Source organism: Acomys minous (assembly GCF_964271855.1).
Source record: "Acomys minous genome assembly, chromosome: 20".
Classification (NCBI taxonomy): domain Eukaryota; kingdom Metazoa; phylum Chordata; class Mammalia; order Rodentia; family Muridae; genus Acomys; species Acomys minous.
In genome coordinates, this window is record NC_140502.1 from 15,049,296 (window position 1) to 15,165,123 (window position 115,828).

A 115,828-nucleotide genomic window follows, 5' to 3' on the forward strand; every position below is an offset into this window, starting at 1 on the left:
CTATGTGTCCCTCAGTAGAAGAATGGATAAAGAAACTGTGGTACATCTACAATATGGAATACTACACAGCTATTAAAAACAAGGAATTCCCAATATCTGTGGAGAAATGGATTGAACTAGAAATTGTCATAATGAGTGAGTTCACACAGAAGCAAAAAGAGCTAAATGGTATATACTCACTTATATCGAGACACTACTCCAAGGTGTACATCCCCATGAAAAACTGTACCTACCAGGAAAGTGGGTAAGAAGGGGGGACATCCTATTGAGACTTTAGGTGTGAGAAGCCTGGGAGAATGAGGAAATAGAAGGATCCAGCGGGTCCTAGAAAACTACAGGTGAGTCTGGGCATGGAGTCTCTGCAAACTATGGCAACAGCCAAGGAAAATATAGGTAATAAACCATGAACCCCTACCCAGACTAGCTGATGGACAGGACATTCTCCATTGTTGAGTGGAGAAGGAGATCTGACTTTCACACAAACTCTAGTGCCCCATATTTGAACATGCCCCTTGGATGGAGATACCTGGTGGCACTCAGAGGAAGGATAATAGGTCACCAAGGAGAGACTTGATACCCTATGAGCATATACAGGGGGAGGAGGTCCCCCTCAGACACAGACATAAAGGAGGAGAGTAGGAGGGAAGTGGGAGGAAGGGAGGAATGGGAGGATATAAGGGATGGGCTAACAACTGAGATGTAATATGAATAAATTAATAATAAAAAACTGGGGAAAGGAGAAATTGGTAAATAAAATAAAATAAAATAAAATGCGAACATGTGCCGTAAAAAAAAAGTTTCTATTCATCAGGGAAATAGAAATCACAACAACTCTGAGAGTCTACCTTATACCAATCAGAATGGTACAATTAAAAAAAACTCAAATGAAAATACATGCTGGTGAGGATGTGGAAAAAAGAGAACATGCCTCTATTGCTAGTGTGAGTGGAAACTTGTACAACCATTTTGGAAATCAATCTGAACCTTTCTCAGTAAATTTGGAATAGGACTGCCTCAAGACCTATCTCTGTTACTCCTGGACATATACCCAAAAGCTTGCTTCAACATATAACAAAGACATTTGTTCAGCTTTGTCCTCACCAGCTTAATTTATAACAGCCTAAACCTGGAAACAACCTAGATATCCCTCAACCAAAGAGTGAACAAAGAAACTGTGGACTGTTTACACAATGGAATATTACCTGGATATGAAAAACAAGGAAGTCATAAAAATGTCAAGCAAATGGATGGAAATAGAAAAGAGCATGCTGAGAGAGGTAACTGAGATTGAGAAAGCATGTAATACAGGATAACCACACTACAATATGCAGATATAAAGAACTCTCTCTCTCTCTCTCTCTCTCTCTCTCTCTCTCTCTCTCTCTCTCTCTCTCTCTCTCACACACACACACACACACACACACACACACACACACACACACACACACTTTTTCTCTCACTCTCTCCATCCTCTCACATTTTTTCAACTGGTAAACATCAACTCTCTGTAGGAGGCAGTTCTCTATTGACGATGATCATGTTCCATCTCACAAGGCTTTTATCATCTGCAAACGGACTGGTGCAGCCCTCATGTCCCACACCTGGAATTTAAAAACAATGTTAACATATTATAAATGAGTACTTAAAGAAACTAAAACTTCCCTAACAGCTACCACTTGGTAGCTGCTAGACTCCTGTCTGTAAGCATATCACAGTATTCATAATAGTGCCAGGGGTTGACTCTCTACCATGAGGGTGGAGACCTAAGTCAGCATAGTCTCCTGGGAGGATATGAGGATGACCCTAGCTGAATCTCCTAGTAGAAGAGACCATGGCAACTGAAGAGGGCACAATCTAAATAGACAAGCATCCTAGTGAATGGAGGAGAACAACAACCCACCCACAATAACTTCTACATAAAATGTAACCTGCCTACAAGACAGGAATGAATAAAGATAGAGCAGAGATTGAGTGATTGTCCAATCAAATGTGTTGCCCAGCCCAAGGATTTTCTCTGTCTTAGGACAAGCATTTCTGTTGCTTTTCAGAATACAGAAGCCAGGCCAAGGTCAAAATCAAATTCCTCCCAATAACAGCTGCGACCAGATTTCAATACTATTGCTGTGTCACAGAGAATGCATTTTCTTCCTGTTCCTCTTGTGGTGGAAAAATGCATTTTTCAACTCTTCAGGGAGAAATCACCCAGTCCTGCTTCAATAAGTCTCCCAACATGCAATGCATGGAAAGTCACTCTGCCTTAATCATTCTTCTTCGGATTCTGTATGTGAACCCATGAAACCTCTGAACAAGACCACTCCATAGTAAGAATAAAAAGGTTTATGAAAGGCAAGCTGCCAGTCTATGTCATAAGTATGGAGAACAGCATCCCATCCTTTAAAGGACAATAGACTTCACAGGATTTCTGAGGCTAAATGGTGCATATATCCCTCTGGGGAGATTTTTTCTTTCTTTCTTAGAATGGGAAGCATGGGTTATGCCTGCGAGAAGTAGATTCTGTGTCTGATACAATTAGACCATTTTATGGGTAGCAAATATACTTTTACCTCTAGTAGAATGCAATTTAGGAAGTCTAGAGTCTGCTTCGGTGATTTTGAGAGATGCTGAGGGTAATATCTCTTTTTTTCCAATTTTCAACTGCCCCAGCTATGTTCTGGTAGCCATTACTGGCTATTATCAGCTGTGTTGCAATGTAATGGACCCAATTCCATACCTAAAATATTTACTGAAGCCTGTTTCATGCTGCTTTCTGAATACTATGCCAATCTAGTGTTGGTAATTTTTAGTTTTTCTTTTAGTATCATGTACAATGTGTTTTGATAGCTCTAACCCCACTTTCCAGTGCCTTCCAGATTTCCTCACCTTTCTCTCCCCACCAAACTCTCTGTTCTATTTTATTCCTAAACCATAAGGTCCATTTTGTATTGTTGTCATATTCCTGGATCTGATGACCCTACTGGGGATACAGTGTTGAAGAGAATTCTTTCTCTGTCTCTCTGTGTCTCTGTCTCTCTGTCCCTCCCCCTCTTTCTCTCTCTCTCTCTCTCTCTCTCTCTCTCTCTCTCTCTCTCTCTCTCTCTCTCTGTGTGTGTGTGTGTGTGTGTGTGTGTGTGTGTGTGTGTCTCCTCTTATCAACTCTTCTACTAAGAGGACTACATGCCCACCTCTCTTCATACCAAGAAATTATTTGTATTCAGCTTGTGAAGGATGACACAACCATTGTGAGTTCACATGTATATTTGTCCTGCTGTGTTCTGAACATACTGGATTATCTTATCTAGTTACCACTTATGACTCTAATACTCTTGCTGCCTTCTCCCCACAAAAATCCCCAAGCCTTTAGGTGAAGAAGTAATATACAGATGTCTCACTTAAGGCTGCCGATTATTGAGTTTCTTATTCTGTGCACCTTGGCTGGGATTGGGTCTCTGTTTTAATTTCAATATATTGCAAATAAGAACTTTGATGATGAATTGGAGATGTGTTAATCTATAAGTATAACAATAAATCATTAACACATGGGGATGGACTTGGGTTGTCATGCTTCATGACAACTATTATCATCATTCAAATCCGATGACCTACTTTCCTCTCCTAGGTCTCACATTAGGATAGAATACAATTCTGAATGATGTTCCTTGCACTTCATCTTGAACACAAGTTGTGAAGAAGAAAGCAAAGTTGCACTGAGTGGCACAAGCACTGAAACTCATGTATACCTACCACACATTTACACAGTAATAATAAATTTAATGATGACCTTCAGAGTCCCTAACAATGCTTCAAATGAAATAGAACATAACAAGTCAAGTAGTTCTCTACCATATCAGACAGATTCCAACGTGTTTCTGCCTGGACAGAGTTATAATAAAACAAAGCCAACAAGAGCCATCACACTACTTCCCTGATATTTCTTTGTCTTTCTAACTTGTAATGGAACTGAGATGCAAACACTAACAGTCACTCAGTACAAAGTTTATGAACCATACTCACAGTATCTATTTGCTTTTCTCAACCACATGATTGCATAAAGAGTCACACCCAGTCACTGACCTTTCTGTCCTCACTATAAAATCAGGTCTTTGGACATCTGTCACCACCCACCACAGTGGCTATAACTGAACACTAAACAGAAAATACTCTGAAACTATAATTATGTCAGACAACTCTGACTGTACAGAAGAACTCATTTTCCCTTCTGAGTGGATCTCGCCTGAAATGGTAAGGGAACTACGTGACACATTTGTAGTCCGGGATGAAGATTTATACATGGTGGTCTATCCCAAATCAGGTAAGTGTTAATTTTTTTCTATCCAATCTTGTGCTTAAAGCTAATACCTTGTACTTGATAAGGAAGCAATTGTCAATGAGCCATAGTTCGTGCTCCCAAAGTGGAGAGTTGGAACTGCAAATCACCTATTTTAAATGTCAGGATTTTGCTCTCTCACATTCAGTCTATTGATGCTCAGACCTTTATAACCATGCGCAATGTCTGAGTAACAGGAAAGTTAAACCAACATCATTCTCATCAAGATAGTGACAATCAAATATAACAAAGATATGGTGAAGTGACAGTTCAGTTGACCATCCAAGGAAATACACACAACAAATGGAATAGATCCAGGAACAGGAGACACTCACACTGCATTCTTGGAGATGACTGAAGAGGAAGGAAAGGATGGGCATAGATTAAGAAACCATGTGTAAATGGAAATTAAATGAAGGAATTTGAAATTGTTATATTATGAGAGATATGGTTTTTTTTTAGTGTTTTTCCTTTTTTTATTAATTTATTCTTGTTACATCTCAATGGTTATCCCATCCCTTGTATCCTCCCATTCTTCCCTCCTTCCCATTTTCCCCTTATTCTCCTCCACTATGACTGTTCCTGAGGGGGATTACCTCCCCCTGTATATGCTCATAGGGTATCAAGTCTCTTCTTGGTAACCTGCTATCCTTCCTCTGAGTGTCACCAGGTCTCCCCCTCCAGGGGACATGGTCAAAGGTGAGGCACCAGAGTATGTAAGAAAGTCATATCCCACTCTCCACTCTACTGTGGAGAATGTTCTGACCATTGGCTAGATCTGGTAAGTGTCCATCAGTAGAAGAATGGATAAAGAAACTGTGGTACATATACACTATGGAATACTATTTAGGTATTAAAAACAAGGAATTCCCGAAATTGGTGGATAAATGTATTGAGCTAGAAATGATCATAATGAGTGAGTTAAGCCAGAAGCAGAAAGACTCAAATGGTATATACTCACTTATATCTGCATATTAGCCCAAGCGGCATGTCCCATGAAAGCCTTCACTTACCAGGAAACTGAGACAGAGGGGAGGACATTCTATTGAGACTCTAGATGAGAGAATCATGGGAAAATGGCAAAGTAGAAGGATCCATTGGGTCCTAGAAACCTACAAGTAGAATATTATGATAGGCAGATTTGGGCCCAGGGGTCCCACTCAAACTAAGGCACCAGCCAAGGACAATAAAGAGAGATATGTTAAAGTAGAATGTTGCCTGCATATAACACAGTCTTTCCTATACTATCCTGAAGTGTGAACTATGGTCCTTTACATCATTGTTTACCTTCCTGAGAGGAATATTTCTGCTTAAACTAGGAATGCTGAAGCATGATGTTTGTTTCCCTAGCTTAATACATTCAAAGATCTTAAACAAACAGCTCCTATTTGACTAGAAGACTCTGCCTGCACAGTATCTGACAAAAGTGATGAATGCTAACTCCCCTGTATGTTTATCATTGCTTTTTTTTTGAGCAATCTGATATTTTCCAGAAAAATCAGCTCCACCATTTTTTGTCAAGCATTAACTAAGCAAACATTTACTAAGTATTGATTACTAGGCAAGAGATGGACTCTGATCAGGACAATGCTTCCAGAATTTTGCAGCTGGAATAGCCTCAAGTCACATGTTACAGGGGTTATAAGGACAAACATATAGGTCACCATACTATCCCAGGATGATTTGTTATTTCCCAAGAACTACAATTCCCAGGATTCCAGGAAGTTACCTGGTTCCAGAGTAGGTGAGGTTTACAAATTACTTTTGTTATTACATCACCCCTGCCCAGAATTGCATACTAGGTCAAGTATTTGTTGTTGACTTTTAAAATCTAATAACCATTCGAGTTATTATATAGAAGGCACCTGGAAATGTATGCGGCACATCATTTATTTTACCTAAGGTCCCTCTTTGTAATGTTTGATTATAAGCAGAAATTGTATAGAAACTATGTTTTAAAACCATATAATACTTAATTGTTTTATAAAGAGCAGGTTAAGTGTTCTATCATGTTGTAGAACTATTTAAGCTAATTAATCTACTCGTTGACAATACTGGGCCCATTTTTTGTTTGTTAGTTGCCATTATAGGTAACCATTAGTCCCTTATGCCAGGAAGACTCCTTTTGACTTAGCATTTCAGCTTGTTAGGTGGGAAAATACACAATGTAGTCTCCTCTGTCACTGCTTCCTGTTGATATTGGGATGTTGTTATTGGGCACTAGGAAGGTACAAATCTGGGCAGTGGGGTATTAGAAGCATCTGATTAGCTGATCCAGCTGAAGAGATACAGCACAATCACATTGACTGGGCTGGTTTATATCAGCTCTCAGCAATTCTAGAGCTGAGCAGTTGGCAGTATGTACGTTATCTCTGGGTGTATTCTGTCAGAAAAGTGAAAATCTGTTGAAACAAATATAAAAGGCATGGAAGTCACAGAGTCATGAACTTTCTGGAGTCGGAGCTTTGTATTTGTCTAAGGCTCAACTTCATTGACGCTAGGGCACAGGCGGGGACAAGAAAGAACAACGTCACCTGCCTTGAGTATCTGGGGGTGCACACAATATAATCACAAGTCAGAATCTATTTTTAGAATACATTCTAAAACCAACGTGACATAAAACCAAAGTGACAACAGCAAAATAAAACATTTAACAATTCTTTCTTGTACAACCCAGATGCTAGAGATCCATTAAGGGAGGGCCATTCTCAGTATTTCTTGGCTCACCAGTTCTATGTTGGGCCTCCCCAAAGCCTCAACTTTGGCTTGCAAGTTCATGGAAAACTGAAGATGGTTTCTGAACTTTGTAATTCTGTTGAAATAATTTGTGGGCTGCAGGACACCTTCTCATACTCCAGACAAATGGTTTATGGAGGACTTACATTGGGCCTCTTCATTCAAGATAGGGTACCTCACAACCAGAATCCAGAAACAATGAAAACTAGCTTTTAAAAACTGCTTGCTGATTTCCTCCAAGTGTGGTCATTCTCCTGAGATTCCACAGTACCTCAACTCTCAAGCATATTTTAAAGTGAAGAGCAAATTTAAAGACTTTGGGGTGGTTTTATGTTGAGATCTTTAATCCACTTGGACTTGAGTGTTGTGCACGGTGACAAATATGGGTCTAATCTTATTTTTCTCCATGTTGACATCCAATGAGACCAGCACCATTTATTGAAGATACTATTCCTTTTCCATTGAATAGATTTGGCTTTCTTGTCAAAAGTCAAGTGAGCATATGTGTGAGGATTTATTTCTGTGTCTTCTATTCGATTCTATTGATCAACCATCTTATTGCTGTGCTAGTACCCATGCTGTTTTAATTACTATTGCTCTACTATAGAACAGCTTGAGATCGGATATGAAGATTCCTCCTGAGGATTTTTTATTGTACAGGATTGTTTTAACTATTCCGGGTTTTTTGTTTTTCCATATGAAGTTGAGAATTTACTTTTCAATGTCTTTAAAATATTGTATAGGTATTTTGATAGGGATTGCATTGAAACTTTAAATTGCTTTTGGTAAGATGGCAATTTTTACTATGTTTATTGTCCCAGTGCATAAACAAGGTAGATCTTTCCATCTTTTGGTCATCTTCAATCTCTTTCTTCAGGGATTTAAAGTTTTTTCAAACAAACCTTCACTTGCTTGGTTAGAGTTAATCCTAGATATTTCATATTGCCTGTGGCTATTATGGAAGGTAGTTTTCCAAATTTCTTCCTCTGCATAATTGTTATTTGTTTATAGGACGGCTACTGATTTTTTGAGTTAATTTTGTATCCAGCCAAATTGCTGAAGGTGTTTATATCAACTGTCAGAGTTCTCTAGTGGAATTTTAGGCATCACTTATGTACACTATCATATCTTCTGCAAATAGGGATAATTTTACTTCATCCTTTCCCATTTGGATCCCTTTGATCTCCTCTTGTTGCCTTATTTCTCTGGCTAGAACTTCGAGAACGATATTGAAGAGATATAGATAAAATGGGCAGCCTTGCCTTGTTCCTGATATTAGAGGAATTTCCTTGAGTATCTCTCCATTTAATTTGATGTTCGCTATTTGCTTGCTGTATATACCTTTTATAAAGTTTAGGTATGTGCCTTGTAACCCTGATCTCTCCAAAACTTTTAATGTGAATGAGTGTTGGATTTTGTCAAATGCTTTTTCTGTATCTAAGGAGAAGATCATGTAATTTTTCTTTCAGTTTGTCTATAAGGTGGATTACATTGATGGATTTTTGTACATTAAACCATCCCTGCATGCCTGGAATGAAGCCTACCTGGTCATGGTGAATGATATCTTTGATATGATTTTGTATTAGATTTCTGAGTATTTTACTGAGGATTTTTGCATCAATGTTCATAAGAGAATGTGGTCTGAAACTCTTTCTTTGTTGGGTCTTTGTGAGGTTTAGGTATCAAAGTGACTGTTGCCTCATAGAATGGGTTTGGTAATGTTCCATCTATTTATATCTTTTGGAATAGCTTGAAGAGTATTGCTATTAGCTCTTCTTTGAAGGTCTGGTAGAATTCTGCACTGAAACCAGGGCTCTGAGTTGACCTCACCCCAACATCTACCCATGTATGAACTGCTGGAACACATGAAAGAGGCAGACCTGCAGATTCAAATAATAAGAATCTCCTTGACACACGGCAACTACAGGATATCTGACAGCAGTCCCAGTGAGGATCCAATAATGATAGTGTAGGCCTCAAACCAGACCCATGACTCATAGCAATGAATATTTGCAAGTAAACATATGTGAACAAAAGGCTATACTGCATGATACACTACAGCTTCCATGACAAGATTTTTTGTGTTTCTATTTGTTTTATTTTACTGAGTGTTAGGGCAAGGAGAGAGGGATTTGGTGCATGACATGTAAATCATAGACATTCAAAAAAAAAACAACAAAGAAACCATCTGGCCCTGAGCTCTTTTTGGTTGCGAGACTTTTAATATTGCCTCGATTTCTATAGGAGAAATAGGACTATTTAATTTGTTTATCTGTTCTTGATTCAATTTTGGTAAGTGGAGCCAATCAAGAAAATTGTCCATTTCCCTTAGATTTTCAGATTTTGTGGCATATAAGCCTTTGATGTAATACCTTATGATTCTTTGAATTTCTTCAGTGTCGGTTGTTATGTCTCTCTTTTAACGTTTGATCTTGCTAATTTAGACAGTGTCTCTCTGCTCTTTTACTTAGTTTGGATAAAGGTTTGTCTATCTTGTTTATTTTCTCAAAGAACCAGCTCCTGGTTTTGTTGACTCTTTGAATTGTTCTCGTTGTTTCTAATTTATTGATTTCAGCCTTGAGTTTGATTACTTCCAGACATCTACTCCTCTTGGATATTTCTGCTTCTTTTTTTATAGGACTTCCAGCTGTGTCTTTAAGTTGCTTATATGTGATATTTCCAGTTTCTTTATAAAGGCACTTAGTGCTATGAATTTTCCTCTTACCACTGCCTTCAATATGTCCCACAAATTTGAGTGTGTTTTTCCTTCATTTTCATTGAATTTCAGGAAGTCTTTAATTTCTTCTTTTATTTCTTCTTTGACCCAGGCGTCATTAAGTACAAAGATGTTTAGCTTCCATGTGTGTAGGCTTTTTGCTATTTCTGTTGTTGTTGAGGTCCAGCCTTAGAGCATGGTGATCTGATAGGATACACGGTGTTATTTCAAATTTCTTGAATCTGTTGAAGCTTGCTTTGTGACCTACTATGTGAAAAGTTTTGGAGAAGGTTCATTGGGGTGCTGAGAAGAAGGTATAATCCTTTGTGTTTGAGAGAAATGTTCTGTAGATATCTGTTCAATCCATTTGATTCATGACATTGGTTAGTGTCCTTATTTCGTGGCTTAGTTTCTGTTTCAATGACCTATCCTTCAGTGAAAGTGTGGTGTTGAAGTCTCCCACTATTAATGTGTGGGGATCGATATGTGGTTAATATTAGTTAATAGGTCTTTTACAAATGTGAGTGCCCTTGTATTGTGAGTGTAGATGTTAAGAATTGTGATGTCATCTTTCTTGAGGTTACCTTTGATGAGTATAAAGTGTACTTTTTCATCTCTTTTGATTAGTTTTGGTGTAAAGTCTATTTTATTAGATATTAAAATGGCCACAACTGCTTTCTTCCTTTTTCCATTTGCTTGGAAAACTTTCTTCCAGCCTCTTACCCTGAGGTAATGTCTGTCCTTTTGGCTGAGATGTGTTTCTTGGATGCAGAAGAATGTTGGGTCTTGTTATGCATCCATTCAGTTAGTCTGTGTCTTTTTATTGTAGAATTGAGACCATTTATGTTGAGAGATATTAGTGACCAGTGACTGTTAAGTGCTTTGATTTTAATGTTGGTTGCAGTAGAGTGCTTGTGTGATTACATTTTTATGATGGTGTAGTTATCTATTTCCCATGTAGTTTTGGTTGTACTTTGTCCCTTTGGGTTGTTGTTTTCTTTCTAGTAACTTCTGTAAGGCCAGATTTGAGGTTAGGTACTGTTTAAATTTGTTTTTATCATGGAATATCTTGTTTTCTCGATCAATAGTTATTGAAAGTTTTGCTGGATAGAGTAGTTTTGCCTGGCATCTGTTGTCTCTTAGGGCTTGCAGGACCTCTGTCTGGGCCCTTCTGGATTTAATGGTTTCTGATGAGAAGTTGGGTATAATTCTGATAGGTTTGCCATTAAATGTTAATTGGCCCCTTTCCCTTGCCACTTTTAATACTTTTTTCTTTATTCTGCATATTTTGTGTTTTTATTATTATGTGACAGGAGGATTTTTCTCTCTGGTCAATTCTATTTGGTGTTCTGTAGGCCTCTTGTATGTTTTTATGCACCTCCTTCCTAAAATTAGGGAAATTTTTTTCAATGATATTATTGAAGATATTTTCAGGGCCTTTGAGTTTGTTGTCTTCTCTTTCCTCAGTTTCTATTATCCACAGATTTTGTCTTTTCATGTCGTCCTTGATTTCTTGTATTCTACACTTTTCTATAGGCTATAAACATTTTAATTTATAGGTAATTCATTCATACAATACACAAGACATTCTCTCTGCAATGGGTATAGTTCTGAGTCTATTGAAGGAGGGGTCCTATAGTGTTCAGCTGGGAGGGAGGTGTTTTAAGTTTATTAGCTACAATGGAACTTGGAATTAATGCATATCCCAAAGTGATATTGAAAAATAATCACTACAGTTCTGCAAACAGATTATTTGCTTAAAGAGTAAAACTAAAATTTGAACCAGAAGATAGGATAGAGGATAGAAGCAGGAAATTCAGAATGAGCCACTGACATGAAGTGTGTATACAGCTAAATCAGTGTGATGCTAAATATCCCCACTGCCAGAAGTGTGGCAAAGCAAGTGTCAGAAGAATCACAAGGTACTCGGAAGTTTATAAGAATCTCCTCCTGGAAACCACAATGACTGTGGATAAAATAAAAACAAAGGAGAATACTACCACATGTTAGACTTCTGAGGTAGTATAAAAAGACAAAAGATAGAACATGACAGGAATCAGACCTTCAACAGACTGGAAGTCCTGGTAACCTCCGTCCTTATCTTTCTTGACTAAATTCAGAATGACATGGCAAAAATTGCAAGTTTTTCTATTTGTTTGAGATGGAATCTGCCCCCTTCTTTTTTTATTACTTTTTCATAAACTTTTTGTTGTTGTTTAGGCCTAGTAATTTCTCCCTCACCTTTCTTTTTTTTTTTAATCTGTTGCAGAGTTACCTGTCTTTAACCGATTTTTTTATCTTCGTGAGCTCAAGATTTGTCTTCAACATTACATTTTGTGTGTTACTTTTCTCCTCAACCTGTACTTTTTGTGTTTGTCTTTGTCTACTTGTTCCTTTTCACTGGAGACCTGCATAAATGTGAACACTAAAAAATCATGTGACACAGTCGTTGGTAGACTATCTTGAAATCTCTGCTGAGAAAATTAGTCCAAATTAGGCATATATTTAGAGCAATGGCAAAAAGCAGCCTAATTTTTACCAAAATATCTGTAAGACAACTGACAATATTCTTCCTCTCTGGGACCTCTTGAAACAGACCACCTAATGCTCATTGCTCTTACTATCATCCATAATCCCACTACTCCATAATATCTTTCACTTAAGTAGTATTCATACAAGTTTAATTAAAAGTCTCAAAGTTTTTTTAAAGTATTTTCTCTATAATAGCATTCTAAGGCTTTTCACAACAATATTTCAGTCCCTGAAAGTTTCTGTCATAGTTACTGTTCTAGGGAGTTACTCTTTCTCTGTGAAGAAACAGAATGGCAAAGTCACATCATATAAAAAATGTTCACTAGTTTTGTTTGGTGTATGTTTACAACTTGAGAGGGTTATTCCATCATTGTCATGGAAAGGAGCATGTTAGCAGACAGGCAGACATGGTGACAGGGATGTAGATGATAGCTAGTTCCTAATATACATGCAGCATGGAGTAAAGATAGACACAGAGATATATAGACACAGACACAGAGAGAGAGGGGGGAGGGAGACCAGCATACTGAGAGGAATGTGTCCTGTCAGGTCTGATACTATGTCAGTGTCTGATTCTTTTGTTCTGAAAGCATATAATTTGTTACAAGAATAATACCATCCTAAAATTATAAGTGTATAAGGTGTGCATGGTGTACAGAATAATTAAGGATGATTTTTCTGCTCTTTGTATGAGCAGAATAAAAGGCATCTGTAAATCTTCATTCATGCCATATGAAGAATGGTATCTAATAGTAATTCATAGGGGCACTCTAGCCAATAAGCATTGTCTATGCCTAGACATTCATGTCCCAGCCAGTCTCAGAGCTATTCCGATCGGCTACATAAGTTACGTGCTTATTCTTCAGTTTAAATACTGCACATCCCAATTGTAACCCCCTCATTCACCCCCACCTGGTCCCCTCTCCCTCTCCTATCTCCTCTCCATCCCTCACTTAGTCCTTAGAAAGTGGAGCCCTATTCTCCTAAAATCTGATCTCAGCCTATCAAGTCTTTTCTGTACTACCTATAACCTCTTCCTCTGTAGACTGCAAAGGCTGTTCTGCAAAGGGGGAGTGATCCAACTTTTGTGGGCAGATGGTGTGTTGGAAATAGTCCCTACTCAGCACATATGGGACACACAAGGAGACTGTGCTGCTACATCTGAGAAGAGGGTGTAGATCTACATTGTACATGGTACTTGATTGATATTTCAGCTGTATTGTAGTGCAATTATCCTGTATTATGCAGACAACATCCACTTATGAGTAAGTGTATACCATATGTGTCTTTCTGGGTCTGGGTTACCTAACTCAGGAAGATCTTCTCTACTTCCATCCATTTGCCTGAAAATTTCAAAATTTCCTTGCTTTTAATGCCTGAATAATATTCCATTGTGTAAATGTGCCACAGTTTCTTAATCTCTTCTTTGGTTGAGGGACAGTTAGGTTGCTGCCATATTCTGGCTGCGGACATAGTTAAGCAAATGTCCTCATTGTATGGTGAAGCATCTTTCAGGTATAATCCCAGGAGTATTATGACTGGGTCCTGAGATAGAATTATTCCAGTTTCATGAAAAAGCACCAGATTGATTCCAAAAGTGGTTGTACAAGTTCACACTTCCACAAGCAATGGATAAGTGTTTCCCTTTCTCCACATCCTTGCCATCATGTCACTTGAGTTTTTGATCTTAGCCACTCAGATAGGTGTAAGATGGAATCTCAGTGTAGTTTTGAGTTGCATTTCCCTGATAAGCAGGGATGTTGAGCATTTATTTAAGTGTTTCTCATGCATTTGATATTCTTCTGTTGAAAATTCTCTGTTTAATTCTGTAACCCATTTTAATTTGATTATTTGGCTTGGTGGTGTTTACTTTATTGAGTTATTTATATATTTTGGATATTAGCTCTTTGTCAGATATAGGGTTGGTGAAGATCTTTTCCCAGTCTATAGGTTGTTATATTATTCTGTTGAAAGCTTTTCAGTATCATAAGGTCTCATTTATTAATGGTTGATATTAGGTGCTGAGCTGTTGGTGTTCTGTTCAGGAAGTTGTCTCCTGTGCCAATGAGCTCAAGGCTCTTCCCTACTTTTTCTTCTAACAGATTTAGTGTATCTGGTTTTATTTTGACTTCAGTTTGGACTTCAGTTTTGTTCAAGGTGTTAGATATGGGTCTACTTGCATTTCTCTGCATGTAACCATATGGTTAGACCAGCACCATTTGTTGAAGATGGTATCAGTTTTCCATTGTATGGATTTGTCAAAAATCAAGAGTCCATATGAATGTGAGTTTATTTCTGAGTCATGGATTTGATTCCGTTGTTCAACCAGTTTATTTCTATGCCAGTACCATGTTGTTTTTTTCTTCTTTTTTGTTGTTGTTGTTTTTTACTGTTGCTCTATAGTACAGCTTGAGATCCAGGATGGAGATTCCTCCAGAAGCTCTTTTATTGTATAGGGTCATTTTAGGTATTCTCTGTGTGTTTTTTTCCATATGAAGATGAGAATTAACCTTTCAAGGCCAGTGAAGAATTGTGTGGGTATATTTAAATAGGAATTGCATTGAATCTATAGTCTGCTTTTGGTAAGATGGCCATTTGACTATGTTGATTCTCCCAATCAGCAAGCATGAGATATATTTTCATCTTCTGAAATCTTCAAATTCTGCCTTCAGAGTTTTGAAGGGTTTTTTCATACAAATCTTTCACTTTCTTAGTTAGGGTTACACCAAAATACTTTATATTATTTGTGGCTATTGTGAAGGGTGCAGTTCCCTAACTTCTTCCTCAGCCTATATGACCTTTGTATAGAGGAGGGCTACTGATTTTTTTACTTGATTTTGTATCCAGCCACTTTCCTGAACGTGTTTATCAGCTGTAGGAGTTCCTTCATAGAATTTTTTGGGTCACTTATGTGTACTATCATGTCATCTGCAAATAGTGAGAGTTCGACATCTTCTTTTCAAATTTGTATCCCCTTTATCTCCTTTATTTGTCTTATAGATCTACCTAGGATTTCGAGTATTAAAGTGGAGAGATACAGAGAGAGTGGACAGCTTTGTCTTTTCCACAATTTTAGTGGAATTGATTTAAGTTTCTCCCCATTTAGTTTGATGTTGGCTATTTGTTTGCTGAATATTGACTTTATTAAGTTTAGGTATGTGCTTTGTGTCCCTGCTCTCTCCAGGACTTTTAATATTAATGGGTGTTGGATTTGTCAAATGGTTTTTGGCGTCTAAGGAGATGATCATGTGGGTTTTTTCCATTCTGTTTGTTTACATGATGAATTACATTGATGGATTTCTGCATATTAAACAATACCTGAATGCAGGAATGAAGCCTACTTGGTCATTGTGTATGATAGTTTGATGTGTTCTTGAATTCAGTTTGTGAGTATTTTATTAAATATTTTTGCTTTCCATGTTACTTAGGCCTGTACTATATGCCTAATATCCCTTTATAAGTAAGTACATTCCTGTGTGTTTTGGGGTCAATGTTATTTCATTCAAGATATACTTTTCTTGTTCCACCCATTTGTATAAATTTTCATGAATTCCTTTTTTCTCTATCCATTCTTTGCTTGAGGGACATCTGGGTTGTTTTCAGCTTTTGGATATTGCAAATAAACCTGGTATGAGAATAATTATGCAAATGGCCAAGAGTCTGTGAGTATATGCCCAGCAGTGGTAAAGATAGGTATTGAGTTGGAGATATCCCCAATTTTCTGAGGAATCTCAAGTATAATTTCCAAGGTGGTTGTACAAGTTTGCACTAACTCCAGCAATAAAGGAGTGTTCCACTTTCTCCACATCCTCACCAGGATGTGCTGTCACTTGAGTTTTTAGTCTTAGCCGTTTTGACTTGTGTGACATGGAATCTAAGAGTTGTTTTGATTTGCATTTCCCTTATTGCTAAAGAGGTTGAGCAATTCTTTAAGTGCTTCTCAGTCATTCTACATTCCTCTGTTGAGCAGCCTATGTTCAGCTCTGTACTCCAGTGTTTAATTGGATTATTTGGATTGTTGGTGTTTAATTTCACATATATATATATTTAAGTATCAACATTTTGTCACATGAAGGGTTGGGGAAGATCTTTTCCCAATCTGTATGCTACTGGTTTGTTTTTTGACAGTGCCTTTTGCCTTACAGAAGATTTTCAGGTTCATAAGAACCCACTTATTAATTGTTAATCTTAAAGCCTGAGGTGCTGGGGTTCTGCTCAGGAAGATGTCTCCTGTGCCAACGAGTTCAAGGCTTCTCCCCATTTTCTCTTCTATTATACTTAGTGGATCTGGTTTTATGCTGAGGTTTTTTTTAATTTATCCGGGCTTGAGTTTTGTGCAGGGTGATAAGTACTGATCTTTTTGCAATTTTCTACTTGTAGACATTCAGGTAGACCAGCACCATTAGTTGAAGATTTTTTTTTTTTACCATTGTATAATTTTGGTTTCTTTTTCAAAAATAAAATGTCTTTAGGTATGTGGATTTCTTTCTCGATCTTCAATTCAATCCCATAAACCCACCAGTCTGTTTCTATGTCAGTACCATGCTGTTTTTATTATGTTGGCTCAGTAGTACAGCTTGCAAAAAGGGATGGAGATACTTTAAGAAGTTCTTTTATTGTATGGGACTCTTTTAGTTATACTAGGTTTCCTGTTTTTCTCTATGAAGCTTAGAATTGTTCTTTCAAGGTCTGTAAAAATTCTGTTGGACATTTGATAGGAATTGCATTGAATCTGCAGATTGTTCTTCTAAGATGATCATTTTCACTATGGTGATCAGTAGACCCATAAGCATGGGAGATTTTTTTCTCTTCTGATATCTTCTTCAATTTCTTTTTTTCAGAGATTTGAAGTTTTGTTTTGGATTTTCCCCTTACTTAGAGTTACACCAAGATATTTTATATTATTTCTGACTATTGTGAATGGCACTCTTCCCATACATTCTTTATCAGCCCATTCATCACTTCTATACAGAACGTCTACTGATTTTTTAAATGAATGCTGTATCCAGCTACTTTGCTAAAGCTATTTCTCAGCTGTTCTCTTCTAGAATATTTGGGGTCATATAAATACTATTGTATCATTTTTGAACAGTGGTGTCTTGAATTCTTCATTTCCAATTTGCATCTCCTTGATCTCCTTATTTTTCCAAATAGGACTTCAAGCACAATATTATAGAAATATGGAGACAGTGAACAGCCTTGTCTTTTCTATGATTTCAGTGGAATTTCTTTATTTTTTCCCTCAATTTAACTTGCTGTTGTCTATTGGCTCACTGTATATTTCCTTTATTGTGTTTAGTTATGCATCTTGTATACCTGCTTTTTCCAAGACTCCTTTTTAAAATTTGTTTATTTATTATGTATTCAGTGCTCTGCCTGCATGTACATCTGCACAACAAGTGATGGCATCAGATCACATTATAGATGGTTGTGTGCCACCATGTGGTTTTTGAGAATTGAACTCAAGACCTTAGGGAAAGCAGCCAGTGCACTTATCTTCTTTGGGTCTGTGCCTTATAGTGTATTTATGCTTCAGGATTTGTCTCAAATCCACTTGTAAGTAAAGACATACCACATGCTACTTTCTGGGCCTGGATTACCTCATTCAGGATGGTCTTTTATAGTTCCATCCATTTGCCTGAATTTTTCATGATTTATTTGTTTTTTATAGTTGGATAGTAGCCAGTTGTGTAAGTGTACCAGTTTCCTAATCCATTCATCAGTTGAGGGACATCTAAGTTGTTTCTAGATTCTGGCTGTTATGAATAAAGTTGTTATGAACATAGGTGAGCACCTTATTGTAAGGTGAAGCATCTTTGGATATGTTCCCAGGAATGGAATTACTGGGTATTGTGGTAGCACTATTCCCAAATTTTTGAGAAAGTGGCTGATTTGTTTCCAATGTGGTTGTACATGTTTTCACTCTAACTAGCAATAGAGGACTATTCCCCTTTTCTCCACCTCCTCACCAGCATATGCTGTCACTTGATTTTTTGATATTAGCAATTCTGACAGGAATAGGATGGAGATTCAGAGTCATTCTGGTTTTCATATAGCTTGTGACTAAGGATATTGATAATTTATTTTACAATCTGTTTCTAATAAAAGGGAAACAATAAGAATAAAAATTAAAACCTTCCAATGTCTGTTTTTAAAATCTAATCTCTCTCAATTATAGGATCATATAAAATAAAAATTAAATCAAAATTTTTATTTCAAGAGGGAAAAACTGAGCCGGGCAGTGGTGGCACATGCTTTTAATCCCAGCACTGGGGAGGCAGGGGAAGGTGGATTGCTGTGAGTTTGAGGCCAGACTGGTCTACAAAGCAAGTCTAGGACAGATATGAATATGAAGCACAGTTGGTAGCAGGCTTGGATAGCATGCATTAATCCATGGTTTTTATCACTAGAGCAGAGCAAACTGATGAGGATGGCCCACACCTGTGATCAATGCATTCCAGGGCGAGAGTCAAGGCAACCAGAAGTTCAACGTTATCATTGACTACATAGACAATTCTAGGGAAGCCTTGATTGTATGAGACTGTACAGTTGGGGAGACAGAGAGACACAGACAGAAACACACACACATTCAGAAAGAGAGAGGACAAAAAGATCTGATTCTTAATGGAAACTGGCTACAGTGTCAACTTTATGTGGGATTTTTTTTTTGGTAAGTCTAGTTAAAATGAGTGACTTCTATGCTTCCTTCTCATACAGGAACGAACTGGTTGATGGAGATTGTCTGTCTGATTCACTCCAGGGGGGATCCTACATGGGTAAAATCTCTGCCTGTCGCGGAGCGTGCTCCATGGATAGAAGTTGGTGAATATAGTAGAACACTAAAAAATAAGGAGAACCCACGTCTCATCACCTCTCATCTCCCTGTCCAACTCTTCCCCAAGTCTTTCTTCTCTTCCAAAGCCAAGGTCAGTGTTAGTGTCCAGAGCTATGTGATCTATGCTTAATTAACTCTTTCTATTTATTTATTTATTTTTAATTTGTGTGTGTGTCTTTGTGTACATTGGTCTGCTTGTCATCACTTTTAACACACACACATACAAGTGCCTGCAAATATCAGAAGAGGGTGATAGAGCACCAAGAACTGTAGACATTTGTGACACTTAATGTGTTGTGAAACTTAATGGGGATGCTGTGGACTAAACCCAGTTCCTGGCAAACAACCCTGGTAACGAACCAAACGTATCTCCAGCTCCTAGACCCCCTCTTTAAAAATCTCAGTGTTTTCATGTGTCTATGTGTGCATGGGTCTGTGTGCATCTCTATGTGTGTGCTCATACGGTGGAAGTTATGGGGAAGCCTGAGGACAATTTGCAAGAGCTGGACAGGAAATTGAACCCAGATCCCTAGTTGTGGTGATCAGTAACTTAACCCACTGACCCACATCTCCAATGGAGGGCATTGTAACATTGTCATGCTTAACCATGCTTTGGGGATGTTGCCGAATACCTACCTCTCTGTGAATTTGGGGGTATTGCCTAAGGATTTCAGGCCTTGGATGATAGTGAGTTTTTGCCCTGAGGCCACACTGTTGACCAACCCTGTGTAGCTCATACACCTCACACTCAGTTAAGTGGCAGTGGTAGATGTGTTGTATATTAGAGTAGTCAGTTAGCAGAGGGCATTTCATCAATGTCATCATAAAAGGATATGTTAACTTATCCAAAATTTAATTTCTACATCATACAGCATTTCTTTTTACTTAATTTCCGCATATTAGACTGAAATAGAATGGGAATGCTTTTTTCTGTCTTTATTTTCCATCGGATTTAAATGTGATTTTTAGCTAGACTGAGCTATTCAAACATGGAAAAGTATAGAAAAAGTATACATGGGAAAGTATAGAATTAGAAGAGGGAGACTGAAAATGTTCTCCATAAGAAAGGAAAGAATTTAAGAAGTCTAAGGAAAGGATAAATGAATGATACAGTGGGATACTATTAAACATGGAAAGTATAGACATAGGTAGTAACAGTGTGACCAGTAGAAAGGAGAACCCTCAGAAAGGGTGGACAGCTAAGAATAATAACTGATTCGAAGAATTTGAATATTATTTGTTAAATATAATAAATAATATTAAAATATTTCTCAAAAATATATAGTGGTAGAACTTAGAAAAGTAAGCATTAACCAAAAATAAATTGTACATTTCATATATATGTATGTATGTTTATGGTGTGGTATGTGCGCATCTCTATACATGATTGCATATGAATTGGTGTTTTTACATATATATATATATATGTGTGTGTGTGTGTGTGTGTGTGTGTGTGTGTGTGTGTGTGTGTGTGTGTAACATACAGAAGATATGTTGCATGTGCATGTCTTTGTGGGTAGTGAATATAAGCATGTTTGACTATGTTGTGGTACAGGTGTATTGGGTAGGTGTTGACAATTCTATGACTGTGTGTTATGTGTATGAGCATATAGTTTTGTGCATCTCTGTCTGAAGAATGTATTACCATCCAGTTTAATTTGTTGATATTTTTCAGACAAGGTCTTGAAGCCCACACTGGCCTTGACCTCACTGTGTAGCTAACAATAACAAAGAGTTTATGATCCCTCCATTCCAACTCATGAGTGCTAGAACTAGAGGGTTATGCTACTGTGCCCAACATGCAAGAGCTTATATGTATATAGTATACTATATATTCCTTTTATATTGATTCAAAGAATTACTCTACCTTTAAATTTTTTATTTCCCATATATTGGTGTACATATGTGTGAACTTTTTAGTGTGTATATGTGAGTATGCATGTTTTTGTGTGTATGCATGTTTATTTGTGAGTCTGCATGTGTGTCTCTATGAATGTGTATAGTTGTGTGTGTGCATATCTCTACACATGTGAGTAGGTTCGTGTGTATTTGTGTGTGATTTTAGTGCATGCTTAGATGTTATGTGTCTATGTATCTGTGTATTGAGTGTGTGTGTGTGTGTGTGTGTGTGTGTGTGTGTGTGTGTGTGTGTGTGTGTATAGTGTCAATGGACACTGTCCTGATGTCAGTTCTCTTTTCTATCATGGGATTTCAGGGGGCACAAACTAAGATTGTCAGGCTTGGTAGAATGCATTTTATGTGCTATGACAATTCACTGGCTCCTAATTAATCAAGTTTAATTAAATACGTTACTCCTGTACCATGCGCTGACTTACTCCTGTTAGTTGAAGGCTGGGTATGCAGCATGTTTTTCAGGTACCAGTATTTTAAATCTCTGGATTGCTTGTGGTTTCATGGCAGATTTTACACCGAGTCTAGATGTCCAATGAGATCAGCACTCCTCAATCCTTTGCTGTGGCTGACAAAGGAAAACAAGAAGTGACCAGGAGAACTGGATATCTGACCAGGAGAGCCAGGACAGATCATTATTATTAAACTGCAGTCTAAGTATGTGACTGCACAGTGCTGTGTCCCTGTGTACAGTCTTGCATGCAAACAGTGCATACATTATTAACCAGGACTTTGCTAGTGATCTTCCATCACATAACAGAAATGTAAAACCATCTACATTTGCATTACATGGAGGGATGTGTCAGAGGTCAAGAGGATCTGCTAAAGTTGCAGAGGATCTGGCTTCCATCCTCAGCATCCACATTCATTGGTTCACATTCTGTTGCAGTTATTTTGCCAGTATGGCCTAATAATGTTTATTATTAGGCCTATAATTATTATCATGGCAGTGTTCTCTAACCCCCTAGCAATGAATCAAGACACAGACACCTGTTATATTTTTTAAATAGCCTTAGTTAACCTGGGGCAGGGCAGATTTTAATTCCCTTTACTACTTCCCATAGTGGGTAATGCATCCCACACCTGTTCCAACCCCCATGCCATCTGTTTCTAATAATGTCTATCAAGCTACCTCCCATCCATAATCCCAAATACTTGCTAGTTATTATCATCTGGGAAAAGTCTCCTTCCATGCCAAACATGTGTTTCTCCTCCTCTTAACCCATGGCCCAGCCTTCTTTACCTCCCCAATCCTCAGGTCTCTCTCCCTCCCAAGATTCTCTATGTCTCCTCAAGCCCTGGACCCATAGCCACACCTAACTATATTCTTTGCCTGGGTGTGAAGCTTTTTACTGGTGAAACAAGTTAGGCTCTTAGGCAAGGTACCAGTAAGGCACAGACACAGAGACAGCAAGCAGTAATTAGCATCAAAGTACACTAGACCAACCTCCAACGCAACTTCTTATAATTCCAGCTCAGGAAGATCTGACTCCCTCTTACTGCCTCTTAGTCACTGCATACATATGAAAATACAAACACAGGAGCAGACACTTATACATTAAAGTAATATTAAAACCCAATTGTCTTTTGAGCCATCCCTGGAGTTTTACTCTGTGGCCCAGTGGAATACACATCATGTTTTTACATTGCTCCACTTTTATCAGACAGGTTCAAAAAATTCTTAACATATGTAATTGTTTAAAGCACACTGTAACCCATTTATAGCCGAATCCATCGAAGGCGAGGGGTTCTGGGACATGCCTGTAATCAAGGCATTTCGGAGGTAAAAAGAACAAAATCAGTTCATGATAATTATTATCTATACCACTAATTTGAGGCCTGCCATGACTACATCTGATCTATCACCCCCCAAAATAGGGAGAGACAGCATAAGAAGTTAAGTTTCTTCTTGGGCATGGGAAGCTAGAAGAGCTCCATGGTCTTCACGTAATGGTAAAAGGGCAGTCCTCAGATTAGAAGGTTCTTTGACATCTATATACATAGTCAAAGCACTATACACATAAAAACAAGGGCGTGCACGCACACACACAAACACACACACACTCAAATAAAGTGGCACAAAAAAAGGAGTAATCCACTGGTATTTGCAAGGAATTTTACTTATTTTTCTTGGAATCCATTTGAAGATGTTGGAAACTAAATGCTGTAATTTTCATTCTCCAATTTTTCTATTGAAGATGATTTATCTAATAAGAAATCCCAGAGATGCTCTTGTGTCTGGTTACCACTTCTGGCGTTCCACAAATTACACTAAGAAACCAGAGTCACTGGAAGGATTCTTTAAGGACTTCATTCATGGAAATGGTGAGTGTGCTGTGTAGAATGTGATGAGTGTGAGTGTTGGCCTGGGAAGCCCAAAGTTTCTATAATCATTCTGGTTGTCTCTGAAGCCTGTGGGCTTCGTAAACACTGAAAAGTAGATCAAGTGAGTGACAAAACAGTAGTCCACCCTCTGCCTGCCCTATGGTTAAATATCACAGGTGCTTCAAATCTCCAGAAAATTCAGTACCAAAAGAGCCCACACATTTCAACCAAGTGCTCTATCACCACTTCTAGCCTCATCTCTCCTTTTTCTTCTCTTTTAAATTGCCAAGGCTGTCTTTAAGGGACTATAAATCCAACCAAACCAATACCTACTTTGTCACTCTGTAGAATGTTCACTCATTTGGATGCTGAAGAGTCACAACATGTAAGGTGAAATCATATGTGAGATACAGTTCAGTGGGTAGAGGTACTATATGAACAACTATGAGGACGAGAGTTAAGGTTCCATCACCCACATAACATGGGAGGGGTTTTTCATAGACGTGTGGCCCTGGTGCTAGAGTATTAGGAAGCAGAGACAGGAGAAGATCTGGCAGTATTAAGTAATTTTTCTTTTGATGTGATGCAACACCATGACCATGAAAAATTATAGCAGGAAGTTTATTTCTGCTAAAAGCTCCAAAGAGATAAGTGACCATGGCGATAAAGCACACAATTGGAAGCTAGAAGAAGATGATGATACCATATTTCCTTAAGCATAAATATGAAACAGAGAGAGAAACCTGGGAGTTTCTAGAGCTTTTGAATCCTCAAAATGCATTTCCATTGTGACTTTTCCTCCATGAAGGTCACATGACCTAAGCCTACTCAAACAGCAGCAGCAAACATCTGATATTCAAACCACCAAATGTGGGCTGTGGTTGCCAGTATAGCTAAAAATTCTAAACCCTGAACCTAAGGAAAAACAATCTTCAAAGGAATAAGGAAGACAGCAATAGAGGAAGACACATAACTTCCTCCTCTGGCATTTGCCCCAGTGCACACAGGAAAATACACCAAATGCACATATGCACATAGATGTGATAATATACCATAGACACATGCATCAATAATTAGCTAACAATATCTTCAACACAAAGGCACACACAAACTTATGTGTTCTGCACAAACAGTAAGCAGAGTAGAACCTGATACAACCGAGAATAGTGCATATTCTAAAGAGATGTATTAGGAGGAAACAAATGACGGGCTGGAGAAACTGCTCAGCAGTTAAGAGTGTAGACTGATCTTTTAGAGGCCCCAAATAAAGAGCTAAAAACTAATTTGGGCGCTTCACAACTGCCTGTAACTTTAGTGGCAAGGTCCATATAAAAGCCAGCCAGGCCCCATAGTCCCTATAACACAGAAATTGACAGATGGGTACTGGACCCCAGGAAAAGTTGGCTGGCCAGACGTAGAGTAAATTGTCAAATGCTGGGTTCAAATAAAGTGCACATTGGAGTAAATAGAGGAGAAAACTGGGGAAAGACATTTGATGTTAGCTTTCAGGCTCCATATGTATGTATACAGTGCATGTGCTCCTGTACCCCCACACATACTGCACTACGCACAAAGGCATACAACTACATACATGTACACAGTAAACACACAATAAGAATTATTTAAAAAGTGCTGAGACTGAGTAGGCAAAACAAAAAAAAAATTTGTTTAGATGTGGCTAAGCGTATTGTATTAAATCACAGGGTAGTTTTTTGTTTCTGTATGGAGATCCCTGTTTTCTCCACACACCTTTGTGCTGACTGAATATTCCAGGAGATTCACTTTTACACCACTTCTGCTTATGTCTTTTAGATCATTAATACAATAGTTATTTAGGCATCATAAATCTCACTATAAATATTTGCAAATATAATTCCAAAATACAATCATATAACTGTAAAAATGCACAATATTTGTTTTCAGTTACAGATTAGAAATGTGTGCAGTGGTTATGCCTAGTGAAGAATAGAAAAATGGTCCCTGACTTCTTTTTTTTTTCTGCTCTTTGTATGAGCATTTTATTTTTTTTCCTCCTTTATTAATTTATTCTTGTTACATCTCAATGGTTATCCCATCCCTTGTATCTTCCCATTCTTCCCTCCCTCCCAATTTCCCCTTATTCCCCTCCCCTATGACTGTTCCTGAGGGGGATTACCTCCCCCTCTATATGCTCATAAGGTATCAAGTCTCTTCTTGGTAACTTTCTGTCCTTCCTCTGATTGCCACCAGGTCTCCCCATCCAGGGGACATGGTCAAAGGTGAGGCACCAAAGTATGTGAGAAAGTCATATCCCACTCTCCACTCTACTGTGGGGAGTGTTCTGTCCATTGGCTAGATCTGGGTAGGGGCTTAAGGTTTACCGCCTGTATTGTCCTTGGCTGGCGCCTTAGTTTGAGCGGGACCCCTGGGCCCAAATCTGCTTTCATAATGTTCTACTTGTAGGCTTCTAGGACCCTCTGGGTCCTTCTCCTTTGCCTTTCTCCCATGATTCTCTCATCTAGAGTCCCACTAGAATGTTCTCTCCTCTGTCTCAGTTTCCTATCTGGTGCTATCTCAGAAAAATAGGAATAGGGCTTCCTCAAGACCCAGCTATTCCACTCCTTGGAATATACCCAGAAGATGCTCCAGCACACAGCAAGAAAATTTGCTCAACCATGTTCATAGCAGCCTTATTCATAATAGCCAGAACATGGAAACAGCCTAAGTGTCCCTCAATAGAAGAATGGATAAAGAAACTGTGGTACATATACACTATGGAATACTATTCAGCTATTAAAAACAAGGAATTCCCGAAATTTGTGGATAAATGGATTGAGCTAGAAATGATCATAATGAGTGAGTTAACCCAGAAGCAGAAAGACTCAAATGGTATATACTCACTTATATCTGCATATTAGCCCAAGGGGCATGTCCCACGCAAGCCCTCTCTTACCAGGAATCTGACTTCTTTTTAAATGCTCACTTTATTCATTTATTGTTCATGTATATGCATGTGTGTGATACAGCATGTCTGTGGAGGTTAACTTGAGGGATGAGTTTTTTTGTTTTATACTTAGTGGTCAGAGGTATCAAACTCAGGAAATGAGGCTTATCATTAAGCAAGTGTAATCACTAAGTCATCTATCTGACGAGATCTCCTGATTTTTCTCTTTACTCTTCACATTCTGCTCTCTATGGTACAGTACCATATGGATCGTGGTTTGAGCACACACGTGGCTGGTTGTCCCTGAAAGACAGAGACAACATCCTGCTGCTTAGTTATGAAGAGCTGAAAAAGGTAAGAATCATTCTCATCCTCAACACAGTCTCTCACCACCTCAATCCACACACTATTCTCCATCCTCAGGGTCCCTATTCCACATGTTCTGTCTATGATAGGCTTAGGGAGAATCGTAAAAGTGGTCTTTTCTCCCTCCATTAGTGTGCTTCTTGTTTGTCCTCTTTCATGTCCTGGATTCTTCCTTCAGGTCTTTCCGGGCACATCCTGCAACACTACAAAGGCAATATACAGCAAGCCTGTAGCCAACATCAAACTGAGGGACTTGACAAGGCTGTCCATTCTGTCCATTTCTCTTCAATATAGTACTTGAAGTCCTAGCTAGAGCAGCAAGAGACCTAAAGGAGATCAAGGGGATACCATTAAGAAAGGAAGAAGTTAAAGTCTCCCTATTCACAGATGATATGACAGTATATATCAGAGACACTCAAAATTCTACCAAAGAACTCCTAGAGATGATTTAAAAACTTCATCCAAGTGACACTATCTAAAATTACCACAAAAAATTCAGTAGCCTTCCTATACACATGTGACAAAAGGGCTGAGAATGCAATTAGGGAAACCACACCCTTCACAATAGCTTCAAATAATATAAAGTTTCTTGGTATAAATCTAACCTTGCAAGTAAAAGACTAATATGAAAAAGTCAAGCCTTTACACAAGGAAATGGAAATATCTCTCATACTCATTAATTTGGAGAATCAACATAGTAAAATGGCCATGCTACCAAAAGCAATCTACAGATTCAATGCAATCCCTATGAAAATACCAACACAATATTTTACAGAACTGGAAAGATAAATTCTCAACTTCATATAGAAAAAAATAAACCCAGGATAGCTAAAATAATCTTGGACAATAAAAGATCTTCAGAAGGAATCTCCATCCCTGATTTCATGTTGTACTATAGAGAATCAGTAATAAAAACAGCATGATAATGGCATAGAATAGGCCAGTTGACCAATGGAATCTAATTGAAGACCCAGAAACATATCCACACATCTGTGGTCATTTGGTTTTTGACAAAGAATCCAAAACCATAAAATAAGAAAAAAGGCAGCATTTTCAACAAATGGTGCTGGTCTAACTGGATATCTACTTGTAAAAAATGCAAATAAATCCATATTTATCACCCTGTAGGAAACTAGTCCAAATGGATTAAAGACCTCAACATAAAACCAGACACACTAAATCTGTTAGAGGAAAAAGTGGGCAAGAGTCTAGAACTCATTGGCACAGGAGACAATTTCCTGAACAGAACACCAACAGCTCAGGATCTAAGATGAACAATTAATAAATGGGGCATCATAAAACTTAAAATCTTCTCTAGGATAAAAGACACTGACAACAGAACAATGTGACAACCAACAGGCTGAAAAGGGCTAATATCCAAAATATATAAAGAACTCAAGAAATTAAACACCATCAAACCAAATAACCCAATTAAAAATGGGGTACAGAACTAAACAGAGAATTAGAGGAATATCAAGTGGCTATGAAACACTTAAAGAAATGCTCAACATTCCTAGTCAACAGGGAAATGAAAGTCAAAAAGACTTTGAGATTCTATCTTACATCTATCTAAATGGCAAAGGTCAATAACTCAAATGACAATACATGCTGGTGAGAATGTGGAGAAAGAGGAACACTCCCCCACTGTTGGTGGGAGTGCAAACTTGTACAATCGTTTTGAAAATCAATATGAAACTTTCTCAGAAAATTTGCAATAGTTCTACCCCAAGATGCAGCTGTGCCACTTCTGTGCATATATCTGAAAGATGCTCCACCATACAACAAAGACATTTGCTCAACCATGTTCATAACAGCCTTACTCATAATAGCCAGAACATGGAAACAGCCTAAGTGTTCCTCAACTGAAGAATGGATAAAGAAACTGTGGTACATTTACACAATGGAATACTACTCAGCTACTAAAAACAAGGAAATCTTGAAATTTGTAGACAAATGGATGGCACTAGAAATGATCATCCGAAGTAGACACCTATGGTATATAATAACTTATAAGTGGGGTTTACTCTAACAAATATGTCCTCTGAGAGACTCCACACAATGGGGGAGAGGGACATTTACTGAGACTGGAAGTTGGACACTGGGCAGAGTGCTGAGAGTTGTATGGTGACCTTGCAAGGCCAAAGAGGAAGAGGTTACATGTAGTACAGAGGACACTGGATAAGCTGAGGTCAGGTAGATGTTAGGGGCGGATGATTCCCCTTTCTAAGGACTAAAGGAGGGAGGGAAAGGGGGCGAGGGAGGGATGGGATCAGAAGATGAGGAAGGAGGAGGTTGCAAATGGAATGTATAGAATTCAAACTACAGAACAAGCAGGTACTTATATTGCTAAGCCCACTACATGAGAATAGCTCTGAAACTGGCTGAAATACAAATGCCTATGCATAGACAAGGCCTCACGTTGGACACAGATGCTCTATGACTTATCATTAGAGGCAATTCTTAGTATGGCATGAAGGAAGATTTGCAGATGTCTTACTTCTGATTATACAATGGGCAGAGAACCAGCCTTAATTTCTCTGTATATCCTGTATACCCCATACAATTATAATGTTAGAACTGTATAATGCTTGTGAGAAATTATGTTTTTGGAAAAAAAACCTAGACACTGATGCTGGATCAGACCTGATAGGATTCATTGCTCTCAGCATGCTGCACACTGACATTCTGCATCCTCCAGTTTCCAGTCTGGGTGCCTCAGTCACTGTCACCCATCATAATTGGACAGCGTCCAGGACAGCATTGAGGAAAGCATCTGATCCCAATTGATCCAGCATTTCATACTGTCCCACACAGGACTTATATGAAGCCTAGAATTTCTCACCATTTAGAAACTGGACCACAAATGCTATTCCTAGTTTATTAACCATTTTTCCCAATTTGGGGGGAATGGGCTTCAAAAGTATTATTTGTCCTAAGTCAGCCTGAAGAAACCTTGAGAGAGTGATGTTCCAGTTCCTTTAAGGGGAGTGGGTAGGTTTCTGTTTGCTTTTTTGTGAAGGAGATGCTTATTTTCATCAGGAGGTGGTTATGAGTTAATATTGGTTTTAGACAGAGAGAAACCCAAGTTGGACTCAGGGACATCTCTCTTTTCCTTTATCTTCCTTTCGTATGTAAGGTGATAGGAGCTGAAAAGAAAGAAAGGGGGACATAGAACTATTGAGGGATGATAGAACAAAATGTAGATTATTGAATCTACTCCTCAACTCAAGGCCTTAACTGTTACTCACAAATAAGGTTATTTTCAATTCATTGGTATAGAATTTTGAATATTGATGCAAATCATTGTCATATAAAAAACTAGTCTAATTTTATCACAAGAATATATATCCAAATCTAACAAATAGATATGATTCTATAGACATATCAGGTAAAATAGTTAAAGTGTTCAAAAGCCTCAGAGACCTACAGAACATGGCATTTAATGATGTTTTAATTATTCTAAAGTTTATTTGGCAAGACAAGTTAATGCCTGGCAACACCCAGCCTACCTCAAAGAAAATTATCAACATCAAAGAACCTCCTTACAGAGTTGGTTTCAAATATGGCAAAGAAGCCACTGGGAAAAATGTCCTTGTTTCTGCCACACATAGAATTCTGCCTAAATGTGGGCAAGCGGAGATGCAGACTGAACCAATGGCCAAACTATGCCAAGACAGGGTACGCAAGTCCTCAATAGTCCCTGCCTTGCAAATATGTATGTCAGAGATATTGGGATAGAAAACAGAAGAAGATGCTCCAACATCATTGAGAGTTGGGTGACCATTTAAACAGTAAACTATCTCAGTCATTTTTTTTTAATTTTAGAAACTGCTAACCTGTACTTCCAGTTCATTCAGGTATTTAAGTTTTATCCCTACTCATGTCTCTGATGGGGTTGAAGACCAGATAGTTTAGTCATATAATTTGGCTTAGTTGGTTAGGGATTAAGATGTTTTTAGATCAAGGTAAATGTTTTCAGTTAATAGAAATGAGATATGCTAGGTATTGATTTCATTCAGAAGTTTAGACCTGATAAGATAGGAAAGATGCTTTCTTCAAGTTTGACAAATACAAAGAACCAAATCATTATGAATGTAACATTTATATAACTTCTGATTGTCTCATGGTTCTTCCTGCTGTATATAGTTTATTTTATTCATGTGTAAGAATATAAATGTATATGTTAAAATTAACTAAAAATGATAGTATGTAGGTGTTTGGCACTTTTGCTATGACAATGTACATAAGTAAAACCAAATTATTCTCATACTTAACATGGTTCCATAATCTATTGTCTTTATGTGTTTTCAGAACATGTACTAACATAGGACATCTTACACATGGGGAATAATTTACTTATTGTATTTACTTATGTACATATGTATTTGGCAGTACAATTATTTCCCTTTTCAGAAAGCTAAACTGAGGCAAGATACGTACATGCAGTTACAACTCAGTTCTACCACTGGACAATTGCAATTAAATTTTGGTATGTGAAAGATCTTTCAAAAACTTTTGTGAAGTAGGAAAATTATATGCCAAAAAAGTTGGTAGATATAAATCCAACATATAACCAGGTACTATTTTTATTGACATTATTATTGTGATAGTGAAACAATTACTCATTTTATCTCTAGTGTTTCACACAATTCTTAGCATATAGTATTTGCCAAATATGCCTATCATGAATGCCTCATAATATTGGCTTTTGAACCTCTTGTCATAAAAATATATATGTAGTTGTCTACTAAGATACCATCTCGGTTAATTTTAAGTGACATTTGTTTTCAAATTCTACTTATTTTGACATAATTCTATACACAAACCTACAAATCAATAGAAAACCATCATGATAGACATCACTGGAGTAAAATATGCCATAATGTGATTGGTATAGGAAGGTATTAAAGCCATGAGGATACTTTGTGGACTCCTTATTTTTGCCTTCTATATATCTCATTCAAAAATTGCACCCCAACACCATTCTCTCCATATCTAGACATTGATTTAAAGAACTGGGTAGAACTGACAGAATTCTGCATAAAAATAGGCAAGCTTGGATTCAGGCAGAGTCAATATTCAACTTCTGCCAAGACAGGGTAAGCAAGTCCACAATAGTTCCTGCCTCACAAATATGTAAGTCAGATATATGGGACCATAAGGCTGAAGATGATTCTCCAAAGTTATAGAGAGTTTTGGGTGACTGTTTAGGCAGCAAACTGTCTCTGCCATATTTTTTAACTTTGGAAGCTGCTAACCTGCACATCCTGTTTTCTCAGCTAATTGATTTTATTCTTTCTCAAGTCTTGGATGTGTGTGAAGACCAAATAGTTTAGTGTCACAATTAAGCTTAGTTATTTAGGGGTTAAGATGTTTTTAGGTCTAGATAGATGTTTTAAGTACGTTGAGATAAGATATGACAGATATTGGGATATATTCAGAATTTTAGACCCATCAAGATAGGAAAATTTTTTTCAAAGTTGCCAAATACAAATAGCCAACACATTCTGAGTGTATTAATATAATTTCTGATTTTTGTGGTTCTTCTTGATGTATGTAGTTTATTTTACATATATGTAATTATATAAGTATATATGTAAAAAATAAAAACTGTTTAAAATCAAAATTTTTACTGCATATGGTGGTAATGCAGAGCAGATTCCACTTGCACTTTGGGTTGTAAATATTTCTGTGCTAGGTTTGTAAAAATTACCTAGTGGGTGAGAACCATTCCTGGTCCAGTATAAACACTTGAGTGCCTATCCCCAGCACCTACATAAAAGTTTAGGAATGGCTATACATATGGCAGAAAACATAACTGATCTCAGGAATTCAATGACCAGGCAGCCTAACTAAAGCAGAAAGAGCTTCAGGTTCAGGAAGAATCTGTCTAAAGATAGTAAGGCAAAGACTAGTAGAAGAAAACACTCAATGATGGTATTAGGCATTTTTGCCTATGGGCACATTCACATGTGCACTAATGTACATGCTACACACACATATGTACACACACAAGAACACATATACATTAACACACACACTTACACACACACACACACACACACACACACACACACACACACACACACACATGCATCTCAAAAAACAGGATACTTCCCATGAGCTAACATGAGAAGGTAGTTGGCCTCACTCATGGTCATACTCCAGCCTCAGCCTCACTCAAAGAGAGATCAAAGGCCTTACTGAAGGCTACTCTCCTGTGCTTCTATTGGCTCAGCTTGGTGTTCTGGAGACACAGTGTCATGGATCCAGGCTAGTCTCAAACTTACTATGCACCTGAGGATGCTCTTGAACTACGCATTCTTCTGGTTTCACCTATATCACATTATTAGCAAATATTTTTTACATTTAATTTTTACTTATTTATTATGAAAGTGTGTGTTTGTATGCATTTGAAAATGTTGGCTCTTGTGATTAGGTATTTAATTTTGAGAGAGTGAGAGAGAAAGAGACAGAGAGAAAGAAAGAAAGAAAGAACAAAAGAAAGAAAGAGAAGAGAAGAGAAGGAGAGAGAGATAGAGTTCATAAGTTTTTTTCTTTGAGTATCAATACTTCCAGAAAAAAAGAGTATTGATTCTTCAGAATTGATATTATACGCAGATGTGAGCTATCTGATATGTGCTATGGAAACAAATCCAATCATCCCTAAGAACTGTATGTACTAATCCATCTCTTAGCCCATTTATTCTTTAAAAAGCTATTAGTATTTTGTGTGTGTTTGTGCATGTGTGTGTGTGTCAAGTGTATATGTGTGTGTCTCTGAAAGTGCATATGTGTGTGGATGTGGATATAATATGTGTACATGCATGTGTGTTAGTGTGTGTTTTCATGTGATTGTGTGCATATAAAGTTTATGTGTTAAACAGTGTATGTTCGGGGTGCACATGTGGAAGTTAGAAAAGAACTGAAGGAGTCTCTTCTTTCTCTGGTTCTCCCTCCTCCTTGAACCTTTTCATCCTTTCCTTGCTTACTTCCCTTTGTTGCTCCTCTTTCTCTTTATCCTTTGATTTCCTTCCTCCTAACTTCCTGTCTCTGCTGTCATTCAGGTTCACATCCTCACGGGTATTTTTGTTTTCCTTTAGGACCCTAGGAGTGCCATCAAGAAGATCTGTGAGTTTCTAGGAAAGACATTGGAACCAAGGGAACTGGATCTGGTGGTAAAGAACAGCTCCTTCCAAGTCATGAAAAAAAACAGGCAGCCTGAGAACAGCACTCTACCTAATAAGGAAACCCATTTTTTACTAGTGAGAAAAGGTATAGAAACGCTGTAGTTCTGATATGCCTCTGAATGCATGAGACCTTTCTTGCAATTGCGAAAAGATGCTAAGACAAGGTGTGTGTATGTGCCAGCTTATTTTATGTATTTTTTTATTCATGTTTATGCAGCTGGTGATTATATTCATGCGTGTGTATGTGTGGAGGAATGACTTTGGTGTTTGGTGCATGTTCTCTCTCATATGGGAATCTGTGCTTTTGCTGCTTATGTGATTTATATGTAGTAATATGGGTGGGTATATGTCATAAAACTAGAAATAAAACTACAAGAAAATGAAGGGGAGCTAAAATGCTTACCATTTTATCTGTTGAGGGAAGATCTTTAGCTGAGCCCACAGCATGGGTGATTCCAGTCCCTCTGTCTAGCCATCTTACACAGGAGATCCCCAGTCTCTTTCCCCAAAAGCTGAGATTACAGGTTATTACCATGTCTGATCTGCTTTTAAGTGAGATATGTGGGTTTTTACTCCAGTTCTTTTTGCTTGATTGGAAGATGATTCATGCACTGAGACATAACTTCCCCAAATTTAAAGTTTTATCACTTGAAATTTTAAAATACAAAGTGCAACATTCCATTGTGGTGTGGTAAAACATAATTTATTTCCATTGCTACTCCTCCTCTCTTCTTTCCCAACTTGTATTCTTCCAAAGGCAGTGAACTCATTTCAGCTTTCATATATTTCGTGTCCAACTTTCTCCTCAGATAATCTTTCTTCTTTTGTGGTTTCATTTCTAGTTTTATAATTTATACCCACTATCATTCCTATATGAATAGATAAATAACCAGCAAAAGCCGAGCTCTCCATATAAGAAGGAAATGCAGCATTTGTTTTTCTGAATGTTATTACTATACATAATTGTTTCTAGATATGTTTAGTTTTCTTCAAATTTCATTTTTCTTTGTGGCTCAATACATCACCACCATATCTTTTCACATTTTTCACTCTCTGCTCATCTGCTGAAGACATCTATTATTGTTCCATTTCCTTGATAGTTTGAATAGTATAACAAAAGACATTGAAGTAAAATATTTCTCTTTCTGCATAAAGAATTCTTTGCATATATTCCCAAGAAGTGTGCATCTAAGTCATATTGTAGGTCTATTTTGCATTGTGTTGCAAATATCCATACTGACATTCATATTAGCCACACAGGTTTGCACACTCACATTTTACATTGCACATTACATCACAGGGAGAATAAGGTTCCCTTTACTGCATAATTTTACCAGCTGTTGCTGCCCTTCATCATGAACATTCTGCCTGGCACATGATAGTTTCTCCAAGTAAATCTAATTTGCATCTTCATGATGGCTAAAGATGTTGGGCACTTCCAAAAAAACTTGTCAGTCATTTGTATTTTGAGAATTGAGAGTTAATTTTAACCGCTAACCATATATTGACAAGTACTGTGGGTTTGTAGGTATATATCAACACTAATTATTGTCATCCAGACATATCCTTGCATGTCTTTATCTGGGATTATTTTAAAATAACTGATGTATGTTTCAGCCACTTCAAGGATGTTTATTGAGTGTGGGAGGGAAAAATAAAAATCAAGCTGGAGATAGAGATATTAGTGTCAACATATGTATGAAGTAGCCTAGAGCATGCTCCAGAGCATAAACACATAATAATAGAAAAGCAATAGAAAGAATTGACTATGGGATTCTTTAAGACATCTTCAATGGCTATATGGAGGAAGAGGAGTCAGGAATTAAAGTTATCCTTTGGAACACAACTAATTTGAAGCCTTTTTCAGTATCTGAGACACTATCATAAAACAGAGAAAAACAGTAAGATAACAATCAACAAGAGAAAAGTAAACACACACACACACACATACAAACACACACGAGAGAGAGAGAGAGAGAGAGAGAGAGAGAGAGAGAGAGAGAGAGACAGACAGACAGACAGACAGACAGACACACACAAACACACACACACAGGGAGGGACAGAGACAAAGACAGAGACAGACAGACAGACAGACAGACAGACAGACAGACAGACAGACACACACACACAGAGAGAGAGAGAGAGAGAGAGAGAGAGAGAGAGAGAGAGAGAGAGAGAGACGGGAGGGCAAAACAAAAAGAACCAGATAAATCATTGTATAAATAAACATCATGCTATGAAAGCACACACTTCCTGTTCTCAGTGAACTCACTTTGGGTTTGGGATGTAGTCCACTTGTCAAAGTGCTTTCCTAGAATGGATGTATCCCTGGTTTTTATCCTAAACACTGCATAAATGTAGCAAGGTACATTCTGCACTTAATCTTAGCACTAAGCAGGTGAAGAATTTAGGATAAGGAGTTTAAGGATATCTTTAGCTACATAGCAACTTTTAAATGACAGTGAACCACATGAGATCCTGTCCTCAAAAAACTTTACAAAAGGGCTAAGGAGATTGCGCAGTAGTTAAAAATGTTGTCTACCAAGCTTGATGAACTGAAACCCAATTCGTAGAAGTAGAACTGAGTCCTCAAGGTTTTATTCTGTTCTCTCCATGCAGGCGCCATGGCACCTGCCCACTTACATACATACAGATGCACACACAAGAAAATAAAAATGAATTGTAATAATTATCACAACAAAAAGCTACCCCCTTCTCCCAATATATCCGCTTTTGCATTTAATTTGTTCTTAAAGTATGGATTTTTTGCTTTCAGATATATTTGTATACTACAAATGTGCAGTGTCCACATAGGCTGATAAAGGCACTGGGTTCTCTTTAATTAGAGTTACAATAATTTGTAAGCCTTCATGGCAGTTCTTGAGTGTGAAGACAGGACGTATGGAGACAAATATGATTTAATTTCTTAAATCTTGATATATCTCACTGGAACTAGAATCCACATTTGAAGTAACAATTCCTAAATACAATTCAAGTATCTGAGAAGATAAGCCATTGCAGAAACACACTAGATCCTTACAAATGACAGACCTGATGCCACTCAGTTGACCAGACAACCAAATATTAAGTATGATTGCCCAACTTTCAAGGCCCAGTTAGGTCCTTTATGTCTCAGGACCATGATGTTTCATCATCTGTATGGGATCATTTATCATGGTCTGTAACACCCTCCTCCTAGGTAGAAGCTGCTCCTATCATTTCACACCCAATTAATATGTAGGACTGAGAGCTGAGGCTGAAGAGGGTTAAGAATTGAGGACATCTGAGATGGAATTCACAGGGACTTTCTGAGAAGCCATTCACTCACACAGTACAGTATGTTATAGTGAAATGGGTTAGAGGATGGAGACATAGAACGCAGAGCAGTTTACTAGGGGAAAGAACAGCATACCTTGGCATGTGCTCTACAAGGTAGAGCTATGAGAACCAGCTTAAACCACTGACAGGTTACTTTGGCATCATTCTGGAAAGCTATGTTGCTCTTCTGTAGTCACTTTTGATATCTCTTACCTCGCCTGCAACCACTTTGTATTATCTTCTCTTGTGTTTCTGACATTTCTGTGGATTTGAGTATAGGAGTTCTTAGGTAATACTGAGAGGAAGTATGAAAGTGGCCTTAGCTCTAATGAGCTTTATTTAAAACTTGGTGCCATCATCACACTAGATTTTTCATATTAAAAAAACTACAGGAAAGCTACCTATAGGAGGAGGAATTATTTTACTTTTTGAGACCAGGTATATGCGTGATTATCATGCTTTTTGCTTTTTAATTTATATGTATGGGTGTTTTCTCTTCTTGTAAATCAGTGTACCATGTGCATATGCGGCCATGAAGGCAAGTAGAGGACACCAAATACTTCGGAACTGGAAATAGAGATAATTGTGACTGCCATTTGTGTGCTGGAAATAGAACACTAATAACCTGGATGAATATTTAGTGCTATTAACTCTTCGATAATCCTTCAAACTCTTAATTTTTAAATTGATTATTTTTATTCATGTATATCTATGTGTAAAAACGTGCATGCTACTTGCATTCAGGAACCTAAAATGCCAGGAGAGAAATTCGATTTCCTGAAGCTATCAGTATAGGAACTTGCAAGGTGCCCAGCTTGGGTGCTTCAAACTAAACTCAATTCCTTTGCCAGATATATGAGTGCTTATCTCTTGAATCACCTCCCCAGTCCATGCTTTTATTGTTTTTACATAGCTCTTGGGAAATGGTTTTTCTCTCAGGATATATCTAAATCAAATTTTTCACAGCTTCATAAGCATAAACAGTAGTTTCAAATAACCTCGATTTTTGACTCTTTTTGGAGACAATGTCTATGCGCATTTGGGTAGTTTATTAAATTATTTTGATATTTAATACAATGTTTATGCATACTCAGAAGATAAGCGACCCCTGACCTATGTTCCATGCTTCTCACTGGGGAATTATAGGAAGGGGTCTACACTAATCCTCCCTGAATGAAATACTGCATCCTGAATTCATGGACAGTGCTGCATTGCTGAGCTATGACCCCACTTCTTAGAGACAGTGCCTTTCCAAAGACAATTAAGTTAAATGAGAAGATGTGGGGACTAGGAGACTATGCACATTGAACAAGTGTTTTTTAAATATATTTTATTAATTTATTCATGTTACATCTAAATTGTTATCCCATCCCTTGTATCCTCCCATTCCTCCCTCCCTCCCATTTTCCCCTTACTCCCCTCTCCTATGACTGTGACTGAGGGCGATTTCCTCCCCCTGTATATGCTTATAGGGTATCAAGTCTCTTCTTGGTAGCCTGCTATTCTTCTTCTGAGTGCCAACAGGCCTTCTCATCCAGGGGACATGGTCAAATGTGGAGCACCAGAGTTCGTGTGAAAGTCAGACCCCACTCTCCACTCAACTGTGGAGAATGTTCTGCCCATTGGCTAGATCTGGGTAGGGGTTTGACATTTACTGCAAGTATTGTTTTTGGCTGGTGCCATACTTTAAGCAGGATCCCTGGGCTCAGATCTGCCCATCATAATGTTCTTCTTGTAGCTTTCTATGAACCTCTGGACCCTTCTATTTCCCCATTCTCCCATGCTTCTCTCACCTAGAGTCCCAATATAATTTCCTCCCCTCTGTCGGACTTTCCTGGTAAGTGAAGACTTTTCTGGGACATATACCTGGGGCTAGACTCCAGATATAAGTGAGTATATACCATTTGAGTCTTCCTGTTTCTGGGTTAACTCACTCATTATGATCATTTCTAGCTCCATCCATTTGTCCACAAATTTTGAGAATTCCTTGTTTTTAATAGATGAGTAGTATTCCATAGTGTAAAAGTACCACTGTTTCTTTATCCATTCTTCTACTGAGGGACAATTAGGCTGTTTCCATGATCTGGCAATTATGAATAAGGTTGCTATGAACATGATTCAGCAAATTTTCTTGTTGTGTGCTGAAGCATCTTCTGGATATATTCCAAGGAGTGGAATAACTGAATCTTAAGGAAGCCTTATTCCCAGTTTTCTGATATAGTGCCAGATAGGTTTACAAAGTGGCTGTACTAGTTTGCATTCCCACCAACAACGAAGGAGTTGAACAAGTGTTTTTAAAAGAGGAAGTATTCATAAGGAAACAAATAAAATGAAGTGACGGCACAGGAAAAAGACAGCCATATACAGGCCAAATGGAAAAGCCTGAAGCAGATTTGTCACTGGTGTTCTAAACAGGAACAAACCCCAGGAAACTACAGATCTCAGATTTCTACTTGCTTTAATTTTCTACAACAAACACGTACTTTTTATTTCACAAAGACTACTGCATATTTTTGTGGGAAAGAACATTTGAACTCTGGAAAGAGTTTTAAAGACAAGAAAATATGAATGTTTATGTCTGTGGGAATTATACAATTTTCAGTTAGATTGGAAACATTACGTATCCATGTAGAAATATTTACATAGATAAATTAGGGGATAGACTGGACCTCAATCCTATCACAAAATCCACTTCAATATTCTTCTCTATGTTTTCCAGGCATCGTTGGGGACTGGAAGAGTCACTTCACAGTAGCCCAGGCTGAAGAATTCGATAAAATATTTGAGAAGAAGATGGCAGACTTTCCTAAAGAGCTGTTTCCATGGGAATAGTATAAAGTATATGAATCTTTCAGGGATACTTCATATGTTCTGTTGTCCTTGAACATATATATGGCTTAGCATTATGGCATAAAATCTACTTTTTTAACTCAAAACTTTAATCACCAAATATTGGGGTGGTGAAATGACTCACAGAGTTAAAACACTTGCCTCCAAACATGAGAACATGAGTTTAATTCTGACACCAAGATGATAGTAGGCAACCAAAGTGCAAAAGTTGTCCTCTGACTTACACATATACAACATGATGGCACCAACCATCAAATAAATAAATTAATGTAATTTTAAAATCTTATTAATTTTCAAAAACAGAATAATGATGCTCATACAATTATTGTTCCTAATTTGTCAAAAATTTTAGTCAAGAAATAAAATATAGAAACAATGAATATTGTTTTTCATTTTCTTCCATATGTCTCTGCAATTTTTATTACATTTTTTCTTGCATATGTAAGTCTACAGTTACTTTTATTCTCTTGCTCTGTGATATTGGATGTCATTGTTCATGATGACATAGGAAATGTAGTGAAATTAGCACTCTTCTTTTGGCAGAGGACTGAAATGACCATTTGGTATGATCCTGTATTCCTACAAAATAATATCTTGTATTCCACATTGTGAAAAGTATTGGCAAATACAGTTGAATTTATTCATATGTGCACACTACTAGTAAGATACTTAATATAACATATCTGAATATAGTCCACAATTAAGCTTATTTGTATATGGATTTAGTTGTTTTTAGGTCTAGGTAAATGTTTTAAGTTGATAGAGATGAGACATGATAGATATTGATTTACATTCAGAATTATAGACTCACCAAGACCAGAAAGATGTTTTCTTCAAGGTTACCAAATTCAAGAAGCCAAAACATTCTGAATGTAACATTTTTATAATTGCTGATAGTTTCATGGTTCTTCTTGGTGTATGTAGTTTATTATACTTATGTGTAATAATATAAATGTACATATAAAAGTGAAAAATAATAGGAAAAATTTAGAAAAAAATAAGAACATAAAGAGCTACTTTTTGCTACAGTGAACAGATTGAAGTAAATAAAGAAAAAGTTATGTCAAACAGAGCTGAATACACAGAATTGATATTGAGTCCCGTTTAGGCAGCCTGGGCATTAGTCATTGCTTACTCACTAAATAAAAAACATGTACACATATCAAGTTAGATCAGCACCATTTGTTGCAGATGCTATCTCTTTTCCATTGTATGGCTTTTGCTTCTTTCTCAAAATTGAAGTGTCCACAGGTGTTTGGATTTATTTCTGGTTCTTCTATTCAATTCCCTTGATAAATCTGTCTTTTTCTATGCCAGTACCATGAAGTTTTCTTACTGTTGCTCTATAGCAGAGCTTCAGATTAGTGATGGAGACACCTCCAGATCTTTTATTGTATAGGATTTTCTTAGCTATGTGAGAATTTTTTGCTCTCCATATGAAGTTGATAATTGTTTTTCAAGATCTGTAAAGTTCTTGTAAGATCTGTAAAGATCTGTAAAGTACATTGGCATTTTGATGGGAAATGCATTTAATCTGTATATTGATTTTGGTATGATGGCCACTTTTACTATGTTAATATTACAGATCCATTAGCATTGGAGATCTTTCTGTTTTCTGATATCTTCTGCAATTTTCTCTCTCTCTCTCTCTCTCTCTCTCTCTCTCTCTCTCTCTCTCTCTCTCTCGGTTTTTCAAGACAGAGTCTCTCTGTGTAGCCATGGCTGTCGTGGACTTGCTTTGTAGACCAGGCTGGCCTTGAGCTCACAGCGATTCGCCTGCCTCTGCCTCCCAAGTGCTGGGATTAAAGGCATGCGCCACCACACCCAGCCTGAAATTTTTTTCTTTAAACATTTGAAGTTTTTTTTCATACAACACTTTCAATTGCTTGGCTAGAGTTACATCAACAGACTTTATATTATTTGTGATTATTGTGAAGGGTGTGGTTTCCCTAATTTGTTTCTCAGGCTGTTTGTTCTTTGTATAATGGAGGGCTCCTTATTTTCTTGAGTATTTGTTTTAATCCAGCCAGTTTGCTGAAGGTGTTTTTCAGCTGTAGGGGTTCCTTGTTAGATTTTTTTAGGTCACCTATATATACTATCATATTATCTGAAAATAGTGATTCTTTGACTCCTTTCCAAAGTGCATCCTTTTGATGTTCTTTAGTTGTCTTGTTGTTCTAGCTAAGACTTAAGTAATATATTGAAGATTTACAGAGACAGTTTACAGCCTTGTCCTGATTTTAGTGAAATTGATTTAAGTTTCTCTCCATTTAATTTGATGTTGTAAATAGGCTTGCTGTATATTGCCTTTGTCTTTACTGTATTTAGGTACTTCCTTGTATCCCTGATTTCTCCAAGATTTTTAAGGTGAATGTGTGTTGCACTTGGCTAATTGGTTTGGCAGCATCTAAGGTGATGATCATGTGTTTTTTTTTTCTTTCAGTCTCTTTATATGATTGATTACATTGATAGATTTCTGTATATTTAACTTTGCAAGCATGCCTGAGATGAAGCTTACTTGGTCACAGTGAGTGATATTTTTAATGTGTTTCTGAAATGGGTTTTCTAGTATTTAATTGAGTAGTTTTGAATCAATAGTCATAAGGGAAATTGGTCTGAAATTATTTTCCTTTGTTAGGTCTTCATGTGGGAATGCAAACTAGTACAACCATTTTGGAAAGCTATCTGGCACTTTCTTAGAAAAATAGGAATAGGGCTTCCTCAAAACCCAGCTATTCCACTCCTTGGAATATACTCAGAAGATGCACTGCCACACAACAGGGACATGTGCTCAACCATGTTCAGAGCTGCCTTATTCATAATAGCCAGAACGTTGAAACAACCTATGTGTCCCTCAGTAGAAGAATGGATAAAGAAACTGTGGTGCATCTACACTGTGGAATACTAATCAGCTATTTAAAAACAAGAACTTCCCAATATCTGTGGAGGAATGGATTGAACCAGAAATTGTCATAATGAGTGAGTTCACACCGAAGCAAAAAGAGCTAAATGGTATATACTCACTTACATCGAGACACTAGTCCAAGGTGTACATCCCCATGAAAAACTGTATCTACCAGGAAAGTGGGTAAGAAGGGAGGACATTCTATTGAGACTTTAGGTGTGAGAAGCCTGGGAGAATGAGGAAATAGAAGGATCCAGTGGGTCCTGGAAAATTACAGGCGAGTCTGGGCCCTGGAGTCCTCTGCAAACTATGGCAACAGCCAAGGAAAATATAGGTAGTAAACCATGAACCCCTACCCAGACTAGCCGATGGACAGGAGATTCTCCACTGTTGAGTGGAGAAGGAGATCTGACTTTCACACAAACTCTGGTGCCCCATACTTGAACATGTCCCTTGGATGGAGATGCCTGGTGGCACTCAAAGGAAGGATAATAGGTCACCAAGAAGAGACTTGATACCCTATGAGCATATACAGGGGGAGGAGGTCCCCCTCAGACACAGACAAAAAGGATGAGAGTAGGAGGGAAGTGGGAGGAAGGGAGGAATGGGAGGATACAAGGGATGGGCTAACAACTGAGATGTAATATGAAAAAATTAATAATAAAAAAACTGGGGAAAGGAGAAATTGGTAAATAAAATAAAATGCGAACATGTGCCATAAAAAAAAAGTTTCTATTCATCAGGGATATATAAATCAAAACAACTCTGAGAGTCTACCTTATACCAATCAGAATGGTACAATTAAAAAAAACTCAAATGAAAATACATGCTGGTGAGGATGTGGAGAAAAGAGAACATGCCTCTATTGCTAGTGTGAGTGGAAACTTGTACAACCACTTTGGAAATCAATCTGGGCCTTTCTCAGTAAATTTGGAATAGGACTGCCTCAAGACCTATCTCTATCACTCCTGGGCATATAACCAAAAGCTTGCTCCACCATTTAACAAAGACATTTGTTCAGCTTTGTTCATACCAGCTTTATATATAACAGTCTAAACCTGGAAACAACCTAAATATCCCTCAACGAAAGAGTGAATAAAGAAACTATGGACCGTTTACACAATGGAATAATACCTGGATAAGAAAAACAAGGAAGTCATAAAAACGTCAAGCAAATGGATGGAAATAGAAAAGAGCATCCTGAGAGAGGTAACTGAGATTGAGAAAGCATGTAATACAGGATAACCACACTACGATATACAGATATAAAGAACTCTCTCTCTCTCTCTCACTCTCTCACTCTCTTTTCTCTCTCTCTCTCTCTCTCTCTCTCTCTCTCTCTCTCTCTCTCTCTCTCTCTCCCTCTCCCTCTCTCTCTCTCTCTCTCTCTCTCTCTCTCTCTCTCTCTCTCACACACACACACACACAAACACACACAAACACAGACACACACACACAAAAACACACACACAAACACACACACATACACACATACACACACTTTTTCTCTCACTCTCTCCCTCCTCTCACATTTTTTCAACTGGTAACCACCAACTCTCTGTAGGAGGCAGTTCTCTATTGACAATGATCATGTTTCATCTCACAAGGCTTTTATCATCTATAAACAAACTGAAGCAGCCCTCATGTCCCACACCTGGAATTTAAAAACAATGTTAACATATTATAAATGAGTACTTAAAGAAACTAAAACTTCCCTAACAGCTACCACTTGGTAGCTGCTAGGCTCCTGTCTGTAAGCATATCACAGTATTCATAATAGTGCCAGGGGTTGACTCTCTTCCATGAGGGTGGAGACCTAAGTCAGCATAGTCTCCTGGGAGGTTATGAGGATGACCCTAGCTGAATCTCCTAGTAGAAAGGACCATGGCGACTGAAGAGGGCACAATCTAAATAGACAAGCATCCTAGTGAATGGAGGAGAACAACAACCCACCCACAATAACTTCTACATAAAATGTAACCTGCCTACAAGACATGAATGAATAAAGATAGAGCAGAGATTGAGTGATTGTCCAACCAAATGTGTTGCCCAACCCAAGGACTTTCTCTGTCTTAGGACAAGCATTTCTGTTGCTTTTCAGAATACAGAAGCCAGGCCAAGGTCAAAATCAAATTCCTCCCAATAACAGCTGCGACCAGATTTCAATACTATTGTTGTGTCACAGAGAATGCATTTTCTTCCTCTTCCTCTTATGGTGGAAAAATGCATTTTTCAACTCTTCAGGGAGAAATCACCCAGTCCTGCTTCAATAAGTCTCCCAACATGCAATGCATGGAAAGTCACTCTGCCTTGATCATTCTTCTTCGGATTCTGTCTGTGAACACATGAAACCTCTAAACAAGACCACTCCATAGTTAGAATAAAAAGGTTTATGAAAGGCAAGCTGCCAGTCTATGTCATAAGTATGGAGAACAGCATCCCATTCTTTAAAGGACAATAGACTTCAAAGGATTTCTGAGGCTAAATGGTGCATATATCCCTCTCTACATGCTGCCCATTTTTTTGGATGTGAGTACCGGCATATGTTTTGCAGTGTTGCTGGTGGAGTTCTTAGAGGAAAATTCTGCCAGGCATAGCAGAGTATCATTAATGCTGTCAGGGGTTGTTTATCTGCCATGGGGTGGATCTTGGGTTGGGCCAGGCACTGCTTGGACCTTACTTCAATTTCTGATATATCTGCTCTATCTTTATCACTGCAGATCTTGTAGGCAGGGTGAAGTTTGAGGTGAAGTTTTGTGAGGTGCTGTTCCCTCCCACTACTAGGAGACTTGTCTAGTTAGAAAGTTCTCATCAGTATCTATAGACTCTGCTATTAGAAGTCTTCGCTAGATACCCCCCCATGAGCCTGTGCTGACTTTGATTTTCATAATGTCACAGAGATGTTCCTGCCCACAGTTTCTATTTTCTCTACAGACCTTTCGATCTTCTGTGCCTGCTCACACCAGGTGTGATCATCACCTTCATATTTTTTTCTGTTTCTTCTTCTACCTTGTTCGCTCTTTTCAAGAACTACCTCTGGTTTTTTATTTCTATGTCTGCTAGAGATTTAAGCATCCTCCCTTGGCTATTCTCTGTTATTTATCGTCTTTGGGTCTGTGCATTATATGTTTATGCTGCAGTATTTGGCTCAAATCTACTTAAAAGTGAGGACATACCATGTGCTTCTTTCTGGATCTGGATTATCTTGTTCAGGATGATCTTTTCTAGTTCCACCCATTTACCTGAAAATTTCATGATTTATTTGTTTTTAATAGCTGGGTAGTAGCCTACTGTGTAAATGTACCAGTTTCTTTATTCATTCTTCAGTTGAGGGACATCTAGGTTGTTTCCAGATTCTGGCTATTATAAATAAAGCTGCTATGAACATAGTTGAGCACTTTATTGTACAGTGAAGCACCTTTTATTTATGTTCCCAGGAGTAGAATAGCTGGGTCTTGTGGTAGCACTAGTCCCAATTTTCTGAGGTTACAGATTCATTTCCAATTGGGTTATACAAGTTTGCACTCTCACTAGAGATAGAGGACTATTCCCCTTTCTCCATATCCTCACCAACACATGCTGTCACTTAAATTTTTTAAATTAGCAATTCTGAAAGGAGTTGGATGGAGATTCAGAGTCAGTTTGTTTTCACATCTCTGGTAACTAAGGACATTGAGAATTTATTTGAGAGTCTGTTTTTCACAAAAGGGAAACAAGAAGAATAAAAATTATAACCTTCCAAAGTCTTCTTTTAAAACCTAATCTCTCTCAATTATGGAATCATATAAAATAAAAATTAAACTAAAAAAATATTTCAAGAGGGAAATACCAAGGCAAAGACACATCCTGACCCAAGCAAATCAACTTCCAACAGTGAAAATAAATCAATATCAAATACTAGCATTCTCTCACAGTCATAGTTACCTCCAAAGGAATTGGCCACATTACAGATCAATATGATCCACCTTATACAGGTTCCTAGTCTTAATCTGTCTGTAGTCCACAGCTGGAGCTGTTACTGGTGATCACCTGATCATATTGGTATCTCCAAAGCAGTGGACTCTTCTTCTTCAGTAATGTTCAACTTTCACAAACAAGCTCTGCGGTACGCCTTTCAGGCATTCTAGCCCTCTTACACAATACCGAGCCTCAGCTGCTTTATGTGACCCAATTCATTCCTTCAAAACCAGTTTCATATGTGTTAATCCTATGTTATCATGTTTGGTTTAAAGCAAGAAGAACAATATTAGCTGCCTCTAGAACACGGCTACGTTTGCTAATTCTGTGGAGATACTTCCCAGAAGATTTTACCTCCTTAATAAAAAAACTCAAGTGACAGCACATGCTTGCAAGGATGTGGAGAAAGAGGAATAGTGCTCCATTTCTGGTGAAAGTGAAAATCTGTACAATCACTTTTGAAATCAATATGGCATTTTCTCAGGAAATTGGTAATAATGCTACCACAAGATCCAGCTGTACCATTCATGTGCATAGACCTAAAAATGCTCCACCATACTACAAGGACATTTGCTCAACTTTGTTCATAATTTTTTATTATTAGCATTATTAATACTAGTCAGAATCTGGAAATAACCTAGATGTTCCTCGGCCAAAGAATGGATAAAGAAACTGTGGTGCGTTTAAACAATGGAATACTACTCAGATATTACAAACTAGAGAATCTTCAAATTTCCAAGCAAGTGGATGGAACTAGAAAAGATCATCCTGAGTGAAGTAACACAGACATAGAAAGAAATGCATGGTATATACTCACGTATAAGTGGATATTAGGCCAACATAGATGTAATCTGAGAGACTCCACATAATGTCTGTGGACCCAGGTTTTATTCTAAAAATTCTCAGCGCAGCTCAGAACAATCTCCAGTTCCAGTGGGTCTGGCACCTCCTTTGACATCGGGGGCTCCAGTAGTCATGGTAAACCATCATACATACAAGCATATACATAAAGTAAAAAATAATATTTCTAAATTAAATGATTTTTTTCAAAAGAAATTTCAAGGTAATATGCGATTTGGCCTATAATCCCACCTCCAGAGTGGTGGAGACTGGAGGGTCAGGCTTTCAAAGACATTCTTGGTTCTATGGACTCTTATCTGAAAAGGCCAGATTTTTTTAAGAAAAGCACCGAATGTACATTACCATATGAATGAATGAAAAAAACTCTAGTTTATAGAAACATGTACATATGTGAATTAGCCTTGAACAAGAAGAACATCTCTGACACTAGGACAAAATTATGAAGGTGTTCTGCTCAGCAAAACAAGAAGATCATAAAAGAAGAGATGCTAAGTGATAACACCCACAAGAAGTAATGAGAGTTTTCAGAGTCTCTATAACAAGAAAAGAATGTGGTTGTCGGGTGCAGGTGGAAGGGGAGCAAGGAGGTGGTCTCCATGAAGTAGAGATGCTCTGCTTGTCAATGTGAACATAGACACCAACAGAACCACAACTGTAATAGGCTTCACAACACTTACCACAGCTGCATACATATATCTACTCATGTAATTGTATGCTGAGATGGGCAGGAATGAAAATCTCACATGTGGCTGATTATCAGAATAGGCCAGATATTCATGTGATCTAACTACCACAAACTGTTTATTTAACATATAGAATTTCTAGACATGGGTATGAAGCACAGTTGCTAGCAGGCTTGGTTAGCATGCATTAATCCATGGGTTTCATCTCTAGAGCAGGGCAAACATATCAGCATGCTCCATGCCTGTGATCAATGCATTCCAGAGGGAGAGTCAAGGAAACTAAAAGTTCAACATTATCATTGACTACATAGACAATTCTAGGGAAGCCTGGATTTTAGGATATTATACAGTTGGGGAGACAGAGATGGACAAACACACACACACACACACACACATACATACATTCAGAAAGAGAGAGAACAAAAAGATCTGATTCTTCATGGGAACTGGCTACAGTGTAATCTTTATGTGTGTGTTCATTTTGTTAGTCTAGTCAAAATGAGTGACTTCTACCCTTCCTTCTCATCCAGGAACGAACTGGTTGGTGGAGATTGTCTGTCTGATTCATTCCAAGGGGGATCCTACATGGGTAAAATCTCTGCCTGTCGAGGAGCGTGCTCCATGGATAGAAATTGGTGAATATAGTAGAACACTAAAAAATAAGGAGGACCCACGTCTCATCACCTCTCATCTCCCTGTCCATCTCTTCCCCAAGTCTTTCTTCTGTTCCAAAGCCAAGGTCAGTGTTAGTGTCCAGAGTTATGGGATCTATGATTTATTAAATCTTTCTATTTATTGTTTATTCATTTATTTTAATTTTATATTTTAAAATATTTATTTATTTATTATGTATACAGTGCTCTGCCAAAAGAGGGCACCAGATCTCATTATAGATGGTTGGGAGGCACCATGTGGTTGCTGGGAATTGAACTCATGATCTCTGGAAGAGCACTAAGTGCTCTTAAACGCTGAGCCATCTCTCCAGCCCCTTTAATTTTCTTTTTCTGTTGAATAATCATGTGTAGCTCATACATCCCACACCCAGTTAAGTGGCAGTGTCAAGATATAGTGGTAGATGTGGTGTATATTAGAGTAATTTGTCAGTTAGCGGAGTGCATTTGATCACTCTTATTGTTAAAGGATATGTTGAGTTATCCAAAATTCAATTTCTACATCATACAGCATGTCTATTTACTTACTTTGCCAACATTAGATTGAAAGAGAGTGGGAATACTTTTTATCTCTTTATTTTCTCTAAGATTTAAATGTTATTTTATCTATACTGAGCTATTCAAACGTGTGGGAAAATATAGAACTAGAAAAGGAGGGTTGATAATGTGCTCCATAAGAAAGAAAATAATTTAAAGAGTCTTAGGAACAGATAAATGATTGATACAATGGGATAGCACTAAACACAAAATGTATAGATATAGCTAGTAACAATCTGACCAGTATAAACGGGAAACCTCAGAAAAGGTTGAACACTAAGAACAATAACTGGTTGGAAGAATTTGAAAATTACTTGTTACTTATAATAAATAATATAAAATGTTTCTCAAAAAAACATAGTGGTACAACTTAGAAAACCAAATTTTATCAAAAATTTTAACCATATATAATTCTTTAAAGCACACTGTAAACCATTTAAAGCAGAATCAATCAAAGGCCAGGAGTCCCAGTACATGCCTATATTCAAGGTAATTGGTAGGTAAAAAGAACAAAATCAGATCAAGATAATTATTATCTATACAACTAGTTTGAGGCCTGCCATCACTACTTGAGACTCTTCACCCTCCTCACCCCCCAAAAAAGAGAGAGAGACATCATAAGAAGTTAAGTTTCTTGTCGGGCATAGGAAGCTTGAAGAGATCCATGGTCTTCATGTAATGGTAAAAGGACAGACGTTAGTTTAGAAGGCTCTTCTCTAACTTTCATATATGTAGTCTAAACACTATACACATAAAAAATAGCAACACACAGAGAGACACAAATACATACACACATGCTCAAATACAGTGGCACAAAATAAAAAGGAGTAATCCATTAGTATTTGGAAGGAATTTTAATAAATTTTCTTGGAAACCATATGAAGATGTTGGAAACTAAGTGCTGTGGTTTTCTGTTCTCCAATTTTTGTATTGAAGATGATTTATCTATTAAGAAATCCCAGAGATGCTCTTGTGTCCGGTTATTACTTCTTGTGTGCTTTAAATCACATTAAGAAATCAGAGTCACTGGAAGGATTCTTTAAGGACTTCATTCAAGGAAATGGTGAGTATGCTGTGTAGAATGTGATGAGTGTGAGTGTTGGCCTGGGAAGCCCAAAGTTTCTATAATCATCCTGGTTGTCCCAGCAGCCTGTGGGCTTCATAAACACTGGAAAATAGATCATATAAGTGACAAAACAGTAGTCCACCCTCTCCTCTGCCTGCCCTGTGGTTAAACATTCCACGGGCTCCAAATCTCTAGATATTCCAGTACCAAAAGAGCCCACACATTTCAACCAAATGCTCTATCATCATATCTATCCTCACCTTTCCATGTTATTCTCTTTTTAATTACCCAGGCTGTCTCTGAGGGACTACAAATCCAGCCAAACGAATATCTACTTTGTCACTCTGTAGAATGTACACTCATTCAGATGCTGAAGAGTCACAACATGTAAGGTGAACATCATATGTGAGATACAGATATTGTTCAGTGGGTGGATGTCCTAGATGAACAACTATGAAGGCCAGAGATAAGATCTCATCTCCTATATAATATGGGAGTGGTTTTTCACTGACTTGTGGCCCTGGTACTAGAGCATTAGAAGACAAAGACAGAAGAAGATCCAGCAGTATTAAGTAATTTTTGATGTGATGTAACACCATGACCATGAAAACTTATATAAGAAGGTTTTATTTTCTGCTAGTGATTCTGAAGGGATAAGTGTCCATGGTGATAAAGCAGGCATGTGGAAACTAGAAAAAGAAGACGATACCATATTTCCTTAAGCATAAACATGAAACAGAGAGAGGAACCTTGGAGTTTCTAAAGCTTTTGAATCCTCAACACACATCTCCAGTGTCATATTTTTTCCCTCTGTGAAGGTCACATGACCTAAGCCTACTCAAACAGCAGCAGCAAACATCTGACATTCAAACCACCAAAATATGGCTTGTATTTGACAGTGTAGCTGAAAATCCTAAACCCTGAACTTAAGGAAGGACCAGTCGTCAAACTAGTAAGGAAGACAGCAATAGAGGAAGACACATAACTTCCTCCTCTGGCATTTGCTCCAGTGCACACAGGTTAAAACACCAATTCATACACCAATGTGCTAATAAACCACAGGCACAAACAGCAATAATTAGGTAACAATGGTTTCTACACAAAGGCATATACAAAATTAAAATGTTCAGGGCAAACAGTAAGCAGAGCAGAACTGGATACAACTGAGAATAGTGCATATGCTAAAGAGTTGTACTAGCAAGAAACAAATGATGGGCTGGAGAAACTGCTCAGCAGTTAAGGGTATAGACTCACCTTTTAGAGGCCCCTAATACAGAGCCACGAACTGAAGTGTGTGATTCAGTCTCCTCTAAGTTCAGTGGCAAGGCCCATATAAAAGCCAGGCATGCCCCATGGCCCCTAATAACACAGAAATTGACTGATATTGGACCCCAGAAAAAGTTAGCTAGCCAGAATAAGATTAATTGTCAAATGCTGTGTTCAAACAAAGTGCCTATTGCAGTAAATAAAGAGGAGAAAAATTGGCAAAGACATTTGATGTTAGCATCCAGCCTCCATATGTGTGTATACTGTGCAGGTGCTCCTGTACCCCCACACATACTGGATTATACACATAGACATACAGCTACATACATGTATATAGTAAAAATGCAATCAGACTTATAAAAAAAGGGCTGAGACTGAGTAGGCAAGACCAAAAACTTTTTGTTTAGATGGTTAGTTGGTATGATAATTCTTCAGGCAGTATTTTATTAAATCACAGGGTCCCTTTTTGTTTCTGTATGGAAATCCTTTTTTTTTCTCCACACATATTTGTGCTGATTGAATCTTCCAGGAGATTCCCTTTTACACCATTTTCCCTTATGTCTGTGAGAACAATAATAGAGTAATGATTTAGGCATCATGAATCTCACTATAAACATTTACAAATATAATTTCAAAAAACAATCATGTGACTGTAAATATGCACAGGATTTGTTCTTCAATTACAGATTAGAAATGTGGGCAGTAATTTAGAGGAAGTCAGGAAGACGGAAAGAGAGACACACAGGAAGTAGAAGGGAGGGACATATAATTGGAAAGAGGTTGTTTAGAATAGCACGGAAGAGGGGGATAGCTTCTGGGATGCCAGTTGAGGAGGAAGGTCATCTGGGTGCCTTCTCTGACTCTCTGAGCTAGTAGGCTTTCACCCCAACATTTGGCTCCTGAGTCTTTAATGGTAAAATCAAATGATTGAGATTTTGCTAAAAACAACATTGAAAGGTACAAGGAATAGAATAATCCATTGGTAATTGTTAAGAAAAATGCTAAGGAATGAACGAAAAATGTGTTAGCCATGTAGGGAATAAAAATCCCATTATCAATTAATAGTCATAGAATACAACAGCCCAGTCACCAAAAAGACACAATTATATATATCACTTCAAAACCAAAATTACATTAAAGATAAAGTTGTATATTACAGTAGAAATACCAATCCCTAGAGTTTCCATACAATAACTATTGACAGTTAAAGATGTACATAAGGTAAAATTTTGTTTTCTGTTTAAATATCACTTTTGTGGTAGAGAAGATAATGTTAATAAAATATTTGAATGGGAGATGTAGCTCAGTTGTAGAAGTCTCGACTAACATGAAAAATGTATATGTTCAATACCCAGCATAGAGAAAAAGAACATGGGCCGGGTGTGGTGGTGCACGCCTTTAATCCCAGCACTCGGGAGGCAGAGGCTGGTGGGTCGCTGTGAGTTCGAGGCCAGCCTGGTCTACAAATTGAGTCTAGGACAGCCAAGGCTACACAGAGACCCTGTCTCAAAAAAACAAAAAAAAAAGAAAAAAGAAAAAAAGAACATATATGATATTCATGAAGATACTTTCACTACTGTTGGAAGGTCTATTAATGTCAGATATAATACAATTAATGAGACTTTGGAACATGCTAATTTGTGTGAAAAAAGTAAGCCAGTAAAATCGACTACAAGTGTTCTTTCTCAAAAAAAAAAAAAAGAAAGAAAGAAATGTGGGCAGTGGTTAAGATTAGTGAAGAGCAGAGAGAAGGTCCCCAACTTCTTTTTTAAATGCTCACTTTTATTTATTCATTTATTGTTCATATTTGTGTATGTGTGTGGTACAGCATGTCTATGGAGGTTAACTTGAAGGAATATTTATTTTTTATTCTTGGTGAGTTGGAGGAATGAAATTAAGGAAATGAGGCTTATCATTAACCAAATGTAATCACTAAGTCATCTATCTGACCAGATCTCCTGACTTTTCTCTTTACTCTTCACATTCTGTTCTCCCTGGTACAGTACCATACGGATCGTGGTTTGAGCACACACGTGGCTGGTTGTCCTTGAGAGACAGAGACAACATCCTGCTGCTTAGTTATGAAGAGCTCAAAAAGGTAAGAATCATTCTCACCCTCAACACACAGTCTCTCACCACCTCAATCCACATCCCATTCTCCATCTTCAGGGTCCTTATTCCACATGTTCTGTCAGTGCTAGGCTTAGGGAGAATCGTAAAAGTGGTCTTTGCTCTCTCCATTAGTGTGCTTCTTGTTTGTCCTCTTTCAAGTCCTGGATTCTTCCTTCAGGTCTTTCCAGGTACACCCTGCAACACTATGAAGGCAATATACAGCAAGCAAGCAGCCAACATCAAACTGAATGCAGAGAAACTTAAATCAATCCCACTGAAATCAGGCACATGACAAGGTTGTCCACTCCCTTCATGTCTCTTCAGTATAGCACTTGAAGTCCCAGCTAGATCAATAGGACAGCTAAGGGAGATCAAAGGGATACAAACAGGAAAGGAAGAAATTAATGTGACCCTATCCACAGATGATATGATAGTATCATTGACCATCAAAATTCTACCAAAGAACTCCTACAGCTGATAAAAAAACTTCATCAAAGTGGCAAGATACAAAAATTGACATGAAAAAGTCAGTATACCTCCTGTATACAGATGATAAATGGGCTGAGAAAGAAATTAGGGAAACCACACCCTTCACAATTGCCTCAAGTAACATGAAGTATATTGGTGTAAATCTAACCAAGCAAGTAAAAGATATATATATAAAACTTCAAGTGTCTACAGAAGGAAATTGAAGATCTCACAAAATGGAAATATCTCCCATGCTCGTGGATTGGCCATCCTACCAAAAGCAACCTACAGATTCGATACAGTCCTTATCAAAATACCAACACAATATTTTACAGAACTGAAAGATCGAATCCCAACTTCATGTGAAAAAAACAAAAAACCCAGGGTACTTAAAAACAATCCTACACAATGAAAGACATGCCAGAGGAATCTCCATCCCTCATCTCAAGTTGCACTATAGAACAACAGTAACTAGAGCAGGATGGTAATGGCATAGAGATAAGCCAGTTGACAATTGGGATTGAATTGAGGACCCAGAAAGAGATCCACACACCTATGGTCATTTGATTTTTGACAACGAAGTCAAGACTATACAGTGGAAAAAATACAGCATCTTCTCCATGGACGAGCTCAGTCATGGATGTGTCCTTGGGATCAGGAGTTCTTAAAGTATGGGTGGGCAGAGATAAGTTGGTGACAAACAGAGGCAAAACTCTGTGTCTGAGTGTGTTTTGCAGGCAAGCAGGCTAAATTCTTATGCATGCGTTTCAAAATCAGGAGGGCTTGTGTTGACATTTTCCCACAGAGCAGATCCGAGGAAGTCAGTGAGCAATCAAGCAAACACAGTTCAGGTACAGAATGCAAAGTTATTGTGTTGTCATATTTTGAATTAGAACATTAAATGAAACAATACAGGGTACACAACACACAGCAAAGATGTCATCACTTCTAAGCTACTGGCTTGGTATCAATATGCATGTGCTCCCTTTGTCCAGGGTTAGTGTTCTCTCCCTAATGGAACTTATGCCCAGCACCTGTGTGCCACCAAGACAGTTTTTTCATTAGCTCCCTTTTCTGATATCTGAGCGCCACTATCTGAAGTTTTTTAATACTATATTTCTTTGTAAGCCATAATATAACTAATTAACTAATGATTAATTTCAGTCACGTTTCTTTTAATAAGTGGAAGTGAAGCAGAACTCCTCTGGGCCTGGATGGTCCCTGGCTGCAGTCCCGAGTCAGGGTCGTCTCCTAGCAACGTTCACGCCTGAAAGGTCCTGACTTGGGAGTGAAGTAGAGTTAAGAAAAAAGAATAGATTCCAGCACAATGAGAGAAAAGAGCTGCAATTTAATTTCTCCTGGCAGAAACATCAGCCCCCAGTCCAGAAGGCTCTCCCTTGTCAGGGATCATGGCCTCAGGCCATGTGGTATTTTTCACACAGACTCCACTGGAGGGACAGCGACAATATTGAACAAATTGTGCTGGTCTAACTGGATGTCTACTTGTAAAAAATGCAAAGAGATTCATATTTATCACCCTGTAAAAACCTAAAGCCTGAGTGGATTAAAGACTCAACATAAAATCAGACAGACTAAATCTGTTAGAAGAAAGAGAGGGAAAGAGCCTAGAACTCATTGGCATTGGAGACAACTTCCTGAACAGACTGCCAACAGTGGAAATGGAAAACATTCTGTAAGGTAAAATCCCTTTCTAAGGATTTGGGGAGGGAGGAAAAGGGGATGAGGGAGGGGATGGGATCCAGAGGTAGTGAAGGGCAGGGCTGCAATTGGCATGTAAACAATTCAAACTACAGAACAAGCAGGTGACTTATATTGCTAATCCCACTACATGGGAAGATCTCTGAGACTGGCTGCAATATGAGTGCCTTTGCATAGACAAGGCCTCATACTGTTCACAGATACTCTATGTCTTATCATTAGAGGACATTCTTAGTATGGCATGAAAGAATATTGCAGATGCATTACTTTTGCTCATACAATGAAAAGAGAATGAGCCTTAATTTCTCTGTACATCCCACACACCTCATGCAATTATAATGTTAGAACTATATAATACTTGTGAGAAATTATATTTATAGAGCAAAAGATCTGGACACTGATGCGGGATCAGAACTGACAGAATTCATTTATCCCAGGATGCTGCATGCTGACATCCTGCCTCCTCCAGGTTCCACCCGCAGGGGCATGAGTTGCTGTCACCCATCAGAATTGGACAACTTCAAGGACAACATTATAGAAATCATCTGCTCCCAATTGGTCCAGCGTTTCAGACTGTCCCACACAGGTCTCGTACTAAGCCTAGAATTTCTCATCATTTAGAAACTACACCACAGTTGCTATCCCTGGTTTACTTAATCATTTTCCCCAATCTTTTTTTATGGGGAAGGTAGTTCAAAGGTATTATTCACCTCAAATCAGCCAGAAGAAACCTTAAAAGAACAGAGTCCCAGTTCTTCTAAGGGGAGTTGGGTAGGTTCCTGTTGGCTCTTTTGGGATACAGATGCTTATTTCCCTCCGGAGGTGGTTATAAGTCAATATTGGTTTTAGACAAAGAGAAAACTATGTTGGACTCAGGGATGTCTCTCTTTTCCTTTATGTTTATTTCATAGGTAAGGAGATAGGAGCAGAAAATAAAGAAAGGGGAATATAGTAATATTGAAGGAGGATAGAACAAAATGTAGATAATTGACTCTTCTCCACAACTGAAGGCCTTAATTGTTATTCACAAATAAGGTTATTTTTAATTCATTGGTATAGTATTTTGTATATTGATACAACTCATGGTAATGTCAAAAACTAGTCTAATTTTACCACGAGAATATACATCCAATTATAACAGATAAATATGATTCTATACACACATGATGTAAAATAGTTGAATGAGTTCTTCAAAAGCCTCAGAGACCTACAGATTATGACATTTTAAAATGTTTTAATTATTCTAAAGATTCATTGACAACAAGACAAGTTAACACCTGGCAACACCCAGCCTACCTCAAAGGAGAGGATCAACATCAAAAAACCTCCTTATGGAGTTGGCTTCAAATGTGGCAAACAAGCCACAGGACAAAATGTCCTTGTTTCTGCTACAGACAGAATTCTGCCTAAAAATGGGTAAGCATAGATGCTGGCAGAGTAGATGGCCAAAGCATGCCAAGACAGGGTACAGAAGTCCACAATATTTTCTGCCTTGCAAATAGGCCTGTCAGAAATGTTGAGCAAGAAGGCAGAAGAAGATGCTCCGACATTATAGGGTGTTGGGTGACTGTTTGTAGAGTAACTGTCTCAGTTAATTTTTTTCATTTTTGGAAGCTGCTAACCTGCACTTTTGATTCTTTCAGGTACTTATGTTTTGTTCTCTCTCAAGTCTCTAAAGGGTTGAAGACCAGATAGTTTAGTCTTACAATTAAGCTTAGTTGGTTAGGGGTTAAGCTTTTTTAGATCAAGATAGATGTTTTAAGTTAATAGAAATGAGATATGATAGAGAATGATTTTCATCCAGAAATTTAGCCCAACATGTTAGGAGAGATGCTTTCCTCAAGTTTGACAAAAACAAATAGCCAAATCACTATGAATGTAACATTTATATAATTTCTGATTATCTAATGGTTCTTCTTGATGTATGTAGTTTATTTTATTCATGTGTAGGAGTATAAACATATATGTTAAGATTAATTTTAAATGATAATATTTAGAGATGAGGCACTTTTGGTATAACAATGTATATAAGTAAAACGAGTTATTCTCATAATTAACATGGTTCCAGAATCTATTTTCTTTATGTCTTACCAGAACACATACTAACATAGGAACATTTATGTATGGGGACTATGTTACTTATTGTATTTACTTATGTACATATATGCTTGGCAGTACAACTATTGCCATTTTCTTCAGGCTAAACCAAGGAGAAGATATGTACATGCAGTTAAAAGTCATTTCTACTACTGGAAGATTACAATTAAATCTTGGTATGTGAAAGACCTTTAAAGAACTTTTGTGGGACATGAAAAGGGTGTGCAAAAAAAAGTTGATAATTATGAACCCAACCTAGGACCAGTTATTATTTTTATTGTTATTATTACTGTGGTGGTGGAAGGATTACTCATTTTATCCCTAGTATTTCACACAATTCTTAGCATATAGTAGTGGACAAAAATGCTTATCATGAATGGCTCATAATATTGCCTTTTTAATCTCTTGGCATATGAATGTATATGTAGTTGTTTACTAAGATAGCATGGTTGAATCTCAGTTAATTTTTAAGTGACTTTGTTTTCAATTTGTACTTATTTTGACAAAATTATGTACACAAACCTACAAGCCAGTATAAAAGCATCATGGTATACAATACTGGAGTAATTTATGGCATGCTGTGATTCATTTAGGAAGGTACTGAAGCCGAGGATATTTTGTGGACACCTTATTATTGCCTTCTATTTATCTCACTCACAAACTGTACCCCAACACCATTCTCTCCATATCTAGTTATTGATTTAAAGAACTGGGTAGGACTGGCAGAATTCTTCATAAAAATAGACAAGTTTGGATTCAGGCAGAGTCAGTGGCCAAACACTGCCAAGAAATGATAAGCAAGTCTTCAATAGTTCCTGACTCACAGATATATATGTCAGATATACTGGGACGGAAGGCTGAAGATGATGCTGCAAAATTATAGAGAGTTTTGGGTAACTGTTGAGGTAGCAAACTGTCTCTACCATTTTTTTTCACTTTGGAAGCTGCTAACATGCACTTCCTGTTTACTCGGGTAATTAATTTTATTCTTTCTCAAGTCTCTGATGTGGTTGACGACCAAATAGTTTAGTGCCACAATCAGGCCTAGTTCAGGCATTAAGATGTTTCTAGGCCCTGATAGATGTTTTAAGTTGATTGATATGAGATATGATGGGTATTGAGTTACATTCATATTTTTAGACTCATCAAGAAAGGAAAATATTTTCTTCAAAGTTGCCAAAAACAAATAACCAAACACTATCTATGTATTAATATAATTACTGATTATTTTGTAGTTCTTCTTGCTGTATGTAGTTTATTTCACATGCATGTAATAATATAATATAAATGTATATGTAAAAATAAAAATATTTAAGAGTTAACCCAGAGGCAGAAATACTCAAATGGTATATACTCACTTATATCGAGACACAAGCCCAAGGGATATGTCCATGAAAGTCTTCACTTACCAGGAAAGTGGGATAGAGGGGAGGACATCCTATTGGGAATCTAGGTGAGAGAAGCATAGGACAATGGGGAAATAGAAGGATCCAGAGGGTCCTAGAAACCTACAAGAAAAACATTATGATGGGCAGATCTGGACCCAGGGGTCCGGCTCAAACTATGGCACCAGTCAAGGACAATACATGCAGTAAACTTCGAACCCCTACACAGATCTAGCCAATAGACAGGATATTCTCCACAATTGACTTTCACACGAACTCTGGTGCCCCATATTTGACCATGTCCTGTGGATGGGGAGGCCTTTTGGCACTCAGAGGAAGGATAGCAGGCTACCAACAAGAGACTTGATACCCTATGAGCATATATAGGGGGAGGAGGTCACCCTCAGTCACAGTCATAGGAGAGGAGAGTAAGGGGAAAATGAAAGGGACGGAGGAATGGGAGGATACAAAGGATGGGATAAAAATTTAGATGTAACATGAATAAATTAATAAAATATATTTAAAAATAAAATAAATAAATACATCTCACAAATAAAAAATATTTAAGAAACAAACTTTTTTACTGCATGTGGTGGCAGTACATAACAGATTCCATTTGCACTTTGGGTTATAAAGGTTTTTGCTCTAGGTCTGTAGACATTACCCAATGGGTAAGAACCATTGCTGTGCTAGTATAAATACCTGAGTTCCAATCCCCAGCACCTACTTAAAAGTTTAAGAATGACTATACATACCTTGAACCTCTGAAATATGGCAGCAAACGTAAGTAGATCTCAGAAATTCAATGGCCAGGCACGCTAACAAAACAGAAACAGAAAAATAGGTTCAGGAAGAATCTATCTAAAGATAGTAAGGTGAAGACTAGTCAAGGAAAACACTCAATGAATGTACTATGCATGTTTGAATATGTGCATATTCACATGCACACTAATGTGCATGCTATACACACACATGCACAATTGCATGCACACACACAGGCAAACACACTCACACATGCACATTCACATACACATGCAAATAATACACACATACAAATACACACATGCACACACATACACACACATGCAAATCTAAAACGGAATACTTCCCATGAGCTAGCATGGGAGGGTTAGTTGTCGTTGTCCTCACTCGTGGTCATACTCCAGCCTCAGCCTCACTCAAGCAGAGATCACAGGCCTTACTGAATGCTGCCCTCTGTGAGGTCTCCTGTGCTTCTATTGGCTCAGCTTGGTGTTCTGGAGACAGAGTGTCATGGATCCAGGCTAGTCTCAAACTCACTGTGCATCTGAGGATGCCCTTGAACTCTGGATTCTTCTGGTTTCACCTATATCACATTCTTACTAAATCTTTTTTACATTTAATTTTTACTTGCTTATTATGAAAGTGTGCGTGTGCATTTGAACATACTGGCACTCCTGATAATTTTGAGAGAGAGAGAGAGAGAGAGAGAGCGTGTGTGTGTGTTTCTGTGTGTTGTTTGTGTGTGTGTGTGTGTGTGTATGAGAGAGAGAGAGAGACAGAGACAGAGAGAGACAGAGAGAGACAGAGACAGAGAGACAGAGACAGAAAGAGACAGAGGAAAGAGAGACAGACAGGAAGAGAATTCATAAGTTTTTTTTCCTTGAGTATCAATACATCCAGAGGAAAAAGGAGTATTGATTCTTCAGAATTGTGGTTATAAGCAGCTGTGAACTATCTGTCATGTGTTATGGGAACAAACCAATCATCGATAAGAGCTGTATGTGCTGAGACATCTGCTAGCCCATTTACTCTCTAAAAAGTTATTAGTTTTGTGTGTTTGGGCATGTGTGTGTGACAAATTTTATATATGTGTGTATGTGTATGTGTGTGTATGCATATGTGTGTGGCTGTGGACACAATGTATGTCCATGCATGTGTGTTAGTATGTATGTTTTCATATGATTGTGTACATACAATGGTTATGTATTAAACAGTGTATGTTCATGATTCACATGTGGAAGCTTTTCATCCCTTCCTCGCTTACTTCACTTTGTTGCTACTCTTTTTCTATATCCTTTGATCTCTTTCCTTGAACCTTCCTGTCTCTGCTGTCATTCAGGTTGACGTCCTCACTGGTATTTTTTTCCTTTAGGACACTAGGAGTGCCATCAAGAGGATCTGTGAGTTTCTAGGAAAGACATTGGAACCAAGGGAACTGGATCTGGTGATGAAGAACAGCTCCTTCCACGTCATGAAAGAAAACAGGCAGCCTGAGAACAGCACTCTAACTCATAAGGAAATCGAATTTTTAATAATGAGAAAAGGTAGAGAAATTCCGTCGTTCTGATGTGCCTCTGAATGTATGAGACCTTTCTTGTAATTGGGGAAAGATGCTAAGACTTAAGATGTTTGTATGTGCCAGCCTATTTTTATATAGTTTCTATTCATGTTTATGCAATTGGTGCTTGTATTGATGCATGTGTATGTGTGGAGGAATGAATTTGGTGTTTGGTGTATGTTGCCTCTCATATGGGAATCTGTGCTTTTGCTGCTTATGTATTTGTACATGTAATAGTGTGGGTGGGTATATGTCATAAAACTAGAAATAAAACTCCAAGAAAAGAAGGAGTAACTAAAATGCTTAGCATTTTATCTCTTAACCCAAGACCTTTAGCTGAACTCACAGCAAGGTGATTCCAGGCACACTATCTAGCCATCCTGTACAGGGGATCCCCAGTCTCATTCACCAAAAGCTGAGATTACAAGTTATTACCATGTCTGTTCTGCTTTTAAATGAGATATGTGGGTTTTTACTCCAGTTCTTTTCCTTGATGTCTCATACACTGAGACATCACTTTCCCAAACTTAAATTTTTATCACTTGAAATTTTTAAATACAAAGTCCAACATTCAATCATGGTAATGGCAAAACATAATTTATTTCCGTTGTTATGCCTTCTCTTTTCTTTCCCAACTTGTATTCTTCTAAAGGCAATACACTCATTTCAGCATTCATATATTTGTGTCCAACTTTCTCCTCGGCTTCCCTTTCTTTTCTGGTTTCATTTTTAGGTTTAGATTTATTCTTACTCTCATTCATACATGAATAGATACATAACCACAAAAGCCCAGCTCTTTATATAAGAGAGACCATGCAGCATTTGCTTTTCTGAATGTACTACCATTCGTGATATGGTTGTTTCCAGATATGCTTAGTTTTCTTCAAGTTTCCTTTTACTTGTGGCTCAATATGTCACCACCATATGCTATTACATTTTTCACTCTCTGTTCATCTGTTAATGCAACTATTATTGTTCCATTTCCTTCATACTTTAAGAGGTAGGACAATAAACATTGATGTAATATATTTCTGTTTCTGAATAAAGCATTCTTTGCATATGTTTCCAAGAACTGTGCATCTATGACATATTGTAGGTCTATTTTGGATTTCATTGGAAATATCCATACTGACATTCATATTGGCTGTGCAGGTTGACACACTCACATTTTGCATTGCACATTACATCTAGGAGAATAAGTGGTCCCCTTACTGCATATTTTTACTACTCTTTGCTGCCTTTCACCAAGAACATTCTGCCTAGTACAAGATAGTGTCTCCAAATAGATTAAATTTGCATTTTCTTGATGGCTAAATGTGTTAAGCCCTTGAAAAAACTTACTGGTCATTTGTATTTTGAGAATTGAAAGTACATTTCAACTGCTAATGATATATTGACAAATATTGTGGTTTTTGTAGGTATGTATCAGCACTAATTATTATCACCCAGAGAGATCTTACATACCTTCATCTGGAAATATTTTAAGAGAACTGATGTATGTCCCAGGCACTTGAAGGATGTTTATTGAGTGTGGGATAGAAAAATCAAAATCAGGCTGGAGAGAGAGATGTTAGTGTCAACATATGTATGAAATAGCCTAGTGAATGCCCCAAGGCAAAAACACAGAAAATAGAAAAATAATAGAAAAAAATTGACTATGAGATTCTTTTTTGTGAGTAAACCCTGCTTTTCTTTTTTATTTTATTAATTTGTTCATATTACATCTCAAATGTTAGTCCATCCCTTGTATCCTCCCATTTCTCCCTCCTGCTTCCCTCCTATTCCCTTCCCCTATGTCTGTGACTGAGGGGGACCTCCTCCCCCTTTATATGCTCATAGGGTATCGAGTAATTTCTTGGTGACCTGTTATCCTTCCTCTGAGTGCCACCAGGCCTCCCCATCAAGGGGACATGGTCAGAAATGGGGCCCTAGAGTTTGTATGAAAGTCAGACCTCACTCTCCACTCAACGGTGGAGAATGTCCAGTCCATTGGCTAGGTCTGGGTAGGGGTTCAAAGTTTACTGCCTATATTTTCCTTGGCTGCTGCCATAGTTTGACAGGACCCCAGGACGCAGATCTGTACATAGTAATGTTCTCCTTGTATGTTTCTAGGACCCTCTGGATCCTTCTATTTCCCCATTCTCCCATGCTTCTCTCACCTAAAATCCCAATAGGATGTTCTCCTCTCTGACCCACTTTCTTGATAAGTAAAGTCTTTCTTGTGACATACTCCTAGGGCTAGTGTCTCGATATAAGTGAGTATATACCATTTGTCTCTTTTTGTTTCTGGGTGAACTCACTCATTATGATAATTTCTAGTTCAATCCATTTGCCACAGATTTTGGGAATTTCTTGTTTTTAATAGCTGAGTAGTATTCCATAGTGTAAATGTACCAAAGTTTCTTTATCCATTCTTTTACTGAGGGACACTTAGGCTGTTTCCATGTTCTGGCTATTATGAATAAGGCACCTGTGAATGTGGTTGAGCATATGTCCCTGTTGTGTGGTAGAACATTTTTTGGGTATATTCCAAGGAGTGGAATAGCTGGGTCTTGAAGAAGCCCTATTCCCATTTTTCTGAGAGAGCATCAGATAGATTTCCAAAGTGGCTGTACTAGTTTGCATTCCCACCAGCAATGAAAGAGTGTTCCTCTCTTTCTACAATGTCACCAGTATGTAGTGTTACTTGAATTTTTGATCTTAGCCATTCTCTTGGGTGTAAGATGGAATCTCAGTGTCATTTTGATTTGCATTTCTCTGATGACTAACGAGGCTGAGCATTTCTTTAAGTGTTTCTCAGCCATTTGATAATCCTCTGTTGAGAATTGTCTGTTTAGTTCTGAGCCCCATTTCTCCATTGGGTTACTTGGTTTGGTGGTGTTTAATTTCTTGCGTTCTTTATATATTTTGGATATTAGACCTTTGTCAGGTTGGTGAAGATCTTTTCCCAGTCTGCAGGCGGTCGCTTTGTTCTGTTGACAGTGTCTCCTGCCTTACTGAAGCTTCTCAGCCTCATGAGGTCCCATTTGTTAATTGTTGATCTTAAGGCCTGGGCTGTTGATGCTCTGTTCAGGAAGTTGTCTCATGTGCCAATGTGTTCCAGGCACTTCCCCACTTTTTCCTCTAACCGATTTAATGTCTCTGGTTTTATGTTGAGGTCTTTAACCCACTTGGACTTCTTTAGGCATCTTCAATGTCTAGATGGAAGCAGAGGTATCAGGAATTAAGGTTATCCTTTGGGACACAACCAATTTGAAGCCATTTTCAGCATCTGAGAAACTATCTTAAAACGAACAGAGAAAAACAATAATATAACAACAAGAAAAAAGTGAAAACACAGACATACAAACATATGCACTCATACACATGAAAGGGAGGGCAGTTGGGAGAGAGGGAGGGAGGGAGGGAGAGAAAGAGAGAGAGAGAGAGAGAGAGAGAGAGAGAGAGAGAGAGAGAGAGAGAGAAACAGAGGCAAAACAAAAAGAATGAGATAATCATTGTATAAATAAGCATCATGCTATGAAAGTGCAAAACTCCTGTTCTCAATGACTCACTTTGGAGTTGGGATGTAGCCCACTTGTCAAAATGCTTTCTTAGAATGGATGTATTCCCTGGTTTTTAATCTAAGCACTGCATAAATGAAGCAAGGTACAGCCTGTGCCTAATCTCAGTACTAAGCAGGTGAATATTTTATGATGAGGAGTTAAAGATATCCTTAGCTACACTGAAGCTTTTAAATCACCGTGGACTAAATGAGATCCTGTCTTTGAGCATCTTTACAAAAGGGAAAAGGAGATTGTTCCATAGTTAGAAGTGTTTTCTACCCAACTTGATGAACCGGAATCCAATTCATAGAACTGACTCCTAAAAGTTGCCTTATGATCTCTCTATGAGGTCACTGTGGCACCTGCCCCCTTACATACATACAGACGCACACACAAGCAAATAAAAATAAAAGGTAATATTAACACGGCAAAACAAAAGCTACCCTCTTCATCCAGCGCATCTACTTTAAAAATTTTTTATTTTATTAATTAATTCATATTACATCTCAATGGTTATCCCCTCCCTTGTATCCTCCCATTCCTCCCTCCCTCCTATTTTCCTCTTAATCCCCTCCCCTATGACTATGACTGAGGGGGACTTCCTCCCCCTTTATATGCTCACATGGTATCAAGTCTCTTCTTGGTAGCCTGCTATCCTTCCTCTCAGTGCCACCAGGTCTCCCCATTCGAAGGACATGGTCAAATATGAGGCACCAGAGTATGTGTGAAGAAAATTATGGTAGGCAGATTTGGGCCCAGGGGTCCTGCTCAAACTATCTCACCAGCCAAGGACAATACAGGCCGTAAACATCAAACCCCTACCCAGATCTAGCTAATGGACAGGACAGTGCATCTACTTTTGTATTTAATTTATTCTTTATGTATGAGTGTTTTCCTTTCAGATATATTTGTGCAATACATATATGTAGTATCCGCATAGGCCGAGGAAGGCATTGGGTTCTCTGTGATTTGTACACCTTCATGGCAGCTCTTGACTGTGAATACAGAACCGCTGAAGGTGAATATGATTTAATTTCTTAAATCTTGATCTGTCTCGCTGGAACAAGAATCCACTTTTGAAATAACAATTCCTAGATACAGTTCAAGTATCTGAGATGATAAGCCATTGCAGAAACACACTAGATCCTTACAAATGACAGACCTGATGCCACTCAGTTGACAAGACAAACAAAATATTAAGGATTATTCCCCCACCTTCAAGGTAGCTTTGCTCAGTTAGGTCCTTTATGTCTCAGGACCATGATGTTTCATCATCTGTATGGAATCATTTATCCTGGCCTGTAAGACCGTATGGCTTGGGAGAAGCTATTCCTATCATTTCACAGTCAGTTAATATGTTGGATTGAGAGCTGAGGCTGTAGAGGGTTAAGAATTCAGGACATCTGAGATGGAATTCACAGGGACTTTCTGAGAAGCCATTCACTCACACAGTACAGCATGTTATAGTGAAATGGTTTAGAGGATGGAGACAGAGAACGCAGAGCAGTTTACTAGGGGAAAGAACAATATTCCTTGGCATGTGCTCTACAAGATAGATCTATGGGAACCAGCTTAAACCACTGACAGGTGACTTTGGCATCCTTCTGGAAAGCTATATTTCTCTTTTCTAGTCACTTTTGATATCTCTTACCTCACCTGAAACCACTTTGTATTATCTTCTCTGTGTTTCTGACATTTCTGTGCAACTGAGTATAGGAGTTCTCAGGTAACACTGAGAGGAAGTATGAAAATTGCTTTAGCTCTAATGAGCTTTATTTAAAACTTGGTACCATCATCACACTAGATTTTCTATATTGAAAGAGCAGAGAAAAGATACCTATAGAAGGAGGAATTATTTTACTAAAGAATATGTACATATGTGTCCATCATGCTTTTTACATTTAACTTATATGTATGGGTGTTCTTATAAATCTGTTTATCATGGGCAAACTGCACTTACGAAGGCCAGTAGAGGGGTTCCAAATACTCTAGAATTGGAGTTATAAATGGTTGGTTCTGCAATATGTGTGCTGGAAATAAAACAATGGTATCCTGGAAGAAAATTTAGTGCTGTTAACTCTTCAACAATTCTTCAAACTACTAAGTTTAAATTTCTTATTTTTAATTATCCATATCTATGTGAAAAATGTGCATGCTACTTGCATGCAGGTAACTAAAATGCCAGAAGAGACATTAGATGTCCTGGAGCTATCAGTATAGGAAATTGCAAGGTTCCCAGCCTGCATGATTCAAACTAAACTAAATTCCTCGGCAAGATATATGAGTTCTTTATCTCTTCAGTCAACTCCCCAATCCCTTCTTTTATTGTTTTTACAATGCTCTTACAAAATGGTTTTTCTCTCAGGATATCTGAATCATAACTTCTCACAGTTTCAAAAGTTTAAATAGTAGTTTCAAATAACCTTCGTTGTGACTCTATTTGGAGACAGTATGTATGTCCATTTGGGTAGTATATTTATATTATTTTGAGATTTAATTCAGTGTTTATGCATACTCAGAATACTCAGAAGATAAGCTACCACTGACCTATGCTCTATGCCCCTCACTGGATGATTATAGGCAGGGATCTATACTAAGCCTCCCTGAATGAAATACTGAACGCTGACAGTGCAGTGCAGCATTGCAGACCTATGACCCCACATCTTAGAGACAGTACCTTTAAAAAGACAATGAAGTTAAAATGAGAAGATTTGGGGATTAGGAGAAAGTGCACATTGAACAAGTGTTTTTTAAAAGAGGAAGTTTTCATAAGGGAACAACCAAAATGAAGGAGACAGCCATGTACAGGCCAAGTGGAAAAGCATAAACCAGATTTGTCCCTGAAGCTCTAAAGAGGAACAAACCGCAAAAAACCAGCAGATCTCATATTCCTAGTTGATTTAATTTTGTAGAACAAACACATACCTTTATTTCACAAAAACTATTGCACATTTTTTTCTGTGAAAGAACATTTGAATTTTGGAAGAATTTTAAAGACAACAAAATACAAACGTTTATGTCTGTGGGATTTATACAATTTTCAGTTTGATAGATTGGCAACTTTAGGCAGCTATGTAGAAATATTTACCTAAATAAATTAGGAGGTCATCTGGACTTCAAACCTATCACGAGATCTGCTTCAATATTCTTCTCTGTTTCCCAGGCATCGTTGGGGACTGGAAGGATCACTTCACAGTAGCCCAGGCTGAAGAATTCGATAAAGCATTTCAGGAGAAGATGGCAGATTTTCTTAAAGAGCTGTTTCCATGGGAATAGTATAAAGTATATGAATCTTACAGGGATACTTCATATGTCCTTGAACATGTCTATGACTTAGTGCCATGGCATAAACCCTATTTTAACTCAAATTACTTTAATCAACAAATATTGGGGTGGGGGGAGAAATGACTCACAGGATTAAAACACTTGTCTCCAAGCATGAGGATGTGAGTTTAATTCTGACACTAGTAGGCAACCAAAACGCAAAAGTTTTCCTCTGACTTACACACATACAACATGATGGTGCCACCTACAAAGTAAATAAATTAATGTAATTTAAAATCTTATTAATATTACAAAAAACAGAATAGTGAAGCTCATGCAATTATGATTCCTGTTTAAAAGTTTTAGTCAATAAATAAAATATAGAAACAATGAAGATGGTTTTTCATTTTCTCACATATGTCTCCACATTTTTATTACATTCTTTTCTCCCATACATAAGTATACAGGTACTTTTGCTCTCTTGCTCTGTGGTGCTGGATGTCACTGTTCATGATGACATAGGAAATGTAGTGAAAGCAGCACTTCTTTTGGGGGAGGACTGAAATGACCATTTGGGATGATCTTGTATTCCTACTTTGTACTCCACATTGTGAAAAGTGTGGCACATACAGTTGAACTGATTCATATATGCACACTACTAATCAGTTGTAAGACACTTAATATGACATATTTGAATGTCATATTCAAATGACATTCCTCCCATCCTGGTTTCTGGATAAAAAGATGTGTTCCTGGAAATGGCCCTACTCTCTCTCATCACGAATTCTAGCACTCTGAAACCAAAACCCGGTGGCCAATATCTCCAGGGGGAATAGGAGATCCACAGCTGGTGCCCCAACAGTAACTCCAGAAAGACAGGGGTTTGTGAGTACCACCCCTACCTTGCCGTGCCCCTGCCATTACCAAGTGAACAGCACGACCCTTGCCTTACTTTCCCATTCTGAGTACTGCTTGGATTTTTACTTGCTTTGCATTCTTCTCCTGCTTTAGGCTTCTCCCTCCCCAGAGGTGATTGCGCTAGAAGAGTTGAGTTTGCCTCAGGAATTTTAGACACCCCAAACAGCACTTTCTTTCTTTTCTATAATGGGAAACTTGACATCATCGCAGAAAGATCTCCAAATGCCTGCTGATCCATATTGCTTCTGCCTGTGGCATCTCCTCCAATGGCCATCAACTGCTCTGTAATCTTAGGGATACTGGAAACAGTTATCTCTAGCCTGTGAACAATTGTCCTCACCCACCTCAGCCTCAATGGCCCAGGAACACAGAACTTCCATCCATAAAGATCTTCCCTGATAATTTATATTTAACAAGATAATACCTATTGGCCTGGTATCCCTTCCTGGCAACAGACTTAAAAGAGCTATTCCAACCTGTCCATAAGGAATGAATCCATGCCTCATCGACCAAATTTACTTTACAAAATTTCAATGGCAACCTTTTAACTCCCCAACACTGGCAAGACATGTGCTTATCTCCCCCCCCCCCAGGACAATGTTTGTACAATGGGAGGCTCTTTTTAGAGACGAATGTCAAATAGAGGATAGAAACATGGATGATCTATTAATGTGGCAAGGCAAAAGACAGAATAAAAAATTTTACTCTAACATATCTCAAACAACAAGCTATAAAAGTCCTACAAAACAAAAGTTTTCCCATAGAACAAGGCTTGCTATTTAATCCACAGCACTGAGTCAAAATTCTTATATTCAGTTCTTCCCCCAAAATAGTTGCGTTTTCTATCAAAGTGAGAGAGATCTAGAACAGCTTCATACACCAATAGGGAAAGCTGTTGGCTACTAACTGAAACCTATGCTTCATCCACTATGATAAAGACCTGAAGAGGTCATCCTTTATAAATTCTATGCAAAGAATCTGACATAATGACTTACCCTTCCGCTCCCAGATACCCAGCGACTCCTGAGAAGCCACACCTCTTTTGTTAATAGCCTTATTTGCTTCTCAGAAAAAATAGACAACAATTAACCCAAGGATAAACTCTTGATATCTGTGCCACTGCTGGGGTTGCTACCCTACTCTCCACTTCTCCCGCTCCCCCATCATTCATGCATCTTTGACTTACACAGATTCAGGGGCAGCAGAGAGCCACATATTCAATATACCAAGGGAACAATAAAGCTCTCTCCCATCTCTTCTTTTTCGCAGATACACCTCCCCATTTAAAACCTATGTGCCATTCTTCTTCTTTTAAAATACCACAGCATTAATGTAATTAACCTGCTCAGTCCTAGGTTAGACTGGATGGTGACTCTCGTTGTCCTCTACTGATAAAAATCTCAAATATACTCCATTCCAGAACAAGTCTCATCTTCGTTAGCCATTTAAGGTCATACTCACCCATTCCTGAACCGATTCTTCATAGCAATGCAGTAGGTAGTAAAATCACTGCCACTGCCACTTTCGCCATGTCACAGCTCAATGCAGCATATTTCATCAATTGATCCACATCATCCTAAAAAAGGTAGAACTCAAATTTCTCGATACCCAAATAAAATGTCTTAAACACCTTCTTAATACTTGTTCCTCTTCTACTTCTTTAATTCATACTACTGCCATATAATAGCTGGGCACTAACCAGAGATGCCATGAAGCCAATGCCATCTAGAAGACTGATGTCACCCATGTCCAGTTACTAGGTAAATAAAAATTTGTCACGATAGCTACTTATTCCTATTTCACCTGAGGGAAAAAAAATACAATCTAAAGAGAACTAAAAAAAAATTATTAATCATACTCCATATACCTTTGCTGTTATGGGAGTACTTCTCCAAATCAAAACTGATAATATGCCAGCATTTAAGAGCCATCATTTCAAAATCATTGGTGAAACATGGAGAATAAACCACCACACTGGAATATCCCACATGACCATCATTGAAATAACACATAAAACACTCACAAAAAACAGTTGATCAAGCAAGCACAAGCTCCCTACCACCAAACATTTAATTAAGTCTAGTGCTATTTAAGATAAATATGCTAAATGTCTATGCTACCCAGGATGAGCCTCCTGTTGTGTATCACTGTAGTCAGCCACGAGACACACAACCCATGTTGGTCAGATGGAAGGTCACACTCAACAGGTCATGGGAGAGGTCTGAGGCCCTTGATAATAGTTGGACAACTCTCTGATCATGGTGGAAGATGGAGGTCTCCTTTCTCCCAGAGAGCTTCCTTCTTTCTGCCTGCTCTTTGGTCGATGATGTCCCTGAGCTAGATGTCTGACTTATCATAAAAGTAGCATCTAACAGAAGTTCCTGCAGAATGCTCTCCCCCAGGGGACCATATGATAATTAGGCTGTGTGCTGCTGCAAGAGAAATAGGACCATGTTGTTTAGTGCAAAAGAGGTTCACTGTGAGCATCTGTCAGAGTACCTCCTGGCTGCTTCCCTTTTCTTACATAGTCCCTTTACCTCAGGAATAAAGTTGATTTTCCTCCTTGTACCTCCTCCAGGAAGTCTGTCCGTCCATCATGACTACAACCCTCTGTGTCCTGTCCTTGTTTCTGATCTTTTTGTACACATGAGTTGGTGGTCAACAGCCACTGAGTAAAGAAGAGACCCATATGCAGGTCTGTCGTGTGTATATGCACATGTGTGAGCAGTGTATGGCAGGGACAAGAAGAATAAATCAAATTCTCTGGAAATTCGGGAAGGACAAGGATTCTGGGAATAAAACCCAGATCCTCTAGAAGAATAAAACCTATGAGCCACTTTTCTAAGTAATACAAATATAGATAATTTCATATTTGTGTTGTGTGATGATAACTAGTATAGGTCTTGCAAATAAAGTGTGCAGTATACACAGACACAACACTGCTCCAACATTATACAATTTGGGTGACTGTTCAGGCCGTAAACTGTCTTTGTCATTTTTTCATATTAGAAACTGCTAACCTCCACTTCTGGTTTATTTGGGCAATTACTTTTTATTTTTCTCAAATCTCAGATAGGGTTGAAGACCAGGTGTTTAGGTAGATGTTTTAAGTTGATAGAAATAAAATTTGATAGATATTGATTTACATTCAGAATTTTAGACTCACCAAGATAGGAAAGATGTTTTCTTCAAGGTTGTCAAATTCAAGAAGTCTAAACATTATGAATGTAACATTTTCATATTTCCTAATAGTTTCATCTTGTTGTATGTAGTTTATAATATTTATGTGTAATAATACAAATGTACATATAAAAATGAAAAATAATTTAAAAACATAAAAAGAAAAAGACTATTATCAGATAATTTTTGCTACAATGAACAGATCAAAGTAAGAGAAAAAAATTGCATCAAACAGAGCTAAATACACAGAATTGATTTTGAGTCTAGTTTGGGCAGGTGGGAATTAATTATTGTTACTCACTAAATAAAAAACATGTACCCATATCAAATTAGATGAGTACCATTTGTTAAAGATACTATCTTTTTTCTATTGCATGATTTTGGCTTATTTATCAAAATTCTATTGTCCATAGGTGTTTGGGTTTATATCTGGGCCTTCAATTCAATTCCCTTGTTCCACCTGTCTGATTCTAAGCCAGTACAATGAAGTTTTCCTTACTGTTGCCCTAAAGTACAGCTTAATATCAGTAATGGAAACACTTCCACATCTTTTATTGGTTAGGATTTTTTTAGCTATGTGAAAGTTGTTACCTCTTGATATGAAGTCGATAATTGTTTTTCTAATTCTGTAAAGAATTGTGTGGGCATTTTGATCAGAAATGCCTGGGATGAAACCTACTTGGTCATAATGAGTGATATTTTTGCTGTGTTCAGATTTTGTTTTTGAGTATTTTATTGATTATTTTTAAAATAATGGTAATAGAAAAATTGGTCTATAATTATCTTCCTCTGTTAGATCTTTGTGTGGTTTAGGTATCAAGGTGACTGTGGCCACATAGAATGAATTTGGTAATGTTCCTTCTGTTTCTATTTTGTGAAAGGGTTTGAAGAGAATTGTTTTTAGGTTTTTCTTTGAAGGTTTCATAGAATTCTATGCTTTATCCATGTGGTCCTGGGATTTTTTTTTCGGTGGAGAGACTATTGATGACTGCTTCTGTTTCCTTAGAAGATACAGGACAATTTAATTTGTATACCTGATTTTGGTTCAACTTTTAAAAATAGGATCTATAAGGAAAAGTACCCACTACATTTAGATTTTCAAATTTTGTGGCATAAAGGATTTTTAAGTAAGACCTAATGATTCTATGTATTTCCTTAGAGTCTGTAGTTATTTCTTTCTTTTTTTCTTTGATTTTGATACTCTCCTTTTGTCTTTTGGTTAGTTTGGCTAAGGGTTTGTCTATCTGGTTGATTTGCTCAGAGAACCAATTCCTCATTTCATTGATCCTTTAAATTGGTTTCTAGATACTTACATGTAGAAAAAAGCAAATAGAACCATATTTATCACCCTACACAAAACTAAAGTCCAAATGGATTAAAGACCTCAATATAAAACTAGATGCACTAAATCTGTCCGAAAACAATTGGGGAAAGGTGCTGAATTCACTGGCATAGGAAACAACTTCCTGGGCAGATGACCAACAGCTAAGCCTCTAAGATCAACAACTAATAAAAGGAAGCTCATGAAAATGAAAAGTGTCTGTAATGCAAAAGACACTGTCAACAGAACGAAATGACAGCCTACAGATTGGGAAAATATCTTAACCAACACTACAACTGGCACAGGGCAAATATCCAAACCCAAGAAATTAAACACCACCAACCCAAATAATCCAATTAAAAAATGGGGTACATTGGGATGGAGAGATGGTTCAGAGGTTAAGAGCACTGTCTGCTCTTCCAAAGATCCTGAGTTCAATTCTCAGCAACCATCACAGCCATCTATAATGAGACCTGGTGTCTTCTTCTGGTGTCAAGACAGAATGCTGTATACAATATAAATAAATCTTTTAAAGAATGGGGTAGAGCACTAAACAGAGAAAAATTAACAAAGGGATATCAAATGGCTATGAAACACTTAAAGCAATGTTCAAATTTCCTAGTCATCAGGGAAATGTAAATCAAAACAACTCTGATTGTCTACCTTGCATCAATCAGAATGGTAAGATAAAAACTCAAGTGACAACACATGCTGGTGAGGATATGGTGGGAGTAAAAACTTGTACAACCACTTTGAAAATCAATCTGGTGCTTTCTCAGAAAATTTGGAATACCTGCCCCAAGATCCAGCTCTATCACTCCTGGTCATATACCTGAAAGCTGCTCCACCATGCAACAAGGACATTTGTTCAGCTATGTTCATAGCCGCTTTATTTATAACAGCCTAAACCTGTAAACACCCTAGATGTCACTCAAACAAAGAGTGAATAAATAAATTGTGAACCATATTACCAGGATATGAAAAACAGCCTATTTTGCAATTTTGGAAATTATGAAAATTTCAGGCAAATGGATGGAGATAGAAAAGACCATCCTGAGAGAGGTAACCAAGATCCAGAGAGCAATGCATGCTATGTACACATGTATAAGTACATATCAGCCATGTAATATAGGATAACCACACTACAGTAAACATGTCTAAAGAATCTCTCTCTCTCTCTCTCTCTCTCTCTCTCTCTCTCTCTCTCTCTCTCTCTCTCTCTCTCTCACTCACTCTCTCTCTCTCTCTCACTCCCTGCTCTCATATTTTTCCAACTGGCAAACACCAAAGCTCTGCAGGAGGCAGTTCTCTATTGATAATGATCGTGTTCCATCTCACAAGGCTGTTATCAGCTGTGAACGAACTGGAACAGTCCTCATGTCCCATACTTGGAATTTAAAAAGAATGTTAACATAAAATAAATGAGTTTTAAAGGAACTAAAACTTCCAAAACAGCTACACCTTGGTAGCTGCTAGGCTCCTGTCTGCAAGCATAGCACAGTATCCATAATAGCATCAGGGATATGACTCTCTTCCATCAGGGTGCAGACCTAAATCAGCATAGTTTCCTGGGAGGATATGAGGGTGACCTTAGCTGAGACACTTTGTAGCAAGGTCCATGGAGAATGAGGAGGACACCCTGTAACTAGACAAGACTCCTCCAGGAGTGGGGAGGATCAAGCCACTCACAAAAACTTCTACCTAAAATTTCACCTGCCTACAAGACCTGAAGGAGTAAAGGGAGAGCAGATATTGAGTTATTGTCCAACCAATGTGTTGCCCAGCCCAAGGATATTCCCTGTCTTAAGACAAGTATTTCTATTGCTTCCCAGAATACAGAAGCCTGCCCAGGATCAAAATCAAATTTCTCCCAATAACACATGCGACCAGATTTCAATACTGTTGCTGTGACACATGGAATACATTTTCTTCCAGTTCCTATTCTGGAGGAAAAATGCATTTTAAACTCTTCAGGGGGAAATCACTTACTCCCTCTTCAATAAGTCTCCCAACATGCAATGCGCTGAATGTCACTCTGCCTTGATCATTCTTCTTTGGATTCTGTATGTGAATACATGAACCCTCTGAACAAGACCACTCTATAGTTAGAATAAAAAGGTTTATGCAAGGCAAGCTGCCAGTCTGTGTCATAAGTATAGAGAACAGCATCCCATCATTTAAGGGACAACAGACTTTACAGAATTTCTGAGGCTCAACGGTACATATATCCCTCTGGGTAGATTTTTTTCTTTCCTATAATGGGGATCACGGGTTGTGCCTACAAGAGCTAGATTCTGTGTTTGACACAATTAGACCATTTTATGGGTAGCAAACATACTTTTACCTCTAGCAGAATGCAATTTAGGAGGTTTAGAGTTTGTCACTCAGTGTTTTTGAGAAATGCTCAGGGTAATAATTTTCCTAATTTCCAACTGCCCCACTTCCCTTCTGGTAGCCATTCGTGGGTATTGGCAGCTGTGCTGCCATCTAATGAACCCAATTCTAGACCTAAATAATTTTACTGAAGCCTGTTTCATGGTGCTTTCTGACATGCTGTGTCAATCTTTTGGTGGTAATTTTTACTTTTTCTTTTAGTATCATTTACAATGTGTTTTGATAGCTCTAACATCACCTTCCAATGCCTTCCAGATCCCTTCACCTTTCTCTCCTCACCCAACTCTCTGTTCTGTTTTATTCCTGTCCCATAAACTCCACTTTGTCCTGTCTCCTTGTTCCTGCATGTGTTTACCTTCTTGTGAATACAATCTTGAAGATAATTCTGTCTTTGTCTCTTTCTCTGTTTCTCTGTGTCTCTCTTCTCTCTCTGTCTCTATCTCTGTCTCTGTCTCTGTCTGTCTGTCTCTCTCTCCATCTCTCTCTCAGCTTATCAACTCTTCTACTAGGAGGACCTCATGCCTACCTCTCTCTTCATACCAGCAAATTATTTGTATTCAGCTTGTGAAGGATGACACAACCACTGTGACTTCAGAACACACTGATTCATCTTATCCTGTTACTATTTATGACTTGAACACTCTCTCTGCCTTCTCCACAAATTGATCCCTCAGCCTTTCGAGGAAGGGGTACTATGTAGATGTCCCATTTAAGGCTGCACATTACTGAGTTTCTTATTCTCTGTACCTTGGCTGGGAATGGGATTCTGTTTTAGTTTCAGTATATTGCTGAATGATAAAGAATGGGAGATGTTTTAATCTATAAGTATAACAATAAGTCATTAAGAGTTGGCTTACTACTATGTGCACTGAAAATAATATTTCTAGGTTCTCCCATAGTGCCTAAGGCCCATCTAAGCATAAATTTTTTGCCCAGTAATTGTGATATGAGTGGCTGTTATCTTGTAAAGTGGAAGAGACTGGTCACTATTCCACTACTATGCATGTCCTGCAAGGCTACTATTCGGGTAGCTCACATAGTCCACAACTGGGTAAGAGTGAAATAATAAGTAAAGTGTACATTTATACAAAAGAATACTATTTAGACATCAAGAAAAGTGAAATTATCAGGTAAATGGATATAACTAAAAACAATCATTTTCAGTGTGATAACCCATAGTCACAAAGATAAATGTCACATGTTTCTCTCTCATAAATGTTTGCTTAGATATTCAGATACTGTCACAAAATCATGTATGAAGGCTCACTGTCATATTTAGTGTATGATTAGATTTACATATTCTCCGTTTAAATCATATGATCAGTGCATGGTTCAATACAGGTAATATTTGACTATAATCACCCAGTGCAGTAGAGGGGATACCTGTAATTCAGAAGTAGAGCCCTTGCCTAGGAACTCCAGTGAAGAGCTGAAGTTCATGACTCAGAGGTACACCACCAGTACCTTATAATCCCAGGGTCAGTGCATAAGAACATGGATCACAGGGAGTACTTGCCATCTCCCAACTTCTGAGTATCTGTGGACGTCAATCAACATTAGAGTTCTTGCATAGAATTTAACAATTAGCTACATAAGATTGGTTCCATAAATCTTTCATCACAGACGTCATAAGGCTCCCAGTCCACCATGATGATCTATAGGCAGATAAAAATGTTATGGAGAAAGAAAAATTCTCTTCCAAGATATACCAATTGATGAGATGCCCACTGTGGTGATTTGAGTACGAATAACCCCATTAGGCTCATATAATTGAATTCTTTGTCATCAGGAGATGAAAATACTTAGAAATATTGGGAGTCATGGCCTTGTTAGGGTAGCTGTGGGCTCTTTAGAGGAAGTATGTCACTAAAGCTGGGCTTTTAGAGGTTTTAGAAATCTATTCTAGGCAGATTCAGTCTTTCTTTTTCCACTGATTGCATGTCTAGTCCTTGAACCTTAAACTACTTGTCTAGCAACATGTCTGACTGCTTGTCACAGTGCTCCTTGGCATAATAATAATGGACTAAGCCTCTGAAACCACAACCAAGCCCCAATTAAATGTTTTACTTGGTAAGAGTTACAATAATTATGATGTCTTTTAACAGCAATAAAACACTAATGAAGTCAGTCACCATTTCTGAATGTAATAGCATGTGTTTTTGAGACCGTAACTCAGGATATAAGGGCATGTGGATCTCTATGACTTTCAGGACACATTGGCCTTACATGGAGTTTCACACTGCCAAGTGTGACATAGTGAGAAACTTTCTCAAAAAAAAACACCTGGAAAATAACTCATTAATCAAGAGTTTAAAGTCATCTTGGTTACATTATGTATTTAACTGAGGCCACCCTGGATATATGACCTCTCATACAAAAAGAAATGGGATGGGAAAATGACCATTTTAAACATTTTAAAATATTTCCATATTTATCCATATAGTGAATCAGGGAGCACATATTCCAAGCTATATCTAGGATTACAGGGACATGTGGAAATACTTTCTAGGGGAACTTCCTTGTCACAAATGACTCATAGGGTCTTTGCTGACAGGGCAGCCTTCAGCGGAGTCAGTGAGGGAAAAAAAGTGAGACAGCATGATGGTCACAGCTCTGACTTCTAGCAACCGGATGCTTTTTACTCATATAACTTTTACAGAAGAAAGATAGACTAATGTTTCTCAGAGAAGTACAGGGTATGTTTATCATTTTTCATTACATGTGCAGGGTTAAAAGTTCAGCTACACATAAAAAATGATCAGAACAGGTTATTATTATTATTATTATTATTATTTATTATTATTATTATTATTATTATTATTATTATTATTATTATTAAGAATTAGCCCTATAACTTCAATTAAAGAATATAAAGAATGTCTCCTCCAAAGCAAACACATTAAATATATAACAGCCTGCTTATAGGCTGGCAATGTTTGTAGTTTGATAGTACACCATACAAACAGAAAATATCTGAACTGGACCTTTTATGAGCAGCAAGTATTAATACCTAATGTATTTTACCATATGTTCTATCATCTATCATTTAGAGTAGAAAATTTTTACTTTATTCAATCTATCTTAATTTTTAAATTTTTATTCCTTCAAGAGTGTACCACATGTTACCATCTTTAAACTACATTTGTAGAGACCTCTAAGCGTATAATAAAAAGAGACCTTGAATATGGAACTTATTCTAATGCCTAGTCGAGGTGTGTCAATTGCTTCTTTACATGGAATGGATATATATTTTGAATGATATCAGGGGAAGATATTCCAAGAAAATTCCTGAAGTCATGGCCACATCTAGGTATGTGCTTATTTGTGTTTAGTGTTCTCGAGGGCATAAGAAACTCTTCCAAATATTGCCAAGATAAAGTCAACTTTATATTTTCCCAAAATATTCAAATATAATTTTTCTCAGGAAAATATGTAACTTGAATCTAAATGAAGAAAGTTCCCAATAATGCAACAGGTAGAGAAAAACCCAAACTTACAGACAGAAAGAAAGTAATTGTAGCAAGCTGCTGATATTTGATGGGATTGTCTCAAGCATCTGTGCTGTCTTCATGACTCCTACCAAGCAGTGGACATGGCTTTCTACATGGAGCTACAGAAGCAACAGACTGAGCCTAGCCCTGGTCACATATGACATATTGTAAAAGTACTTCTTCAAAGCAACTCTTCTTAGAGAAACCAGAACCCATCATGAGAACTATTTAATTTCTTTTAAGCATCATTCTCTTCACACCTATAATTAATCATGGGATATATACATAACGAATATATATATATGATATATATAATGATTTTTAAACTGTTTGCCTAGTATATTGAACTCATGTGCAACGAAGAGGAAAGATTGTGCTAGCAAATTACCTCCTTACACCTTGTAAAACATAGGCATGGACTTGGGTTGTCATGCTTGCTGACAAATATTGTCATCATTCAAGCCTGAAGACCTGCTTTCCACTCCTAGGATAGAATACGATTCTGAATGATGTTCTCTGCACTTCATCTTGAACACAAGTTGTCAAGAAGAAATCAAAGTTGCACTGAGTAGCACAAGCACTGAAACTCATGTGTACATACCACACATTTACACAGTAATAATAAATTTAATGATGATATTTAGAGTCCCTAACAACACTTCAAATGAGGTAGAATATAACAAACCAAGTAATTCTCTACCATATCAGACACATTCCAAGCTGTTTCTGCCTGGACAAAGTTATAACAAAATAAAGCCAACAAAAGCCCTCACACCAGACCTGATATTTCCTTGTCCTTCTTAAGTGTTGTGGAACTCAGATGAAAACATTAACAGTAACTGAGTACAAAGGTTATGAGCCAATCTCACAGTAACTATTTGTTTTTATTAACCACACGATTGCATAACGAGTGACATCCAGTAACTGAGTTTTTAGTCCTCACTATATAATAGTCTTTGGGCCTCTATCACCAGCTAAAACAGTGGCTGGAGCTGAACACCCAACAAAAAATACTCTGAGCTTATAATTATGTCAGACAACTACAGATGGATAGATAAACTGCCTCCTAAGTGGTTCTCACCTGACATCATAAGGGAAATCTGTGACACATTTGTGGTCAGGGATGAAGATACATACATGGTGACCTATCCCAAATCAGGTAAGTGTTAATTTTTTTTCTACCCAAAATTGCGGTTAAAGTTAAGACCTTGTACTTGCTAAGGAAGTGCTTGTCACTGAGCTGAAATTCCTGCTCCCAAAGTAGAGAGTTGGAAATGCAAAGGACCCATTTTGAGTGCCGTGTCTTTGTTCTCTTGCATTCAGTGTATCGATGCTAACACATTTATAACCATGCTCAATATCTGAGTAACAGAAAAGTTAAACTAACATCATTTCCCATCAAGATAGTGACAATCAAACATAACAAAGATATGGTGAAGTCTCAGTTCAGTTGACCATCCAAGGAAATACAGACAACACAATGAATAGATGCAGGAACAGGAGACTTTCACACTAGATTCCTGGAGATGACTGAAGAAGAGTAAAAGGATGGTCCTAGATTAAGAAACCATGTGTAAACTTAAATTAAATGAAGGAACTTGAAATTGATAGATTATGAGTGGTGTGTTCAGCCTGAATATTGCCTGCACATAACACAGACTTCCCTACACTATCCTGCAGTGAGAACTACGGTCCTTTACATCATTGTTTATGATCTTGGGAGGAATATGTCTGCTTAAACTAGCAATGCTGCAACGTGATGGTTGTTTCCCTAGCTTAATACATACATTCATTGATATTGACGAACAGCTCCTGTTTGGCTAGAAACTCTGCCTGAACAATAGCTGACAGAAGTGATGAGTGCTAACTACTCTGCACGTTTATTTTTGCTTCTTATGGTCAATCTGATATTTTCCAGAAAAATAAGCCCCATCATTGTGGGACAAACATTTACTAAGCACACATTTACTAAGCAAACATTAACTAAATGTTGAATACAGGCCAAGAGCTTGATGCTGATCAAGACAATGATTATGGAATTTCACCACTGGAATAGCCTCAAGTCACATGTTTCATGTGCTATAAGGACAAATATATAGGCCACCATACTTTCCCAAGATGTTTTATTTCCCAGGAAATATAATTCACAGAATTATAGGGAATGACCTGGTTCCCGAGTAGATGAGGCTTACAAGTTACATTTGTCATTATTTCACACACACACAGACACACACACACACACACGCACACACAGACACACACACACACACACACACACACACACACACACACACACACTCACACGCAGACATCCAGAATTGCATACTGGGTGAACTGTTTGACCCTTTACCGGGCAGTTGTTGGGTTGTTTAATCTCATAACCATCTGAGTTATTATCTAGAATGCACCTGGAAATGGATGGGGCACCAGTCATCTATTTTACCTAAGGCCCCCCTTTGTAATGTTTGATTATAATCCCAAATGGTTTGTATAGAAATTACGTTTTAAAAATGTATAATGTTTCTATGTTTTGCCTAAAGCAAGCTACGTGTTCTATCATACCGTAGAACTATTTAACCTAATGAATCTACTTGTTGACAAAAAACATGGGCCCATTTTTGCTATGTTAATTACCATTATAGGTAGAATTTTTGTCCCTTAGGCCAGGAAGTTTCCTTTTTGACTTAACATTTCAGCCTCTTAAGTTGGAAAATATACAATGTAGTCTATTCTGTAACTGCTTCCAGTTAATATCGGGATGTGGTTATTGGAGACTAGGAAGGTACAGAAGCTAGCCAAAGCCTGGGTAATGGGGCATTTCTCAGACACAATTAGACCATTTTATGGGTAGCAAATGTACTTTTACCTCTAGCAGAATGCAATTTAGGAGATCTAGAGATTGAAACTCAGTGTTTTTGAGAAATGCTCAGGCTAATATTTTTCCTAATTTCCAACTGCCCCACTTCCTTTTTGGTAGCCATTCTTGGGTATTGGCAGCTGTTCTGCCATCTAAGGAACCCAATTCTAGACCTAAATTATTTTACTGAAGCCTGTTTCATGGTGCTTTCTGACATGCTGTGTCAATCTAGTGCTGGTAATTTTTACTTTTTCTTTTAGTATCATTTACAATGTGTTTTGATAGCACTAACGCAACCTTCCAATGCCTTCCAGATCTCCTCACCTTTCTCCCCCCACTCAATTCTCTGTTTTATTTTATTCCTAAACCATAAAGTCCACTTTCTATTGTCTCCATATTCCCGCATGTGATGACCTTACTGGGGATACAGTCTTTAAGAAAACTCTTTCTCTGTGTCTCTGTGTCTCTGTCTCTCTCTGTTCTCTTTCTTTTCTCTCTGTGTCTGTGTCTGTGTCTGTCTGTCTCTCTCTCTCTCTCTCTCTCTCTCTCTCTCTCTCTCTCTCTCTGTGTGTGTGTGTGTGTGTGTGTGTGTGTGTGTGTGTGTGTGTGTGTGTTTCCTCTCATCAACTCTTCTTCTAAGAGGACTACATGCCCACCTCTCTCTGCATACCAAGAAATTATTTTATATTCACCTTGTGAAGGGTGACACAACCAATGTGACTTCACATGTTTATTTGCCCTGCTGTGTTCTGAACACAATGACTTATTTTATCAAGTTACCATTTATGACTCTAATACTCTCTCTGTCTTCCCACGACAAAAATCCCAAAGCATTTATGTGAAGGAGTAAAATACAGATGTCTCATTTAAGGCTGCATATTGTTGAGTTTCTGATTCTGTGCACCTTGGCTGGGATTAGGTCTCTGTTTTAATTTCAATATATTGCAAATAAGAACTTTGATGAGGAATGGGAGATGTTTTCATCGGTAAGTATAACAATCAATCATTAAGAGTTGGCTTAATACTATGGGCACTTATCATAATTATATTATTAGGTTCCCCCATAATGCCTAAGGCCCATCTAACCACATGTTCATGGCTGAATAATTGTACCATGAGTGGCTGTCATCGTGTAAAGTGGAAGAAATTGGTCACCATTACACTAATGTGAATCTCCTGCAAAGCTAATCTTTAGGTATCTCACATAGTCCACAACTGGGTAAGAGGGAATTAATAAGTAAAGTATATATTTATGCAAAAGAATATTATTTAGGAATCAGGAAAAGTGAAATTATCAGATAAATGGATAGAACTAGGAACAATCATTTTAGGTGAAATTACCCATATTCACAAAGATAAATGTCACGTTTTCTCTCTCATAGATGTTTGCTTGGATATTCAGATAGTGTCTACTAAATCTTTTATGAAGTCTCACTACCATATTCAGTGTATGATTAGATATATAAATTTTCTGTTTAAATCATATGATCAGTGTATGGTTAATATTTGACTATAATCTCCTAGTGAGGTAAAGGGGATACCTATAATTCAGTAGTAGAGCACCTGCCTAGGAATCCCAGTGAAGGGCTGAATTCATGACTCAGAGCTACAACACCTTCTTATAATCCCATAGTGAGGGGATCAGACATGGATCACAGAGAGTACTTGCTATCCACCAACTTCTGAGTATCTGTGGGCATCAATCAACATTAGAGTTCTTGCATAGAATTTAACAATTAGCTGCATAAGACGGAACCCATAAGGCCTTCATCATAGAACTCATAAGGCCCCCACTTCTCCATGATGATCTAGAGTCATATAAAAATGGTATAGAAGAAAGAAACATTCCCTCAAAGATATACCAACTGATGATATGCCCACTGTGGTGATGTGAATAAGAATGGCCCTTTTAGGCTCATATAATTGAAGTCTTTGTCATCAGGGAGTGAATAAGGATATTGACAATTTATTTGAGAATCTGTTTTTAATAAAAGGGAAACAATAAGAAAAAAGTTAAACCGTCCAACGTCTGTGTTTAAAACCTAATCTCTCTCAATTATGGGATAATATAAAATAAAAATTAAATCAAAATTTTTATTTCAAGAGGGAAAAACTGAGTCTGGCAGTGGTGGTGCATGCTTTTAATCCCAGCACTTGGGAGGCAGAGGAAGGTGGATTGCTGTGAGTTTGAGGCCAGCCTGGTCTACAGAGCAAGTCTAGGACAGATATGGGTATGAAGCAGAGTTGGTAGCAGGCTTGGATAGCATGTGATAATTCATGGTTTTTATCACCAGAGCAGAGCAACCTGATCAGGATGGTCCACACCTGTGATCAATGCATTCCAGCGGGAGAGTAAAGGCAAACAGAAGTTCAACATTATCATTGACTACATACAGAATTCTAGGGAAGCTTGGATTTTAGGATATTATACACTTGGGGAGACAGAGAGACACAGACAGAAACACACACACATTCAGAAAGAGAGAGAACAAAAAGATCTGATTCTTCATGGGAACTGGCTACAGTGTCAACTTTATATGGGATTTTTTTGGTAAGTCTAGATAAAATGAGTGACTTCTATGCTTCCTTCTCATCCAGGAACGAACTGGTTGGTGGAGATTGTCTGTCTGATTCATTCCAAGGGGGATCCTACATGGGTAAAATCTCTGCCTGTCAAGGAGCGTGCTCCATGGATAGAAATTGGTGAATATAGTAGAACACTAAAAAATAAGGAGAACCCACGTCTCATCACAACTCATCTCCCTGTCCAACACTTCCCCAAGTCTTTCTTCTCTTCCAAAGCCAAGGTCAGTGTTAGTGTCCAGAGTTATGTGATCTATGTTTAATTAACTCTTTCTATTTATTTATTTCATTTTAATTTGTGTGTGTGTGTGTGTGTTTGTATTGGTGTGCAGGGGTCTGCTTATCATCACTTTTAACACACACACACACACACACAAACACACACACGAGTGCCTGCAAATATCAGAAGAGGGTGCTAGATCATCAGGAACTGGAGATATTTGTGACACTTAATGCATTGTGAAACTCAATGTGCATGCTGTGAACTTAACCCAGTTCCTGTTTAAGAGTAACAAACTCTGGTAATGAACCAAGCGTATCTCCAGCTCTTAGACACTCTCTGAAAAAAATCTCAGTGTTTTCATGTGGTTATGTGTTTATGGGTCTATGTGCATCCCTCTGTGTGTTCTCATGCCATGGAAGTTATGGGGAAGCCAGAGGACAATTTTCAAGAGCTGGACAGGAAATTGAACCCAGAGCCTTGGATGTGGTGATCAGCAACTTTACCCACTGACCAACATCTCCCTTGGAGGGCTTTGTAACTCTGTCATGCATAACCATGCTTTGGGGATGTTGCTGAATACCTATCTCTCTGAGAATTTTGAGGTATTGCCTAAGGATTTCAGGCCTTGGCTGAAAGTGGATTTTTGCCCTCAGGCCACACTGTTGACCAATCATGTGTAGCTCGTACACCTTATACCCAGTTAAGTGTCAGTGTCAAGATATAGTGGGAGATGTGGTGTATATTAGAGTAGTCAGTTAGCAGAGGGCATTTCATCACTTTCATCATTAAAGGATATATTAACTTATCCTAAATTTATTTTCTGCATCATAAGCATGTGTTTCTACTTAATTTGCCAATATTAGACTGAAATGGAGTAGGAATGCTTTTTCTTTCTTTATTTTCCCAAAGATTTAAATGTTTCTTTAGCCATACTGGGCTATTCAAACAATACATGGGAAACTATAGAACTAGAAGAGGAGGGTTGAAAATGTGCTCTATAAGAAAGAAAATAATTTAAGAATTCTTAAGAACAGACAGATGATTTATACGATGGCATACCATTAAACATGAAATGTATAGACATAGGTAGTAACAGTTTGCCCGGTAGAAATAGGAACCTTTGAAAGGGTTGAAAGCTAAAAACAATAACTGGTTGGAAGATTTTGAAAGTCACTTGTTACTTACAAGAAATAATATTAAAATATTTCTCAAAAACAAAAAACAAAAAAGATATAGTAGTAGAACTTAGAAAACCAAATTTTCACCACAAATAAATTTATTGTATGTTACACATATATGTATGATTATGGTGTCATATGTGCACATGTATATACATGATTTATATAAATTGGTATTTATACATATATAGGTATGCATATGTGTGTGTGTGTGTGTGTGTGTGTATGTGTGTTACATACAGAAGGATGTGTATTATGTGCATGTGAGTCTAGTTAGTAAATATAAGTATTTTTGACCATGTGGTGGTGCAGGTTTGTTGGGTATGTATAAACTATTGTATGACTGTGTGTTATGTGTGTGATCAAATTTTTTATGCATCTTTCAGTCTTAAGAATTTATTTCCATCCACTCTGTGATCCCTCTATTCCAATTCATGAGTACTACAATTAGAGAGATCTGCAACTGTGCCCAACATCCAAAAGTTTATATGTATATTGTATACTACACACTCCTTTTGCATTGATTCAAAGAATTACTCTCCCTTTAATTTTTTATTTTACATATAGTGGTGTGTATGTGTGAACCTGTTTTTGTGTGTATGTGTGGAGGATGTTTTTCTCTGTGTGCCTGTTTATTTGTGACTATTCATGTGTGTCTCTATGAGCGTGTATAGATTATACATGTAAGTAGGTTTGTGCATGATTTTGAGTGCATGCTTGCATGTGTGTGTGTCTGTGTATTGAGTGTGTGTGTTTCTCTCTCTGTGTGTGTGTGTGTGTGTGTGTGTGTGTGTGTGTGTGTTGCTTATAGATAGTGTCAATGGATTCTGACCTGAGGTCAGTTCTCTTTTCTGTCATGGGATTCCAGAGTCACGAACTAAGATTGTCAGGCTTGGTGGCAAGCACTTTTATGTGCTAGGCCATTTCACTGTCTCATAATTACACAAGTTGAATTAAATAAGTTACTGCTGTACCGTGTGTTGATTTACTCCTGTTAGTTGATGGCTGGGTATGCAGCATGTTGTTCAGGTACCAGTATGTTAAATCTCTGGATTGCTGTGTTTCCATGGCTGATTTTAAACTAACTGAGTCTAGATGTCCAATGAGATCAGCACTCTTCAATCCCTTGCTGTGGCTGACAAAGGAACAAGAGAAGTGACCAGGAGAACTGGATATCAGAGCCAGTTGAAATAATTGTTATTAAGCTGCATTTTAAGTATGTGACTACACAGTGCTGTGTCCATGTGTACAAACTTGCACGTGAACACTGTTCACTGCATTAACCAGGACTCTGCTAGTGATCTTCCACCACACAACGTAAATGTAAAGCCATGTACATTTGCATTACATAGAGAGATGTGTCAGAGGTTAAGGGGATCTGCTGAAGTTGCAAAGGTTGGGGTTCCATTCTCAGTATCCACATTCATTGGCTCACAATCAGTTGTAGTTATTCTACCAGTGTAGCCTAATAATGTGTATTATTAGGCCTATAATTATCATTACGATAGTATTCTCTAACCAGCTAGCAATCAATCAAGACACAGATGCCTGTTATACTTTATTTTAAGATAAAATGTTAGTTAACCTGGGGCAGGGCAGATATTAATACCCTAAACTACATCCTATAGTGTGGCATGTATTCCATACCTGCCCCAACCTAATGCCATCTGCTTCTAATAATTTCTATCAAGCTACCTCACATTCATAATTCCAAATACTTGGTAACTTATCATCATCTGGTACAAGTCTCCATCCATGTCAGCCATGTGCTTCTCCTCCAGCTAACCCTTCTTCTCCTCCCCTCTCCTCAGGTCTCTCTCCCTCCCAAGATTCTCTCTCTCTCTCTCTCCCCAAGCACTGGAACCTTAGCTATGCCTACCCATTTGCCCTGCTCAGGTGTGATGGCCTTTTACAGGTAAAACAGTTTAGGCTCTTAGGCGAGGTACAGCTGTGGCACAGAGACAGAAAACAGTAATTAGCATTAAAATACACCAGACCAACCTCCAACACAACCTCTTACAATTCTAGTTCCAGAATATCTGACTTCCTCTTACTGCCCCTTAGACACTGCATAAATGTGAAAATACAAACACAGGAAGAGACAAATACAGATTAAAGTACTCTTAAAACCCAATTGTTCTTTGAACCTCCCTGGAGCTTTTTTTCTGTGATCCAAAAGGAATACCCATCATGTTTTTTTACATTGCTCTAATTTTATCAGAGTTACAGGTTCAGGAAATTCTTACCATATATAATTGTTTAAATCACACTGTAAATCATTGATAGCATAACCTATCGAAGGCCAGGAATCCTGGTGCATGTCTGTATTCAAAGGAACTGAGAGGTAAAAAGAACAAAATCAATTCAAGATATTTATTATCTATACCATTAATTTGAGGCCTGCCATGACTACATGAGAGACTTCACCTCCAAAAGGAGAGAGACAGCATAAGAGCTTAAGGTTCTTGTCAAGCTTGGGAAGCTTGAAGAGATCCATGGTCTTCACGTAATGGTAAAAGGACAGACCTCAGATTAGAAGTTTCTTTTCTGACTTCCATATACATAGTCTAAGCACTGTACACATAAAACAACTAAACACACACACACACACACACACACACACACACACACACACACACACACAAACCATCACATACACACATGCTCGAATAGAGAGGAACAAAATAAAAAGAAGAAACACATTGGTATTTGGATAGAATTGTATTAAATTTTCTGGGAAACTGTGTGAAGATGTTGGAAATTAAGTGCTGTGATTTTCATTCTCCAATTTTTGTATTGAAGGTGATATATCTATTGAGAAATCCCAGAGATGTTCTTGTGTCTAATTATTACTTCTCAAATGCAATAAATTACGCTAAGAAACCAAAGTCACTGGAAGGATTATTTAAAGACTACATTCATGGAAATGGTGAGTATGCTGTGTAGAATGTGATGAGTGTGAGTGTTGGTCTGGGATGCCCAAAGTTTCCCTAATCCTCCTGGTTCTCTCTGAAGACTGTGAGCTTTGTAAACATTGTAAAGTAGATCAAGTGAGTGACAAAACAGTAGTCCTCCCTCTGCCTGCCCTATGGATAAATATTCCAGGGGCTCCCCATCTCAAGATATTTCAGAACCAAAAGAGCCCACACATTTCAACCAAGTGCTCTATCACCATATCTATCCTCATCTATCCTTTTTATTCTCTTTTTAATTACCCAGACTGTCTTTGAGTGACTACATAGCCAGCCAAACCAATATCTACTTTGTAACTCTGTAGAATGTTCACTCATTCAGGTGCTGAAGAATCATAACATGTAAGCTGAACATCATATCTGAGATACAGATATTGTTCAATGGGTAGAGGTGCTAGATGAACAACTATGAGGACCAGAGTTAAGACCCTACCACCCACATAATGTGGGAGTGGTTTTTCATAGACGTGTGGCCCTGGTGCTAGAGTATTAGGAAGGAGAGACAGGAGGAGCTCTGGCAGTATTAAGTAACTTTTCTCTTGATGTGATACAGCACCATGACTATGAAAACTGGCAACAGATTTATTTCTGCTAATGGATCCAAATGGAATAAGTGTCCATGGTGATAAAGCAGACACATGGAAGCTAGACCAGGAAGGCGATACCATATATCCTTAAGCATAAACATGAACCATAAAGAGGAAACTGGGAGTTGCTAGAGCATTTAAATCTTCAAAACACATCTCCACTGTAATTTTTATTCCATGGAGGCTACATGACCTAAGCCTACTCAAACAGCAGCAGCAAACATCTAACATTCACACCACCAAATGTGGGTTTTGGTTGCCAGTGTATCTGGAAATCCTAAGCCCTGAACTTAAAGAGGTACCAGTCTTCAAAGAGGTAAGGAGGACAGAAGGTAGAGAAAGACACATAACTTCTTACTCTGGCATTTGCCACAGTGCACACAGGTAAACACACCTACTCATACACAGGCACACAGACTTGCTAGTAAGCAACAGACACATCAATAATTAGGTAACAATGGTTTATACACAGAGGAAAACACAAAATTCAAATGTTCTGAACAAACTGTAAGCAGAGTGGAACCTAATACAACCGAGGATACGCAAAAGAGTTGTATTAGCAAGAAACAAATGATGGGTTGGAGAAATTTCTCAGCGGTTAAGAGTGTGGACTGATGGTTTAGAGGCCCCAAATACAGAGCCACAAACTGATGTGGGTGCTTAGCAGGCTCCTGTCACTTCACATAGACATACAACTACATACATGTATGCAGTAAACATGCAGTCAGAATTATAAACAAATGGTGAGGCAGAGTAGGCAAGACAAAAAACTTATTGTTTAGATGTGGCAAAGATAATTCTTCAGGGAGGGTTGTACTAAATCGCAGGGTCCCTTTTTGTTTCTGTATGGAGATCCCTGTTTTCTCCACACACATTTGTGCTGATTGATTCTTCCAGGAGATTCCCTTTTACACCACTTAACTTTATGTCTGTGAGGTCATGAATACAATAATCACTTAGGCACCATAAATCTCACTATAAACATTTACAATATGTAATTTCAAAATATAATCATATGCACATGATTTGATTGTCAATTACAGATTAGAAATGTGGGCAGTGGTTAAGATTAGTGAAGAGTAGAGAGATGGTCCCTGACTTCTTTTTAAATGTTCACTTTTATTTATTCATTTATTGTTCATGTATCTGCATGTGTGTGGTACAGCATGTCAGTGGAGGTAAGCTTGTGGAGTTATTTATTTATTTTTTTAACTTAGTGGGTCAAGGAATCAAACTCAGGAATTAAGCTTTAAAATTACTCTTCACTCTTTACTCTTTCTGCTCTCCCTGGCACAGTACCATATGGATCATGGTTTCAGCACACACGTGGCTGGTTGTCATTGAGAGACAGAGACAACATCTTGCTGCTTAGTTATGAAGAGCTGAAAAAGGTATGTGTCATTCTTACAGTCAACATATGTGTTGCAATACATGCTGGCGAGGATATGGAGAAAAGGGAACACTCCTCCACTGTTAGTGGGAGTGAAAACTTCTACAACCACTTTGGAAATCAATATGGCACTTTCTAAGAAAATTGAGAATAGTTTTACCCCAAGACCCAGCTATACTATACAAGAAAGAAATTTGCTCAAGTATGTTCACAGCAGCTTTATTTGTAATACCCAGAACCTGGAAACAACCTAGATGTCCCTCAGCTGAAGAATGCATAAAGAAACAGTGGTACATCTACACAATAGAATATTATTCAGCTATTAAAATCAAAGAAATCTTGAAATGTGTAGGCAAATGAATGAAACTAGAAATGATCATCCTGAGTGAGTTAACTCAGACCCAAAAGACACTCATGGTATGTACTCACTTATATGTTGCTTTTAACCCAACACAAGTGTCTTCTGAGTGACTTCACCCAGTGAGGGAGAGGGACAGTTACCGAGACTTGATGCTGGACACTGGGCAGAGTACTAAGAGTTGTAGCATGGCCTTGCCAGGCAAAAGAGGAAGATGGTAAATGCAGTACAGAGGATACTGGATAAGCTGAGATCAGACGTTAATGGAAGAGGGCTCCCCTTTCTAAGGACTAGGGGAGGGAAGGAAAGGGAATGAGTGAGGAGATGGGATTGGGTGGTGATGAGGAAGGGGGATGCAATTGGGATGTAAAGAATTCAAGCTACAGAACAAGCAGGTAACTTATATTGCTAATCCGACTACATGGGAATAGGTTTGAGACTGGCTGAGATATAAATGTCAATGTGTAAACAAAGGCTCATTGTCACCCCCTCTAGTGGAGTCTGTGTGACAAGTACTACACAGGCCTGAGACTAAGAAGCCCTTTTTAAGGCTAAGACCCCTAAAGAAGGGGAAGTCTTCTGGACTGGGGTCGATGTTCCCACCAGCAAAGAAACTGTAGTTTCAGAACTCTTTTTCTTGGGAACTATTTTTTGTTTTGTTTTTAACTGTATTTTACTCTCAAGGTGGGACTCCTCAAGTGTAGCAAAGGTTGTTATGAGATTCTGGGCTGGGACTGTAGCCAGAGACTGTCCATGGTTGGATAAGTTCTGTTTTACTTTTACTTATTAAAAGAGACATAACAACAGATTAATCATTAGTTAATAAGTTACACTATGCCCTACAAAGAAACAAAGTTTTTTTAAAGACTCCAGGTAGAACGAAAAAGAAGAATGGAGAAACATCCTGGCATACAGGTGCTGGGCAGAAGTTTCATTAGGGAGAGAACCTTGGCCCTGGACAAAAAAAAAAAAAACACACACACACATACATGTTGATAGCAAGCCAGTATCTTAGGAGAGATGACATCCTTCTGTTAAGTACCCTGTATTGTTTCATTCAAAGCTGTAATTCAAAAAATGACAACACAATAACTTCACATTCTGTATCTGTACTGTGTATGTTTGATTGCTCATTGACTTCCGTGAGACTGCTCTGTGAATACTGTAACCAACAGAAATCCCCCTGTTTCGGAAGAAGAAATGTATATAATGCTAGACTGCTTGGCTACAAAAATACACTCAGATAAAAACTTGTCTGTGTCTCACTTTGCCTTATTTCTGTTCACCAACACTCCAAGTATCCCCAATTCCAAAGACCTATCCCCGACTGAGCTAGTGGTCCATGACACCTCATGTTGATCACAGATCCTTGATGACCAGAACCTGGAGGCCATTTTTAGTATGTCATGAAGGAAGATTTGCAACTGTCTTACTTCTGCTCACACAATGAGAAGAGAATCAGTCTTAATTGCTCTGTCCATCCTGTATACCTCATACAATTATAATATTAGAACTGTATAGTGTGTGTGAGAGATATTATGTTTTCATAACAAAAGAACTGACCGCTGATGCTGGGTGAGACTTGATAGGATTCCTTTATCTCAGCATGCTGCAAACTGGCATCCTGCATCCTCCAGGTTTCAGCCTCAGGGTCCTCAGTTGCTGTCACCCATAAGAATTGGACAGCTCCCAGGACAGCATTGTAGAAAGCATTTGGTCCTAAATGGTTCAGCACTTCAGACTATCCCTCAAAGGTCAACTAAGGCTGGAATTTCTCAGCATTTAGATACTGGACAACAAATGTTATTCCATGGCTTACTTAACCATTTTCCCAATCTTTCTTTGAGGGGGGGGCTTTGCCTTCAATCAACCTGAAGAAACCTTAAGGGAATGATATCCCAGTTCCTCTAGGGTAGGTTTTTCTTTGCTCTTTGGGGCTATAGTTCCTTATTTTCATCAAGAGGTGATTATAAGTTAATATTGGTTTTAGATAGAGAGAAAACTAGGTTGGGCTCAGTGATGTCTCTATTTTCCTTTTTCTCTCATAGATAAGGAGATAGGTACTGAAAAGAAAGAAAGAGGACTATAGAAATATTGAGGGAGGTTAGGAAAAATGTAGATTATTGAATATATTCCTCGACTCAGGGCCTTAATTGTTACTCACAAAGAAGGTTATTTTTAAATTGCTGGTAAAGAATTTTATATATTGATACAAATCATGGTAATGTCAAAAACTAGTCTAATTTTATCACAAGAGTATATAGCCAAGTCTAAAAGATAGATAGGATTCAACAAACACATAAAGTAAAATAGTTAAATAAGGCCTTAAAAGGCCTCAGAGACCTACAGAATATGGCATTTAATGATGTTTTAATTATTCTAAAGATTCTTTAACAAGACATGTTAACTCTTGGCAACACAGCCTAAGTCAAAGCAGATGATCAACATCAAAAAACCTCCTTATGGGGTTGGTTTCAAATGTGGCAAGCAAGCTACTGGGCAAAATGTCCTTGTTTCTGCTACAGACAGAATTCTGCCTAAAAATGGGTAAGCACAGATGCAGGCAGAGTCAATAGCTGAACCCTGCCAGGCAGGTAAGTAAGTACTCAATACTTCCTGCCTATCAAATATGTCTGTCAGAGGTAGGGGGCTAGGAGGCCAAAGAAGATGCTCCAAAATTATAGAGAGTGTTGGGTGACTCTTTAGACAGTAAACTCTCTCAGTTATTTTTTTTTCATTTTGGAAGCTGCTGGCCTACACTTCAAATTCACTCACATATTTAAGTTTTGTCCCTTCTCAAGTCTCTGATGAGGCTGAAACGACAGAGTTTACTCTTACAATTAAGCTTATTTGGTTAGGGCTTAAGATTTTTTAGATCAAGATGGATATTTTAACTTAATAGAGATGAGCTAGGATCATATTGATTTCCATCCGGAAATTTAAATTTGACAATAGAGGAAGAAGCTTTCTTCAAGTTTGACAAATACAAATAGCCAAATCACTATGAATATAACATTTATATAAGTCCTGATTTTCTCATGTTTCTTTTTTTTTCTTTTTTAAAATTTATTAATTTATTCAGATTACAACTCAATTGTTATCCCATCACTTGTATCCTCCCATTCCTCCCTCCCTCCCGATTTCACCCTATTCCCCTCCCTAGGTCTATGACAGAGGGAGACCTCCTCCTCCACTATATGGTCATAGGCTCTCGAGTCTCATCTTGGTATCCTGCTTATTCATTTTTTGAGTGCTACCAGACCTCCCACCCAAGGGAGGTGGTCAAATATGGAGCACCAGAGTTCATGTCAAAGTCAGTCCCCACTCTCCACATAACTGTGGAAAATGTCTTGTCCATTGGGTAGTATGGGTTTGATGTTTATTATTGTATTGTCCGTGGTTAGTGAAATAGTTTGAGAAGACACCCCTAGGCCCTGATCCACCCATCATGATGTTCTTCTTTTAGGTTTATAGGATCCTCTGGATCCTTCTATTTCCCCATCTATGATATTTCTCTTATATAGAGTCTCAGTACAATATCCTCACATCTATTCCAATCTCCTGGTAAGTGAAGACTTTCATGGGACATGCCATTTGGGCTAGTGCCCAATTATAAGTGAGTATATACCATGTGAGTCTTTCTGCTTGTGAGTTAACTCACTCATTATGATCGTCCATAATCCCATCCATTTGTCTACAAATTTCTGGGTTTCCTTGTTTTTAATAGCTGAGTAGTATTCCATAGTGTAAGTGTACTACAGTTCTTTATCCATTCCTCAACTGAGGGGCATTTAGGCTGTTTTCAGGTTCTGTCTATTATGAATACGGCTGCTATGAACATGGTGGAACATATGTCCTTGTTGTGTGGTGGAGTATTTTCTGAGTATATTCCAAGGAGTGGAATAGAGCTTGTCCTATTCCCAGTTTTCTGAGAAAGTGCCAGATGGATTTCCAAAGTCTTTCTAAAATTTTACATTCCTACCAGCAATGAAGGAGTGTTCCTCTTTCTCCACATCCTTGCCAGCATGTGGTGTCACTTGAATTTTTTATCTTAGCCATTTTGAGGGTGTAAGATGGAATCTCAGAGTTGTTTTGATTTGCATTTCTCTGATGATTAAAGATTTTGAGCATTTCTTTAAGTGTAACTTAGCCGAGCCCCAATTCCCAATTGGGTTATTTGGTTTGGTGGTGTTTAGTTTCTTTTTTTTTCAAGATATATATTATTTTATTAATTTGTTACTGTTACATCTCAATGGTTATCTCATCCCTTGTATACTCCCATTCTTCCCTCCCTCCCATTTTCCCCTTATTCCCCTCCTCTATGACAGTTCCTGAGGGGGAATTCCTCCCCCTGTATATGCTTATAAGGTATCAAGTCTCTTCTTGGTAACCTTCTGTCCTTCCTCTGAGTGCCCACAAGGTCTCCCATATTTTGGATATTAGACTTTTGTCAGATGTAGGGTTGGTGAAGTTTTTTCCCAGTCTGTAGGCTGTCACTTTGTTTTGTTGACAGTGTCTCCTGCCTTACAGAAGCTTCTCAGCTCATGAGGTCCAATTAATTAATTGTTGACCTCAAGGTCTTAGCTGTTGGTTTTCTGTTCAGAAAGTTGTCTCAGGTGCCAATGTGTTCCAGGCATTTGCTTGTTTATTCATTATATATGTAGTTCATTCAGTTCATGTGAAAGAATATAAATATATATATATGTATATATATACATATATATATGTATATATATATATCAAAATTAACTAAAAGTATAGTATTTATTGTCTAGGCACTTTTGCTATGACAATATATGTAAGTAAAACAAATTATTCTCATAGTTAACATGGGTCAATAATCTATTTTCTTTATGTGTTTTCAGCACACGTCCTAACGTAGGACCTTTTATGTATGGGGACTATTTACTTATTGTATTTACATATGTATATATGTATTTGACAGTACAATTATTCCCATTTTCATCAGGCTAACCTGAAGCACAAATATGTACATGCAGGTAGAACACAGTTATACTACTGGAAGATTGCAATAAAATCTTGGTATGTGAAAGATCTTTCAAGAAATTTTGGGAGATTGGAAAGGGTGTGAAAAAAATAGTTGATAGTTATGAACTCAACATATGACAAGTTATTATTTTATTGACATTATTATTGTAATGGTGAAATGATTACTCATTTTATCTCTAATGTTTCAGACAATCCTTAGCATATAGAAGTGGCCAAAATTGCCTATCATGAATGGCTCATAATATTGGCTTTTGAACCTCTTGGCATATGAATATGTATATAGCTGTTTACTAAGATACCATGGTTGAATCTATGTTAATTTAAGCGACATTTGTTTTCAATTTTTACTTATTCTGACATAATTATGTACACAAAACTGCAACCCAATAGAAAAACATCATGGTAGATCTTTCTGGAGTCAAATATGGCATACTGTGATTGGTATAGGAAGGTATTGAAGCCAAGAGGATACTTCATGGACATCTTGTTTCCTTCTATTTATCTCATTCATAAATTTAACTGCAACACCATTCTCTCCACATCTAGATATTGATTTAAAGAACTGGGTAGGACTGACGCTATTCAGCATAAAAATTGACAAGCTTGAAAAAAAAGAAAAAATAGACAAGCTTGGATTCAGGCAGAGTTGATGGGCAAACACTGCCAAGACAGGGTAAGCAAGTCCTCAATAGTTCCTGCCTCACAAATATGTAAGTCAGATATACTGGACCAGGAGGCTGAAAATGATGCTCCAAAGTTGGAGAGAATTTGAGGTGATTCTTCAGGCAGCAGACTGTCTCTGCCATTTGTTTTCACTTTGGAAGCTATTGACCTGCACTCCCTGTTTACTTAGGTAATTAATTTCATTCCTTCTCACATCTCTGATAGGGTTGAAGACCCTTTCACAATTAAGCATATTTGTTCAGGAGTTAAGATGTTTTTAGGTCTATAGAGCAGTTTTACATTGATAGAGATGAGATATGATAGACATTGAGTTACAGTCAGAATTTTAGACTCACAAGATAGGAGAATATTTTCTTCAAGGCTGCCAAATACAAATAGTCAACACATTATGAATGTATTAATATAATTCCTGATTGTTTTGTGGTTCTTCTTGCTGTATGTAGTTTATTTTACATATATGTAATAACATAAGTGTATATGTAAAAAAATAATGTAAAAATATGTAAAAAATATTTAAGAAACAACAAAATTTACTGCGTGTGGTGGCAGTACATAGCAGATTCCACTCACACTTTGGGTTGTAAAAATTTCTGTCCTAGGTCTGTAGACATTATCCAGTGGGTAAGAACCATTGTTGTGTTAGTATAAGTACTGGGGTTCTACTTAAGCACCTACTTCAAAGTTTAGGAATGACTATACATGCTTGGAACCCCTGAAATATGGCAGAAACCATAAGTAGATCTCAGGAACTTAATGCTCATGCAGCCCAATCAAACAGAAAGAGTTTTAGGTTCATGAAGAACCTACCTAAAGATAGTAAGGCAAAGAGTAGTTGAGGAAAACACTCAATGACAGTACCATGCATTTTTGCTTATGGGCACATTCACATGCACACTAACGTGCATGGACCACGCACATACACATTCATATTCACACACACACACACACACACACACACACACACACACACACACGCACGCACGCACGCACACACACACATCCATCTGAAGAAACAGGATACTTCCCATGAGCTAGGGTGAGAAAGTAGTTGGCATCACTCATGGCCATAATCCAGCCTCAGCCTCACTCAAGCAGAGATCATAGGCCTTACTGACGGCTACTCTCTGTGAGGTCTCCTGTGCTTCTGTTTTCTCAGGTTGGTGTTCTGGAGACAGGTTGTTACGGGACAGGCTAGTCTCAAATTCACTGTCCATCTGAGGATGGCCTTGACCTCTGGATTCTTCTAATTTCAACTATATCTCATTATTAATAAATGGTTTTACATTTAAAATTTACTTAGTTATTATTCAATTGTAAATTTGTATCCATTTGAACATATTAGCATGTAAAGAGACATCCTGTTAAAGGAGCTCATTAGGCATTTGGGGTTCTATGTGATCTGGTGTTTTGCAAAGTCTTTACCATGATACTCTCCCAGAATTGTATCTAGCGTCTGACACACTGTCAAGAGCCATTGATTTGATGAAGTTCAGTAGGCAAGAGAGATCTCTGTAAGGGATCTGGTATTTTCAAGGTCTATACCATGGACAAACCACAGAATTGCTTCCAACCTCTCACAAACTGTCAAGTTTGCACTGCTGCATCTATCTAAAATCTGATATTACAGCCAGGTGTGGTGGCACATGCCTTTAATCCCATCACTCACAGCGACAGATACAGGTAGATCACAGAGAGTCTAAGGCCAGCTTGGTCTACAAAGTAAGTCCAAGACAGTCAACACTAAATTCAAGGCCAGCCTGGTCTACAAAGCAAGTCCAGGACAGCCAAGTTTACACACAGAAACCCTGCCTCGAAAAAGCAAAAAGAAAAAACATCAGGCATTGATGTGAATCATTACTTTCTGGGTATTGACCAGAGCAAACTTCCTACAGCATCTTATTGAAAATGTCTGTTGTTCAGATAAAATAAACCCTGATTATGGAATTCTTGATTTGATTCAAATCGTCTTAAAAGTTAAATTGTTTTATGTATTCTAAAACAATTTTAGAGATTTTATGGCTGCAATAAATACCTTTGTGGACCTCCAGATACCTCACTAGGGATAGCCTTGTGGAATATTTTGGGCCTTAGATAAGCCTCCAATGCAGATGGCACCATGAATCCTGGTATTCACCATAAATATTCGCAAGTTGGTTTAAACTTCCCATGAACCCAAGGTATAATGGGGCTACCTAGAAAAGTCTAAATTAAGCACAAACCTTAATGTCTAAATACACAACAGTTCTGTTATAATTCCTTATACCTTGTCACTTTGTGGAATTATATGTTGTCATTTTAAATTTACTCTGTTTCTTAGAATGACAGATAAAATTATTGTCCTGAACTCATTATGAACAAAGAGGTAGCTGGATAATGTGAAGTTAGCTCTGTCCTAATTGATAAGTCATATATTCTTGTAAGTTTTAGACCCTGTTAACCTGTAGGCCTTGTTAACCTTTGCCACTCTGAACTCACTATGAACTTATGTAATGCATACATAGATAAGAAATATTTAGCTTTAAAACATGTAACATGTTCTATTTTAGAATTTATCTGTTTTTATGATTAACTGTCCTTTTTTGACTATGAGGTAATTCCCCTTCCTCAGAAGTATAAGTACGGTGACAAACAATAAATGGACGTTGAAATTGGGAAGCTTAACTTCAGCTGTAGTTAAGTTGCCTAATTTTGTCCATTTTTCTCGGGAATGTGTGTGTGTGTGTGTGTGTGTGTGAGAGAGAGAGAGAGAGAGAGAGAGAGAGAGAGAGAGAGAGAGAGAGAGGTTTATTTTCTACCTCTCTCTTATTTCTTATTTCTCTATAGATTTGTAAAAAAGTTAGCAGACTCAGGGCTTTCCCATCAACCTCCTAGGGCTAGCAGGTCTAAGTTTACATTAACTTACTGGAGATCTCCAAAAAGAGGCCTATCTACAAGCCTCCTTTTATGACCCCCTTGCAGTTTCTACCTAGAAGCCATTTTTACAGACCCAGCTACAGGAAAATTGTGGTCTGGTTAAGTTCTCCTCCAGTTGCTACGGAAGAAACCCTGAGCTCCCGCTCCTCTTCCTTCTTTCAATCCTGATCAGTTTTCCTGAGCCATAAGCTCTGGCTATCCAATAGATGAAGTGGTGAACTGGAATGTAATCTGCATCTATCTCCAGAGCCACAGCTGGGCATTAACATTAGCACTCCTGGATAGAGATTTATTTTTGAGAGAGTGAAAGACACACACATACACACTACACACACACACACACACATGCACACAGACAGAGAGAGAGAGAGAGAGAGAGAGAGAGAGAGAGAGAGAGAGAGCGAGGGAGAGAGAGAGAGAGGGAGAGAGAGGGGGGGGAGAGAGAGAGAGAGAGAGAGAGAGAGAGAGAGAGAGAGAGAGTATATTCATAAGTTTTTTCCTTGTGTCAATACTTCCAGAGGAAAAAAAAGAGGATTGATTCTTCAGAATTGATGTTATAAGCACCTGTATGCTATCTGACATGTGTTGTGGGTACAAATCCAATCATCCATAAGAGCTGTATGTTCTAAGACATACGTTGCCCATTTGTTCTTTAAAAAGTTATTAGTATTTTGTGTGTGTTTGTACATGTGTGCGTGTGTGTCAAGTGTATATGTATATGTCTCTGAGTGTGCATATGTGTTTGGATGTGGATATAATGTGTGTTTATGCATGTGTTTTAATTTGTGTGTTTTCATGTGATTGTGTGATATAATATTTATGTATTAAACACTGTATGTTCATGGTGCACATTCAGAAGTGCTTCCTCCTTCTTGCATCTTTTCATCCCTTCCTTGCTTACTTCCTTGTGTTGTTCCTCTTTCTCGATGCCCTTTGATTTCCTTCCTCCTGACTTCCTGTCTCTGCTGTCATTCAGGTTGACGTCCTCACTGGTATTTTTTTCCTTTAGGATGCTAGAAGTGCCATCAAGAGGATCTGTGAGTTTCTAGGAAAGACATTGGAACCAAGGGAACTGGATCTGGTGGTAAAGAACAGCTCCTTCCAAGTCATGAAAGAAAATAGGACGTCTGAGAATAGCACTGTACATCATGATGAAATCCAACGTTTCCTAATGAGAAAAGGTATAGAAATGCTGTAGTTCTCATATGCCTCTAAATGCACAAGACCTTTCTTTTTATTGAGAAAAGATGCCAAGACTTAATGTGTGTGTATGTGTCAGCTTATTTTATATATTTTTCTATTCCTGTTTATGGAACTGGTGTATGTATTCATGCCTGTGTATGTGTGGAGAGGTGAATTTAGTGTTTGGTGCATGTTCTCTCTCATATGGGAATCTATGATTTTTCTGCTTACGTATTTGTACATGTAGTAGTATGAGTGGGCATATGTCACAAAACTAGAAATAAAACCAAAAGGAAAGAAAGGGGACCTAAAATGCTTACAATTTTATCTGTTGAGGCAAGATCTTTAGCTGAACCCACAGGTGGTGATTCCAGTTACTTTGTCTAGCCATCTTGTATGGGGAATCCTCAGTCTCATTTCCCAAAAGCTGAGATTACAGGGTATTGCCATGTCTGCTCTGCTTTTAAATGAGATATGTGGGGTTTTGCTCCAGTTCTTTTGCTTGATGTCTCATACACTGAGACATCAATTTCCCATCCTTAAATTTTTGTCACTTGAAAAATGTAAATACAAAGTGCAACATTCCATCAAGGTATGGCAAACCATAACTTATTTCCATTGCTGCTACTCCTCTCTTCTTTCCCAACTTATATTCTTCCAAAGGCAAGACACTAATTTCAGCTTTCATGTCTTTTGGGTCCAACTTTCTCCTAATCTCCCTTTTCTTCTTTCATGGTTTCATTTCTAGTTTTATGATTTATACCCATTCTCATTCCTACAGGAATAGATACATAACCAACAAAACCCAGCTCCCTATATAAGAGAGAACATGCAGCATTTGCCTTTCCGAGTGTTACTGCCATACATAATATAATTGTTTCCAGATAGGTTTAGTTTTCTTCAAGTTTTATATTTTTCTTTGTGGCTCAATACATCACAACCCAATGTTATCACATTTTCAATCTCTGTTCATCTGTTGATGACATCTAGGATTGTCACATTTCCTTGAAACTTTGACTAGTATGACAATAAACATTGATGTAATGTATTTCTGTTTCTGTATAAAGAATTATTTGCACATATTCCCAAGAAATGTGCATCTAGGTCATATTGTAGGTCTATTCTGAATTTCTTTGGATGTATCCATAATGACATTCATATTGGCTGCACATTACATCACAGGGAGAATAAGGGTTCCCCTTACTGCATTTTTACCAGATTTTTCCGCCCTTCATCATGAACATTCTGCCTGGTACAAGATACTCTCTCCAAGTAGATTAAATTTGCATGTTCATGATGGCTAAAGATGTTAAGCATTTCAAAAAATTGTTGGTCATTTGAATTTTGAGAATTGAAAGTTCAGTTCAACTGCTAATCATATATTGACAAATACTCTGGTTTTGTAGATATATATCAACACTCATTACTGCCACCCAGAGAGATCCCTACGTGGCTTTGTCTGGGAATATTTTAAAAGAATTGATGTACGTTTCAGGCACTTAAAGGATGTCCATTGAGTGTGGGAGATAAAAATCAAAATCAGGCTGGAAATTTGGATATTAGTGTTACCATATGTATGAAATAGCCTAGAGCATGCTCCAGAGCATAAACACATAAAACTAGAAAAATGGTAGAAAAGAATAACTTTGAGATTCTTTAAGACATCTTCAATGTCCAGATGGAGGCAGAAGAATCGGGAACTAAGGTTATCCTTGGGAACACAACCAATTTGAAGCCATTATCAGCATATGAGACACTGTCCTAAAACAAACAGAGAAAAACAATAAAATAACAATCAACGAGAGAAAAGCTAGAACACAGACACACACATGCAAAAGAGAGGCGGGGGGGGGGGAGAAACAGAAAAATCATTGTATAAATAAAGGTCATGCTATTAAATGCACATCTCCTGTTCTCAAGGAAATTGCTTTGTGGTTGAGATGTAGCTCACTTGTCAAAGTGCTTTTCTATAATGGATGGATCTCTGGTTTTTATCCTAAACACTGCATAAATGAAGCAAGGTAGAGCCTGCATCTAATCTCAGCACTAAGAAGGTGAAGATTTTAAGATGAGGAGTTTAAGGATATCCTTAGCAACATAGCAACATTTAAATCACCATGGACTAAATGAGATCCTATCTTCAAAAAACTTTACAAAAGGGACAAGGAGTTTGCTCATTAGTGAAAAATGTTGTCTATCAGGCTTGAAGAACTGGAACCCAATTCATAGAAGAACTGACTCCTGAAAATTGTGTTCTGTTCTATCCGTTACATCGCTGTGTCACCTGGCCACTTACATACATACACAGAAGCACACACATGCAAATCAACATGAATTGTAATATTGGCACAATAACAAAGCAAAGCTACCCCCTTCTCCCAATGAATCCACTTTTGCATTTAATTTATTCTTTATGTATGGGGGATTTACTTTCAGACATATTTGTGTACTACATATGTGCAGTATCCATATAAGCTGAGGAAGGCATAGGGCTTTCTGTGATTAGAGTTATACTAATTTGTAAGCCTTCATGGCAGTTTTTGAGTGTGAAGACAGGACTTATAAAATCTAATACTATTTAATTTCTTAAACTTTGATCTATCTCACGGGAACAAGAATCCACTTTTGAAATAACAATTCCTAGATACAGTTCAAGTACCTGAGATGATAAGCCATTGCAGAAACACACTAGACGCTTACAAATGACAGACCTGATGCCACTCAGTTGACCAGAAAAACAAAATATTAAAGATCATTCCCCCACCATCAAGGTAGCTTTGCCCAGAGAGGTCCTTTGTGTCTCAGGACCATGATGCTTCGTCATCTGTATGGAATCATTTCTCCTGGTCTATAACACCACCCTCCTTGAAAGAAGTTACTCCTATCATTTCACACCAAGTTACTATGTAGGACTGAGAGCTGAGGCTGTAGAGGGTTAAGAATTCAGGACATCTGAGATGGAATTCACAGGGACTTTCTGAGAAGCCATTCACTCACACAGTACAGCAAGGTATAGTGAAATGGGTTAGAGGACGGAGACAGAGAACGAACGCAGAGCAGTTTACTAGGGGAAAGAACAACATACCTTTGCCTGTGTTCTACAAGGTAGATCTATGGGAACCAGCATAAAGCACTGACAGGTGGCTTTGGCATGTTTCTATTATGTAGTCACTTTTGATATCTCTTACCTCACATACAAGCCCTTTGTATTATCTTGTGTTTCTGACGTTTCCATGGATCTGAAATATACGACTTCTCAGATAACACTGAGAGGAAGCATGAAAATTGCCTTAGCACTAATGAGCTTTATTTAAAACTTAGTGTCACCATCACTCTAGATTTCTTTATCAGAACACCAGAGGAAAGCTACCTATAGAAGGAGGAATTATTTTAATTTTTAAGAATATCTATATATGGGTTCATTATGATTTCTACTTTTCAATTTATATGTATGAGGGTTTTCTCTTTTTGTAAATCTGCTTGTCCTGTGCATACGGTGCCCATGAAAGCTAGCAGAGGGCTCAAAATACTCTGGAACTGGAATTGGAGATGGTTGGGACTGCGATTCTTATGCTCTAAATAGAATCCTGATAACCCAGAAGAACATTTAATGCTATTAACTCTTTAACAATTCTTCAAACTACTAATTTTAAAATTGCCTATTTTTATATATGTATATCTATGTGTAAAAATGGGCATGCTACTTGCATGCAGGTACCTAAAATGCCAGAAGAGACATTAGATTTCCTGGAGCTATCAGTATAGAAAATTGCAAGTTTCCCAGCCTGCATGCTTCAAACTAAACTAAATTCCTCTGCAAGATATATGAGTGCTTTATCTCTTCAGTCACCTCCCCAATCCATTCTTTTATTGTTTTTACAATGCTCTTACAAAATGGTTTCTCTCTCAGGATATCTGAATCATAACTTCTCACAGTTTCAAAAGTTTAAATAGTAGTTTCAAATAACCTTCATTGTGACTCTATTTGGAGACAGTATGTATGTGCATTTGGGTAGTATATTTATATTATTTTGAGATTTAATTCAGTGTTTATGTATACTCAGAAGATAAGCTACCACTGACCTATGCTCTATGCCCCTCACTGGGTGATTACAGGCAGGGAACTACACTAAGCCTCCCTGAATGAAATACTGAATGCTGAGATCAGAGACAGTTCTGCATTGCTGACCTATGACCCCACTTCTTAGAGACAGTACCTTTAAAAAGACAATGAAGTTAAAATGAGAAGATTTGGGGATTAGGAGAAAGTGCACATTGAACAATTGTTTTTTAAAAGAGGACGTTTTCATAAGGGAACAACCAAAATGAAGGAGACAGCCATGTACAGGCCAAGTGGAAAAGCATGAACCAGATTTGTCATTGAATCTCTAAAAAAAACCAAAACACAAAAAACCCAGCAGATCTCATATTTCTAGTTGTTTTAATTTTGTAGAACAAACACATACCTTTATTTCACAAAAACTATTGCAAATTTTTTTCTGTGAAAGAACATTTGAATTTTGGAAGAATTTTAAAGAGAAGAAAATACAAACGTTTATGTCTGTGGGATTTATACAATTTTCAGTTAGATAGATTGGGAACTTTAGGAAGCTATGTAGAAATATTTACATAAATAAATTAGGAGGTCATCTGGACTTCACCTATCACCAGATCTGTTTCAATATTCTTCTCTATGTTTTCCAGGCATCGTTGGGGACTGGAAAGATCACTTCACAGTAGCCCAGGCTGAAGAATTCGATAAAGCATTTCAGGAGAAGATGGCAGATTTTCCTAAAGAGTTATTTCCATGGGAATAGTATAAAGTATATGAATCTTACAGGGATGCTTCATATGTCCTTGATGATGTCTATGGCTTAGTGCCATGGCATAAACCCTATTTTAACTCAAATCACTTTAATCAACAAATATTGGGGCGGAAAGAGAAATGGCTCACAGGGTTAAAACACTTGTCTCCAAGCATGAGGATGTGAGTTTAATTCTGACACTAAGATGATAGTAGGCAACCAAAACGCAAAAGTTTTCCTCTGACTTACACACATACAACATGATGGTGGCAACTACAAAATAAGTAAATTAATGTAATTTAAAATCTTATTAATATTTCAAAAACAGAATAGTGAAGCTCATACAATTATGATTCCTGTTTCAAATTTTTAGTCAATAAATAAATATAAAAATAATGAAGATGGTTTTTCATTTTCTCACATATGTCTCCACATTTTTATTACATTCTTTTCTCCCATAAGTAAGTCTACAGGTACTTTTGCCCTCTTGCCGTGTGGTATTGGATGTCACTGTTCATGATGACCTAGGAAATGTAGTGAAAGTAGCACTCTTCCTTTTGGAGAGGACTGAAATGACCATTTGGGATGAACCTGTATTCCTAGTAAAGGATAATTTGTACTCCACATTGTGAAAAGTGTACAAGCATAGAGTTGAGCTGATTCATACATGCACACTAGTCAGTTGTAAGATACTTAATTTGACATATTTGAATATAGTCCACAATGGTGGAAGTGTCTCGGAAAGGGAAGGAGATTTGACCTTGTTGCAAGAGAAGTCATTGGGTGTAGGCTTTAAGTTTCAAAAGTTTGGTATTACTAAGTACTTTTCCTCCCATCCTGGTTTCTGGATAAAAAGATGTGTTCCTGGAAATGGCCCTATTCTCTCCCATCATGAATTCTAGCATTCTGAAACAAGAACCCGGTAGCCAATGTCTCCAGAGGGAATAGGAGACCCACAGCTGGTGCCCCAAAAGTGAATCCAGAAGGACAGGAGTTTGAGAGGACCACCCATCCCTTGACCTCCCACTGCCACTACCAAGTGAGCAGCACGACCCTTGCCTTACTTTCCCATTCTGAGTACTGCTTGGATTTTTACTTGCTTTGCAATCTTCTCCTGCTTTAGGCTTCTCCCTCCCCAGAAGCAATTGCGCTAGAATAGTTGAGTTTGCCTCAGGAAATTTAGACACCCCAAACAGCACTTTCTTTCTTTTCTATAATGGGAAACTTGACATCATCGCAGAGAGATCTCCAAATACCTGCTGATCCATATTGCTTCTGCCTGTGGCACCTCCTCCAATGGCCATCAACAGCTCTGTAATCTTAGGGATACTGGAAACAGTTATCTCTAGCCTGTGAACAATTGTCCTCACCCACCTCAGCCTCAATGGCCCAGGAACACAGAACTTCCATCCATAAAGATCTTCCCTGATAATTTATATTTAACAAGATAATACCTATTGGCCTGGTATCCCTTCCTGGCAACAGACTTAAAAGAGCTATTCCAACCTGTCCATAAGGAAGGAATCCATGCCTCATCGACCAAATTTACTTTACAAAGTTTCAATGGCAACCTTTTAACTCCCCAACACTGGCAAGATATGTGCTTATCGCCTCTCCCCAGGACAATGTTTGTAAAATGAGAGGCTCGTTTTAGAGAAGAATGCCAAATAGAGGATAGAAACATGGATGACCTATTAATGTGGCAAGGCAAAAGACAGAATCAAAAATTTTACTCAAAATATCTCAAACAACAAGCTATAAAAGTCCTACAAAACAGAAGTTATCCCATAGAACAAGATAAAATCCAACTCATTCCCATATGACATTTGTAGGAATCAAAATTATCCTAACCCCACTACAACCAGATAAACCTGTCATTGACTTCCCTGACCCATTAACCCTAAATACTCTTCAACATTTCTTGGGCAACATTAATTGGCTAACACACTGGCTCACTATACCTACTAGCCATTTAATGCCTTTATTTTACTTACATAAATGCGGCAAAAGACTACTTGCCCTTGTTCCTTGACACAAGTAGCCAGGGAAGCCCATTTTTAAGTTAACTATCAAAAAAAATGCTTCCCTGGTTTGCTATTTAATCCACAGCACTGAGTCAAAATTCTTATATTCAGTCTTCCCCCAAAATAGTTGCATTTTCTACCAAACTGAGAGAGTTCTGGAACAGCTTCATACACCAATAGGAGGAGCTGTTGGCTACTAACTGAAACCAATGCTTCATCCACTATGATAAAGACCTGAAGAAGTCATACTTTATAAATTCTATGCAAAGAATCTGACATGATTACTTACCCTTCCCCTCCCAGATACCCAGTGACTCCTGAGAAGCCACACCTCTTTTGCTAATAGCCTTATTTGCTTCTCAGAAAAAATAGACAACAATTAACCCAAGGATAAACTCTTGATATCTATGCCACTGCTGGGGTTGCTACCCTACTCTCCACTTCTCCTGCTCCCCCATCATTCATGCACCTTTGAATTTCACAGATTCAGGGGCAGCAGAGAGCCACATATTCAATATACCAAGGGAACAATAACGCTGTCTCCCATCTCTTCTTTTTCCCAGATAAACCTCCCCATTTAAAAACTATGTGCCATTCTTCTTCATTTAAAATACCACAGCATAATGTAATTAACCTGCTCCTGTGGATACCTCAGTCCTAGGTTAGACTTGATGGCGACTCTGGTTGTCCTCTACTGATAAAAATCTCAAATATACTCCAGGACAAAACAAGTCTCATCTTCGTTAGCCATATATGGTCATACTCACCCATTCCTGAACCGATTCTTCATAGCAATGCAGTAGGTAGTAAAATCACTGCCACTGCCACTTTCGCCATGTCACAGCTCAATGCAGCATATTTCATCAATTGATCCATATCATCCTAAAAAAGGTAGAACTCAAATTTCTCAATACCTAAATAAAATGTCTTAAATACCTTCTTAATACTTGTTCCTCTTCTACCTCTTTAATTCATGCTACTGCCATATAATAACTGGACACTAACCACAGATGCCATGAAGCCAATGCCATCTAGAAGACTGATGTCACCCATGTCCAGTTATTAGGTAAATAAAAATTTGTCACCATGGACACTTATTCCTATTTCACCTGAGGAAAAAAATACAAACTAAAGACAATTTTAAAAATTATTAATCATACTCCGTATACCTTGCTGTTATGGGAGTACTTCTCCAAATCAAAACTGATAATATACCAGCATTTAAGAGCCATCATTTCAAAATCATTGGTGAAACATGGAGAATGAACCACCACACTAGAATACCCCACAAGCCATCATTGAAATTACACATAAAACACTCACAAAAAACAATTGATCAAGCAAGCACAAGCTCCCTACTACCAAAATCCAGTTAAGTCTAGTACTATTTAAGATAAATATGCTAAATGTCTATGCTACCCAGGATGAGCCTCCTGTTGTGTATCACTGTAGTCAGCCACTAGACACACAACCCATGTTGGTCAGATGGAAGGTCACACTCAACAGGTCATGGGAGAGGCCTGAGGCCCCTGATAATAGTTGGACAACTCTCTGATCATGGTGGAAGATGGAGGTCTCCTTTCTCCCAGAGAGCTTCCTTCTTTCTGCCTGCTCTTAGATGGATGATGTCCCTGAGCTAGATGCCAGACTTATCATAAAAGTAGCATCTAACAGAAATTCCTGCAGAATGCTCTCCCCCAGGTGACCATATGATAATTAGGCTGTGTGCTGCTGTAAGAGCAATAGGACCATATTGTTTAATGCTAAAGAGGTTCACTGTGAGCATACATACATGGTGACCTATCCCAAATCAGGTAAGTGTTAATTTTTTTTCTATCCAAAATTGCGGTTAAAGTTAAGACCTTGTACTCTCTAAGGAAGTGCTTGTCACTGAGCTGAAATCCCGCTCCCAAAGTAGAAAGTTGGAAATGCAAAGCACCCATTTTGAGTGCCGTGTCTTTGCTCTCTCTCATTCAGATCCTAACACATTTATAACCATGCTCAATGAGTAACAGAAAAGTTAAACTAACATCATTTCCTATAAAGAAAGTGACAATCAAATATAACAAAGATATGGTGAAGTCTCAGTTCAGTTGACCATCCAAGGAAATACACACAACACAAGGAATAGATCCAAGAACAGGAGACACTCACACTGTATTCTTGGAGATGACTGAAGAGGAGGGAAAGGATGGTCCTAGACTAAGAACCATGTGTAAACTTAAATTAAATGAAGGAACTTGAAATTGTTAGATTATGAGTGGTGTGTTCAGGCTGAATATTGCCTGTGCATAACACAGATCTCCCTACACTGTCCTGCAGTGAGAGCTATGGTCCTTTACATCATTGTTTATGATCTTGGGAGGAATATGTCTGCTTAAACTAGGAATGCTGCAACGTGATGGTTGTTTCCCTAGCTTAATACATACATTCATTGATATTGACGAACAGCTCCTGTTTGTCTAGAAACTCTGCCTGAACAATAGCTGACAAAAGTGATGAGTGCTAACTACTCTGCATGTTCATTCTTACTTCTTTTGTTCAATCTGATATTTTCCAGAAAAATAAGCCCCATCATTGTGGGCCAAACATTTACTAAGCAAACATTTACTAAGCAAACATTAACTAAATGTTGAAATCTGGCCAAGAGGTTGACCCTGATCAGGACTATGATTACAAAATTTCTCCACTGGAATAACCTCAAGTCACATGTTTCATGTGCTATAAGGACAAATATATAGGCCACCACACTTTCCCAAGATGTTTTGTTATTTCCCAAGAAGTATTATTCCCAGAATTATAGGGAGTGACCTGGTTCCAGAGTAGATGAGGTTTACAAGTTACATTTGTCATTACTTCACACAGACACACACAGACACACAGACACACACACACACACACACACACACACACACACACACACACACACACACATACACACACACACATCCAGAATTGCATACTGGGTGAAGTGTTTGACCCTTTAACGGGTAGTTGTTGGGTTTTTTAATCTCATAACCATCTGAGTTATTATCTAGAATGCACCTGGAAATGGGTGGGGCACCAGTCATCTATTTTATCTAAGGCCCCCCTTTGTAATGTTTGATTATCTAATGAACCCAATTCTAGACCTAAATAATTTTACTGAAGCCTGTTTCATGGTGCTTTCTGACATGCTGTGTCAATCTATTGCTGGTAATTTTTACTTTTTCTTTTAGTATCATTTACAATGTGTTTTGATAGCTCTAACATCACCTTCCAATGCCTTCCAGATCCCCTCATCTTTCTCTCCTCACCCAACTCTCTGTTCTGTTTTATTCCTATCCCATGAAGTCCACTTTGTCCTGTCTCCTTGTTCCTGCATATGTTTACCTTGTTGTGAATACAGTCTTGAAGATAATTCTGTCTTTGTCTCTTTCTCTGTTTCTCTGGGTGTCTCTTCTTTCTCTGTCTCTATCTCTGTCTCTGTCTCTGTCTCTGTCTCTCTCTGTCTCTCTCTGTCTCTCTCTGTCTCTCTCTCTCTCTCTCTCTCTCTCTCTCTCTCTCTCTCTCTCTCTCTGTCTCTCTCTCTCTCTCTCTCTCTCCTTATCAACTCTTCTACTACGAGGACCTCATGCCTACCTCTCTCTTCATACCAGCAAATTATTTGTATTCAGCTTGTGAAGGATGACACAACCACTGTGACTTCAGAACACACTAATTCATCTTATCCTGTTACCATTTATGACTTGAACACTCTCTCTGCCTTCTCCACAAAATGATCCCTCAGCCTTTTGAGAAAGGGGTACTATGTAGATGTCCCATTTAAGGCTGGAAATTACTGAGTTTCTTATTCTCTGTACCTTGACTGGGAATGGGTCTCTGTTTTTAGTTTCAGTATATTGCTGAATGATAAAGAATGGGAGATGTTTTAATCTATAAGTATAACAATAAGTCATTAAGAGTTGGCTTACTACTATGTGCACTTAGAAGAATGATATTTCTAGGTTCTCCCATAGTGCCTAAGGCTCATCTAAGCATAAATTCTTTGCCCAGTAATTGTGACATGAGTGGCTGTTATCTTGTAAAGTGGAAGAGACTGGTCACTATTCCACTAATATGCATGTCCTGCAAGGCTACTATTTGGGTAGCTCACATAGTCCACAACTGGGTAAGAGTGAAATAATATGTAAAGTGTACATTTATACAAACGAATACTATTTAGACATCAAGAAAAGTGAAATTATCAGGTAAATGGATAGAACTAAAAACAATCACTTTCAGGGGGATAACCCATATTCACAAATGTCACATGTTTCTCTCTCATAGATGTTTGCTTAGATATTCAGATACTGTCACGAAATGATGTATGAAGGCTCACTGTCATATTTAGTGTATGATTAGATTTACATATTCTCCGTTTAAATCGTATGATCAGTGCATGGTTCAATGCAGGTAATATTTGACTAGAATCACCCAGTGCAGTAGAGGGGATACCTGTAATTCAGTAGTAGAGCACTTGCCTAAGAACTCCAGTGAAGAGCTGAAGTTCATGACTCAGAGGTACACCACCAGTACCTTATAATCCCAGGGTCAGTGCATAAGAACATGGATCACAGGGAGTACTTGCCATCTCCAAACTTCTGAGTATATGTGGACATCAATCAACATTAGAGTTCTTGCATAGAATTTAACAATTAGCTACATAAGATTGGTTCCATAAATCTTTCATCACAGACGTCATAAGGCTCCCAGTCCGCCATGATGATCTATAGGCAGATAAAAATGTTATGGAGAAAAAACATTCTCTTCAAAGATATACCAATTGATGTGATGCCCACTGTGGTGATTTGAGTACAAATAACCCCATTAGGCTCATATAATTGAATTCTTTGTCATCAGGAGATGAAAATACTTAGAAATATTGGGAGTCATGGCCTTGTTAGGGTAGCTGTGGGCTCTTTAGAGGAAGTATGTCACTAAAGCTGGGCTTTTAGAGGTTTTAGAAATCTATTCTAGGCAGATTCGGTCTTTCTTTTTCCACTGATTGCATGTCTAGTCCTTGAACCTTAAACTACTTGTCTAGCAACATGTCTGACTGCTTGTCACAGTGCTCCTTGGCATAATAATAATGGACTAAGCCTCTGAAACCACAACCAAGCCCGAATTAAATGCTTTACTTGGTAAGAGTTACAATAATTATGATGTCTTTTAACAGCAATAAAACACTAATGAAGTCAGTCACCATTTCTGAATGTAATAGCATGTGTTTTTGAGCCCATAACTCAGGAGATAAAGGCATGTGAATCTCTATGACTTTCAGGACACGTTGGCCTTACATGGAGTTTCAAACTGCCAAGTGTGACATAGTGAGAAACTTTCTCAAAAGAAACTCCTGGAAAATAACTCGTTAATCAAGAGTTTAAAGTCATCTTGGTTACATTATGTATTTAACTGAGGCCACCCTGGATATATGACCTCTCATACAAAAAGAAATGGGATGGGAAAATGACCATTTTAAACATTTTAAAATATTTCCGTATTTATCCATATAGTGAATCAGGGAGCACATATTCCAAGCTACATCTAGGATTACAGGGACATGTGGAATTACTTTCTAGGGGAACTTCCTTGTCACAAATGACTCATAGGGTCTTTGCTGACAGGGCAGCCTTCAGAGGAGTCAGTGAGGGAAAAAAAGTGAGCCCAGCATGATGGTCACAGCTCTGACTTCTAGCAACCGGATGCTTTTTACTCATATAACTTTTACAGAAGAAAGATAGACTAAAGTTTCTCAGAGTGGTACAGGGTATGTTTATCATTTTTCATTACATGTGCAGGGTTACAAGTTCAGCTACACATAAAAAATGAACAGAACAGGTTGTTGTTATTATTATTATTATTATTATTATTATTATTATTATTATTATTATTATTATTATTATTATTATTGAGAATTAGCCCTGTAACTCCAATTAAAGAATATAAAGAATGTCTCCTCCAAAGCAAACACATTAAATATATAACAGCCTGCTTATAGGCTGGCAATGTTTGTAGTTTGATAGTACACCATACAAACAAAAAATATCTGAACTGGACCTTTTATGAGCAGCAAGTATTAATACCTAATGTATTTTACCATATGTTCCATCATCTATCATTTAAAGTAGAAAATTTTTACTTTATTCAATCTATCTTACTTTTTAAATTTTTATTCCTTCAAGAGTGTACCACATGTTACCATCTTTAAACTACATTTGTAGAGACCTCTAAGCGTATAATAAAAAGAGCCTTGAATATGGAACTTATTCTAATGCCTAGTCGAGGTGTGTCAATTGCTTCTTTACATGGAATGGATATATATTTTGAATGATATCAGGGGAAGATATTCCAAGAAAATTCCTGAAGTCATGGCCACATCTAGGTATGTGCTTATTTGTGTTTAGTGTTCTCGAGGGCATAAGAAACTCTTCCAAATATTGCCAAGATAAAGTCAACTTTATATTTTCCCAAAATATTCAAATATAATTTTTCTCAGGAAAATATGTAACTTGAATCTAAATGAAGAAAGTTCCCAATATGCAACAGGTAGAGAAAAACCCAAACTTACAGACAGAAAGAAAGTAATTGTAGCAAGCTGCTGATATTTGATGGGATTGTCTCAAGCATCTGTGCTGGCTTCATGACTCCTACCAAGCAGTGGACATGGCTTTCTACATGGAGATACAGAAGCAACAGACTGAGCCTAGCCCTGGTCACATATGACATATTGTAAAAGTAATTCTTCAAAGCAACTCTTCTTAGAGAAACCAGAACCCATCCTGAGAACTATTTAATTTCTTTTAAGCATCATTCTCTTCACACCTATGATTAATCGTGGGATATATACATAACGA

The 115,828-nt window shown here is 37.9% G+C and overlaps 2 protein-coding genes across 2 annotated transcripts; both read left to right on the forward strand.

Moving 5' to 3' along the window:
* Window positions 1-4,142: 4,142 nt before the first annotated feature.
* Window positions 4,143-69,277, forward strand: LOC311591159 (sulfotransferase 2A1-like). Its single transcript, XM_084770528.1, has 6 exons — window positions 4,143-4,309; window positions 19,026-19,234; window positions 23,253-23,379; window positions 26,562-26,656; window positions 61,889-62,060; window positions 68,783-69,277. Exons 1-6 carry the CDS (start codon window positions 4,174-4,176, stop codon window positions 68,893-68,895), a joined length of 852 nt encoding a protein of 283 aa, XP_084626654.1. The 5' UTR covers window positions 4,143-4,173; the 3' UTR covers window positions 68,896-69,277.
* Window positions 69,278-81,106: 11,829 nt separating this feature from the next.
* LOC311591160 (3-beta-hydroxysteroid sulfotransferase-like) lies at window positions 81,107-107,325 on the forward strand. Its single transcript, XM_084770529.1, has 6 exons — window positions 81,107-81,346; window positions 85,643-85,851; window positions 89,831-89,957; window positions 91,884-91,978; window positions 101,952-102,123; window positions 106,829-107,325. Exons 1-6 carry the CDS (start codon window positions 81,217-81,219, stop codon window positions 106,939-106,941), a joined length of 846 nt encoding a protein of 281 aa, XP_084626655.1. The 5' UTR covers window positions 81,107-81,216; the 3' UTR covers window positions 106,942-107,325.
* The last annotated feature ends 8,503 nt before the right edge of the window (window positions 107,326-115,828 follow it).

Coding starts and splice junctions, on each gene's coding strand:
- LOC311591160 (XM_084770529.1), top strand. CDS start 81,217: ATGTCAGACAACTACAGATGGATAGATAAACTGCCTCCTAAGTGGTTC. Junction 85,852..89,830: donor TCTTCTCTTCCAAAGCCAAG/GTCAGTGTTAGT, acceptor TTTGTATTGAAG/GTGATATATCTATTGAGAAA. Junction 91,979..101,951: donor GTTATGAAGAGCTGAAAAAG/GTATGTGTCATT, acceptor TTTTTCCTTTAG/GATGCTAGAAGTGCCATCAA.
- LOC311591159 (XM_084770528.1), top strand. CDS start 4,174: ATGTCAGACAACTCTGACTGTACAGAAGAACTCATTTTCCCTTCTGAG. Junction 19,235..23,252: donor TCTTCTCTTCCAAAGCCAAG/GTCAGTGTTAGT, acceptor TTTCTATTGAAG/ATGATTTATCTAATAAGAAA. Junction 62,061..68,782: donor ATTTTTAATAATGAGAAAAG/GTAGAGAAATTC, acceptor TCTGTTTCCCAG/GCATCGTTGGGGACTGGAAG.